Source organism: Poecile atricapillus, chromosome Z, assembly GCF_030490865.1.
Source record: "Poecile atricapillus isolate bPoeAtr1 chromosome Z, bPoeAtr1.hap1, whole genome shotgun sequence".
In the NCBI taxonomy this organism is placed as follows: Eukaryota; Metazoa; Chordata; class Aves; order Passeriformes; family Paridae; genus Poecile; species Poecile atricapillus.
In genome coordinates, this window is record NC_081289.1 from 35,246,925 (window position 1) to 35,391,103 (window position 144,179).

Below are 144,179 nucleotides of genomic sequence, written 5' to 3' on the forward strand. Positions count from 1 at the left end.
GCATGTTCGAATAACAAGATTATCAATAATTAATGATTTATTTACTAAGTCAAAGTGTAACACCAACACAACCTGCACCAAAGCAATGTCTATGGTACACATGGGCTATTTATATATCTGTTAAAACACAAAATGCCTTTGAGCAAGTATCTTTCTGATCAGCATGGGTACTGGGTCAGAAGTAGGTAAATCTGTCCTTTATTCAGAGAGAAATATTTCCTCTCAGACTTTTGTCATTCAGGTGGATGATCTGACATTAGCACCTCGTTAGCATGAAGACTACTGCCTTTTGGGGAGGTTATTTTTTTCTTTTCTGTTGCTGCAGGTGTTTTTCCCTGATGCCCCGGTTGAAACAACAAAGTTTTTAAAGAACTACTGAGCACACCTTCAGGTAAATTGCACAGGAAAAGACAGCCCAGGCATGGGTTCAGGAGAGCTGGTAGAAAGCTCCTCAATTTTCTTTGGTGAGTAACACAATCAACGGTTAAACGCATAAGTGCACCCTGTTGTTTTCCTCTTTGTGTAAATGAATGCTTTTCTACACCCCAGAGTCTCAAGCTTCATACATACAAGGAAGATTTTTTTAAAGGAGCTCATGCATACAAAGGAAGTCCCTCCTTCATGTTCAAAGATCTTAATGGAATGGAAAAAAGGGTCGAGGAGATGATGCTAGCGAGCCTGGAAGAAATCTGAAGCACTGCAAAGGCAGCAGCGCATCCAGGATGCAGTTTCAGGGTTCTGTGATGTAAGTTTTGCTGGACTGTCACTGACACACAGCCACTCCAAATCAGAACATATGGACAGAAAACCTTATTTTTAAGAATATGTTCTTGTCCTAAATGGGAGTTACCGCATCAGGGGGTAGGTGTGGAAGGGACAAATAAAAGTGAAAAAAAAAAAAAAATAAAAAAAAGAAAAAAAAATAAAAAAAAAAGAAAAAAAAAAAAAAGAAGAAAAAAGCCAAAAATAACCAAAATGAAAAAGAGAGAACTAAAATAAAATCCCCAGAAGACACAAAAACCTAATAAAACTTCTTTCAGAGTAGGGCTTGAAAAATTCATGTCATAAATACCCACCAGGTGTATCATCTGTGTTACCTCTGACCTAACCTACTCTAAGATGTGACCATGAACACCAAGGCATGTTGGCTGCTTCACCTTATCTCTGAGTGAAATAAAGGTCTTTCTGCTAGCTTGAACAGAAGCTGCACCTTGCATGTTTTCTGTATTTGGTCAGACATACTTTGAACTTTGCAATTCTGAGAAAAATTTGCTGGATACAAGAAGACCTCATCTTATTACACATTGCAATGTTATGTAATGAAAACAGCATATGTTATACATTAATTTATCTTGGGTATATTACTTAGCTTATGCAGACTAAGCATATTATGAACCTAAAAGGCTTGTCAGTGAATATTGTCACTCCAATTTATAATTTAGTAAACTGTATATTAAATAGCTACCATTTATCTTTGCAAAATAAAAGGCAAAAAAAAAAAAATGTTGCCAAACCATTGTTTTTAGGCTGGGAGGTATTTCTCATTCAGAAATACCCTGAAAACAAAGAGATTAAGTCTAATAATTTTTATACAGCAGATATTTTTTTTTTCTATATAGATGTATATACAGATAGATATAGAAAGACCCATAAAATCTGAAATAGCCCTTATTTACAGTTTTGGTGATGAACAGTATATTATGGATACTCTAGACAAATAGAGGGAACAATCTGCAAGAAGTGTTAAGCCATGAACCTCTTGATTTTGTATTTTGATTTACAGTCAATATCTGTAACAGTGGCTACACATACTACAAGGTGCAGTGGTAGACATCTTGAAATAACAAAGTTTTCCCTAAAAAATTTAGAACCTTGATGTTAAAAGCAAAACCACAAAAGCTCCAGTATTGGTTGATGAAAGTTAAAAGTCATTATATTGCAGATCCTGAAATCAAGCTGAGCACTAACTTCATACATTTGGAAACTAACTAGGCAAAATAAACGCCTACTGACAATTTATACCCTGTTGACAACCACAGCATTTCCATAGCCAGGTTAAGCAACCTGACCATAATTCCCCAGAAAGGCAAAGAAATATTTTCTGAAACAGGGTGCACTGACTTTTCAAAAGCAAAGTGATAATAAAAACAGGACAGTTGTTTAAACAAGTAAAATTATTTATTGGAGGTTTTCCATAAGGTCAATCATCTTTTTACCTCAAAATGAATGCAAGTATTCACAAAAATGGAGATAACTGCTTTTAACTCATAGTTAGATATACGTTAGCATAAAAAACACTCTACAAAATAACATCACATGTTAATTTAAATACATTTTAAAAACAGCCACAATGCAAGAATTTATGTTTTTACTGACTGAATTTTCAAGCCCCATTACCCTTTCCACCTCTTTCTCCATCTACAGGGGGTTGCAGCTTACAAAGACAAGGAAATACCAAAGACAGCCTTTTCTTAGATCCAGTTAGCAACTTATACCCTCAAACATTAAAAACATTAAAATAATGTTAGGCTTTGAAATCAAGGAACATTTTCTTGTTGTTGAGCATAGGGGACAATCATTTTCTTGTCCCCTATGCTCATGGATAAAGTATTGACTAGAAGTAAAGCCTTAGATACCCATGAACAGTTGAAACAGTATTTCTTTTTCTCTAAGTTTCCTTGCACCACAAAACATTTACACACGAGTCTGAAAAAATTAAATTGGGTTAACAGTGACATATAGATCTAATTTTACATTATCCCAGAATGAAATTATTATTTTTTTTTTTTAAATCCTCCAGGAAAAAGTATTTGAAAGTATAAAACCATAACAGGTTGCTTTATCATATTATGACAATAATTTATGATATAAGGTCTAGAGGACTAGTTATATTCCTAATAAAAGTGCATGTTCATCATTTGTATACTGGTTCAGTAAAATATTCTAAACAGACTTCTCTAAGAATGGCATTGCCAGCTGTTATAGCTCACAACACAGTTTGCAAGCATGTATTTTATTTTGTGAGAAAATGAGAATTCAGTGTTTCAATATGTGACATACATCACATGAATCCTTATTATATTTGGACTCATCCAGTTCTTATAAGCAAGCTTAGCTTAGCTGAACTTAGTCACTGCACAACAAACCTTGTAGAGTTAATCAGTTCTGCATTCTATACCACATGAACATATAAGCAATTGGAAACACAAACTATGAAAACTTACTGACAGGTATAAAATACTTTGACCAAAAAATCCCACAAAACCCAAACCACTGTAACCATGTATAATGAAGTAAGTCAAAAGTAGTTAACTGAAACTGGTTTATTGGTAATAAATGAAATATACAACGATACAATTACAACAATACAACAATTGATATTCAGAGCTGTCCATATGTGTGTCTGTGTTTGATTAAATCAACTAGTTATCTCCAATATTCAGCTAATATTTTTAAGCTTTTGCCTTTTTTTGCCTGCTCCCCATCCTCCGCTTAGCTCCACTGGATGGTCTCGAAATGATATCCGTTCTCTATGAGATGGACCCAAACATGATTTTTCTGGAGTAGAAATATTCTTTTCTAAACAGCAAAACAGACATGAAATTAAAAACCAACCAACCAGAACTCCCTAAATTTCACTGTATTATATTCTTTCCAAGGCAATAATATTTCTAGGTCTAATTGACAGCACACAATTTCTATAGTTATGTATGGCTCACGTTCAAAAGAAATACAAGTATTTTCACAAGGCAGTACTTTAAAAACCAATAAACTCCTTATCTAAAAGACAGTAAAATTACTAAACAAGATGATCATATTTTTAGAAATGCCATTATCTGTCCATTCTGAACTTAAACACTTACAGAGATGCTCAATCCTTTGACACAGAAACTCATCCTTCAAGTGGATGAAGAACTAGTTCAGAAGATATAGCTAATTAACAAGTTTTTGTGGTTATATTAGACCAAATAAAAGAGATTTCTTTTGTTCAAAGCTCAGGAATACTTAAACTTAGATGCTGCATGGTGCCACAGAAAAATTTAAGAACACATAGGAATATGTGAAACAATCACTTTCATTATCATGCATACAGAGGCTTGAGAAATTTAGTTTCTAAAAAACTCTTCAGACAATTATTTAAATAAAATAACCAGTAGGCATGACCAAAGGTATAATATTTCTTTAACATAAATGAACACCTGATAATATTTTTCTTTGGCATCTATAAGAAAGAAAACATCTGTGGAAGACAACCTGAACTTTGCAAGAGAATGATCTCATGTTCACAATGCAGCAGTTCATGCCTGTCAGTATATATATATATACACATATATATATAATCCTAGCTTATAAAATAATATTTTATGAATTATTTTCCACTTACCAAAGGAAAATATTAACTACATAGTTTCAGTATTTTAGATATTTTAAATTTTTAGTACTTCTCAATAGAAAAATTACATTTCTCAGAATACATAGTGACAAAAAAGTAGAACATCATTCTATGTACCAATATATAAAACATACCTATAAATTTCGAAGAGTAAGAGTTTCTTTGTTTTCTCATAGATGCTTTCCTGTAGCCTGCTAGATCTAAATGTCAGGAGATTTTCCCAGACTATAGTTCCCTTTCTTATGAATTCTTAAATTATTGCAAATGTATCTATTAAACAGTTGTCTCTTTTGGCAACCAAGAGGTTTCAAGTATTTTTAACATTATCATCATTCATCTTCTTATGGCTCTACCGATGTAGTAATTTGTTCCTTTTTTCTCAAAATGTATAATTTACTCTAGATATATCTCCTAAAGATTTAAAATTATGATATTTTGCCTTTACAGCATTCCCAGTTTCCTTGCCTTTGGATTATTTTATTTAACACCTCAAATGGTAGCAGATCTCCTTAGTACAGAAAGACTTTTGTTAAAGAGTAAAGAAAATATTTAATCAAGCTGTAAACTTTCCATTAATTATTTTGTCTGGGAACCATAATGTATTCACTGAAATTGAAACCCTCAAATTAGTAAATTAAGTGATTAATTAGTGAAACTTCAAAATAAATCCAACATGGTAATACTATTTTTGAAATTGGATGCCTTTAATTTAAAGAAATACTTTAGGAAATTGAAAACATTGTTAAACAACAAAAATAATTAAGACTGGAATTTTTTGTTAAAATAAAAACAAAAAGGAAATAGTTATTGAACATTTAAAGCACAAAACAAAACTGGGGCTCATTTATGCTTTTTCTGTGCCCTCATCTTCAACACGGTGTCCACAGCATAGGTAAAAAAGACATATGAATTTTTTTTTTCTATATTTTGACAAAAAATTTATTACATTATTTGTAAAACAGAGTAAAAACAGAGACTACAAAGAGCCTATCAATAATGAATTTGAAAACTAGTCTAGTAGTAATTGAGTCAATCTAGGAAGACAGTCAGTCAACCTAATCCTAACTGCTTGATCTGGATTATTTGTGGATGAACTACCTCACTTGTTTATGAACCTCTGTGCACTGCTAAATAGTATTTTCATGGTGGATTTCAGTAATCTGTACACATAGGGTTTTTCCCTCTCCACTTGTAATTATATACAATGTATTGGAAGGAATATATTGCCCTTACATGAGTACGAAATATGTATTATTATTCCATTACAAAATCCCGAAGACCTGCTATATGCATGTTTAACAAATCTCTCCCAATGAGGCTCTCCCAACGTCTGACAGTCATGGGTCTCTCTTTTTTTTATCTAGTCTCAGACTTCACAGCATCTGCTTTAAACTTTATTATACAATTATGACCTAGACAAACTGAATTGAAGCACAGAGTAACTCTGTATTCTTTCTTTCCACCCTTTACACAGTTCTCAGCACTGTTCAGCCAGAGAAAAGAAAAGCCATTGCAGAGAATGATCAACTGATTTGGAATGAAATATCTACTGAGGGGTTTGTTGTAAATCACTGTAAATCATTCCCTTTGTACATCCCATCTTTCCATCTTTGAAATGGGCATAATTATGTTTGCACTTCTGATAAAGCACTTTTGATATCTACTAAATAGTACTAAGAGATGGGTATTATTATCAGCTCTGGTCTTATTGAAGTGATGAAAGACAGAGCTGGCATGGAGAACCAACAGGCTATTCCCTGAAGAAGAATTCTCAAGGACAGAGAAATCACACCAGCACAGTGCAGTTTGCTTACTTCTGTTCATGTCACAGCTATTTCTCAGATGTTACACTGGTGGCTCTTGTAACTGCTAGTGGCTTCAATACTACTTATGATGGAAAAATTGTGTCCTAAAGCAAAGAAACCTCATTTATAAAGAAAGAATTAATCAAATATGAGAAAGGGTTTTGCTGTCGTTCTTTCTCCTAGAGTTTAATGCAAGACCAAATAGAAAGATTAAGGAAAACTTTAGAATAAGATTATAGATTCATGAAAGTTGGAAAGGACCTCTCAGATCATGGAGTCCAACTATTAACTCAGCACTGCCAAGTCCACTAAATCATGTCTCTAAGCATCACATCATGTTTTTTGAACATTTCCAGGGATGCTGATTCCACCACTTCTCTAGTCAGCCTGCTCTAATGCTTGACCACATCTTCAGTGAAAAAAAATTTCCTAATATCTAATCCAATAATGATAATCTAATAATGAATGGAATGCATTGCAAATATAGGATTTACTGATTGATCATATATATGATCAATCAAAATGACTGTGACTGTGACTTTCTTTTACTTCATGTCTTTTTGCTACTCTAGTGAAAATCTAGGTATGAGTATTGCATATATGCTCAAGTAAAAGCAGCTTTGCACTTAAGTGTAAAGTAAGCATCTAGGTAGAATCTTGTGAGAAGTAAAAAGAGTTATATATAAACCAAAAAAATCCACGACTTTGTTGTTAATATCTGTGTTTACAACAGATTTTCTGATTCTGATTTTCAAACAGGCAATTTTCTTCAGAAATACTCATTAAAGATACCTCCATTAGGAAATGGTTAGAATTTTGTCAAGATCAAGGGAATGAGAGAAGACAAGAGAGTCTGGTAAGGGATGACCATGGTCCTTTGAATTAATAGACTGAACCTATAAATGTTCCTTAAAAACATAGTCTTGTTAAAAAAACAAAACAAAACACAACAAAAAATGAAACAAAAAAATCCAAAACACACACAGAAAACCCAACCAACAAACCCAATTTCCTGAAAATCCCCAAAACATATCAAAATGAATCCTTACTATATTTTTTCTTATATTTATTGATTTGGGTTTTTCTTTGAGGGACCTTACATATTTCTCTTACAGCATTACTAATGATGTGAACAGTTTTTATGGCATGCTTGGATTTGCAATCTCCCTAAACTGCAATGTGTCCTGCAAATGAATGGTTCACATACTAGCACATGAGTGAATCAAAATACTACTATCATAATTTCTTAATTGGTAAAATAAAGGTGACATTTATAGTCATATTTTGCTATATAGAGGCAAATATTTCATTAATATGCATACATACACATATAGGTATGTACGTGTGCATTTGTGTTTAATGAATAATTGTAAGCATAATCACAATAGTTTTATTTCATGTTATGTTCCTTAAGTGTATTTTTAGTGGGCCTTGCCCAAAGGCAGCAAGAGAAAGAGTCACACAATTTCAAGATACTATCTTTAGTATCTTTACTAAATAGAATTAGGTACATATTAAATGTAAACTAACATGTTTACTAAACACGAATTAGAACAATTATATTTGGTTTACTATATACAGTACTGATATTTTTGACAACTATTGTTATTACCATTACTTGTACTAGAATTAAATAGAACTTGGCAAGTATATTAAGTATAACTTAACATGGTACATGGTTATTCTAATACCCACTGATGTGGGAACTAAACTTAGCCAAGAAAAGCAATTTAATTTCTCCTATACTAAAGCAGGCTTTGGAAGACAGGCTTTAACACTTTTTTACTGTACATTCATTTACTTGTAACAATTTAATATATGAAGCTCCAGTACGGTCTGGGAGACTTTCAGATGCCTGTATATATCAAAAAACTATTTTGAGTATGTGTTGAAAGCTTGTCTTGGCATAATGTCACATGCTTCTATTTCCAAGCAGTCACTTTTTGGTTGTTTAATCTGTATTCTGCTATCGATTTGTTCTGGTCTTTTTTTGGTTAAAGCCTGGGTCTTTTAACAAATGTCAAGGTTTACATATCCACTGTTTTGATAAGTAATGCAATATGTAATATGCTTTGAATGAAATTCTTGGTGTCCAAGAAGAAAAGCTTTGTTAAAAAGGTTATGATAGAATTTTATGATGCATAGTAGACGTCATAGAACATTTATCAATCCACCTAACATTGTGTGTCTGGAGATATAATTTATTCCAAAGTCCTTAACATATTGTATTACTTAAAAGCAAATACGGCATAAGAAGGGATGGAGAAAAAAACCTCAAGATTTTAATGAAAGTGACCAGAACGAATCCTTAGCAGCAAAGCATTTACATCAATTTAAGCTCTGGAAAGATGGTAGGTTCAGCAGGTCTGTGAAAAAGGTAAATGCTACAATATCAGAAAAGTTAACTTTTTAATAATGTTACTTATGGCTATCTTGAAGTTGGATTTTTTTTTAAGTTGCACTCTTTGCATAAAAGTATGTATTGTGCTGCAATTTTACATTATATTTTTTAAATTGCAAAATTATATTTAAATAGCATTGAAAAGTCTGGGGACCAATTTATATGAAATAAAGCATGTTATGTAAAGATATATCTCCTTTTTGTATGGAGATTTGCAGAAAAAATATAATCATGATTAATTTCTTTTAGGTAAATGGTGAATTTTGTTTGTAAATCTGCATGATTTCATGTTGGTAGGACTACAGACTAGTTCTAAAATTTTATAGAAACAATTAATTTAAATTTCTTTGGTTACCAAACATTGATGCTCTTCTAACTACATCATGCTGACAATTACATACTTGAATAATCTGAAATCTAAAACGTGACTCAGTCACATGGAGTTGAAAGAGATAACCATTTACAAGAACATATTAAAAACATTTATTAATTAACATTCCATACAGTTAAAATAAACATAATAAACATAGTGTTCCAAATATATTCCTGTAAAAAACAGCTCTTTTCTAATTAAAAGAAAGACTTTCAGCACCACTGCTTATTAAAGCTCAATATCTATTTTGTGTACCAGCTCATCTATTTCCCCAGTTTTGACCATTTAGGATGAAATTGAGCATCTGCTTGAAATTTTCCGCAAGGTTGGTCACTTCTAAGAAAATATGTAAAATATTTATGTTGTCCTTTGCAAAGGAGATCTGAAACCTACCAAATAAAAGAGCCTTCCTTTTAGGATATGTCCAGATTTGGATCAAGTATATACAAATTGAAGTTTTCCCATGATCAGAGAAGAAATTCTTGATCTTTTGGACTACATTCACTAAAATAACAGTCAGCATGGAAATATGCTTTACCATGATATTACATGGAGCTAAGCAAGGCTATTCCTAAAGACAATGTTGAAGATCGTGCTAAGTCAGGGAACTCAAAAGCCTGCTCATTTCATGCTGTCTGTGGCAGATGGAGAATAGCTGCAGGAACCATGAAGAGGGTAAGAATCCAAACTCCTACAGGAAGAAGACTGAGAGAAGAGGCAAAGGGCTGCAACTGAAATCCAAGAAAGAAATGAGACTGACTAAGAATCAAGGTGAGAGAAACTAAAGCTGGCTTGGTAAACAGTGCCCTGACACAGCTGGCCACAAGAGACTAGAATGACTTGACAAAGAGACTGACACAGACCAGGGAGAAAAACATGGGGAAGAAGAAAATTGTGAATTGGCACAGGAAAGCTGTGTAAGAACAAAGAAGATGGATTAAGTGCATTAGCACTAGATGGTTCCTAACTCTTGGAATTAACATAACTAAAATAAGTGAAAATACAGGTAATAATAAGAATTAACACAAAGATAAAGTACATTAAGAGATTGGGCTCAAGATCTGCCTAAACAGTACACTAAACTAGGCCATATTTGGAGGAGGTCTAAACTAGATAATGAATCTGAGGAATACTGTCAAGAATAATCTGGCTTCAAAAAGAAACACAGAGTGAGAGGAAAAAAAGTAATCAGACTGGTATCTGTAGAAACAAACAGAAGACCTGATTGCATGTGTGGGAAGGAAGAGTGGATGGGAGAGGAAGCTTATGCTGCAATAAGTTGGAGAACAGAAACAAGAACCAGTCATAGTAAAAGAAAGGATTACGGAACACAGATGTGGAAAAAACAGCAATGAAAAAGAGACAAATTAGAAGGAAAAGAAACAAGGACAGAAAGAGTGCCTTGGGAAAGATGGTCTTACAGACACATCTTTACCATCCAGTGCAACAATCTGAAGTAGCCCAACATAAATTACTGGATCTTTCAGTGCACTGACTTGAGAAATATTTTTTAATCTACTTAACAAACATCCCACAGCAAAGGAAACATAAAACTGCTTTATTTACTCAAATCATAAGACATAAGAAATCCTTATCACTGATCTAATGGGCCCATGGTTCTAAGTGGAAAAGTGAACTATAAACCAGTGTCTCAAAATTGAATTTTTTTTGTTAAGCTGGTTTCTCTTAAAAAAAACTCCACACTGAAGAACTCCCAAACCCTACTAGAAGAGTATGAGGCTGTAAAAAAGCACTTAAAATTTAGAATATGTCTCTGTGCATCTGTTCTTGAATTATTTTCATAACTGGAAACACAGATGATGAAAATACATGAGACCATGTATCATATTTTCTCCCTAGCCTGTTATATTCAATGAAAGCAAGTTCTACATGCCTTTTAAAATTTGCATTTAGGTAATTTTTTAATATGCAACCTCAAAGTGAATTAAGCAGTATCCTGTAAGATGTCATTCTGTAGTGTGTTCAAAAAGATTAGGTATATATTGCTTGATAGTTAACCAATACACAGAAAAATACGTATGCAGGAAAAAAATACGCACAAGAAACCCCTTGGTAAAATATGAGCAAATTCATAGAGAGCTTAAAAATGAGATACTGATTACACAGAGAGTTTTTACACATCCTGAATGAAAGACAGCAATACTAGAATATATAGACAATAGTGATGCTAGGAAGAAAGGAACAGGAAAGAAGGAATTTTGTAAAGTGAGTCTGTACCATACATTGCTTATGACAAAGTTGAAGGGTTTCTAACAATACTCATTATGAAAGAAAGGGAGGCAAAAAAACCAAAACAAGGTGGGGGTTCTGTCAAGAGCAAAAAGAATTGAGTAAGATTTGAAAAGAAAGCTAAATAAAAGTTACTGGGTTTTTTTTTCTGAGATGGACAACTTTACACTGTAAGAAAGGCATATTTAAACTTCATTAGTTCATTTTCACTGACTAGCAGAATATAAAGTTTTGTTTACTGGAGAACAAGAACTGACAAATGTTTTTTTACCGGAGATATACATGGGCCTACTTTTTGAACTAAGGGTAACAAAGGAATGACGAGGTTCAGTTTCTAATTAATTGAATTATTTTTTCCTGGAAAGTTTATCAGTTTTACTGATATCAGAGGCTTCCTGAAAAGCTAGAATTCAGGGAGGAAAAGAATTAAGAATTCTGAGCAGTATTTAAATAGCAGATGCACAGCTCCCATTGCATTTCCCTTTCAAATTTTGGTCAGAAGACTGCAGTTCCCAAGGCAAATATAATGAACATAAAGTTTAAATTTGCAGAGAAAAGAAAACCCCAAAATTGTGATGACAGTTAGACAATGTAAATATGTAGGAGACTCATTTATATGTCCAACATTGGTTGGCCAGAAACAGATTAGGATGACAGAAGGTAGTTGATTGTCATAGCCTACTCACAAATTGGATATTAGGATATACAAAGAACCATGCTTTCTAGCTGGGTATAAAAATGCTAAACTTCTAACTCTTGTAAAATATTTCTGTGCTCATCTTGCAGCTTAATTCTGACTACAATACTAGTGTTCAGGAAAGTATTAAAACAAAAAATGCAACCAGAAATTCACACCAATGTTTATGAAGTTAATAAAAATGATAAAGAATGGTCAGTCCTGCCTGCCTCCCAACCAGCCTCACCCCAAAAAAGTAACATCAAAAAATAGAAAAGAAAAACTAGTTACAAGGGAGAAAAAGGCAGTCACTATGAAGGAACATTATATTCCTTCTAAAACATAAGTATGTTCTTAGATCATAATGTGCTGGCCATTGCCAGAAGCAAAGTCCGAAATTAGACAGATAACTATTTACTGCAGCTGAACAATGACTATTCTTTCTTTAGGTTATACATTTTTTTTTAAACATTTGGCCAATTTAATGAACAGTTAGTTTTCCGTTTGAACATGTAACAGGGAAGCAAATCAAATACTTTTAAGTAAACAAACACTTTCCTTAAACTGAAATATACTATGTTAAAAGCATTCCTTTTATTAGTAATTATAATTATAATTTAATTATAATTTAGCTTTGTCAAGGCACAGAATTAAGTTAGTTTAGGATTAATCTATCCCATACAAATTTTTCAGAAAAAATAGGAAATTTGGCTTTTAAAAAAACTTAAAATGGTTTAATCCAGAATTCAAAGAACCTGCCTTTGGAAAAAAAGACCTACAGAAAAAACATAAAAGTTGGGAAGTTCACAGAAATATTTCTTAAAATCTTCACTTAGCCTTTCTATGAAAGGTATTTTATATCAGTATCACATGATTTGACAGGGTTTTTTTAGTAAATATATTTAAGAATCCATTATTTTGTATTTCTAGAGTTTTCAGCCTGTAAGATCTCAACAATTTATTGATACAATTTCTAAATTACAAGATACATATAAGGAACATGTATGATACATCCAAAAAACAGCTCTTGATCCCTAACAATAACTGAATTCTGAGGAGCAACCACAACCATGGATGTTGGAAAGTGAACTCAGTGACACTTTATTAATTAAAGCTTGTCAAATCATTGAGGTTGAGATCTCCTGAAAACATGGCACAAGAACTTGATTTAAGAATTTATTAAAATGACAGCAAGTCTAAGGCCACAGCATGTTTATAATAGTCTGCAATACAACTGCAGGTTAAATCAAAGGGAACATGCCTACTAAAGCACTGAAACAGTTCCAAGGCATCTTCATTTAATATTTCAGAAGGCAAAACCAAGAGAGACTATAGAACAAGAAAGCATTTCATAACAAATACATTCTCAGTAAAGGTAAATTTCTAGTGTTTTCAGATTCAGGATATCATGGGGCTAATGATTTATACTGAAAAGCATCAGTCTTTGGCAAACAAAAATAATGTAGTGAACATGTTTCTATACTGCATATGAAATGTACAAAGGTGACAGTAATGTTTGGTTTTATATACCATAAGCAATGCAACTGAATGTATCATCACTGTTTAATTTCTTAAATCCACAATGATAAAATTTATATATACACATATGCAGAAACATATTTAAAAAGACATAAGATATGGGCTTTTTTTTTCCTTAGTTCCTGGACTACAGAAATAAAAATGAATACGTAGGTATGGTGTAGTAGAGTATACCAATTTTAAAAGTATACCAATAATAACAGACATTGTAAACTCTCTCCCTCTCTGTACCCCCGCCCCCCCACATTTATGACTCTGCCTGTTGGTTGTTCTTTCCTGCTCCTTTCCTAATCACTCCTTTCTGAAGGTCTAATGCAATGACACTTTTTTCTTTTCCAAAGAAAAATCTGTTCCCAAGATCCACACAGGCAAGTTCTACATGTCAAAAGAGTTCATATGAATTTATTTTTGAATGGAGTTACAGTATAGATTACAGTCTAAGTTATACACTAATATGCATGAAGTGGATACTATTTAACCCAATTATTCAAGGTATGGACACATTCTATTCTGGATGTATGAATATAATGATAATTTTGTCATTGACATCAGTAATTTAAAGTTGTCTCACCTAAATTCAGGATCTCAGAAGTTAGGAATCTCATCTAATTTAAATTTCATCACTAGCCAATGGAGAAAAACAAGAAAACTAAGGACATAATTTGTTCTTTTCTAAGATGGCAGGCACAAAGACAGAATTATGTTCTTTCTCCATTGGTACAATTAAACTATTATGATGAATTTTATGTAATCTAATTTTAGGAATGTAAATCAAACGAATAAGCACAAACATATTGAGTCACCATTAATTTTTGCTTGTGGTGAAGTAATGTAAATAAATCTTTATTCTAAAGCCTTTACAAAGTATGTCAGGAAAACAGAGATTTCAAGTATTTTTACATGTTTTTCTTGAATTTTAATTTTTTTTATTGAAAGTGGAAATTCAGCATATATGAAAACAATCAAAAAGTAAATCCAGCGATTTATATAAATAAATTATATGAAGTACCCGATTCCTATTTTGACAAAATTTCAAGAATGAAGAACTTCACTACTTAAAAAGTTTTAGGAATTTTGATAATTTTCCAGAAGTTACTTTATACAACTTATGTTTTCTGTAATGTGCTTTTGGGAGGTTTATGTTTTTCTTTATTTGAAAAAAATAGTACATCATATTATCAGAAATATATTAGCATTTCTTCAGTTATATTACACAAAATAAGACATGAAACAATATTCTATAGTTTTATAACATTCAAGAATTATTTTTTTTTCTCTATATAGATTCTTTCGTTACCTTCCAAGGTATTAGAGTGATAAAACCATAAGGCTTTAAAAGGATCCTCTACTACTGAGTATAATAAGTTCAGTGGGATCATATACTACAGCATAACTGATAATCAACATGGCAGAAATCTGTGCCGTGATTTGTGATATGTGTTTTGGAGCTCAGATAACAAAACATGCATTTTCCAAAGCTCTTTTGGAAAAAAAAAAAAAAATTAGAGAAAGATTAAAAAAAAAGTCTTTTTCATACTTTAGGGAAAAGAAAATTTCTCAGGACCCAGAAATGAGAGGAGCTACAATACAATCACGAGGAACTTCCCATTAAAATCACAAGAGGAAAGTCTATTGATCTAAAGTTTTTAAACAGAACTCTAGCAAATGTATGAAAAGGCTTTAGATAAAAAAAGAAACAGAAAGATAAGCAGCATGTGTTATTAAGTATTCCAAGCATGTTCAGTTCTACTTAGCATTTTAAAGTGATCTTTAATACTGATATTGAGAAGAACCATAACTTACTTGAGGATCTTGCTGAGTGTCTGTGTGGCGGCTTATTTTTTTCTCTGTTCTCAGTCAAAGCACTTCCACCGGCCATGGAAACAAGGTCTAAATCCATGTCTTCTCTGCTTACAGGGCTTGCCTGGAAGCAGTGGGAGAGAATGTACACAATCATGAAACAAAATATAACATTTTCTGAATGTAGCTCACATTACTCCAAATAAACAAACAGGGTCTGTCAAACAACCTTCTTCAAAATGATACCACAATCCTTTTTTGTTGCCTAGGCTGAACAAATGCACTATGTCAAAGCATTTTTGTAAATAAGAGCCGATCTTAAAATTGTGGTTTGTGATCTGAGTCAATGCAACAACAAAAGAAAACATTTTAGTACAGTAATTTTGAAGAAAATCAATCTAGCAGAGGGCTGATGAAACCTTAAACAGCTTAAGATCATTTACTGACCAGTCTATAATTTAAGTTATAGTTGAATGTCAGAGATGTCATATTGGATTATTTCCTGCAATATTTATGCTTTATCCAGGACACTTCAATCAGTCATGGGCCCAGTGAGTAATTTAATCTTTTAGGTTTTTTGCTAATTAACCATAACCATCAGACAGCATTTTAATTATACTTTAGGCAAGAGTATTATATTAATTATAAACTTCTAACATCCAGCGGTGGCATGTTTTGGCATGAGGCATGTTACCTGCACACAAGTATGCCAAAAGAAAAATGAAAATCATATTTCATTTTAGCAATGCTGTTTGGGAACATGTAGGGCAAAGTTTAAAAACTGACCTGGAAGATACCACCCACTGTAAATTGCAGATTGTTATTTTTGCAGAAACAACTTCACATTTACTGAAGAATGTAATGAAAAGCTATTCAGCACCAAAAACAGCCTCTAACAATAACTAGATACTGAGGGCCAATAACAATGATGGGGAAAAATCAGACACTGCTGATGAACAATCTACAAAATCCGAAGTGCAGAGTCAGTCAACTGGAAGTACTTAATGTAAGGGTATACTTCTCCAGTGTCTGGACCTTCAGAAGTGAAGTCCAGAAAAGCAGATTAAGTCTTTCCCCTTGCTAGGGTGAAGAGCTAGGTGTCTTTCAGAAGCTAGGTGTTTAACTGGGTATTTCTTTTTTAACATAAAAACAAACTATACAAAAGGAAAGACTCTGCTAGTGGTAATGTGAACTAAACTTTTGCCTAACATTGTAGTAGCAAGACTGCTCAACCAGGTATCAAAAGACTGGGTCTCAACTCCTTCCTCGGGGGGCTAAAGCCCACAGCTCCCTTTTTCTCAGGAAAGTGCTGTTACCATGAAGTTGTAGGCCATTCTGGAGGAGACAATTTCCAGACTTCCTGTTCAAACTACCTCACTGTACCAAAAGCAGCACCGCACCAGTGCAGACAGGCTTTGTAGTCCAGTCTGAGAGAACTCAGATGAAATGGAGACCTGTTTCATTTCCTTGTCTTTACTCAGTCACTGTTTAATGTAAAATTCATTAAAAAGTCCATGCATTTTCAAACCAAAAACCCTAAAGATACAGAGATTTTACACTCTTCCTTAGTGATTGTATACCCTTTGTGTCTGCACAGAAAGTTTATCCCTTGTTTTCTGATGCTTACTTTTATATGTTTAATGATGAGGAATTTAAAGTTTTCCTTTGCACAGCTAGTCTTTATTATTGCTGTAAACATCAATATTTTATTTTCTCTTCCATAGCAGAGCCAAGAAACTTTGAAAAAGAAAGTTTTACCCTGCCAATAATTTCTCTTTTCTTTGGCCTTAATATTTACAGTTGCTTTAAGCTTGTGAGAGCTTCTTATGTCCAAAGTCTTTAAACTAAAACCTTTTAGTCTTTCACTAGTAGAAATAATACAATGATTGTGATGCTCAAAGAGATTCAAACCAAGGGAACTGATCATTCTTATTTCTATCTAACCTGTTTCAACACACAAAAGAAGTTTTTTAATGTCCCAATTCCCAAAGACCCAGGAGGCCACAGAATTTTATACATCTAGCCTTTCCATGATTTTATTATCCAATCCCTACCATCCTAGAAACTAAGGCTTCATCATCTTGTAGACAATATTCAGGTTATATGCTAGATTTTAATAAGGCTGTCTTGATCTCTGATGTAAAATATTTGTTATTTTATTTCAAATAAAGATAAGTGTTTTCACTCAATTATAGTCAAAGTAATATTTAAGGTTGTATTAATTACTGAAGCAAACTTAATTCTGGCCTTTTAAAGAAGCTGACTGAAAGTCCTCTGAAGTTAATTAAAACCTTCCCATTTTCATTTATGAGTTAGAACCAAAATTTGGAAGAAATTTAGGATACCGGAAGTTTTTTGCAGTCCTTAGTATTGGACTTCCATCTGTAGTGATCATCACAGTTAACTCTTCACACTTTTTGCTATTTTTTTTATTACCACAAACCTTTCTTCTTAATTAATTGAAAATTAATATAAATCAGGAGGAATCTTTGCCTTGAAGACAGCTTTGCATTTGTATATTTGTCTGTTTCTAGGTAAAATTATCAAGAAGTTCCCTAACCTTCAGAGATAAAAGGTGCATTTGAATTCAAGTTGCATCTAAATGATTGGACAGACTGATCAATAGTGAAAGGATTTAACCCTGTAGGTAACTTAAACTTCAGAAAAACAGAATCAGGAAGTCTATCCGACCTGCCATTCCACAAAATCATATTTATTTAAAATAGTTTAAACTGTAAGTCAGCATGCCTTCCTGAGCACTGCTATGGTATTACTAGTGAGAAAAATCACCAAAATGACCAAGATTAACATAATAAGGTCTAAGATTTACTGCAGGTTACTACAAAGCAATAATCCCCAGTGAGAAGACTTTACTCTTTTATGCAACCATTGAAACACAATTTTGTATCCATGAAAAAGAAAGACTTAAATTACTGGAATGTGCAAAAATATAATTTAGAAAATTATATGAAGCTTTCAGAATGCAGGGAACACTTATGGAACATATAAAAAGAAGGGACTGTATAGCGCATCAGAAAACTTGATGATTGAGCATATGGCATCAAATAAACTACTGGAAATGCCAAGGAATGCTTTCCTCTTCTTATGCTTGCTCACACTCTCTCTCTCTCTCTCTCTCTCTCACTCTTTGCTTTTAAAATATATTTTCCACTTTCAGTTTACAATAACTTTTTTGATAATGATTGCAGCTGTTAACTTGATTTTTATCATGATTTCATAGCTTTTAAATAAGCTACTGTGCCAAAGCAGTAGGAGTATGTTCACATTTCAACCTTTAAGAGAGAACTCGTAGAAATTTTAAAACCAAAATTCTCCAGCTGTCTGTGTGTACAAACCACATCATTATTTCCTGCCTGTATAGTACTGCTTTCTGCATTAGAGATACATTTTATTCCATTTTCTATTTTCTGAACACCCTATTGCATTTTTCTCTGTATTTCATTCATGTGGAACAGCTATGTTATTATGTGGCACAGGCTGTGACAATTCCATAACTTTGCCAGTTATGTGGGCACACCACATAATACCATTGTGGGATTGCAGCAGTACTTTGTGGACAGAACTGCTTAGTGTAAATAACATAAAATCTACCTATGTGCACATATGCTTACCAATAATTACATAATATGTAATTTAGATAACATTATTAAATTATGATTTGCTCAATTTACTGTTTTAGACTCCACCTAACAAATAACTATTGGTGCTGCTGCAATCAAACCCTACAACAAACATTTGGTTCACGATTTCAGCCATTTAAATTTTAGAACAACCTAAGAGTTGGACACACTTGCCAGAGAAAAATATTTGACAAAATCTGCCTTAAAGAAAACAGCAACAGTAACATGTAGGGCTTAAAAGGATTACATTTTCTTCAAAGATTAATTTTATGAAAACCATTTATTTGAGAATTTTATGGAATTATTTCCAAAAGATATAAATTGCATAGATTGTGAAGGTAAAGAGGGAAGAGGGTAGAAAGGGGCAAGATTGCTTAGAGAACAAATGAGGCATATGACACATCATCTAACTGGGAAATACTTCTTATGCAATATTTTACATCATCTATATAAATAAAATACTAATCTAATACTAATACATCATCTATAAAATACTAATTCTGCCAAGCTTCTAATTTTTTGCCCCATTTTTTAAACCATACAAAATTTTATCAATAAGAATATTGTTAATTTGCCAAAATGTAAAATCTATATATATAGAAATGGAGTGAGTATATATTGGCCTGTAGGTATCACAACTGCTTGCTGTTAAAGGAACTTCTGGGCATCTCTGACACAGTCTTTCAATTTCGTAAATCTTCAAACTGTTAAATTGCTCATATTTCCCTTCCTGCCAATTTACTGGACTACCTGTTTCAGAAAATCCAATTTTTTAAAATTCTGCAAAAAGAACCAATCATGAAAAGAGCAGACACCATTTTAAGAACTAAAAAGATTTTAAAAAGAAATTGTAGGAATAAATCTGACTTCACGCAATGTTTTTAATAATGTCACCATATTAATATACAATTCCAACTCACTGCATTTCAATAAATGACATTGGAGGCATATTAGAATGATTTAGGGATGTTATATACAGAATTGGAGAATATTTAAAGCTGTTCAATTGACAAGAATACATGTTTTCAGTAAATAATGTAGCTGGTACTGAACCATATTTATTTTTTTAACTTTTTTTGCAAATGCAGATTTAGAAGCTTTGGTAAACATACAGTAGCATTTGATGTCTTAAAAACAAACTCAGTGTCAGATCATGAAGCTAGAACCCAATGCACCTCCACGGGCTTCTGTGCTAAAGTATTTTCTTCTTATCTCCATCAGAGGATGGCTTGATTGCCAAACAGACATAACACTACAGAATTATATTAATGCAGAAATTCTTCTGTTTTTACACCAGGTACAGACATGAATTACCTGAATTCTGCAAAATCCCACAAAGAAACAAGTTCTTACCACAAGTTGTACTTGTCTATTGTCACATATCGCAGGATCTATCTTAGGCAAAAAACGACAGCTGGGAAAAATGTAGAATAGAAATTTCAGTAACTCCCACTGTACTGGCCTCACTAAAATACCTGCACAGAATCTTTGCAGGAAAGATCCTGCTTAATTATTTAAAACAATTCCATGATTAAGATGTATCAGAGAAATTAATATTAACTGATAAAGTATCAGAGCAATTACTATTAATTTTCTTGTACTTGATTTAAAAAATAATTAACAAGTGTTTATTCAAATAATAGAATATTAAGTTAAACTATTCTAACCAGCATGACTCTTTGTATGTGCTCACACAAATTGTAGAAAAGACAGGTTTCATATTACTTTTTGTAGGAATAAAATTGTTCTCAGTTGAATAAGTATGTCAGCTGTTCTAAATTGTCTACCAATGAAATTTGAATGGAGATCAGTTGGACTTTTGGCACATTAAAAAAATGATATCATGACCCTTAAAAAAGTCAGAATACTACCACATAGCATACACCTGCAGAGGTAGCACAATAATAGTTAAGAAAATTCTTTTATAAATTTCTGTGTCTTCTTACTTTCAAACATCATTATGTTGTATACATGTTGTATTCCAGTGTTTTCATTCAAATTATAAGTCATGGAAGTTATCTTAAACAAACACTTTGAGTATTTCTCTGCTATGGATCACGGCTGAAAGATAAATATTTCTGCAATGCCAGATATATATTTCCTAAGGAACATGTTTGTCATATAGTTTCTACAGTCATTGATACAAGCAGGATATGTGGCATATTTTTCTGCACAAGACAGAACAATTTGCAGCCCATTTAATTATAAATACATTTTAAATGAAAATAATGATAAAATTAATATACTAAACCCATTGCTTGCTTACTGACACTTTGTTTGGTTTTCTTAGAGATGCTTGGCATTGTGTCTACTAATGACTTCATTAAGATACTAATGCCTTATATTGAATTTATGACCAAAATATACTTACTATGCCTTCGTTTTAGTTTAGGCAACATGAACCTTTCCATTAATTGTATTGACATTTTACCTGTTTAATAACCAAAACTGAACATAGAAGGAAGACGTTTACAACGTTTTAGTACAGTGTAGTATAAAGATGTAAACACCGGGTTTATATTTTGAAGACAAAATATAAATACACATTATTTAGCTAAAAAGAGAAGTATTTTTTTTAACTTCCTTAATCAAATCTAACAATATAGCTAATGTTACAGTTGATTTAATTACATAAAACCAAAATGTATATCAATAACATTATAAAATATATTATGAATAAGCACCTTTTTCTACACTCTTTGCAGTCAAAAACCCACTGCATTGCTAAAGTAAAACTAAGTAGTTATTTTTTATAAGATTCTGAACATTTTATAATTTCAATTTCAATATGGAAGAAGTATCTATACAATGACTGCCAGTTCTAAAGTGTGCCATATTTGGGACCTGGAAATATGGTGTAGTGTCCGCTAGCTGCAAAGTCATGTTTATTTTAGAACCATTAACTTAGGTTTCACTTTACAAGACAAATTTAAAATAAAAAAAAAATCTAATTTAAAGGCGATGACCTCACCACTTCGTATTTCTGGAACTGGCTGCTTCATAATCCAAAAGCTGTGCATGAAGCCATTGGTATGTGAAGCCTTTGCTCTGTAATTTCTCATCTAAAGTAGTATCCAGCTGAGAAATTTCTTTACCTGGGGAAGAAGAGAGATACTCCTGTCTTTCATCATTATTTTAAAATACATTTTCTTTAAGATTTTCTAGATAAACTTTGAACCTATGGCTTCTTGGAAAAGAAAAAAGGCAATTACTTCACTTTCATGAAGAGTACAACTATTTAAAATGTCTTCAGATATATTTAAGAAATAATTTTATATTAGTTTTAACTTTATGGTTTGTTTTCTCTTTTGGGATGTAATATAACCTTCGGAATAAATTTATTTTATTGGGAAATAAATCTATCCTTTGTTATGAAATTCATGTAGAAGTATATATTATGCATAAATTGCTTGCTACGGCTGCCATGAATGTTGCTTATTGTGCTATCTCCATAATTAAAAATATGCAATCATTTTTACTTGCAATTCTAATTAGCAATCTGTAAGGTTAAAAAAACAAATCACCATTATATGCAAGAGTCGACACATGGAAATCTTATTACTCTTATCTGTCTTTTACTGATATGATCTATTAAAACGTTTATGACATTTTAACGGCAATTTCTGATTTGGATTCCAAAGCAGTTGAATCTATGATATTATTTTTCAGAAAATACTACCTACTTCTGGATCACAGAAGACATCTAAAGATAGAGAATAAAACAGTGGCATTATGGGAAAAAAATTAAATGTACAGTTCTGGAGATCCTTCAGTTTTTGGACCATTCTGCTGAATTACAAACACAGAATCATCAGGAAGAGGATGCCAGAATTGGAAGAGTGCACAGAGGCACCATCATTGTTGCATGGTAACGTTCATGGATTAGAATAATTTTTTATTTTCTACCCTCATACATCAACTTTTTAGGTTGTATCTTTTTAGCATCTTCAACTCAGGGCTTTTATGAGACATTTGAAAGCTTTTTTCTTTTCTTTTTGGTACAAATATTTTTTGTTTTTCTCTTTGAAATTTCAGATAACACTGATAACATATCAGCTATCAAATAATTTATTAATTAACATAATTTCAGATAACACTGAGTTATCACCTCTGTTATTCCTAATTATTCCTTTTTTTTTTTCTTTCAAAGAATCTCCTTTCATCACTGACAGGTGAATATGGTAGGTGCTAGAAGGTTTTTAGTAAACTGCAGGAATACTTGAACCAGCAAATACCACTTAACATCAAGTCCATTTGCTCACTGTGGATATTTAACTTTCAGTAACTGCAAAGGGATGGCAGGGGGTGGGAACAGAGATATCAGAAGTGACATAATTTTCATTCATGTTTTGACTTTATAAACTGAAATGATAGGATATTCACCAATTCACCTTTTAAGGGGTTTGGTAAATTACCAGTAGTATTTTTTAAACTTATAATTTACTTTGCATAAACTGCAAAATATAGCTCCTCACTAGCATTTTACCTAGCTTTGCCATGAGCTCATTGCTTTCAATTTTAGCTTTAAGTCAAAGTATCAAAGCTGCTTATTTCATAGTGTGAAATACAAATATTTTTTGTTTATTTGTCTTAATATAGGGAATCTCTATTCAAACCAAATCCACTTAGGCTGAATGTGTTCAAGGCAAGGTTCTGGTCAAGAATATAAAGTCACATATGTCTTGTTAGTCACTCACAGACTAGGATGTAGGCAGAAGAATTTATCCCTATTTGATGTAAAGAACTCTCATTTACTTCCCTAAGAAGCCAGAAAATTAAAATCTTGGATGGACAGCCACTATATCTATGCAAATGAGGGTGTGAGGGCTGACTAAAAAACTCAAGCAGTGAATTACTTAACCAGTGCCAAATATTAAAAGACTGATAATTACACTGTTCATCAGCTTCCTTTATTAAAGTGGGAACTACTTATTTTTTTCTAAATTTATGATATTGCCTTCCTGGTTCAGGAGTACAGTTATCTAACCTTTACATTTTGTAAATGTATAGGTTCCAAGTCCACAGCTACACTGGTATCCTTACAGCTCTTCATTCAAAGACAGATGCTGATTTATAACTAGAATAAGACACATTGTGAGTGACCTCATACGGGCACTTCATCTGGAGATTAAACCTTCCACATATGTTCTCCAATGAGAAATAATTTCCCAAGAAAGCATATTTAGTTTTTTTCTTAACTGTATTTCCAGAAAAGTTGTCCCAGTGTTACTATATTTTTAAGGATAAATATGACTTGCAATTAAAATGATTTGCATTATTTATGCATTCACTAAAGTGTTTTTATCTTTTTCTCTATTAAAAGGAAAATCATTATAGAGGATAAACCACTGTTAGAAGTTCATGTCTGAGTCCGTGTGTCACCAATGGTTGAAAGAAGATGAACGTACAATAAGCTATAATAAAGCTTACAAAGAATATGAATACTTTTAATTCGGTAATTTATTTTCCAAAATTATTTTTAATAATTTTCATCAGTTGCAGTTTCTATTTTTGATTTAATTATGTTTGAAAAACAATTGGTTTTATTAAAAAAAGCATTTTAATTTATTTTTTATTTTTTCGTGTTTATTGAAACATGACTGAAACAAAAATTTTGCCAAGATAAAAGTGCAAAAAATAAGGTTTTCCTCCTTATAATTATATATGCTATTAGACAGAATATTCTTGTTCATATTAGTGTTAATAGTGTCTTTCTCAAATGGGCACATGATCTTCAATAATTTGTTTATAATGTTCCAGAAAACTGTATTCTATTTTCTTATTTGGAACATACTCATATCCTTGCTTTTTAAAAGTAATATCTAGCTTTTTAATTCTTACAAAAAAAAAAATAAAAATCCGTGTTATGAATTAAAACACTGCATTATCACTTTTCTATTCCACTTATAAACATCATGTGTTCAAGAATCTCGTGTACCAGTATCATTAACATGCATTTGCTTGGTAGCTTTGTTAAATTAGAGCTATGTGTTTTTTAAAAACCTGGACCTGATTTTGTGGAAGTATTAACAGACATAGAAGTTCCAAAGAACTGTAAGCTTTCTGCATCTTTGAAATGGATCAGACCGATAATCTTTAATTGTTAAATGTGGACAACTCTAAGACTATCAAAGAAAACAGAAATACATCAAAGAAGGCATCAAAACCCAAATTAATTACAGAGGTAAAGTATCATACCGTCATTAGATTATCACTCTGAGACTTCAATCTTTTTGACCTTTCATTTTTTTATTTTTACATGACACACATGTTAATAATTTAAGATTGGAATTGTCTTACACTTGGCATTAATACAGTAATGATTTTTAGGTGTTGCCAAATAATCATCCACACAGATACAGTGCACTTAGGCCAGATACACCGCAGTAGTCAGGGCCACCTACTGGCAATTTCCTACCAAATTTGAGCATCCAAATGGAGGGAACTTAGAAAAGCCCTGGCACATGAAATATCTTTGGAACTGCATATTATAGGAAAGTAACAAATTCTTTTCTGGGTTGCCAAATCCACATGTAAACCTAAGGACCCGAACTTTGGTATCCAGAAAAATGTCATCCTTCATCACTCAAATTTGTTTCCTGAGTTTGCTCTGAGACAGTATGACTCATGTTCAGTTTAAAAAATGGATCCTACGATGTACTTTAAATTAGACTATCTCTGGGTAACCTGTTAAGTGAACTAAAGTAAAAGAGGAAAGAATCTATGAACTACTTCAGGTGCAGTGCCCTAAGTTCTACATGGAGTCAGTTTTCTTTCTCTCCTTCAAGATATATGGGTATTGTGCCCTCAGCTCTAACTGTCACTGCTAAAAGAGGACTGAAACACAGCCAACAGAATAGCTTGGCATGTGGAAGCTGGAGATTCAAATCTCATCAGGGTAAGGGGTACTTGAAACCCATGTTCCCCAGTGCTAGGACAAGCGTTGTTAACATACCAGCATACAAAAGGAAGGAGGATGGTTATACAATGTCTGCATTCAGGATGAACTCAAGTTCTGTGCCTGGAAAACACCAATCCTGGTTGTTGTAAATAACAGTTATTCCATTCCACGCTTCATCAACTCATATGTGAGAGGATTAAAGAACCCGATTCAACAGAGTAATTTTTTTTCCAAATTTATTTGTTGATGATGGGAACATAAAAGGTCTAACTTTAATATGTCATACTTCTTGATAAATACATGGAGAAGCTTGCCCTGTATTGAACCTTTCAAATCTTGTGTTTAGAACGTGATTGAAATAATTTCAAACCTTGCTTCATAGGGAGTACAATACAAATAAAAGACTAAGAAACCTAAGACCTACAATGTGAAGGAAGGGCTTGAAAATTCTTCAGCATTCTAAGTTTTCCTCTCTTAATTAAAAAATCTGTGACAAGAGTTAATTTTCTCAATAGGTATTCTGGAATTTGTGTTCTTAATACAAGAATTAAGTAGCTGAACTTGGGTATAAAATTATTGTCTATGCTATTAATACATTACATTTTTCTTCTATGTCAGTATTGTGGCATAAATTACTGCTCAGAAATACATAATATGAGGGCATATGTGTGCAAGTATGTGTATGAATGCATAAAATCTAAAAAACAATATTTTTATTGAAAATTAAAATTATCTACCCTGTGAGGATTTATAATTTCTACTGTTTCTTATACAGTAATATAATGTGTATATTATATTAATATGTGTATTGTAATTTATAAATTACCTTGAAATCTCAGATCTAAAATCCAACTTTTTTATCTCATTTTTTTTCATGTTAAAACAAAAGTTACATAAAAGCCTTATTTTTGACACAATCTGTATAATATACGCAGAACAGAAAGACTGATGTGTTGTTCCTGCTATTAAGGCAAAAAAGTGAAGTATTTAGAAAAATATAAGAAAACAACAATAATTAAAAAATTACAACCCTCACTGCCCTTCACCCCCAAAATCCACCTATATAGTAGAATGTAAGAGAAATGAGAGGAATTTTTTTTCCACAGAGAACTTAAAACATTTGTCAGAAGTGTACTTTTTCAAGAGTCACTAAATACTACCATCCCTTACACAGCAATCACAACAGGCCCTTGTTTTGGAAAAAGAATGGTATTTAGAGTGTTCTTTAGTATGCTTACAGGTATTCTGTGAATAATTTTATAGTAGAAATATATACGTTACTTCCACACATGTGGCAGAAATTGGCACAGAGTTCTTGCTGAACCTTATAGCATCCCTAGATAATGTTTATCTACAGCTCAGGTCTGGAATTTTCAGATAATGGGGTAGATACATTTTTACCTTGAAAACATTTTCTTTTGACATATTAGTTAATTTTAGAAGGTATTTTTTCATTTGAGTGACTTCTGACTATATAGACTTCCATCTCTAGGACCAGAATGAATGAAATAAAAGTATTTATAGTAGTGTCTGAGTGATTTCACAGATGAACAAAAATTAAATAGAATTTCAACAAAACAATACTACCTCAGGTTATGACCTACATAATTTTTGATGCCTAAAAATGTTTTATTGAGTTCTTTATCAATTATCAATCAATAAGGAGTCTTGAACATGGGAGGGCTGATCAATGTACAAGAGAATGTCTTTCAAACATTATAAAAGTAGTTACAGAAAGGAAAAAAAATAAAATAGAGTTTTTCCTAAAACTTGAGCCCTTTTCTTCTTTTAACCAGGTATTTTGTGTTTTTTTTCAAACTACAAATAAGGCCTACTACATTATTATTTGATCTGCAAACCTACTTTTCTTCTCTAATGTCTTCACCAACTAGTTAATTCTGTTTCAACAGTTATCATATTTCAGACTGTGCTTTCTGTGTTCTCTCTTTGATGTCTCATTATTAGATTATACAAAATCTGAATCCTTTAGCTGAGATTTCTAAACCAGTGAAAAAGTACAAATTTCAGCTTCTGAATTCAAGGAAAACAGGATTTCATACTTGTACTTTCTCATTATTTTCTATTTTTCTACTTGTTCCTGCCCTTGCAGAATATACCACTACTATTTATCTGTCCCTAGCTTTCTGTTTAAGCTCAACATTTTCTTTTTCCCACACTGAGGCAAATCTAAGTCTTATTTCATCCTCATTGGTGTACTTTTAAAACATATAATTTAAAGTTATTTATCTCTATTTATATCCCAGTAGTATCAAAGAATTTCTTCCCGTATCTCATAATTACTTAGCTTCTTCTATTGCAACCCTCTGATCATACAAATACATTGCAAACTACCACTCTATATTAAAAAGCTCCCATCTTCTACTCTCCTTGTAACATAGTACATTTCCACTTGAACTGCTTCATAAGGTTCATTTTCCTAGTACTGACATCAAGGCATCATTAAACACTGTTCCTTACAATTTGATCAGCTCTTGAAAATTTTATGGGTTGTTATCACTTCCTGTACTACTCAATTTACATTAAATACCATTTCTAATTTATCTTCTATAATTTTCTTCGTAACAAACAGCAGTTTCATACTGTGATATTTCCTAAGACATATGACATTTTTCTGCATTGATGTATGAACCAAAACAACTATTTCACCTATTATGTACAGGAAGCTGCAACACAACCAACTGTTCATCTCAATTTTTTTTGCTAATTAATGACTGTTTGAATATTGAATTGCTTTATGTTTGAAATACTGAGCTGATTCTTAAAAAAAAACAAAAACAAAAACCAAAACATCCCTGCAAAAACCAAAAATTAAGAAGCTACAGAGGTGACACTCTATCCAAATGGAGAGAAAGAGAAGAGTTCCTGATGTAAACTACTTCTACCTGCAGTCAGCATGCTTCAGGATCCACTCGGGTGTTTACAAATTCAAAAAGAATATTAAATATTTTACAGTGCTATACCACACTTTCCCATTATTCTTTTGTGCAGTCTTCTATGAACACAGTGTTCTGGAGTCTATACAGTACCCGCTTCAGCCATTCTGCACAGGCAAATTTCATCAACAGCATTGTTGAGAAATGAATCTGGAGTACAGCCAAGAGTTACCAAGAGTTCTTTGCATAGTCAAGACTCTTGAAGAACTGAAGAAATCAAGAGGAGTAAAAAAATATTTTGGAATAGTATGTTCAGCATTTCAATGCTTATTTATTCATCAGTAAATGTAAGGTATAAATAAGATGGAAATTGACTGAACCTGTTTTGTTTACCCTTGGTGCCTACAGTCTCACATAGTTTCTTGTCTCAAATTTCAAATCTGCCTAGTACACACTATCTCTAGTTTTTCTCATAAACTTTGGAAATTAATAAACCCCTTAATGATGGATGTTGTGTACTGAAGAGAGGATATTTTACTGTCGAGGAGAAATATAAGAGATGCATAACATAAAACCCCCTTTTTTTACAGAATATTTTGATAGATTTTATTTCTATCCATTCCCACTTCTAAAAATGAAATGACAGAAGAAATCAGAACTTCAGTACAAGTGTTTAGTTGCTCAGTGATGAAATAGTATTTCCAAGCAAGAAGAGTTACCACTTTATACGTACTCCAAACCAAAGGAATAGCTTTCTCTAAATTCAATAAACCAAGTAAAATTATTTAAGACATAAGATCTTCCAAAGGAATTCTCAAAATAACAAGTACAAAGGAACATTTTGTAGGAGTGCAGGAGGTCTAACTACTATGTTGTTCACTACAAAGAGGGCAAAACCTACACAATAGAACCAATTTTGAGTGTAACAAAAGTTAAGGTAGGTTTTGCTTGTAGTGAAGAACTTAAAAGTATAAGAAAGGGACAGAAAAATTCAAACCCAACAAAACTTTTGTTCAAAATAAAAATTGGAGGCTTCCAATTGGCAAGACAATACATATGCCAAGTGTTAAAAGAAACAAAAGAACCATCATTACTCAGGAGCAGAATTAATTTAGTCAATAAAGCTGACATATTACATTAGTAATTGTCTTATACTTTCTATGAATAATTAAAGCATGTAATTTTGTGTCAACGCTTCAGAATTTTCATTTCAAAAATGTCTTTATTATGTTTACTCTTAAGAATATACATTTTTTCTAGAAAGTTATCTGAATAATAGAAGAACTCGTTTTAAGATCTCATGCTCATCAATACATATGATGTGCCCAAGTACCACGCATGATCTTAATGTACTTAATGCAGAGTAACACTGAAAGTAAAATAATGAAATTATTGTACTAATGTCAATACGTAGTTTAGTTGTGAATGCCTCTGGATTTATTATCCATTCTACTTATATAATATACTTAATATATATATATGATAGATCAATATATTATATATTTTTCAATTTAAAATGGTTTTCTTTTGCTTGAGCAGAACTATTTCTGGCTTAATTTCTGATGTTGACTTGAAATACCTATTGGTAGTTGATGAACACACCATGACAACAATTCACAGCTCTGTCAGCACAGTAATGTGTAACAGCAGAACTATTCTCCATTGTCAAATACACACACAAAGTCTACACTGAGTGCAAGGCTGCTGTTTCATTTACTCCATAGCAAAACCAAGAGGTAGCACTGAAGATCAGGCCTATCATTATGCCAAACATTGTATAAACAAGACTTGACTTTATGTTCATTGAGTTAAATGGAAAAAAAGTCTCAGACTGAGAGTCTTTTCTTTTTCTTAAGAATACATCTAAAATTAGTTAATCCCCAACTGTGTGTAATTCTTATATATTTACATCCAGCTTAAAAACAACCATAAACACTAAACTTATCAGTGTCTATAAATAAATACAGACATAAAAGGACTAATTCTTCTTATTGAGTTATATTTAATTGGTTGATACATCATGGAAGACAATAAACAATATGAAATTCCAGGGTTTTGTAGATCTATTTAAAAAAAACCAAAAACCTTCCATTTGTAAAGAAGGTCAGGCAAGAAAGCAAAAGAAAACCACAATTTGTCTACGAGTTGCCCCAGGATAATTCTCAATACATATATCTCCAGGAGCTTAGCATCCATATAGATTTCTTCACTAATTAAACTGCGACTTTCAGCTGGCAAACACAGGAAAACAAACGAGAATTAAAACACTGTATATATTTATAGAGAAAACAATACATATTCAATTGTATCCTCAGGTATGGAACTGACTTAATTATATTGATTTTGGATCAGTTATAGTTACAATGGCACAGGTTTTCTCTATCCATGCAGAGATGGTTTGAATGATTTACCTACTGAATGAAGGAATCAATTAAAAAAGGAATAAATTAGCCCTGACTCCTCCTGTTCTTTTACAGATTTTTGTTTAGAGCTTTATTAAAATTCTTTTTTAGCAGGAAGATGAACACAAACCCCTCAGTTATATTTGTGAATAATTTAACTGTCCCTAATCTTGAGTTTAAACAGTTTATGCTTATTGTAGGTGTATTTAAATTAGTTTATTTTTACTGCACTTTTCATCTAAACTTGCTACCAAACTCTCCTACTCACTGGCTTTAGATATGTATTTCTATTTACATATATACACAATTTGTTTGAAAAGGAGGGAACAACCTAAATACCATGATGATTCCAAATACGTGAAGTTGCCTCATATGCATTCTGTTTATATTTGCAATAGCTTTTAACACAGCCATAACTAATGAATTTAAAAGTGTAATTTGTTTTACCAGTTGTCTAACAAGAAGTTAAAACTTGCTCACTTGTAACTTTGCTTGTTTGCAGCTGATGATCTAATCTCCTGCCAATAGCACAGGAATTTACAGAGCACTAAGGTCTGATCCAGAGGAGTGAAATCCCATAAATTTCAATTAGGTAGGCAAACTCTCACTTAAGATTAAGGAAATTTAGCAGCTAATCTTATACTATTTACTCCAGAAGAAGGAAACAGATGATTATACTATGACTTTTAAAACCTTAGAGACTAAATTGAGTTATTAAAATTCCATAATCTTACATGAATTTGTCTACCCAAAAAAAAAAAAAAAAAAGGAAAAACCTGGCCAAAACAAGATTTTACTTGATTTTACTTCACTGTAAACAGTCACTGTCATGAAGAAATAATAGAATTTCATTGCCAAGTTTGAGTGTAACAAGAAAATACGCACTTTCTTACTTATACAGATCTTGTTTCATAAGAAAGATCCTGATATAGTTTTAATAAAAAATAAACAATTTTAATAAAAATAAATCTGATTTAAAAGGTCAAATTAATTCCTTAAAGCACTTGAAGAAATAAAGAATAATTAAATGGTAATATTTACAGAAAAAAATTAATGTAACTACAAAAGTAAGCCCAAAGCATTATTTTGTTTAGCAAGATTTTTCTGCTCTTCTGAAACAGTAATTCTTTTAGAAGCACTCAGTTACAGGTACTGATACAGAGGCTAGAAAAATGGGTACATATCTGCAATGAGAATACAGAAAATGCATGTAAATAAATACAGAAACTCATCTGTAACTTGTACCACGGTTCTTGAAACTTTCAATCTTTAAACTTCTCCATATTCTGGTTCAGTGAATGCAAAAATTTGGAGAAATATCTGAACAGCATCATCACCCTCAAGGCATCCAGGTCTCAGAACAGATTCTTCTTCAGCATTCTGGCTAGATGAGGAGGAAAACGGGAGAAAAGAATGCAATGATGTAGCAAAATTGTCACTAAAACAAATATAACTTACTTTCAATGGTATTTAAAATGTCTTAATTCTACTCACCTTCTCCTGGATTCCAAACAGATTCTTCGGCTTTCACGTGACTGGTCCTGGGTCACTACATCTTACAATGCTCTGGGTGCTTATCAGTACTGTCTTGTGGTGTGACTATACCAATTATACAGTGAGAAAAAGGGATTTGCCCCTAATATTTCTATAATGAACAAACATACTGCATGGGAAGTCATAAAATATACAACACTCTCACAGAGGAAATAAAATTTAGAGGCAAGAAATTGGTATGATGCATGGATAACACACATGCTTAGTGATTTAGTGAAAGAGTAGTATCTGCACAAAGGTATAAAACCCAAAAATCCCAAGCAGCCATAGATGTGAAAGAAACAACTTCGAAAATTTATTCCAAGAAAGATTTTATAAACATTTGCATTTGCAATAAATGAAAGATGCTCGAAAGAGAATTTTGAATACAGTGCACACAACTCACATAGCATGATGACAGCCTATGCAGTGTTTTAGCATATGTAGACCAGACTACAAGTAGAGTCTGACAAAACCTAAGAAGGCAGACCTGGCTAAGAGTCAGGAGTCACGCTTATTAAATTGAACTCTCAGGGGTATCGTGCAATCAGAGGTCACAATCGAGGCAACAGAAGCAATGTCACGATATCAGAGAAAGGGCCAATTCAGACCTGCTCCCCGACAGGCAGTGAGGTCACGGCTTGCGGCAAATAACTGTATTAAAAGGGAATATTCTCTGCGCACTTTTAGAACTGTCATCTGAACAAACAAAGCCAGGTCATTGGTAGGTTAAATCAGAACTTTCTGGCTTACTGGCACATAGCTTCCTTTCTTTTTACATTCACTGCTAATTTCTCAATTACAAAATATACATCAGGTACTAAAGCAAATACTCCGTAAATTTAACTTAAAAATACACAGTGGAGTTTAAACTCCTCCTTTTTGAAAGTCACATTCTGTCTTTCACAAGAGATATCACCGGCCTCCTCATAAAGTGAAAACTGCTGAGCTTGCTTCTTATCAGAAAACAAAAAGCATACATGTGTTTGAGAGAAAAATCTTTCCACAGTCAGGGTCTTAGTAAGCCTGATACTCAATGTGCATTTAGAAACCATTAAAAAAATACAGTTATTCATAATGTACTTGCTTAATGATGACTGTGAAAGTGAAGTTCTTTTGTTTGGGTACTTGGATTTCTTTATCTCATTGTCTGGTCTGGGTTATCTACAACATTTTATAAATGTGCTAATTTATGAAGTTATAATGATGGATTGGGAACTAGACAATAAACCTGCCAAGACAGAACAATTCTAGAATGTCATGTAAACAAAATTGTATTCAAAAATATTATCTTAAATTCCAGCCTTTCTTACCAACATGAAAAAAAAATATATAACTGCAAAATTCAGTATTTCTACCTTTTTTATACTCACAAGCCAGATAAAATATCTGCAGTGCATACATCAAACTAGCAAAAACCTACAAATTTCCAGAAACTGCTGACATGTTTTGATAAGAATTTAACTGCAGAGTTATGAAGTAGGAAGATTTACATTACGGAAATAACACATCATAAAAGTTACATAGGTATCACTGCATGATTGTACATTTTCATTAAAATACTTGAGTTACTTGGAATTCCTTGTAAAATTATGTAGCTCCATCACACATTCAATTCTAGATTACATAAAATCTACAAAAGCTATAGAACTTTGCTGTAAGAGTTATTATTGAACAGCATAAAATTTTAGGTTTCTCTATTTAAATTTTAGAGTGTTATTCTGATATTTTGCTTCAAAAATGTATCTGAACAACAAAGTTATTAGTTAGAAAAACAGAAAGCTAATTCAATGTGTGTTTAATATTAAACTTGTGAAAATGGCCTCTTTGGAATTCTGTAGATCTCTGACCTCATTGATAACACTAATTTTCCATAACACCATTACAGAATAGAAAAAAAAAAATTTCTTTAAAGCAAACTTTAATAAATTGTATTTTGAAATTAATTAAAAGCTCTGGTGTGAAGGCCTTCTTTTACTTCATCTCTGAAAGTGCTTAGAAAAATGCAATTATTAAAATATATAGCTACAGGAAACATTCCTTTAATCGTGATTTTAAATGTGCCATGGATTCCAATTGAAGCAAGATTTATACCTATAAAATATTTCTAAGACTACATTATAGTCCTTATTCATATCATTATACCAAATGGAAATTCTTTTGCAAGAAGAGCATTTGTGTTATGTAACATTCGTGGCACTTTTACAGACACCGAGTCTGTGGCCTATGTTTAAAAACCATTCACATACTAATATGATTTTAGTGCTTGAAACACTCAATTTGGAAAGCACTTTGAATATATCTGAATATGCCCTTTTAATGACCACTTCTTTAGCAATTGCTTTTTGAAGTGTAAAAAAATGTATTGGGTACTGTTCAGTGAAAGCAAAGCAAATAAACAAAACACTGCAATATTGACCACAGTCCCCAGGCACCCAAACAAGGCAGCAACAAATTCAACGAACACTTTTAACAGGACATGCTTAATACAAGTTTTGTAACACTTTATTTTAAAGGAAATTAACCAAACCTATTCTCCTTTACCCCCTCCAACCAAATCCATTTGGATTTAACTTGTTGCTAAAATTATCTGTCTTTTGCACTCCAAGACCTGGGTCATGACCTTTCTTAGGGACAGGAAATAGTTATCAGGTCACTGAATGGTCAAATGAAAAAGGATTTGAAATGCTTTGGTACTCAGGGATCTATTCATCTAAAATGATTGCCTTATGCAGTATTAAAACCTGTGGATCTGAATGTGGAATCAACTTGTTTACTTTGACACTGGCTGAGATAGCACATATAGTGCATATAGCACACTACAAAGATCTTGGACATAAAATATCAAGAAAAGGAGGAAAAAGAAATGCAGAATTGAAGGACATGCAAATAAAACTACCTGAACTATTATATCATCTAATTCAACAATGAGAAAAAGTAGTTTCTCAATCTCTGATGACATTTTAGGTGAGATCTCCTTTCTACTGAAGTCATCACTGGGTCCTTATTAGCAAAAGAACAGTAAGATATTTGTGTGTGTGTGTGTGTGCAGTTCCTTTTAGGTTAATAGAAACTGGTAAATTCATATGTTATGAAAGCACAGGTAACCACCTATACATTGTATGAAATCCTAGTTTTAGAAGTTTATTGGAACAAACAAACACACTAGCTTAGAGACAACATTCATATCTGATGCACTAATAAAATCCTTATGCCACCACAAATTACAACAGTCTGCAAAACAGCAGAGTCAGGAACAAAGAGAAAGTACAGAAGCAGGTGAAATATTTGGTCAGAAACATTGAATATATGAATACAGAAACCCTGAAGACTAGAACCATAAAAAGAATTCATAATATTAGTTGGTATTTATCTAGGGCAAGTATCTCCTGTCCACAAACTTTGGGCAAATAGAATTTTTTTTTTTTGTAGTTGAATGTGAAAAGCATAAATATTAATAAAAATGTCACATGTCTAAATAATTTATAAATACTCAGACACTGAAGTGCACTGCATAAATACACATAAATTATGTTTTACATATTTATTTTTAAACATAATTTCAGGATTGCTTCATTCCATGAATACTGAAAAAATCCTACACTATTATTGACAGACAGGAGGCTAGAAAATTAGGCACAGATTTTATTTTTCAGTTTTATTTTATAATAAGAAACTGGACCAGTAGAACTATGTAACTGAAGCTTGAGTGCGTGCACTGTAAGGCCCCTGCAGTCCTTTACAAGTTTTCAGCGTACCGCTGTTGTGAACTGGGTTTGCACTCTGCCAGCAGAGCAGCTCTGACCCATGGAGAGCACTCCTTCAGATCAACACTGCCTCAGGCTTTACTGCTTTCTCCAAGAAGTCTTACATTTCAGGCATCAAGTTGAATTTCTTCTGGAGATGATTAACCCAAACCCATGACAGATTTTTTCCAAGATATCCAACTCCTTATGTTTATTTTATCCTGGCTCTTTTTGGATGTACTGGACACAAGTAACCTACTCATTTTACATGTTGAAGGGCTGGTAGAGAGCCATTAATTCCTTAAAATGAGAAAATATTTCAATGCAAGGGTTCTGTTGTGTGAGCTCAAACTAAATAATAAGAAACAAAGCCATAGAATTATGATTTTAAAAGATAGACCCCCTTCTGCAATGCAAGTTTCTGTAACACATTTTCATTACATTTCGGGACAGAGCTTACATTCTCTGAAAATGAATTATTTTGTCATTTTTGTCAGTGCTGTATGGATTAGAAACTGCTTCCCCAATGTGGCATTACAAATTTAGAGCCTGGGAGATATGTAATAGTTACATTTTACTGTAAACATGGCAATTCAACTCATAGAATTGCAGCAAGGCCAGATTTCAAATGTGGTTATTAATCCTTTTAAGACTACAGATTCAATAAAAGATGATTTGCTTTAGAAATTAATGTTTGCAAACGCAGTGATTCTTGAGAATTGATGCCATTAATATTTCTCCATCAAAAATAGGTAATTTCTAAAAGATGAAAAACAACTAACACAAATTATCCCCTATAGTTCAGTATCATTTAAAATACTCATAAATAACAAAAAACAAAAATTTAAAGCCCTAGCATTCCAGCTCAGTACTGTCCTTACTCCTTAACTGTCATGTAGATGTGATTTGTCAAGCATGAGTGATTTGAATCAATATAAATTCTATTAAATATCACACACAGTTTTTTTAAAATGTATTCATATTTTATAATACAGATAATCTAAGTAAATATGTTGATCAAGTGCAACAACGTTTTAATAAACTCACAGAATTAACTAATAGCTAATCTTAAATTTCAACTTTCCAAAGTCTCACATTTGCACTTTCAATTATCACTAGTAATAATCTGTAAGAATGTTTTGCAATAATCTTCACTTGAGATTATAAGGAGGTTCATAATTAGGAGAAAGTTGACTAACAGATGACTAAATGGATCCCTTGATATTTATCTTCCAAACATATGACATAATCACAACCTCACTTCCTATTCTTCAAAAATAAATGTTATTTCTACTGACAATTTCAACAGAAATAAATAAATATTGGCATAATTAAAAGTCACCTGAGAAAGCATAATCCACTCATTATCAAATTTGTATTGGTGTAATCAGTCTTAACACTATAGCCATTACATTTTCCTTGGTCACCATGAGCATAAAATGACAGGAAATACAGTACTGCCATTTAGAACTACATGTTCCCAAACTGCAGCAAACATGTCTTGTCAACACAGCCCAGTGCACTTTTAATATAGTTAAACTTTCAGACATAAATCATTGTTCACACTTTTAGGTGAAGTCACATTGCACTGTTTTCACTTTGAAGTGGATGGTATAGACGTGTCGCTGATGGATATGGATATGACTAAAAAAAATATACTATATATGCCAAGAAATCATGTAGCCTGCAAAATTAAATAGAGCATAGTCTATGAAATTCTGTGAACTAAAGAGAATCATATCCAAATAATACTTGGATAGTTTGAATGGATTTTCAGCTGATCTACTGCATTCTTCCAACTTGCTCTACAGATTGGAATTCACTTCCCATTCCACTGAACAAAAATTATTTGGATAACCCACCAAAACCGTTGAGGAAACTGGATTAAAGAGGACCCAAAAAGATACACACTTTGCAAAGCTTGTAGCAAAAAAATGTGCTTGGCCTTAGGGCTCATTCTTTAGTTTTCAGCTGCTGTACTGGGACTAAGTATTCACACTGTTGGCTAGAAAAGTATCCTTCCTTTATGTAAATGAAATTACAGATCCTGTAATTACAGACCCACAGATGGCAGAGATGGTCTGTTACACATTCAGCCAGGACTAATTGGAACTTCCCAAGAGGAGTCAAGGATAGATTTTTCCTCCAGTTCCTGATATACTTTACCCAAAACAGTCAAGACTATTTTACATTAAATTAACAACTGAAATAGCCTCAGACAAAAAGAGGATAAGCAGTCATAAAGCTTTCTAAAAAATATGCTTTGATGTAAAATAGGAAATTATGACAATTATCTGTGTGCCTTATAAAGTTTCCAAAATTTTGAGATCTTTGAAATTTCACTATCTACAAACCACAAAAATACCTCCAACAATATTCATTGAACCAGAATATTCATTAGAGAAGGCATATTTTGTTTGTCAGCTACCTGACACTAAATTAAACTTAACAACCATGATGGAAGCATAACCTTATCTCACTAAAGAAAGCAGTGTAATATACATAGTCCCAGGAAATATCCAGCAGATCATCAGGAGTACATCCAGTCAGGCTTTCATCTGTCTTCAGGCTTTTGATCAGGTTATAATTTATTATGAGAATCAATAAATACATATTTATATCTCCATATTCAAAATCTATGGCTTATTTTATGAACTACTCAAGTTAATGTCAGAATAAAGATTCAAATATATTTTTATTTAACTAATAGTTTTTATGTATCTCTAATACAATGACCACATGCACTAAACTAATTTTAAAGAAACTGAAACTGTCTGACAGAAAGTGTTAGGATTACAAAATGCATGTTGATACTAGTAATTACACCAGAGAGTAATTGTTCATAATTGATTTTCCTTTTTAAAATACACAAATAAAAAGTCATAAGTGGTACATTTATTATTATACATACTTATGGTATATGATTATATATTTGTGCAAGTATAGACACATGTACTGTATGTAAATGTATTGACACATACATATGCAGTAATGCACAGAATCACATTCCCATGGTTTGTGCCCTCACATGCTGCTTGTATTTTTAAATGGTAAGATCTTCTTTGTGAGATTAATATCTCCTCATGCTGTTGGCATGATGTGTGTATTACAAAGGGGCTTATTTCTGACTAACTTCTGTGTGCTGCTGTCATTCAAATGTTAAATAATGATCTCTTGTGGGTATTTGTCTAATATCAGTGAGTAAAGCATGATGACTCATCCAAAATTTAATAAAAATTATTAATATATTTTGAATATTTATGAATAAGTAAGTTTTGAAAATGTATTTTCCTACAACATGTATGTCAATTTAGAGATGTGTGCATTATGCTATGGGATTAAAATTATACACAAGTTTTCAAAATTTGTTATCAGCATATTGCATATCAGCTTATCAAAATTTTTGTAGCAGGAAAACAGGAAGGCAAATTATGACAGAACAATAATCTCAGGAAAACAAAAGCATCAAATATTAACCTCATTTCTTTTCACTATTTTTATATCCCTTATGCTTTTATTCTTTTTTGCCTTCTTTGTACTCTCACACACAAAACCACAAGGAAAAGACATTCAACATACATTTTAACTAGATTTCTTTTTAAATATTCATTACCATGATGTGTTCCAGTTTGAAAATCTAAAACTATTCTAATTGTTTCACTTCCTAGGGCATCCCCTTTCAAAAGTAGTGATTCTGTTATTTAACAGATAACACGTGTGTACTTGCTGTTTTGCTATTGATGTTGACTTCTCCACTCCATTTCCCAATATAAAGAAATAAAGAAGGAATATATAGAATGTGGGTTGTTGTTTTTTTTTTTTTTTTTTTTTTTTTTATTTAGTTGTTTATGAAGAAGATGGTTTGGAGCTCAAATTTTCTACCCAAGGACTCCCAAGTCTGTGAAAGTAAAAGGATTTGAATGGAGGAAGTTTATTTCCACGATGCAAAGGACAGGTCTGGGTTCTATCGACTTAAAATACAATGACCACAAGATTTATGGATACAGAGTGAAAACATTCCACCTTCTTGTTGCAGAAAGAACTCCAATGACAGAACAGACCAAAAGAGATCTATTGGAGGCAAAAGAGGAAGAAAGGCTTAAAAGGTAAGAGGGGAGATGGGAAAAGAGAAGACATGTCTGATAACACAGCTCTGTGAAGTTATTAGGCAGGTGCAAAGTATTGCTAATTCTAAATTCAGAAATTCCCAGTTCTGTCTGATGATACCTCACATAACTATAAATAAATGCTCTGTATTGCACTCTCTAACTTGTAACCTACAATTTTCTGGACATAATGTCTGAAGTAGCAGTGCCTCTGGAAGAAGGACAGATTTATATTCTGGTCAAGCAGAAAAATATTGCTTGTCTTCCTGAAGGCTCAGCAGATTGCATGTAGGCAGCCATGAGTGGTAAAAAAGTTTCTTTTTTTTAGCCTGCTAAAGGAGTAAAATGGTCCTTGAAATGCAAGATAATTAAGAGAGCCATCACTACGCTTGCCTTTTGATATCCAATCTGCCTTGGTACCTTCTCTCCATAAATTCAAAAAGTAATTTCAGTAATATTTAGAATGCGTTCATCAGTTTTCCAAAACAAAGGGAAATGTTTTCAAGCAGGAGCAAATAAAGTGGTGGCAGGAAACCTAGGCTAAACCTATACTGACTTTAGGGTACTGAACTTGTAATCAGGCTTATCTCTAACATGGTTTTGAACACTCCTACTATTGTTGCTTTCACTGGACATTCACTTTTTCACAGGCAGCCAGCATGTCCTGTTTCCTCAGCATATGATGCATTCTGACCTAGATAAGCATAGGCCACAGAAACATATATGAGGTAGTGAGAATGTTCAATCAAGTGCAGTACACACAGACTTTCTATAGTCAAGGTAAATTCATGCTTGGATCCAAGACAAATTATAGTGCAAAAATATTTCCTTTTCAGAATTCACCAGGAATTGTTTACAAACAAATTTGAGCATGGACTCCTGAATGTGAGGCAAATCGAGGCTTTCATACAGCTAATTGACTGAATTGCAATTCACGTACATTCATTTATTTCACACTTGTTTCAGACGTTCCAATTTTTAACCTCATACAGAGAATGTTAATACAGTGTAATTTGTAATTTTACTTTGTGAAACCGGGAATAGATCAGATAGCATATGACTGTGTCTTTGAAATAGGTAAAAAGATAGAGGTGAGAACTTTCTGAGTACACTATTGAACTGCAAAAAAATCAAAACAATATAAAAACAATGTCTCTGGAGATGATTGTCGTCTTACAACAAGGGCATTTTAAATAGACTTGGCCTTATTTTAATTGTACGGAAACCAAGGAGTGTTTTAAAATTAATTTCAACAGTAAAAGAGCTACATCAGTATTTAAATATTTGTGAAATATTAATGAAAAATAATTTCATATTTACATGCTGAATGTTCTTTCCTTGCCTTCTGTCAAATGGTGGATTTCTGGGGAATATTTATGGAAGTACTTTCTAAAAACATGTTAAGAATTTTTAGGAGTTAATGTCTAGCTTCAGAAAAGGTGGTAATTAAATGAAGAGTTTGAAGTGATATTTCATTTATGAAGTTTTAGTCTAGTACTTTCTATTTTATATCTCTCTGACATGCTCTGACATTTTTCATTATGAAGATTTAATAATAAAACAATAAATAAATGAGTTAGGCTCCATCTCTCTATGAATCAAGCTCTAGGAGCACCTCCTTCTCTCCACAATGAATTGAAATTGAAATGTTTCACTCCTGTAACTTGAGATACCCAGGAACAGATTAGGTCCTTAAACTTCTGCCTTTTTCTATTTGTGCATATTGTTTTATACTTAGAATAGGCCTGTTTAAAAGACATTGCAAGATATATATGCTTATATGCATAAAATGAAATACTTGTTCATACCTTCAAAGTATTCAGCATTTATAGGCTGTGTCTTCCCTGGTGGTTTCACAGAAAGATGTTTATTTTCATTGTTTTTGAACAACGCCAGGCGCACAGCTGGGTCTAGATGACAAGAACAAGTTAAAATCAAAGGTCAGACCTGGCTCATTCATTCCTTCAAGCAGTTTTTCACCTTTTTGCCACTTAATAAGTGAAAATACCTTTAAAAGTAGGTTTTATATTCACAAAGGATTACACTTTCTAAAATAAAGCCATATAAATACACATGTAACTGAGAATCAAAGTCATTGTTCTGCAATTTTAATACTGTTGATCTTTCAGCTCACTCATCTACAAATTAAAAATAAACTCTGAAGCATGTATTTGTAGAAAATATTTTTTAAAAATATGGATTTTAGGCTTGAAATTAAAGCAGAAATATTAACAGGATACATATCAAGCAGTGTTTCTAAAAGCTTTGGGTCAGAATTATTCAGCAGTCTAAATCAAGACATTTACATCTAAAAAATGTTAACAAGAGGCAGCTTATTTTTTGAGGCTACAATTGTAGATAATAAGCTAGTTTTCCTCCATCTTCCATCCTAATTGAAATTAAAAATACCCCAAAAGTCTATGTGCTGAAGTAAGAAATCTTGATTAGTTTCTTAACTGTTACTTTTAAAGGTTTGCAAAGAAGTAAAGATGAGCAGATAATTGTATATAAATCTATATAAGCCATGTTCCTAGACTTGCCAAAAAAAAAGTTTAATTAACAAAAGCTAAATTGATGCAAAAAACACATAAGTCAGGAGAGGTGATTTTCCCATATTATTTACAATGTGAAGGAAGAATTTTTTGCTTGGCACAGGAGGAAAGTAAGAGTTTGAGGGAAACTGCATTAGAAGAAATGTGAAAATTCTGGGCACAATGCAGAATAAACCAGCAATGATACTAAAAAAACTCAATATGGACTGAAAAGAATGAAGAAACAAAAGCAGATACGCTATGGTGAGCAAAGTATAAAGAGTTTTGTAGGTATGCCATGGAGCTAGGCAACATGAGTAACAAAATGCCAAAGAGAAAATAAAAGAAATATGTCTGACATGGTTAAAAGAACACAGTAGCCCAAACAGATATATCCACTCTCAGGAATATATGGGAAACAATGAGGCAGAAGAAGCTTGTCTACAAAGAGATGAAAAACTGTCTGAAAAGTGTAGAAATTAGTAACAAGGAGAAAAGAAAACAATGGAGCTTATCAAGAAAGTAGAAATGGCAAGTGAAGGATCTAAATTTTCTCAAAGAATGCATGTGTAGCAAAAATGAATATGTGAGACTGCCAGAACAGTCAGAGCAGGAAAACAGGTTATGGAAAGACTCAAAGAGCATTCAGAATACATTGAAATTGCTAGTTATGTCTGCTGCTTCATTCTGAGTCCGTTACATGATCTCATTAGTGTTTACTGAGTGACTTTATAAGACTATGATAATACTGCAGCAATGTAAATAGCTTTTTTGTTTGTCAGTTTTCTTATTTCAGAATGATCAGAACATCCTGTTAAGATGGTGGGCAACTTCTAATGAATTTTAACGATTTGTAAAGTTGATTTTGACTAGCCGTCTACAGGTGGAGTAGACACTTCATTTACAAATGAATGGAACATAAAGGCATCCTAAGAGCTCAACTTTTTCCCAGAGAATGGGAAAATCAACTACAAGCCTGCAGAAGATCTCTGATAGGGTGCAGCACTCTAAGAGATAATGTATTAGCAAAGCACATCAAGATGTACAGTGTTCTTGGTCACCTCACACTGCAGCAGCATATGGTTGACAGAATGTTCTTAGTGGTGCTAACCTCTCACCAAGCAGCAAACTTGACAAATAAAGGAATGTAGCAAGTGGGGAGGCAGTGAATTAGGCCATGCCTTCTTCACAAGGCAGAATCAGTGATACATTACAATTTGTTATCTCAAATTGGCTAAGAGCCTCTCTCATGTGGTTGTAGGATGTTTATGGCTTTCGGATTAATCCAGAGGATGTCGTATTTAAAATAATTTTAACTCACTTTTACTAGCTAAATTCAATGAAATTATCCAAGAAGCAAAATAAATAATGATCAGCTCCATTAGTTTCAAATATAGGTTACTATAATTATTATGATAATGGAATAATTTTATTCACAAACTGTATTGCCAGGTTTCTAGATTTTTTTCACTCTGTATAAATGGACAACAAAGCCTTCCAACTAAAAATTAATATTGTAACAGACTAATGTTTGTTAGGGTAGCAAATGTTTGGGACAGTGAATCACAGTAAGACTTGTGATTAAAATACCTTAAAATTGTATTACATTATACTTAAAAAATTCTCTTTGAAATTTTAGATAATAGAAGCTATAAAAATATTTTAAGTATGAATTATTGTTGTCTGTTGTATAGTTCTAAGACACATAGCATACAAGTCCTCCACATGGATAAAAATGTACAAATAACACTTTCTATGGTTGTAGTTTTTCCAATATCTAGCATACAGTATTGACAAAAAGACTTCTAACTTCTTCCAGCTTTATGCTAATTACAAAAAACAGTGTTTTTCTTCAATAGAAGACAAAGTGACAAAATCAAATAAAACATCTTAAGGCAAAATGTAATTGAAAATTTCCAAAGTAATTTTGATTAATTTAACATAATTCCTTAAATAACATATTTTTCCTAAGTGGGTCTATTAACCTTGTTCCAAAATATTTTAAAAATATAATCTTCCCTTAATTCAACCTCCCACCCAATTCTATGAAAACACCAAGTACAAAGTTAGACTACACTAAAGATTTTTGATGAAGTTACTCAGTTATTAGCCCCAAGTTAGATTTCTCAAACATTTACTTGTGCACAAAGATATCAGCAGCAAACTCTTCCGTGAACTGAGAAGAAGGGCAAATAATGAAAATTGCTCCTCTAAGAGATTTCCATCAAAAGATTTATCTTTGAATCTTTGCAAAATAACTTAAAGAATCTACATGGATTTAACACAATGCCAGACTACTTGAATTTGTACCTACCTGGATCACCTCAACCATTGCCTACAGCCCTTCTGTTATTAAAAATGAGTCCTTTCCTTTATCTAGTCCCAAATGTAAGCAATATTACATAGATTACTTCATAATACTAGTGCTTTTCAGTCTCTGAGTGAGCTAGGGAAATGAACTGCATGTATGCTTTGATGACAAGCAATCAAATGTTTTAGATTTCACACAGAGAACTGTGAAAGAGTCCAATAGTTCAAAATCACAGAAATATCTTCCTGGATTCTGGCATACTCATTTAAATGTGGCTTATCAGATGATGATCTGTGCCAGGAAAGTAATTTAATGTACATTCCTTGGCTGCCTCCAAATACAGAAGTTAAGTTGGTCAAACACTCAAGATATGTTATAGAAACAATATGGAATGAGTAGTTACTGCCTGATCTGGCGACACATTCCTAAACTTCTCGTTAATACGTGAAACTGAAAAATTAAACTATTTGCCATCCATTTTTGTCGTGCAATACCTGTAATTAGGAAAACATAAACATAATGTGACAGCTTTAAAGAGATGATAAGACAAAATTGTACACAGCAACAGATGCTTATCTATAATGTAAATTCATTTGGAAGAAAAACCAGATGTTGTTCCATAACGGCATAGCAACTCATCCATGGCTGGAGTTCCCAGAAGATACTTCTGCACAGAATTGACAATCACAACAAAAGCAGCTTTTTTCCTGTTACTAAGAAAATATAGATCAATGGTCGTTCATGTAATGTGTAATAAGGAATAATAACATGCCTTGAATTTTCATTCTGACTATTAAAATGGATTATGTTTTGGGGTTGTGCATTTGAGAAAGGTGGGTTGAATTTTTTACTAGGTTTTTTTTTCATTTTCTTACTAGTATTGCATTGCTGTCTAAAATTCTAAACTCAGACTAAAAATCTTTGCTGATCTCTAAGAAATATCTTTATCATTGTATTCTGGTTCTAGTGATCAAGGTCCACTTCAGCTGCATTTTACCTTTTAAAATTTCTTTTCCTACCTATGTGGCATCAAGTATCACCATAGAATTATAGAACCATTATGTCGTTCTAATTAGGAACGGCGGAAAGAACGACACGGACTCTCAAAGGAGTCAGAACAGGAGAGAATCTCTAGTTTATTGTTACAGCCATGTTATATAGACTAGTTCGTGAAGAGTACAGAAAGGAAACTCTTATTGGTTAGTAAAGTGCTACATTACCATCATTGGTCAGTGGGGTTCACCACCCCCTGACCTTCTCCTGCAAGGAAAACACGGGAATCAGAAAACAGCACCTGCAGGCTGTTTTGTGTCTTTGAGGATTGTTTTGAATCCTCCCATGAATTTCCCAGGCTAGCTTCTCAGGCAGGGCTGGCAGGCCATGGGCCTACAGCCTGCTCCAAAGCTAGCCTCCATACCATTAAGGTTGGAAAAGACCTCCAAGACCATTAAGTACAATGTTTGACCAAACACCATCATGTCAACTAAAGCATAGTACTAAGTGTCATGTCCAGTCATTTTCTGAACACTTCCGGGGAAGGTGACTCCACCATCTCCCAGGGCCTCCTCCTCCAATGCTTAACTACACTTTCAACAAAAAAAAATTCTTCCTGATGTCGAATGTGAACCTCCCCTGGCACTCTGGCTTGAGGCCATTTCCTCTTGTCCTGTCACTGGTTGCCTGGGAGAAGAGATCAACCCTCACCTGGCTACAGCCTCCTTTTAGGGAGCTGTACAGAGCAAGATCTCCCCTAAGGTTCCTCTCCTCCTGGCTAACAACCCCAGCTCCCTCAGACACTCCTCATAGGACTTGTACTCCAGACCCTTCCCTAGCCTTGCTGTCCTTCTCTGGGCATTCCCAGCACCTCAATGTCTTTCCTGCAGTCATGGGCCCAGAACTGGACACAGCACTCAAGGACGCAGTCTCACCAGTGCCAAGTACAGGGGAACAATCCCTGCCCTGCTCCTGCTGGCCACACCATTGCTGAACCAGGCCAGGATGCCATTGGCCTTGGCCATGTGGGCACACTCTGGCTCATCAGCTGATGTCAACCAGCATCCCCAGCTTCTTTTCCTTTGCACTGCTCTCCAGTCACTGTTTCCTAAACCTGCAGCACTGCCTGGAGTTGTTCTGACCCAAGTGCAGGACCCAGCACTTCACCTTGTAGAACCTCATGCAATTGGCCTTGACTCATCAATCCAGCCTGTCCAGATCCCTGTGCAGAGCCTTTCTGCTCTCCAGCAGATCAAATTAGTGACATCTGCAAATTTACTGAGGGTAAATTTCAATTCTGACCCCATCCCCATCATCAATTAGGAGATGGAACAGGCCCAGCCCCCATACTGAGCTCTGGGGAAGCCCACTAAGCACCAGTTGCCAATGGGATGGAGCACGATTCACTACCACTCTGTGGGCCTGGCCATCCAGACAGTTTTTAATCCAGTAAAGAGTACACCCGACCAAGCCAGCTTCTCCAGGAGAATGCTGTGGGAGGAAGTATCAAAGGCTTTACCAAAGTCCAGGTAGACAACATCCACAACCTTTCCCTCCTCCAACAGGTGAGTCATCTGGTCATAAAATGAGATCAGGTTGGTCAAAGCAGGACCTGCTTTTTCTAAACCCATGCTGGCTGGGCCTGATCCACTGACACAAGAACTTTTTTTGGAGATTAAAATGTTAAACAAGTAATACACTACTATAGGAGAGACAAGCTTTCAGCTATCTTAAAAGAAAAATAAGTTCACTGAGAGGCTAATATAAAATCCACAGGATGAGGGAAATTCCAAGTTAAGCAAGAAACTTGGTACTATTGTGCCAAGACATCTTTAGGAAGCTAAGATTGTTATGAGTCACAGCCACTTAAGCACAGTGAGGCGCAATCATGTCTACTGTATTTAGATTTTGAATTAGAATTCCTATACAATATTATTCACCCAGGTTAAAAGGAATATTTTTGATATTATGCCAGTTTTACTTGGCTGCAAATTTTCTGGTTTCTTGCCCACACTTTTTGTATTATCTTACTGTATAGTACAAATATATAGAAGCAGACACAGCATACATTTCATATCATTAAAATGCAGGCCACAACTTTCTTTAACTACATCAACAAGCATACATAATAGCAGTGGATTAGGGCATACAGGCCTTAAGGCCATTAGCTGTTGGGACTGGTCTGCTGCAATATAAGCCTTGCTTGAATCACTCCCTGTTATAAGGTTATACTACTTTAAGTTCTCTCTCCCTTGCAATACAAACCACAGGATTCGGTGCACTTGCTAGTATTTTCCATATTTTTTTCTTTACTGTGAAAATATGTGGCTAGACATATGAGGTAAGATACTTCTCAGTTACTTCTACATATCTAGAGTTTAACTTTGTACTTTAGCCAGTCACTCCAGCTTTTGTGTCTAGGCAATGGAGAACTATAAGTGCTTTTACAGTGAGACTCAAGTAGCCTGTTTTTGAATTATGTTTTAAGAAGAAATTTCTGTCCATAAAACAATGCAGATGACCAACTCAGACGTGGACTTCTATAATTATCAAATGGATACCATCACTGTTGCACCAGTAGAACGCAAATCTTTTATACGGAAAATAAAAAGGAATAAATTTCCAGACCTGAATATATTAAGGATCACAGCTGTTCAGGGCTGTCCAGTCCAGGTTCCAAGCCAGCAGATGTCTTGACAATATTAAAGAGCAACTGTATAACTCTCTGATTGCAAGCTGGTTTAACACTTTGCATTTGTGGATCTCAGGTATAAGGCAAAGGACTTTGACAGTATATAGAACCAGAAAACATACTCTGACAACTAGTTTGTTCCAAGAAGATCCATCAATGCCTTATCACTACCAGCAAGTAATGAGATCCTTACATGGAATGATCAATAGTATATAAAAGATGTTTGGGATTATACTGCAATCTCAACATAAAAACTAGAGGTTTAAGGTGAAGAGGTTACAATTTATTTGTATATAGAATCTTTAGAGTTGTTGCTTCACATTTTCTCAAAGCTTAAAGTTTTGCTTCTAAGTCAGAGGTCTAAGTAGATATAACATCAAAAATTGCTTCTTTATACCTTACAATTTCCACTTCTAAGTGGCTGCTGGTTACTTACTTTCTGGTGGGTATGAATGTTTATCACAAACAAAATTATTTTCTTGTAGTTGGCACACTTCCACTATTTTAAATTAGAAAGATAAAAAGGATAAACAGTTGCAATTGTAACACTGAAAACCTGGAAATCCAAAAGAAAGAACAGAAATTGTGTTGCTAAAACGAAATCCTACAACTTTCCACACGCAGCATCACTAAGTACAAGATAGCTGAACATCATTTCAGTGGAGATGAAGGCAATAGTATGGTAACTTCTATGGGAACATTAAAAGACAATGTTGACATCTACTTATTCAGATGAATTTCAATCTGCTCTCGAATACTAGAAGGAATAAAATCTCTCTTGTAATTCCTGCTTCAGTAGGGTTAAACTCAAAACAATTGCAGAAGAGTGTGAACTGTCGCTCCGTAGTTACACTGAAATTGCTACAAGTAACCTAGCATGAGCTGTACTACACAGAGATCTGGGAAAGATACTGGCAGCCTAATGGGTCTGGTTAGGGTTTCCTGATCTGGAACTGGCTAGCCTCAGGATAAGGTGTATCCATTCTAATTTAAATGCTGAAAAGTCCCTCTGTTCTAACAGACCCTCAAAAAGACCCTGATTTACTTTCACCACTTTCAGAGGATGTACCTGATGGAAAACATAATTATATATGTGGAGATTCTTTCCACACAGAGAATATTTTATCAGGATTTTTTTTATAGTGTAAGATCAGAGCTTTTAGATCAATTAAATATAAAAATAATTGTTTTGATTGATAATTTCCATTATTAATTTCCTTACTGACCAAGGAAGGACTGACTGTCAGTGTGCTGTATGAGACAGAATACTCAGCTTGATAACCTTTTTACTGAAAAGGGATGGAGTGAAATATTTTCAGTCAATTTTTTTTGGTACTGCAAACTATGCTTTCTGTTCATCCAAAAAAAAAAAAACAAAAAAAAAAAACCCTCTGATTTTAATGACTGACAAAGAAACCCATACAGCCATTTTTGTGTTTGATGTAATAGTCAGAAAGACAAAAAAATTCTATATGAGGTAGTGTCAAGAGGAGAAAATTTGAAACTATAAAAACATTGTGCAAAAGTTTTTTCAATGTACTTTTTAGCAATGTACTTTGAGAATATTCCAAGCACTACATTAAAAAGCTCAACATCTATACATCATATTGAATAATCTGAACAAAGTGAACATAAACATATCCAAGGAATCCATTAGAACTACAACAAAAATGGGATAGCAAATTTGATATGCTCAATCAGACATCTATGACTGGATTAATTACAGACAGCATATGGAGAAAAGAAGATATAACCTACTAAGTTTTATTCATTGAAAAATTATACAGAGGACAGAAAATGGAATATATATATAAAAAACCTCAGCTGCACACCAGATACTTGTTATGAAGAGTTCAGTATAATAACTTATTATCTATAAACTCCTTTCCACAAAGCATGGTTTGCCGATTATATGTCTTTCTGTCGCCTACCCCTTTTATTATTTTTTTTAACTATAGATCATTTTTGTCATATTTAGTCTTACTCATTGGCATGGTATTTAGAGCAGAAAAAAATATACAGAAAAAAACTTTGCCTAAAAATATCTGTAGGCTGATTCTTTCCCTTCAAAGAGGAAGACTTCTTTTGATATTTTCAACAGTTAATACAGAAGAGTTTTGCAAAGCGATGCAGAAGAGTGTAACTTGTGATACAAAATAGAAGTAAATAAAGGTGCATTTTCTAAAGATCATTTAGTGTTAGGTCTTACTGTCAACTAAATTAAATGTTTAAATGGCTTTTGTACTATCAGTATTTGACTAATATGTTTGTTAATATATGCCAGCAACATTTCTATTAGCATATCATATTAACAATTAATGATTCTAAGAAAGATTCATTGACATTAGAAGTACCTGAGAACCAGAACACAATTGGATGAGAAGCTGGATAAGCTTTACCTATTTCCACAGTTAATATATAATTTAAAAAAAGTAATGATTTATTTTCATGTATATCAAACTGTTGTCTTCATGAATAGATCTTGCATAAGCCAAAATTTTTAACCTAAGATCTTACAAAGAAGAAAATAAGGACAACATGCAGAAATACAAATTCCACATCTAGAAAAAGAGATACATGAAGAGGGAGAAATAAAATTTCTGTTTTCCATAGCTGTCAAAAATTCAACTTCAAAATCCAGTAGAATGGTTTATAAAATCTAAATATGTTGATTTAAAATGAGTTGTTTTTACTGAATCACACTTCACCTTTATTCAAATTAATTTTTAATGCTGTACAAGCAAAGTTTTTAAAAGAGAAACACTATTTTAAGAATGGAGAAACTACATCAACATAACTATCATTTTAATTGTTGACTTACCTAAACTTTTATTACTGTATTTTTTAGGTTTCATTCTATGGGCCCTCTTCAGCATTAGCTGCACAGTAGAAATATCCTTAAAACCCCTAAGGGAAGAAAATAACTTACTAAATATTTCACATGTATTATGTTACACCAGCTGCATATTATTGTATAATACACTTTTCGAAAAGAATACTGGTATGTAGTACTGATCTACAGTATGAAACTTTCTGAGTTATAGAGATAGCTGCAATTCTTATCTTAATATTACATTATTGCAACTTATTAAGATAGTTTCTCAGACACTTAGAAAATAATTACAATAATTTTTATTTTGGTAGAAAACAGAGATTCTTCAAAAGTGAAACTTAAAAAAAGGAAGCAACAACAGCCAACCATACTATACCTATTCTTGGAATATCACAGTGTAAATAACATACCATTCTTCTGATATTTTCTTTTCTCTTTCAGACATAAATAAAAATTCCTTTTTTTCTTTACAGTTAGAAAGCTGTGACATTATTTCCTTCCCTGACCTGGAAACAAAGTAAAAGAGTTGTTCTGAAAAGCAAGTAAATAAAAAAAGGTCTGAAGTTACACTATTTTGCAGCCTTTGTTATTCTGCAACTTGTTTGTGCCTTTCTAAAGCACTTTTAAAGCTTGGAAATGATACAAAAAAAAAAATAAAAAAATCCATTTTAATACTCCATGAAGGTTTTATCTTGGAAAGTAATAAAATCTGCCATCAATTTGAAATGTTTACATTTCAATTACTTGAAGCATATTTCAGCTCTTTCACAGAATGCAGCTGTTTAAGAAATCTCTTTTAATCTTTATCTAGTCTTAAAGATCTCTATTTCAACATCTATTTCATAACATATATGAAAAAATAGAAGTTCTATGATTTATAGTCAAACCTAAATAAATAAAACTACATATATATACTCTTATATTCCTAATTATGAAGGTAGTCAATGAAAAAATAACAACTGAATTTAATATTTTTATTTTTAGTTTATTTATAATTTATTATTATACTATTTATAATAGTTTTAGAAAGTAAATATATTTGAACTCCAGTAATATCACACTAATCAAAAGTAGCAAAAGCATCAGAAAACAGCCTCTTCTTTTTTTTATTTTTTGTCAAATACAAATGAACTAAATACAATTTAAAACAATATCATTTAACTTACCTGCTATGAAAATGGATTTTTTCTGCTGAATATGAATGTGGTCTGTTAGCACACTGCCAAACTTCTTGTGGTGTTAATGGCAAACTATTTGAATGTCCACTGGAATCTGAAGGCCTAGAAAACTTCTTAGAGAAAGAAAAGGAATGCAGCTGGTTATCCCCGTAAGTTTAAAATGTGCAGAAAAACCTGCACCAGGGTTTGCAGAGTTTATCACTATAATTGAAAGGAATCTTAATAGTGTTATGCCCATTCCATTACAGACATTACTTTCAACTAACTAAATAGGGCAAAAAGGTGACTTTAGTTACACTTAACATCCCCAAATATAATAAATTGTACATTTATAAGACTTCTTTCTCTTAATTGTAGGAAACAAAACATTAGTAATACTATGCTTGAAAAAAGAATACAAAACCCTACAAAAACAAAAAGCCAAAACTTCAAAGTTTATCAAATATCTAGTAGACGGTACAGTTCAATGACCTTTAGCTGTTTTGAAAACATTCAGCTGTTGTCATATAATGCAGATCTTAGTATTTTTAAAGTAGTTTGTCAACTAGCAATTTTTAATCCATTGCCAAATGTGCAGATGAAGCACATCATCTTTTTTTCTGCTACCGTGAAGTAAAGTGTTGAAATAAATCCAAAATAAAGAAAAAAATAAGCAAATGAAAGAAAATGTAAAAGAAAAATTGCATCTGGAGATGAGGAGGAAGTCTGAGACTTCTGAAAGTAATTGTGTTTTTAAGTCACTAAATTGTCATATTAATCACCCCAGAATAGCATATCCTTAAGGAATGAATAGAGACTGAAGACTAAGTTGTTTCTGTGACATGTTACCTTTGGCCAGTGCAGCTGGTTTGAGAGCAGGAGTGTTTTTGAAGGGAAACGGGTGGAATCTAGAGTTAGCCATTCCTTCTCTAATGCAGCCTGCATGAATGAGCAAAGTCAAATAGTGCACTGATAAAATCAGTTCAGTTTTGATAACTCTTGCAAAGTCTCTTTTAAATTGTCTTACATACTTTGTGCATCTTTTCAAGTTGTATATCAGAACAGTCACCTGCAGAGCAATCACACTCACAGCACCTTTGGAGATGCTGTATTGTTTTATTTTAAACAAATCAGATCAACAATATTTGTGGGTTGGGGAGGTCCTTCCTGGGTTTTGGTTTTGCAAAAGATGCAACCCCTGTTTCTCAAATTCCTGTGACTTTATTCAAACATTGTTAGTAAACCCAAGTTATTCTAAAAGACTGATAAACTTTGAAAAAATACAGACCTGAGATATTTGAAGGCATAAAGAACATGAAGAGCTTTGTGTGCTGTTTTTAATAACTATTTTATGTCCAGATGTAGGTGCCTGATTCTGTCAAACTTGTTTCTGTTGAATTGAATTGCTTAACGATTTTCATTGAAATTTGGGGTCAAAAAAATAAATTCTATATAATGCTATACGCTTCAATTACAAAGTTTTATTTCTGATGTAATGGACTAAATAGGAAATTAAAATAATGGTTGGAATGAGGAATGGTGACAGAATTAGTTGCTAACAAGTGTCCTTAGCACTTTGAGGCAGAATTCAGTTGTCTTTCATAAAAACAAACTCTAGACTTTGCTTCCAACCCAGACTTGCTTTACTTATAGGTCCTTGAGGTTTTTACCACACCTTTTCAAAATATTCTGATAAATGAGAGAATCAAATCACTCCCACACAGTAAGTAAATACCACTGAAGAATTTGGCTTGACTTACGGGGCTCAGTAATTCAGGTTCTTCTTACTTCAATAGCAAAGAGCCTGGGGTTCATTCTTTTGAAAATGTCTACTTTAAAAAACTGGACTATCTTTCTCCCATTCATAAAATATTTCAGATCGTACTCTTTACTGACCCTGAGGAATGATCCTGAGTTTGGATGCCTTACTGTGTAGTTTGTGCAAACAGGAATTTATACAGCCTTAGACAGGTGAACGAGATCTTGCAAGGCCTTTGAAATTCAGAGAGACAAAAGAATCATATTCCAGGTATTTTGAAAGGTTAGTCTAGGTACTGGACAAAGGACTTGGTGGCTCTAAGATCGATCTTTTTGCTTCCATTCTGACCAAACTTTGAAAAATAATGTTTGATTTTATTTTTATGTCTTTAGAAGAATGAATTCCTACATCTGACTGATTTCCTGCTTCTGGAATTCCCTGTTATTTGATTACAGTATGTTTTGGGTTTCATTCCCTTATTTAATAAATCTAGAAAAATTCTATGTCCTCATTATTAACAGATAGCCACTCTTCCCCTCCTCAACTTTTCAATTCATGATAAATCCATTATCCATTTTATCATACCTCCTCTTTTGGGTAGTTGTATATGTTAAGAAATCTATGTAAATGAACTGCAGAGGCATGCAAAAAATAAAATGTATCACATTATTTAACTTTTACAGTTATTGACAACCCACAATTTATCTCTCCTCAGTGATGTGATTACTGTTATGCTGATAACCACTGAGTGGTTGATTCACACCATTTTTATGAAAAAAAAATCCATTCCAGAAAGCAAACTGTAGTAAATCAAATCCCAAAGGTGATCAATTAAATATGTGACATTGGTACAATTTGAACATAGAAGACTGACAAGTCCATATCTCAGCAGAGACGAAGTTACAACAATTCAAGATTTACAATTGCCTGGGTGCTATGAGCAGAATGGTCAAAAGTAAAAGCTATAAAAAAGTTACAACATCTGACTGAAAACTTCCTGTAATAATAGATATTATTCTTCCTTGTGCTCTTTAAATGATTTTCTCAGGTATATGAAAATAGCAAATTTTGGAAATTTTTCTTCCTCTATTTGCAAAGAATCAGTAACAGGTGGGAGAGAGGTAGATTTCCACTTCTTGTACAATTTAAATGTCAATTAACTTTATTGGTGTGTACAATGATGTGTCCATTATTTACCTGAGTACTTAAATGTTTTACAGTAGCAGGGAATGTTATCCAAGCTCTAATGTCAGATTTCAGGCCAAGTGTACACGCTGGCTAGTTGAATTTTTACCTCTCTGATGAAATAGTATGTAAAAGAAAAAAAAAAAGCCAAACAAAAACAAACAATTCCCTCAAACAAACGAACAAAAAGCCAAAAATCCCCATGAGAAATAACATTCCAAAGGTGTAGCAAATTTTTTGGAGCAAGAGTCACTTAGAAGTATACTGATTGAATCCTTTTGCTTCATCATTGCACCATAATCCAATTCAAGTTCTCTACTCTTAATATTTATGTTGAAATTTTTCTCACTAACATTTTCCTAGCTCAGCGTTTGACATTTATTAACTTAGTACTACTAGTGGTTTTATTTCTTTTGTCACCTATAAAATCTATTTCAGTGTTCTAAATGTTGAAAAGAAATATCAGTAAAAATATAAAGGTATGAATCAAAGGTATAAATATGCACAACAATGAAAAAACAACAACTGACTAACCATTAAGTAAATATTTTACTCCTATGAAGGTACAGCATATCAGAAAAACATACCACACTAATGTTTGCTTTGCCCACAAAAATAAACACATAATTGATTTTCAAACACTCCCTTCCACTACGTTTTCCTTGGACATTTTCACAGCACTAAGCTCAAGAAATCTCTGTCCACACCTTCCCTGTAAACAGCCCTAATGAAAAGTTTATGTCAGATTTACCAACACCTAAGGCTTAAAACTAGATCTGTTTGTACTCATATTGTTCACTATGATTAAAAAACAACAATCTGTTGCCTTACAAAGCAAATAAAATTAAGAGTTTTTGACTGTATGGTCTACATAAACAGCTAAAACAGCTATAGGGGTGGTGTATTTGTATTTATTTCTAAAGCCAAATTAAGCAGTTACCTAAATACTGAGGCTTTACACATATGTGCAAATCACATACAGCTGATTTAATACATACTAGCTCATCTGAAGATATCTTTTATGCTTTTGTATGCTCCATACTTTATTTCCAGTGTTTATTTCAAAAAGTCTGTATTCAGTCATTTCACAAACACACAAAACATACATAGACCTTTTTATTTTTCGTTGCACCTATTCTTTTGTTAACCCATTTGAAACAATTTTTTAAAATTTTTAAACACAATAAAATTACCCATGATAGCACTCATCAGGAAGGAGGAGGTGTGAATCTATTTGATGTTAGGGTTTTCTTTCTGAATTTTAAGAATGAAACTTTCGTATTATTAGCTATTTCCATTTATCCATTTGGATCAAGAACGGTTCCTGATTCACAACACATTTTTTAGCTTTTGAGACAGTACTACTACAGGGTTCCTAGTTTGGTTTTGCAGCTCATTAACAAACATTGGAGGCTTAGGGATTTTTTTTTTTTTCATGGCATATTATACATATTTCATTTTGTTCCTCCTTCATTTTTCAAGTATTGACTCGATTGCTTCCTTTGCAAAATGTAATGACTATTCACATCGAGCAATGAACTTCTGCAGTTTCAGAAACATAATTCAATCCTACAGTGAGCAAAGTGAGTGAGAATGGTTCTGCTAACTTTAATTGGGTCTGAATGAGCTGCTGAGAAGTCGAGTTTAAGCGCAAATGTTATTTACACAATCTAATCCTAAGCATTTTTTATATGCTCTGGATTACATTCTGGATCTAAATAATCTTTTAAAATATATCATGACTATACATGCAATTAGGGCTGCTCTGAGTCATATTTACACCGTGAACAAAAAGTAGTTCTCAGGACAGTGTCAAACTTACACTCAGCTTTGAAGCACTTCTACAAGTCTCTGTCCAAACTGTGAATAATGCCATCACATATTGCCTTTCATCTCTCTGAGATCAAGGAGGATCACAAGAGCATAATAAAAACCAAACCAATTCCTGAAACTGTACTGTGGTTTGAAGCAGAGGATGCAAAAAAGCATTAACAATACAGGCTGAAAAGAAAGGCCAGCATCTGACATCTAACAACTCTGTTAAGGTCAGAGCAGATATCCATCTACATCAGTACTCTGCTTCCAGAAGAGTTCAGTAGCAGTTGCTTACGGAAAGAATGAAAAAAGCTGGACATGATGAGGACATTCCTTCCTTTAATACCTTCTTTTAGACCTTGGAAACTGGTGGTTTAAGGACTTTCTGCTAAAATCTAGGGAAAGATGCCTCACCCTAAAACAGAAATCTAATTCCTAATGACAAATGTAACTATATAGTCAGCATGTTTGCCACGTCATCTCTATGTCAATCTACAAAGAATGCAAATCATGTATACAGCTCATAGGATGTAACTGCTGAAGCGGTGTGAATTAACTTTGAAATGGCATCATGTTGGACACCACGGGAGCTGAAACTACCTCAGGTTTCCAAGCGTGGTGGACCTCAGAGTCACTACCTAAGAAAACAGTGAAACTATCTTTGAAAATGAGGGAAAACTAACTCTTTATACCTCTTTCTTTTCTTTTTTCATCTCTTCATTGACCCATTCAGTGTTTTGAGGACAGCAATGGTTTAGTCAGAAAAAAATTATTTACTGGTATTTATGTAGTACATTTATTTATATGGTATTTTAAGATCACAACAAGTAAATTACCCAACAATATAGACAAGCAGAAGAAAGCTAACATCCAAAACACACCATGAACAAAGAGTAATGACTGGCTCCTGATCATTGCAACCTAACAGGAAGAGTGGCAAGTAAAAAAGAAAAAGCATCTTCTATTAGAAACAGTATTTCCACATTAAAATTTCATAGAAATACTGTGCGGAATCCTGTGCTTTGAAAAAAGATTCACACTTCAAAAAACAGATCCAGTTCACCTGCCTGGTTTTATTCAACATGTTTTTTTCTGTACTTCTGCTCTCCTCTGTGAGGTAGGTCATTAACATCATCCAAAGGAGGAATGACCTCTTTTCAACTAGATGCTACAAAGTATCTGCCCTCTCCACATTCAAATTTGTTTTAAATAAGAATACTATGTAATTAGAATAAACAAATAAATTAATCAAAATGAAGCTTTCCATTAGTCTTCTCTATATAATACAAATTTGAATTAATTCTTCAGGCTGGTGATGTCCTTAATTTCTAGTTTATGGTGAGCATATTTGAATAGTGCAGTTAAAGTCTTGTTCACTGAAAGACAATAAAATGGGTAAAAACAAAGACAAATGAAAGGCAGAACCTTCAACATCATTCTATGACTATTTTAAACAAGCTTACAAAAATTCTTTTGGGGCAATACATTCCTCACGAAGAACTACTTTTCCTGATGTTAAACATCCTGTAGGTTAAATACTTGCTTAGACTGGGAGGGGGTGTGGCGAGGCAGAAGCATCTTATGCTGAAGGTTAACCCTCTGATACTCACAGCCAGCCCACTGAACTATCTTTCATCTGGCAGAAAGATGTAACTTTCTCTCTTGGCTCCTGGCAAACATATTTCACTCTGTCGGTTATTTCATTTAAATATCATGCTAGTCCAGGACAACATATTTAATTTCTTTTTAAACTAAACTTATTTCTGCCAAGGCCTGAGTATTTGCTGGGAATTTCTTCTCTTAAATAGTAAGTTTTAACAAATATCTTAAGAAATCATGAATTTTTAGCTCTTATAGCTAAACAGAAGAACCAGATCACTTTTCTATGCTCTTTTGTATAATGTTGATAGACTGTGATTGAAAACTTCCTTTGAAATTAAAGAACTGAATATATTTGTGTATTTAGCCTTTTCTTTCATCCAGTCCTTTGAGGAATCATGTTACTATAGACTAGTTTTTCTGTGGAACTCAAGTTCATGTGTAAAGCTTAGTTCAATGTTAGGAAGTTGAACATCAGTTCAGATCCAGACTTTATAAATAACTTCCAAAAGCTAAGAAAATGTCAGATACGAACATCCTCAGCTGAATCTTCTACTAGCTGTATTATTATTCCACTTAAAGTACTACACAAATTCAGTCTAAACTCTGCCATTTTAAATCAGTATGTAAACACATTTAACAATGTTATAAAAAAAACATGGACAATCTTTTAAATTACATAGCTTAGAGGATACACATTTTACAGAAAATATATATCTGAACTTCAAGCAGTAGGAAAAATAGTCCCTTTCTCTGAGTTTGTCTTCCAGTATTTTTCACATATTTTATGTGCTGAAGATAAATTGATTAGCACCCTAACAAAGGTTATTTTAACCTTTGGCAATGGTTCTTTTCCAACCCTGTCTTTATATAAGACAATATATGTACATTAGAAATCTGGGTACAACTGCAATCTTATGGCTGCAAAAACCAAGCAGTTTCAAGCCAAAAAAGTAGGGAGAATCACATGAATTCCAGAGAAGCATTGCAATGATTAATTGACCTCAAGAGATTTTATAGACTTACAAAAACTGGTTAATTATTAGAATACATTCTTGTAGGAAAATGAGAGGACAAGGAGATTTGTCCATTTCTAAGAAAGATATATTGATGATTACTGGAAAAATCACATTTTGTTAAGAAAAAATCTAAGAAAATTTTATTGTAGAATGTCTTCTCCAAATGTAATATTTCCTAACTTTTTACTAAGTTTGGAAAATTAGCTGTTCTCTAAAATTCAAATGCATATATATACATATATCTATATATATATATGTACATTTAATATATGTACCAATGTGTTTGCGCTACACATATGCAAATAAAATGAGAAGAATTTATTGTGGAAAAGTAAATGAACAACGAAAATTTCAAGGACAAGGTAAGTTTTCTTTCAAATAGAAGGTTGAATGTCTTCATACATAATTAACTCTCCAAAAGTCTGAATCTTATTGTGTTGCAGTGCATTGTTGTTTATTATATTTGATTCAATTACATTCTTTATTGTTAAGTTGTACCCCCCCCAACATGTTAATACTTTGGTCCCAATCGTGCCCTCCTACCCCAGCTGCCAATCCACCCTGATACCTGCCCCTTGTTCCTGAATGTTCCCTGTTCCCCCTCCCATGAAGTTGTCAATCCTCCCCTGTGTCAACCCCTGCCTGGACCGCCCCCTTTGGAATTCCCCTATTCCTCGGAGCCCCATTAGCCCATGTGCCCCACTCTCCTCCCCTTGTGTTCTCCATTGGTTTATGTATTATGTAACCCCGCCTTGTGCTCCTCCCCTAACTGTTTTCTATTGGTTTATTATTTGTACACTCCCCTTGCTCCTCCCCCACACATAAGTTGCTGTACCCCTGTAACTTTTGTCTTTCTTCCCTGGAACCTTCAAGAGAATAAATCCCTCTTGGAAACCACATGGAAGACCTCTCCCTCGTCCTTGCTCCTGCCCTCGACGCTGGACAGCCAGTGCCATAGAGCATAAGCCCTAAGCTGCCCTGCTTTCCAGGAGCAGCCCACTCTTGGCTCGGTGCCGGGAGCTGGCTGGGGAAAAATCCGGCTCCGCGTCATTATTGTAGTTCATGTCAGTTATTCATGACCTAAACTTTTCTAAAAATCAATTTTTGTCTTATGCCTGACAGAGTTCAAAGGAAGCTCTGTGTCCTTTCTTTGAATACAGGAATAAAAAATACAGACTACCACAGATGGGTAAATGGTAGCCTCAACTTCAGAGCTTAGACATGATTCAAGTAAGCACCAGAAATGTATGCTTGAAAAGTCTTTTGAGATATAAACCCCCACCCATCTCAATAAACATCAAGGTCCTGGAACCTTCAAGCCACCCCTCAAAGTGTGTCTAAGACCCTAGATATCATCTTTCCCCATTAAAATGGCAAAAATCTTCAAGACTTCCCCTCTCTGACTGGCACACTACACAAATTTTTTGCTGCAATGTCTCTATAAACCTTTTCCCAAGTTTTTCTACTTCCATGAAAACAAAGAAACAAAACTTTCAAGGGGCAATGAGTTAAAAACTTAAAAAAACAAAACAGACAAGGAACCCCTCAGCCCTACCCCTTAAATACTCTGCATTCAAAGAACTTTGAAGAAACATAACCCAAAATGTTCTACCCAGCTTAGATAATGAATACTAAAATACCATAGAAAAGAAAGCTGTGCTTCAGCTTGCAGTTTTGTCTAAAGAAGGGAAGTCATGCAGAAGCACAGGGTAATAAAAAATAGACTAGTCATAAGTTTATAGTCATTTAACCTTTAACATGTTTCAAAGTTCAGGTCACATGAAAGATTAGATTCAATTTCAAGACAACTTTTCCTTTTTGCTTAAAAGTCCCTATTTCAGAAACACGGACAAAAATAAAAGGATTTTCAAGATAAAGAGCAAAGAAAGGCTAAGTTGTAAACATAGTTTTAGATGGAATTTATGTTAACAAACCTCTAATTGCACTACAAAATCCTTAATTCTAAAGAGGTATGTCTAAATCATCTCCCAGCTTCACTTATACTGTCCTCCTTATGTCTTTAGCACTGTCTCTTCTATTTGAAATAAATTATCCACAAATGAATCTGCAAGTTGAAATTTGTTCACTCATACCTGTATTCTCAACACCTTAAATCTTTTGGGACATGTAATGATACTCAAGAAAGAAGCTGATTCTTTGGGATGTTTTCCTGGTTTATGAAATGATCAATAGCTACTCCTATATCCTATATAAAAAAAAAAGTTTTTAAGTATTTTTCATGCCAAAATAATACTAGACTGAGTAGTAGGACAGTATTTAGCATTTAAGATTCTTTAGCCCACTCTATTCTAGGACAACCTAGACATAATCTTAAATAGATTTTAGCTAAATTAAGACTGTATTTTAGCATATGAGGTGTTTGGGGTCTTTTACCATTCTTTGTTTACACTGTTAGAAACTAAAACATTGCATGAAAAGTCCGTTATGACTACACATCCTTTTCTGTGGGACTGCTTCCCAGAAAGTCAGACCCTGGCCAACAGTATTGCCCACATATTGGACTTTGCACTTGCTCTTGGCGAACATTACGAGGCTCTGGTCAGCCTGTCTATCTAGCCTGTGCAGGCTGCTCTGAAGAACTCCCTGATCCTCCAAGCATGCCAGCCACTGCCCTCAATACAGCATCATCTGCACACTTGAGACTGCATTCTGCTCCATCATACAGGTAGCTAATAATTTTTTTTACTATTTTGGTCTCCCTACCATCCATGATGGGCTCCATTAATTACTGTCCACCAGTAATTATGACTCCGAAATTTTGCCCCACAAAATGCAACTATTTGAGCCTGGTACTGCAGCCAATTTGCCAATGACCTTATTGTCTACTTTCCCAGCCCATATCTCAATAAATTCTGGGAATAAGACTCTAGGAGATAGTCAACAGCCTTCCTAAAATAAAGGCATGCCATATGCACTACACTCCCCTTACTCATAGTGCCAGTCACCTTGTGACAGAAAACAATCAAGGTGACGAGTCCTTGGTAAACCCATGCTAGATTCTCACAATCACTTTTTTTCATGGATTTAAAATTGGCTTCTGAATATATTTACTCCAAGGATTCCCAGAAAGTGAGATAATGTTAATGGCTTCTAGTTCCCTGGATTTTCTTCAATTTTCTGAAGATGGGTGTGATGTCTGCCCTTTTCCAGTCACCCCCCCAGTTGCTGTGAAGTTTCAAAGATGATAGAGAGTAAACTCAAAATTATTTCAGACAGCTTGTTCAACCCCCTTGGATGCATCCTATCTGTTCCCTTGGACTTGCATATGTTCAGGGGAGTTAAGATGTGCTGCAATTGGATAACATCTGCATTCCTCTAAACCCAAAGGATTTCAAGCTCCAGGCTATAAGACATGGAGAGATTTAAGTGCAGAGCATCACATAAGCTGACATCTCATGTTCCTCTTCGGTTCCTCCATAAGAACTGCAATTTAACTCAATAACAATATTCACAGAATCAATGGCTTCTTCTCACAGAGTACAGACAAATCAAATAGGTTAGCTCCTGAAATTTGTAAATAGGGACTACTAAAAAATCTTTTTCAATGGAAATCAATGTATGTGGACATGCTAAATATTAGACATTTAACTACGTATTTTAAACACAACCTATCTATCTATCTATATATATATACCAAAACATCAGTTTCAACATTACACAAAAATTAACGAACTTAGAGAAGATATATTCAGTGATCAGAGATCCTGCTAAAAGCTCCGCTTTCAAAAGACTCCAGATGGAGACGTAGTCATTGAGAAGAATCTGTGACTGTATTATTGCTTCCATTTATAATGATGCTTTTGGCTTAGAACAATTTTCCTTTGAGGCTACAGGAGAGAGTAGAAACTTCAAAAAATTAAAGCTTTTTTTTCCACTTACATACATTTTTCCATTGTTTGCTTTGCTTATTTAATATTATTAAATTTTGATGCTTTACTTTGTCTTTAGAGATATAATAGGAATTATAATTAATGTTTTTGCTATCCTTCGCTATGTCATAGGAACAAAATGCAACTTAGGAAAATACTACACCATTTGCTACATATACGTTCCAAATTTGCAGTGCTATGCATGACTAGTAGGCTTTCCTTTGGGAAATATTTGTTTGAATCTGGCTATTTAACCAAGAACTGGATAGAGACAAGTGATGAAAATAGGTTTTGTTTAAAAATTAGCAGCATTTCAGGTGGTAGGAAGAACAGATCTCATGGTGGAAAGCCAGAAAACAACCAGAGCACATCCTGCATGAGCTGGAAGTGAAGCTTCCTGCTTCCTGTGAAGCTGGAGTGCTAGTGACAGCCTTTAGTAGCTGTGGTTGTGTTTATTTTTTCAGGTACTGACTGCAACAACCTACTTCTAAGTCCAGAACATCTGAGACAACTAGAAAATGAGATAAGCAGTACTGCTGAAAAACGTAGAAGTTTTATGCATCTGCAGATGCCACAAACTATGAATGGCATGCAATCCACTAACACAGCAGCTGAAGCAACAGGAACATATCAAAAGATTATTGATAAACACTCTTTGAGAAAAGATTGATCCTCCAATATATTGCCTAGGAGAGAGTTTTTTCCTCCTTTTTAAAAGAAGACTGTGGATCTAATGAAATTTTCAACAGGCACTTTTTTGCTTTTCTACAACACTGTAACTTTACCTGAAATTTGATGAAAAAAGGATCATATTCTTCGCAGAAAATAATGCAGAAAAGCTGGATGCTAATCTGACATTTATAAGCAATTAAAGGAATTAGACACATATATAAGAATGTCAAGATACAAGAAATGTTATGGGGACCTTCTAATCCATGGGCAACATTTATTTCCTGGCACTAGCCAGAAAACAGCAATCACTGTCACAAACTCACAATCGTAAGCTCCCAGTCTGAGACAAACCACATTATGAAGGATTATCAGAAAAGAAAACAAAACACATCATATGGGTCTAGTTTGGACATATGATAAGGAAATTAAAGATGGGAGACATGAGGAAATTCTTTTTCTAATTACCATTTACTTATTAACAGTTAGCACACATGAGCTAGTTCTTATTGTTTCCAGCCCTCAGAAAAGAAAAAATGAGAAGAAAGAAAAATAAAACTGCTACCTACCCTCTTTGGAAGGTTAGCAAAAAAATTAGAAATGGCTATATGTCTGAGTGTGGATATTCAAAAAAAAAAAAAAAAAAAAAAAAAAAGAGAGAGAAGGAAATTCCTGAACAATAATTTCAAAAGCTGTCAAAAACCCTGGAATTTAAAAAATCTACATAAACTCTGTCTCAGGGCAACAGTTCATCTTCTTTGATGAACAAAGAAGTGATGGATTTCTTTTTAACTTGACTGCAACTTATAAAGTGATTTTCTTTATGAAAAAGAATGACTAAAGTGATTTAAATTAAATTTAAAATGCAGTTAAATGCAGTTTTAAAATAGAGTACTTACTTTGTGTGCCATGTAATCATCAATATTGATATTTCTCTTGATGAGAATAAGATGGGTCCATATACTTATTCAGAAGGAAAACAGTAATTTATTCAGTGGTCATTGCTCAGGGTAAACAATTGTCTAAAAACTCATCATATTTAACTTATTCAGCTTTCTATGACCTTGGCCAGTTTAGACATTTTGCATTTGGCTCACATCATATTTGCATCAAGAAAACAACAGTACTGATATTTAGATGGTACAGAAGTAAGAGGTATGTCAAACAAATGTGCTGTCAGATTTCATCCACCAGAGGTAAAGTGAGCTCTGCCTTGTAGATCATTTGCTACATGGATGGACTGCTGATGAATGGTTGCCTTAAGATCAGCCTTCTGGAGCATGTAGGCTGGAATTCTCCGAAGTCCACATGAAAGATGTGAAGATATCACTAAATACCAGGCTCATACTTTGTGAAACATCTGCTGACCAGATCTTTCATGTTGTCTGGGACAGCCTGTTTGACATCACACAATCACACACAAAACACTACTGCCACCAGTCGCCTCTGAATGCCTTTGGCAATGTATGGGAGCTGGTATGGATACAAGAAGGTATCAGCAGTGGTTCAGGTGAAATGACTACTATTCATGCTATTGTTAGATAAAGCCCATTCCTCTAGCCCAATCGCATGCAATCCTTTTTTCATGTAATAAAGTGTTTAACTTGTACTAAAAATATACTACTGTTCAATGGGAATAAATGAAGTTAAGATCTTTGTCAAAGACTAGGGTTTCCCCCCATGCTGTTTCAAACCTCACCTTCCATGGAACACTGGGTCCACAGAGTTTGTAATGAAGATATAAAACATTTGTTTGTTAAGACTGATGCCTAATGATTTATTGCACAGTGATATTTACAAATGGTTTAGATAGGTGCTTGCACGGTAGTGATTTTGTAGAATGTTAGATAACACCAAGTAAAATCATAATGACTCAAACCTACGTAACAGTATAAGAAAAAACAAAACCACCACAACACAAAATAGTGAACTATTCAAAAAGCTTTTAGACAAGATTTAAGACATTTGTATCAGTTTCCAATAAGGAAAGGTTTTTCTTCCCTTCTCTCTCATTTCACTCACCCTATACAACAAAATACTGAAATCTGCAGTACAAAATTGTATTCAAGTATTTTCCTCTTCCTTGAAACCCTAGCATATGGGATCTCTTAGCCAAGCAACATGTACTCCTCCGTACACACTTGTTTGAGACACAACAGATAGCCACTGATACCATGTGTCATTATTTGGCTCTGCTTCAGCACTTTGCTATAAAACACTGAGACCAGAAAAGAAGGAATAATAAGTATAGACTGTTCCAAGTTTCTGACGCTTGTTTCTCCAAGAGTAGGAAGTCCACATGATTTGGTATTACCAACTGCAGAGAAAGAAACAGCTACAGACATATGGAAACAGCCTAGTACTGAGTAGTTAGTCTGGACTAGACAGAGCAGAGTGTATGCCTAGTATAGTTATGGCACACATTTCTCAAAATCAACAGCATGGACAATATATATACTTGAAAAAAAAAAAAGACAAATATTGCAGGTTATCATTCTAATTACAGTCATTGACATTAAACATTGAAATATTCATTTACTGAAAAAAAATATCCTTCACAGACATATACACTGTAAATTTATCATATACACTGCTCTGTAGAAAACAGATGTTATATTTTTCATCACAAGAGGCTATGGGCTTGAGTAACTTATTTGACATCAGTTCACAGTTCAGCCTTTGAGCCTGATGTGCAAATTAAAAATGTCATCTTGTGGTTCACCTGTCATCATCTGAACCTAAACACTTCCTGAGAATTTTTCCCCAAATCCATGTTTTATTTCATTCCTGATAAACTCATTAATAATTTGTGAAAGAGAAATTAAAAAAAAAAAAAAAAAAAAAAATAAAAATTGTATGGCAACACCAGAAGGTGATACACTACAAATCTCTCTGAAATCAGCTGGGCTTCTTTCTCCCACCTTCTCCATCCCTTCCTTTTCTCCCTGGCCTCATGAACACCTGCCCAAATATGATTGTCTTGTTGACAGAAAGATGGAACAAAATTGTCTGGGTAGTTTTCAGTTAAGCAATTAAAAAACCCCAAAACCAAACATGACAGGGTTATTTGGGCCAGACAGAGAGAAACAAGAATGGTTCAACTGAATTATTGTGTGTAAAACTCCGGCCTACTGGCTGACTAGTTCAAGACAGGGTATTTTCCTTCTTTAATATACGAACAGATACTTCCTTCCCGTGTGAAGAAATAAAACCTTCTCTGTTCTGCTTTTTATTATTTTAGAAAGAAGCCAGGGATCAGAGAACATCAACTAATGAAACTGTTTTGTATATGTATTTCAAATTAAAATGAAAAAAAATCCTAAAATTTAATCCAGATCTCTATGTTTACACACACACATTTCCTGTCTACCAAATGATTCTTGGAACTTCTGCCTCAAACCTTTTGCATGCTCTTAAATAAAGCAGCAATTCTGAAAATGTACCTTAAAATAGTTGCTAAAAAGGAGAAGAAAAAAATAAAATTACCCTAAGTCATCAACTCATTGGTAATATTTTCACAGAAAGCCCAGCTATTATTAAAAAAAAGCCTGGTATCCGATGAACTGATCAACTGTAAACCGCACCACAACAACCAACAGCATACTTAGTTTCATAACTCCCTGATCCACACAAACACCTACTTATAAATGGGACTAAGTCCTGCCAGTAGCAGGGCTATTGCATCAATCTCCTTTGCAACATTACAGTGGAATATTGATAAATGGCTCTTGCAAAGACATAGCAGCTGAGTAAGCACATTCAGAGACAAGGGTTCATGAAAACAATCTTAGTTATATCCTCTTAGGTCTCAAAAGGCTACAGTGCTGTTAGGTTTTTTTTGCTTTACCTGAAAGGATTAATAAAAAAAAAAAAGGAAAGCAGCCAATGAATGTGAACAATTAGAGAAAGAGTCCTCCAGACAAGTACATAGGTGACTCATCAATTACTTCTATTTAATATGCATACTAGGTCTAGGACTTTCCATATAGATTATCTTTTGAGGCTATAAAGAAAAAAAATTCTTTAAAGATTCTTTTTCTTGTTTACTGAATGACAATATTGACCCCATAGACATTTTTTATTTTTTACCTACATATAGCTAAATTCAGTTTTGAATGTCATGTTATTCCTCATATTCCTCTGGAGCCACTTTTATTTCTTAGAATGGAAGCTTCTCATCCAATTTCAATCCTTTTGAAACTGAAAGAGTATTTCTAGCACTATATAACTTGTAAAAATAAGTAGTAATTTCTCATTATTAGGCATAACAGAGTTGCTAAGTGTGGGTTTTATTTCTTTCTGATTTAAACGTACTCCTCTTCATAATTTACTACTGTATTTAAACTTCTGATCTTTTTAGCACGCTACACATAAGAGAATAAACCTGCTTCACTTTTTGCTTTGGGGATATGTTATTTTACTGGAATATAGCTGACATTCAGTGTTGCAGTATTTTCTAAATTGGTCTCATTCTACCAAGAAAATGAACAAAATACACATTAAAATATTACTGAAATTATAATTTGTTATTAAAATACTGAAAAGATAAATATTTGGACTAAAAGAAACTGTTTCCTTACTCTCATTTGATTGCCCTTTCGCTGTAAAAATATATGGCATTCTACAGTGGGTGTGACATTAATAGAACAGTAAGTACAAGAGCATCTCAAATAGCAGGAATCCAAGAAAAATACATTTAAATCAGCTATAAATAAGAAATGCTTCTTTATTTCTGGACATCCAACATGTTAATCCCAGCCTTGGTAGTGCTTTCTATCTTTTTTATTTCCAACACCTTCATGATTGCTTAAGAAGAATAGTGAAGACTTTATGCTAATTACTGTGCTTACTTCAGAAAGCGTGAAAGCATCCACATTTATTTCTTCGTATTCATCTTCCACTTCATCACTTTTAACATCTGCAAGAGCACTGGCCAGTTTCTTTCGCAAAAGAAAACCCTTCCAAAATGCCTAAACAAAAAATGTAAAGCATGTTATATATAGCCATAGATCAAGCCCAAATCCAGATTCTCTAAGTTATCCCATTAGGAAGATAAAACATCTTGGGCCTTTGTTTAATAGCTCAATGATCTGTTTTTTGAACTTTATGTGACATTTTAAACTACAAGACAAATTAAATGCCAGCATATGTCTAAAGCATAGAGTACTCAAGAGGCTCTCCACAAGTAAGCAGAAAGGAATCCTGCAACTCCCTCAACTACAAACCTGGGTCAACTAATTAATTATTTGACAATTCCTTCAGGGACTATTTTAAACTGAAAGGAAAGGCTACATAGGGAAAACCTGAGTGCCAGCTTTCAAACTACTGAGAATAAAAATACAGATGTACTAAATGTCTTTAGGTTTACAAGTAGCAATTCTTGGAAACATCTCATGTATTTCACCTAGGTCAATAACTCTTTCTTAACTGTCTAAGATCTTTATTTAAAAAAAAAAATATTACCAGTAAGCAAAATCATCTCTAAGAAAAATAAGCACATTAAGAATTAAAGTCCTAGAAAACTAGAAAGGGTGTCAGAAAGATATGCCAAGCATAGAATCATGTCCAGAAAAAACACTTCAGAGATCAAAATGAGTTAGATGAAATTAAGAAAACTGCATACAACACAGCAACTTCCCCCCAAATCAGTATTTGACATCATTAGACTTCAAGATGCCCCAAGTGTTTCAAATGCCATGCAAAATATTCTCACTGTCATAAAAGAAGTGATGGTGTACACCTTTAATGGCTCTGCAATGAAAGCACTAAAACAGGAAGGGTAAATCTCATATTCTGGCTTAACATTTAGATTATTAATTTTTACAAAGTTTTTCTAATCACATAAATTATTGAAAATATTACTATTTTACACACATATTTCCTGATTATTACAAAATGATTAAATGTTTTACAGTTGCTTTCTTATAACGTCAATATTGTTGTTTTTCTATAGGCCTTCATAAGCATCGAGATAAAATACCCTGATATTAATGAGTGATCAAATGACAAATATATTTCATTCAAGAAAGACAATTAGTTTTGACAGATTTAAAGGAGAAAAGCAATCCTAATGATATAGGCAGAAGCCTAAATTTTGAGGCAGCTGCTAATAGAAATCTATGAAAGCACCAGGTGTGTGCTCAGTCATGATCAAAAAGAAAAAATACATGTAGTAGTTCTTAAGAAATAAAATAAAAACTTTCTTACTGTACAAATTCATTCTATATCTGCCTATGGAATTCAGATCTTGTTGCTTCTTTAAAAAGGATGGTAACAGATTGTGGCAAAGGTTCAGAGAGGAACAAAAAGCTAAAGAGAATTATAGAGAAATGTGAAAAGCGACCAGACTAAAATTTTATTTACAAAAAGTGGTTGTAAGGATGGGTGTATGAGAGATCTAAGTATCTGTAATATGCACAGAAGATAAATAATAAATTACTTTTATTTTCATACTTATTTCGGGAGTTACCATGTTTGAAACAAATGAAAGGAAGCACATATTAATCACTATATAGATTTGTTAAAAGCACCACTTTAATATACAGTAGAGGTCAAATAAATAAGTCCAAAAATGGATTAAATAAGTTTATGGAAATCAATTGTTAATATGCTATCTCCACATTATACTCCAAAAAGAAATTTTTACTTCTAAATCACTTTGTCATTTTTGAAATTTGTATATAAGACTTTATGGAATGTTTCCAAGTAAACTTGAAAATATGAAAAAAATATGAAATTGACAGCACTGACTTGCTTCAAAATGTAGAAAATACCCCCATGAACCTTGTCAACTTGGCAGGCAAATACTGGTTACCAAACTAAACAGTCAAGGTATGGACTTCAACTCCTGCCTGTAGTAATCCATTCTGTTTAACTGTTATTAGCTCAGTACCTACCATAGGACAGCCTAGGCCATGGTCTGTTCCCAAGGACAATATGGATAAAGCAATCCTGGGTTTTGGAGGTGGGAAGAGAAGGAAAGAAATGGAAAGGTAGAATAGAAGAGACAGGAAGATTACTTAGTCACATAGATATCTGACACAACAGATTAGTTACACAGCATCCATCAGTTTCATAGCACAGACAGGCCCCAGTAAGAGCATGGGTACAGTATCTCTTAGACATAATAGTAGAATTAAATCAAGTAAAAATAATTCTGATAAATACTTGGTGAAAAAGGGAAAATATTTTTATGTTTCTATAACACTTTTTTTTTGTGAAGAAGTATCTGTTTTAGAAACACGAAGCTTATGCTGATTATATAAAATAAAAATGTTTAATTATGAAACTTAAAATGATAATAAGCAAAAATGGATTACAGATGACAATTACAGAAAACTAGAAAGATTTTTTTTATTATTAAAGTTACAAAATAAGAAAATATCATCAGCCAACCTGGATTACTGTGGCAGCTTCATGCTTCTGTCTCAAAGCTCCTACAAACTGATGATTTTCTCTTCTACTGCAATCATTTTTCCTCTGAGCATGGTACTGCCGCCAAAAGGACTGGATCAAGGATGCTGCTGTATGTAGTCTCATGGAGAAATAAATACATTTATGACTCACATATCCTCACCAAAACAACTGGATCACCATATCTGCCTAACTTCAACCATAAAGTATAGGACTGTGCTTTGAGAAAAATGTAAAGTTGTGCCACTAAACAAGAAATTACAATCCAGGTATGACATATATGTTCAGAAACACTGGAGGATACTCACATCATTTAACTTCTGAATCCAGTTATCTAAGGACTAATCTCCACTGGGCTCTATTCTGCAAATAATCTCAGTAGAGGAAAAGTCCTCAAAGGAAGGATTAGGAGCAGAAGTGGTGTGACACTGACTGAATAAAGTAATTGAATAAGTACTGAATAAGCATTGAATAAACATACAAATAAACAACAACAAACAAATAAATAAACAAAAACAAATTAAAAAAAAAACTAGCAAAAAACAAACACCAAGCACTAAAAAGGAATAAGTACTGAAAACACGAGACAGGTATTTTTAATGGAGCAGACAGGAAAAATACAGAAAGTGCAACTTCATCTTTTGCCTGAGTTTAAGACTTTAGACTTTAAGACTTCTGACCACTGGTTATGAGAGTACATTTTCTAACTGTCTCATTTTTTAAGAAGCACTAAGTACAGAATATTTAGATCTGTTCAGTGACTCATACTTCTAAATATATGTTCAAATAATTCATACTGATGGAGAAAAAGTATAATGTCAGCTCTGCATTAGGACTTTACTATATATATTATCTTGGAATTTTCTCCACAAAATACTCATTTCAATTGGACAGTGCATTAAAGAAAAGACATCTAGATTTCCAATCTCTACATAATTCCTTTCCTTGTGTAGTGCATCTATTTAAATAGAGGACTACTAGTCAGCAAAAAATAAAAAAATAATCACACTTCAGAGGTCACGACAAATACAAAAAATGGTTTGCATTCTGTTTTGAAGAGAACTGCCCAAAATCACATTTACAGAATTAATTCAAAACATTAATGAAAAACTAAAGGAACCATTTCAGAAAAAAATTTGAAGTATTCATCTCATGCAATAGACTAATGTAGTCTTACTCTCAGCTTGCTGAGAGGTGATGATTAATTGCATGGTCTTCCTTAATCATAAATTTTATGAAAAATTATTAGTGTCTTAAGTACCTACTTTCCTATTTACCATAAACCTAAACAGCTCAAAGAAGCACATCCACCATGCTTGCTTTTCATACTGTTCTCAATACATCTGTTTTTGAGACTGAATTCTTATGAAATTTTAACTCAATTCTTGAGGATTTACTGCAAAAAAAATCAGCTTCTGTTTCCCTCATCTGTACATCCAGAACCATACAAATCAGCAGCAAACACATTCCAAAGAAGTCTCTTTTTCATGCAGGAGAAAATCTAGGGACACATAAGTTGAACTGGCCTCTCACCCCTGCCTCTAGTTTTAAGAAGCAGGCTAAGGCATTTTGGAGGAGTACCAAAAGCAGGGCAGGCCATTAGCTCTTCAGTCATCACAACAGCAGAAGACTGGCGTAAATCAAGGGATTAGGATTGTCGATTTAAGCAATTTTCCCTCTTGCTTTCTAAATGGTACTGACTGTAAAGTTTACACAGATGAATCTTGAATGTCTAATGAATAATTCTGGCAAAAAACCCTTATACTAGTTTCTAGTTAATCTCCTCCAAACTTTCTGCAAAACATTTGACATTTGTATTCCTAACTCTGCATGTGTCATTAAATTGGTGTCTTAACCTTATTTGAAGTACATAAATATCTATATCCTAATATACCGACTGGGAGAATACCACAATGGATTCTTAATTGTTAATATAGAAAAATAGTGTGCAACACTTGAATGTAACTCTTTCTTGTCTAATAAGTTTAAAAATATTATCTTACAAGTTCTGTGCCTCTGTTTTAAACAAAAAATCCTCACTCCTATTATCTATCTATATAATCAATTTGAAAGCAACACAACATCCATCTCACCTTTCTGTATCATCACCAAAGTGCTGGAGATTTCTTCCCATATCACTTGCTACTATCACTGACTTTTGCAATGTGAGTTGGCTTGACATGTTATTGTTGCCTTTGCTCTCCCCACTGTAATTAATACAAGATTCAGTGCTCTTCTGCTTCACTCTCTGATCTCCTCTATTTTCCTTCTGATGCACAGGTACGGAGGAGTTAATGAATGTGGCCTGAATATCACCAGTAGTAATCCATCTTTCAGAAGGATCCAACAAGACCTGTTTATTTTCTGTCACACCCATGATAAAGAGGTTATTTTCCTGTAGGCAGCCAGTGGATGTTTGTTTTAAATGATTTTGAAGTGCTTCTGGTCCATCTCTGTCAGTAATGTTCAGTTCACCATACTCGTGTACATATCGATGTTTAATACTAAGTTTCATCAACTGATTAAAATACCAGCATTGTCCCAGTGCAGAATCAATAGAAGAAGCAATTCTGAAAAAAAAAAAAAAAAAAAAAAAGCTTTAAATGCCTTAAAAAGAAAAAATCCCTCTATTATTTCCTAAAATAGCTTGTAGTTTCAAATATTTTAACATGTTTCCATATTCTTACAACAAATAGTAATTACTTTGATTGGAAATCCAGTTTCAGTAATTACAAATTTTAGTAGCTTTTGTCTTTTTTGGACATATTTAAAATATAATCACACATATTTTTTATTTTACTCTGATTTTTTCTAAAAGAGAAAGTTTTCAGTCCTTTTAAAATAGCCATTATAGCATACTGTTGTATGCTGTAACTATTAACTTTCTGTGTGGTTAGCGGCATGTGAAGCCCAAATTTTTAGAGGGTTTGAGGCAATTTTGCCTTAATCAATCTTATCTGGCAACTATGAAAGCTCATATAAAAATAACAGTAATTTTAAAATTTAGATAACACAGCAACAAAACCCAAACTTAGATTCAAACCAATAAACTACAATATCTAAAGAAAATTCAGGATAACAAACTTTCAAGTACAGATCTTTTTATCAATATAAGGGAAAGTGCTAGACTGAAGCAATCGTAATCTATGAAGTCTGGCTCTCATTAGTTCTTTGTGTTACACTGTCTAAATAATGAGGTTAAGTAAGAGCAAATATGAACTAATTGTTACAGATTCAGACAGATGTCTGTACTTTGAATGGTGTTTGTTCATTTTATTAGGTAGCAGGTACTTCTGGAATCATGAAAACATTTTTCTTTAACAGTACAGATAAATGCAGAGATCTGTAATCTGGTGCTAATTCCAAAGGAGTAAAAAGTCAATTCTAGGTCAGCAATCCAAGAGAAAAAGTAGAAATAAGATAAATGTTGTTAGTCTGGAAAAATTAGGACCTAAAATTATAGTTAGAATAACAGAAATTTCCTTCCTGTTCATCATTCTGGAAAGGTAAAATTTTTAAAAGGTTTTATTGGGGACTCTTTACCATTATAATTATATCCTCAGTGAAGTTCAACTAAGAACATTTTAGATTTTTAAGAACATAATCAATCAGATCCTAGAAGAGCAAAAAGGATTCCAACTCTTCCTCTGCTAATGCAAGTTCAGTGCTATTGGACAAAATCTGAATGGGTAAATTGATCCACACAATTTAACTCACTGTGCAATAGCTGTACATTTGATTGTCCACTACAAAACATTATTCCTACTCCTGCTAATTCCATACAGATGACAAGATCTAAAAATATTTAAACCAATCTATATATTTGCTTAAGGATCAAACACACTACATAGTAAGAATAACAATTTCTTTAACATAAAATACTTACAGCATTAGTTAAATTCTTTAGCTAAATATATAGAATTATGTTAATGTTAAAGTATTTAAAAAATATAAATCTGGTACAAGATCACTACTGAATTTCTACATAAAATAATATGGTGAGAAGACAAAAAAAAAAAAAAAAAGGGAAAAATGGAAAAAATCAAATCCACTCCGACCTGGTTTTTTTCCTTTTCTTTGCTTTATTTTGTTGGTTTATTTGTTTATAAAAATAAAAATATTGCAGAAAACCCCAGAATGTTTTATATATTGAACAAAAAAACAATTACCTGTGAAAACCATATCCTAAGTATCCTTGCTCATGGTAAAAAAAACCAAAAAAAAAACAGAAAGAAAGAAAAACTAACCACCATAACAGTGAATCCTCTCCTTTGACAGGTGCAGGGGTATCTCAAGCAGCTATTTCACCCTTCCAGTGGCTATGAATAAGTCAAGCAGGAATGGAAGGGGAGACTGAGGAAGCGAAAATTCAGGCAGGGAATAATTTTGTGGTCATCGGGGAATGTGTGTTCATTTTTTTTATAGAGGCTGCTTTTTGGGCAGTTTTTCCAAGCAGTAGCTGCAAAATATCATCTTGTCATTGTGGACATGCACTCTCTCCCATACCTTCCCCAGCAATCCACCATTATACTTTGATTTTGCAGGATTTTTAGGCTGCCCTCTGTACCAACAACTTTTTGATTTAGGCAGTCACAGTAGCCTAAATGTAAAGAAACTACAAAGGAAGCTGAAGTGATATCAGAGACTATGAAGTGGCAGGGTATGTCTGAGGCTCTCCAGTGCACAGACACCAAAGGTCATGATGGGACCTAGTACTAACGTGGCAGTCAGCTTGGTGCTTCCCTCCAGTGAACAGGGATTTCAGGCATCCTATCAACACACTGCAACTTTCTCAGTGTCTAAGCAGCACTGCACTCTTGATACCAGAGATGTGCCTCTGAAGATTGCTTATTCAAACCACAGAAAGGAAATTGCTGTAATGGAAAATAGGTAGGACTGGTTTACTTCTTTAATAATAAAAAAAACAAAACAAAAACATACAAGGAAAGAGAGAAGACACAGTAAAAATTATGACAATATAAAGACATTTGATACCACAATATTTACTTTTTAATTAATGGAAATTCACTGCCTTTCAGACAATTTCAACTTTTGCAGTGTTATTTGTCACACTTAACCTGGAATTGCTTCTTGGTTAAGATCTGACCAAGATTTTAAGCATAAACTGGCATTGAGACAAAACAAGAAATGGAATTATCCTATGAAAACACCAGGATACATAGTGTCTGGCTGCTTAGTATGCAATGAAATATAAATATGGTGGCCTTGCAACAGCAAATTTTTTATGGCTTTCAGCTTTGACCAGCACATTCCTTCATGCTCAGTTTCTGCCAGGCTACCCACAGCTTTATTTTGATCATAACAAGTGAAAGCGATTTATGCCATATGCAAATTTTAGCATAACCACAATGCATAACCACTGCTTTTGCCGTGGGAGAAAGGGGTAAGAAGCCAGAAGAACAAGGGATGAGTCTTGCAGTACTGCACAAATATGCTAGACTAGCATCCCTGATACTAAAGACCAAGATACTATTTTTACAAAAAAAATACTAAGAGCAAAAAGCTGCTTGTAGGTTGTTTTGGTTTGGTTTTTTGTTTTGTTGTTGTTGGGTTTTTTTTGTTGTTGTTACCACATGCCTCTCTATTTGCCAGCATTTTCCAGGGACTTTGAGGAAAGATAAAAGCATTAGAATCAGATTTTAATCCATATGGAAATTTAAGTCAGGCATTTATTAAGGACTGTTACAACTTCAGTCCTCACATCAATTCACAAAGAGTATCCATCACTGTCATGGTTAATTTAGACCAAAACCTGCTCAATTCCCATGCAATGGAGGAGTAGAGGGAGGAGGAATAAACCCCACCAGCAGCACCTAGGAAGCCTAAGGATCCATGCACAGGTTGACTTAACAGATATAGAAAAGGACAGATTATTCATGCTTAAAGGTCTTCCAGTGGAGTTCAAATCAATGAAAATGTTGCAACTTAAGAAATTTAAAGAGGTGGCAGAGGCTTGCTTATAGAGCTAACACATTTTGTATAGAATTTTCTACTGCAATCTCACCTGCAATGGCTGCCTGGTTATTCAAAGAGCATAATTTTGTAAGAATGAGACAGTAAATCTGGAAAAGTCAGCAGAGCAAATGCCTAGGAAGCAAAAGGGACAGGCTTGGAAAAAAAAAGCCCGTTCTGGTCATGAATGGCAGTTTTCTCCTGGTCCTGATCATGGATAGCAGTTTCTCCTGGTCCTTGCAGTAAAATCATAATATTCTACCCCCTCATATGCTAGTGTTTGCTAGTTAAAACCTTGCTTAGTATCATATTTTTCCCTTCTCTGACTTTCATAATTATAATACATGGAATATTCAAATAGTAAACCTCCGTTTATGTGAGCTTCTGTTTGCAGTAGTGTGGGGTAAAATCTAATGTCTTTAGAGAAACTTCAATAAGCATCATTACTGATGTTCAACTGCACTTTACCAAAGTCCCTTACAAATATGAAATAGGTCACTGTTGGCATAGTCTCTCCTTGCAACACCATTTATGAAATTCCTATCATTTTCACTGTAATATACATACAGTATTTGTAAAGTTCAAGTTCAACTAGCCAGAAAACTGCACATTTGATGGCTGAAAACAAACTGCTGCAGCACAGGTATCATATAATTTTTTTACATGATTACTTATTACAAGTCATCTAGAGGTTATGTGACAGAAAACATTTTGTATAATCGATAAATTCAATTGCAAAGTAATTTTTATTCTTAAGCATGGCAACAACAGAGAAGTTTCATGAAGAAACAGCACAGAGAATTTAACTGGGGAGCAGTGGTGTATGAAACAGATTAGGGAAGCAAGCAGTGATTACTTTTGGCAGCTTACATACTTGAGGTCGCACCTACAGGGGCTCATAACTTAGCAACATGTGAAACAGATAGAAGCTTGCTCTATTGTTGGCCTGTTGTTTAGCAATGTCACATTAATTCAGTCAAAGTATTGCAATATGTACATATAATAGCTATGCTGTTAATGCTTATATACAAACAAGTTGTTTAGAGTTCCTTTTATGAACTGCAGTTTGCAATGGTTTTCAAGTCATCCATAAATTTTACTTCAGTCAAAATAAAAGATAGATGGCTTTAACACACAAGAAATTAATTTTAAGACCAAATTTGATACATGCCATGGTTACTGATTTAAAAAATCATGAATGAATTCTCAAAAGCTTAAAAACTCCACAACCTTCCCTCCTCTGCATTCCCCACCTTCCCTCCACCCAAACCAGACATTCAGCAAAGAGGAGATGTTTACACAATCACCTCTTTCCACTACTGTTCTCAAAGATCTGCAGGCTCTTTCAAACATTTATCTTTCAAAATTTAGATAGAATCATAATAAAATTCTCAATTGAAGGAACCTCAGGAGGTCTCTGGTCCAACCTTCTGCTTCAAAGCTAGGTTAGCTCTCAAATCAGACCAATCTGCTCAGGTTTTCATCCAGTCAGGTCTTGCAAATCTCCACAAACAAGACTGCACAACTACTCCGGGCAGCCTATTGCAATTCATCACTGTCGCACACTGAGAAGGTTTCTCCTTATGTCCAGTTGTACTACCTCTGGCTGGAATGAATTAATTCTCACTACAGTTTTCCATTTAATGCCATGATATAGATTTGCAACCAAAACAATATCGATCAAACACTAATGTTTTCCTGAACAGTGCTTGGACAGAGTCCAGGCCTCCTCTCTTTCACTCAGCAAGTAGCCTGGGAGTGGGCAGAAGGCCTCCTGTCTTTACCTCCTTCCTAGATAAAGGACTTTGCACTTGTCCTTGTTGAATCTACAAGGTTCCTGGTGACCTGTCCTCCCATCTTGCCTATGTCTGATTGGTAGCCCTCCCCTCAACAACTGCCTTTGAATACTTGTGGTCTGCAAGCACAGTAAGCGTGCGCTCTGTCTCGCTCCCAATCTTTGATAAAAGACATTAGAAGTACAAGTCAGCTTCCAGAAAGTAGTGTGAGCCACATACTCCTCATAATTAATGGATGGTCTGAGCCTGACGACCCAACAATAAATTTCTTATTTATCTTTCTTCTGTCCATTCATACAGAATTAAAAACCCCGAAATTTTAGGAATATCATCTTTTCCTCTCATTTTTTTACCATCCTGCAGTATTGTATATGAAAGTTAGGTCTCTAGATTCTGCTACAGTTTGCTCATGAGTCATATCCTAATTACGAACTGGCTTTTTTCTGCAAAAGGATAATGACGAAATATCTAAATATCAGACATGGAGAATTTTCTCAATCATGGAAAAGGAGAGCTTTATTTTCCTTTATGGAAAAGGAAGGTGAGAACACCATTTCAGGATGGTAAACAGATTAGGAAATATCAGCTTCCCACCTGCAAACCAGAAGCCAAAAATCACAGAAGTGGAGAAGACATATCTTGATGGTGTTATGGAGAAACATATGACTTTTAGAAGCCACTTATACATTACGTCTGTCATAGAAAAATGCACTATATAATTTCTCCCAACCAATTTCAATCTAATTCTTAATACAAACATCTTTTCAAGTTAATCTGATTCTGAGCTATGAAGATTTTATTGCACCTCAGTAAAAACTGCAATAATACAACAGTGTAATAAACTGTTAGCTAGTAACAAGATACCAAGGATGTACAGGCTTACATGGAAACACAAAATAGCCAGATTCTGAAAAAAATGTGCATGCTTTTCCTGAACCAACAAATGCAAGGCAAACTTCAAACTAAAATAAGGTAAAACATTACATGCTTCACCTGCTCTGGGGTAATGTTCAGTACCTGGTAGAATCAAAAAAACTAGTTTTCCAAAAATTAAAATGTTAGTTGGATATTCAAAGGACTATAAGGATTTTCTGAACCTGCTAGGAAATTAAAAGGAACTATGCAAGGAAAAACCATGCAGTATTACCATGTGCAGAAATGAGAAGTTTGAGATACTTAGATATTTTAAAACTATTAAAACATAGCATGTGTAAGTGATAAATAACCACTTGCATGGTCTAAGCTGAAGCTACTGGACAACTAACCATGGTAACAGTGATAGAGGTAGCAAGTATGACAAAATTAAAGACCTGTACACAGATTCATCTAATTCACTACCTTAAGAGAAAAGAGGTCAAATCTTTTCAATTATTTAGAATGTGAATAACTTACACATGGAAAACAAACGCAGAAATGCAAATAAAGCACATCGTACCAAATTAGAGCCAAATTAGAGTTAAAGTTAAGTTAAAGTTGGAAATCATGTTAATATGCTTATATGTTGTTAATATGATTATACAACTTTCAGGATTTAAACTACAATTCCTGCATAGCACTATACTATGTTGTGTGCATTTAACTACTTCTAACTGCAGGTTTTTGAACCACTTGTTTTCTCAAACTTAAAGAAACAAAACTCAAGGCGCTCATAACTTAATATCTGTCTAAAACAGACTTTGCTCTGAAGTCAATGATTCTAATCTCTTTCTTATCCTAATATATTTCCGGGCAAAAAACCTTGAGTAAAATTCATATGCCAACCAGAACTTCAGTAACAATACGTAAAAAAATATTTCTGAATACAATTTATATTCACATAAATACGTACTCCAATTCAGTGGCCTTTCTTTTCAGTTGAATAGTTTCCGCAATTTGAACTTGACAAAGTTCCAGAAAAGTTCCTAATTCTGATGCTTTGATTTTTTCAGTTGTGGGTAAAGTAGGATGGATTAAGACTTCACCATTAAGCAACTGTAAACTAGGAAGGACCTCCAACATGGAAGACCTTAAGAAAAAAAAAAATCAATTAGTTTTTTTTAAAAAATACTTATGCTAAAACACCCATTTTATTGATACAATCGTGTAGCAATACAAAACATGAAGATAGCTCTCTAAATTTTTGCATACATTTGTCCTTATTTCATATGTTAACATATTAACTAAGAATTTATACTTAAACTAAAGAATAACATAAAGAATAAAACACAGAACATAGCAAGACTTCTTAATACTTAATTGGTATAAAGAGCACTGATGAAATACTGACACCAAGAAAGTCAATGGCAATAATCTCAAATCACTAGAGCTAGAATTTTACCTGCACAAACCTTAATGGGAAAATTTGACACACTTGTGCATGGCAATAATCTCAAATCACTAGAGCTAGAATTTTACCTGCACAAACCTTAATGGGAAAATTTGACACACTTGTGCATAGGCACCTGTAATTCATTTGATTAGTAGGCAACACAGCAAAATAAAACATAGGATTAAGATACAGAGCTGATTATGTTGACACATTAAAAAACTTAAATTTTTAAACTGCACAAAATACTAAACCTTGCCAATTCTAGTCCCTTTATCATTTGCATATACCACATATAGTGACAGACAAGTATTCAGTATGCCTGACAAGGGAAAAAAAAACTACTTTTGAAATACTGAAATCAAGTCAGTGAAAAGAATGAGAGCAAAGATGAAATTTCCTTGCTATAAAAAGGACAGCAATGGCCACTGATGTAAGAAAGGATATGAATGAGAAACTTACCTAATCAAAGAGAAAAAAACCCCAAAAAACATTAAAAAAAGTGTACCATCCATGCGGTTTCATTTGTGTTATTGAGAGATGTAAGCTGCTACTGCAATCTTGTTTCACATATTTCTTGTACCAGAACAATTTGTTGAAAGTTTGAAGACTGCAAAATTATATCAACTCTCAATATTTTCATTAACTCAGTTTTAAGTAACACTAACTCTTGAAAGAATACTAATTGTATGCTGTAAATCCCCTTATTATTAAAAAAGAGTATTGTTTTCAAAATTTTGGAGCTCCCTGACTATTCCCTGTGAAGGTAAAGGACTACTACTCAGCTCAGATAACATACACTAAGCTGAAAATCAGAGTTTTTATGACCATGTTATAATATTCCAAATAACAGAATAGAACATCAGTTTTTGCAAGTAGAAAACTTTCCTTCTCTACTGCCCATTAAGGAAGGCTAAGACCGTCTGAAGTACATTTGCAATAAAATTATGGATTTGGATCAACAATTCCTGAACGCATAGAGAGAAATTACCAAAGTGGATGTTGAACAGCAATACACCAAAACAGTGACATATCAAAGTTGATCAATGATGGAAGTTTTGTCTCTTAGAGCTGTGGGCTCTCGACACTCATTTTTCCAGCTGGGTTCCTCCTGGTGAAGGGCTGAGTCAATATTTCATTTAGTGAAAACTTCCTGGTGAATATTCTGTCACTTAAGAGGCTCTATTAATCATTTCAGCATTGAAACATATTCCCCTAGGAGTAGTCAGACTGATCCCAGGGTTTAATTTTTAGAAAGAGATTTCTTACTACTTCACTTTTGTTGGTGTTATCGCTGGCTGGACATGAAACTACAAAACTGATTGGGAGACTTTACAACTAATTCCTTTGTTGGTATGAAGGGGTTATGTAAAGTTCACTGGAACATATTGTCTGAAGTTACAGTCAATGCTGTATTCACCAAATCCATACTTCATAGTATCCCATACTTTAAATCCTTTAGAAAAATTCATCTCTTGTCTAATCATAAAAACTCTATTAGTTTAAGCAATCTAAAGTGTCAGTTCTCATAGTTATACTGAAATTCAGAAACCTTTTCCCTCCAGATTACTAGTGAAATAACAGTTTTGTAAAATAGTGGGAATTCAAACAATGGAAACGGAAATTCAAAACATTCTGTCACAGTCACAGAATTTTATGAATGAATCTACCTGCAGCAATCATGAGTACAAATCAATCAAGAATGTACTTGCATAGCTATCTTTTAAACCACTCAAACACTTCTAATGAAAAGTTAGAAATATTTGAGTATTTTCTTTTGATCAGCTATTGGTGTCTAAAATGCTCGCTCGTGGTGAGAGACTTCTTCAGGGTCAAGCTGTTCAGGTATAAGCAATCTATTATAAGGGTAAAGAGAGGGAGAGACCTGTGTCCGCCACCAGCCTCGGCGAACACGTGGTCCGGGGGAGGGGAGAGAGTGTGGGGAGAGAGGGAAAAAAGAGGTTAGAGATGGGGAGGGAGGAAACAAGAGCAACAGAGGGAGAGCGGGGAAAACCAGGGAGGCTTAGGAGAGAGGGGGAGGACAAGAGAGGGGTAAGAGAGGGGAAAGGCTAAGAGCTGAGAGAGGGGTGAGAAACAAGAGCCAAGAGAGGGGAAGGAAAGAGGAACTAAAAGGTGGGAGCAGGGTAAAAAGTAAGAGGGCTAAGTTCTTGTTACAATACAATGTATCTTTTTCTATAGTGAATATTCTAATTCTTAGAAACCAATCACTACAAGATACACCCATTAAAGATTTTACATACAGCCTATGAGCATCCCCATATTAACATACAGTGTTGCATTTTAAACTCTAAAAGCTTTACAAGTTCTTTCCTTGCTTCTTGACCTTTGGACTTTCTATCAGCAGAAGGACATTGTTTTATCAACCAGGGATTCTCCTTTAGCTGGCTAGGCTATTGTTCTTTGGTCATACAGTAACTAGTACTCAGCATCATGACTCAAAGCAGTCATTTTCAGCATTTCATTTCTACTTCGATTCTAGGCTTCTTATTTTCAGAATCTTCTGCCAAACAATCACATTCATAAGGTTTCCTTGTTTCACCCTCCCCAACAATCAACAATCGTAAATTTGTACAAAAATCTTCAAATGGAAGATATAAATGTAATGTAAGGGTGATTTTGTCTTTTTTAGATTCTAGTGTGGCCAGCAGGACTAGGGTAGTGATCATACTCCTGTGCTTAGCACTAGTGAGGCCACACCTCAAGTACTCTGTCTCATATGCAAAATAATCATACAAAAAAACCTATTTATTTGGAATTTTACTCCTATGGTTTACAAACCCATTTAACTACTTATTTCAGGAATCATGGTAACAGCATATAATTTTGTATGTCAAGTTTCTTTTCTACCCCACTCATTTTTTATATAGGGACATATCATAATCTCTAGGACTAGATCTTTGATTTTTCAGATCATCATTCCAGTATTATACACCACTGAGGGGCAAATAATAGCATTACACTTACATCTCTTTCATAATTATAAGACCTATTAATTTTTGATGTAGAGATAAGGAAATTGAAGAAGGATAAAAAAGGCTCATTTTCAACTACTAAGGAAAAATTAAACATTCATCCTGACTTTTTCTTCTAACAGACACTTCTCCTTCACTAGCCATGTGCAATGTGAACCTGTCACAGCAGCGAGACTGTTCAGACTATATGTGGGAGTTTCTACTGTTTAACTAAGATATATACAACAATCTGTTGTCTGATTCTGATTTTTGATTTAGCTTACCTCCAGTTCTTTTCTTGGAGAAGAGGATTCCCACTCAATGACAACTCCTTTAGTTTATGACAGCCGCTAAACCAGGTATGGACATCTTTAAGATCTGTAATATGGCAGAAAGAAGCCTAAATATGTCCAAATGCAGAACCATTTTATTTCCCAAAAACTCTTACAAGAAAGTAAAATGTACCAACATCATGCAGTCCTAAAAGCAAGACTGCTATCTACACAGTATAGTTTTAATTAATATCTATAACATTCATGTTTGGAAAATATTTATATATTTTCCATATATAAATATCTGTTATAAATACATGAGAATAATCCCATTCAATTCAGTCTATAATTTAACTAAGATGTTCTTATTTGAATGGGGCTTTTATTTTTTTTTAACACAACTCACCTGACAAGCAGTTATTTTTGATATCAAGCTTTTCCAGAAACACAAATGAATTTAAAGGCACAAGGTCAATTAATCTAAGAACAAAACAGAAAAGAACTTTTTAAAAATTTATCAGCGGTTCAACAGAAAGGCACCAGAATCATTTGCAGGTATGAAAATTTACTTATTTATATAAGTAAATGCCCATTTATCTATCCAAGATGCTAGGACTAATTACTGAAGTCCTAACTTGAAAGTATTTCTTAGTTTTCTCAGCACCTTGGTTTTTAATATTTTCTCATTAATGTTTTTTTATCTGATAAATATTTAATTCTGTTCCCTGCATTTTGTGGTGAAGATCTGAAGTCTTATAAAATTTACACAACTCAGCTGGCTTTCCTTTAGGCACCATAACTAGAATGGTACTAATAGAAGGTCCTGATTCTGGAGAAAAAATAAAATTTTCTAGGTCTCTTTCGGCTTTCCTCATTGCTCAAACTTCTTAACAGGTTGTTTCTCTTCTCCAATCAGCACATTACTTCCTAGACCCTAAAACTAGCATAACTGTTGTCATGGATGTGTTCTTCAACAGGTCAAGGCTGGACTATCCTGCAATATATTTTTATGCTTCATCTGTCTTACTACTTCTGTCAGACTCTGTCAAATAGGTGGTGATTACTGAGACAGTTATGGAATTGGCTATGGAATGGCTCCTCTTGCATTATCAGAGCTTTTCTTGAGCAATAGTGCAGTAAAGCAGTACTAAAGACAGGACAAAAATCTTGTTTGCAATACTAAAGAGTAAATGTAAAGAAACTGAGCTGACATTCAACAAAATGGGATTGGGACTGTAAGATGTGTGTTACTGCTACTACTAAAAGACTAAGGCTCAGTGTTATTTCTTTTCTTACAAACTTCCATTGATGTATGAACGAATATTGAATGTTTTGTTCAGCTGCCAGGCTATTGTCTAATATTTTCAGATTAAAGTTTATCTTTTTTTATGTTAACTATGAGAGGCAGGAAAAGGTAAAAATCAAGATACAAAGAATCAAAATTGTCAACTAAAACTAGAATGCTTAAGCATATAGTACATCAACTATACATTTTTTAAAGAAATACATGTTTAGGTAACATGTTTCATCCCTGTAGGGGCAAGGCCCTATCATTACAAGAGAATGGTACAGAAATGGCACTGTATGTGGTCAGTTTGTGAATGCTAGTCACAGAAAGTAGTATTTTCTCAGGGTGTAGTGCCCATGAAAGGTATAAATCAGAATTATTTTTGCCTGAAATATGACCCTACAAAAAAATGAAATGTACTCAAAATTATTGAGAGACAAAAATGCGTCTTTGTTGCTGAAATGTATGACTGTTGTGTTTCCAGCACAGGCTTTACAATGGAAAGGCAGAGCTGAATTTTACTCTGGTGCACTAATTATGGACTAAATGTTGGTTGTAGATTATTTAATCTTATTGAAAATACAACCAAATTTAAAGCAGAAAAAAAAAATCATTTCCACATTCAGTTGAGAAGTATTTCTATATGACAACATTACATTTTAAGAGTAAATTCAGAGAAACAGATATAAAGACAACTGAGTACATGCCACTATAGTTCCATTTCTTTCTCAAACTACATTGTAAAGTTGTCCTGGTTCTAATCCTAGTTAGATCTATTTTCTTCGTGCTATGGAAGTTTTCCATGGAATCAAATAACTATGAAAAAGTATTGACTCTACAAAGCATTAAGCCTTATATGAATATGCGTATATAGTACTAGAAATTCCAGCATTTTAGTTTCTCATCATCAGTCAATAGTACATAAATATATTTAATATTTGTAGCAAATATCATCATAGATATTACTGGCTAGTATTATGGCTGCAAAAGCCTGTAAATTCATGACTATATATATATATATATATACACACAGAAAAAAAGTAATATTTTGCATAAGGGACAAAGGATAATGCAGGGTTTTTATTTATCATGAGTTCTCTGGATGTTTATCAGCATATACTGTGGTGAATTAGAAATTGTCCACTGGACTGTCCTTGCCTGCCGTTGGCATTATGAGAGTTAAAACATTTCTCTGTCATTCTATAGCTTTCCCTTTACCGACATTCTTTGTTAATTTTTTTCCTAAGAAAATTCAAACCAGAAAGACAAAGGACATTACTGAAAACTTAATACTACTTGACCTTGTCACATTAGCCCTGGGCATAAGAGAGATATAAATTACAAAGAAGACACAAAAGTAAAAGACATTCACAAAAAAGAAAGCTATAGCTTCCTTTTTCTGCTCCCATTTAAGGCACTAGCAGAACAGGTCAGAGATAGAGTTTATGTTCTTTAACTATATCAGAAAACAAGACTTAAGAATTGTTGCAAGTATATATCAGAGAAAATGAAGATTGTGTTTCTGAATATGAATAACAGTTGCTGCTCAAGATGGTCTAAATCCTACCATGCAACTGCTTTTCCCCAGAAAAATTAGCATTGATGTTACTAAGCAATTAGCAGGAAGCAAGGCAAAATAAGTAAAATAAATTTCTCATAATCTAGATCTTCATGTGAAGACCAGATTTCTTTTTCATTCCTTAAATTAAAGACAATTCAGTTTGCAATAATCACCATATTTGTAAGTGGCAAATTCACAGAATATAGGAAATCTGTCAGGCAGCCACTTCATAAATACTCTAGTAGGCAGTACTTCAAGTACATTACCCGTGATGCCACATACTTAGAGATAAACTTATCACCAGCAAAGAATTGCTAAAAATTATTTTAAAAATCTAGGATAGTAAGGATAGGATGAAGAAAAGCACTATCGGTACAGCTTTTTTCATTAATGACTTATTTCAACATCCAATGACATTTAGATTCACCACGCTAATTCTGGGAAAGCAGTCAAATTCTCAAAACAGCATGGCTTGCAAGGAACTCAACTCTCACATTTGAGAAATTCAGTTAAAACTGAATATATATTTGAGAGAACAATGCATGCTAAGAAAGAACTTAACCAACTTTTTATCACTTCCATTATAAGCCTTTTAGGAATACCATTCATCTAGATGCAAAAACATGGGAGCAACATGTTCACAACAAATTTGATTGGGGCCAAACCACTTTCCCAAAATAAAAAAAGAACTTTTTCAGGTGACTGCATTAAATTTTTATCCATCTCACTTAGGTTATCTTACTGAAAGGCAAAAGATAGCAAAACAAATAACTTTGTCTTATTAATACCACATTAAAACAGAAATCTCAGGAGGGATTTTGTCAATTTTGAAGTTGAAAAAGAATGTCTACCTGAACAGCACATTTAGCATCTCACTGTAAAACTTTTAAATTAAAAAGACATTAACTAATAAGTTACATAATTAAATGGGATTACATGTAAATGTAAATGCTACATGAACTCTTAGCACATATTAAAAATTTATTAACCTTATATAAGGACAAGGTTGCTTTCTCCTATACCTAATTCTTTATCCACCACAAAAGAAAAAAGAATATGTCTCTTTTTAAAACTAACTTAACAATTGTCTCCTCAGCTGCTACAAAATAGAGCATGGATCTTCATAGTCCCAGCTCTGCGGAAACCAAGTCAAGAAGAGATTCATCATCGTCTTTGGTCAATCGTGCATTAATCAAGAATATGCTTTGTATGTAAAAGCCACAATAAAACACTTAATAAAAGCAGCAGTGGTGAAATAGCTGTCTTTTTTCTATTTGAGGGAGATAACCACTACCTGTTTCACTTCCTTGTTACACTGTAGGTTTAAAACAATTAAAAAAAATATTTTTTTGAGTTTTACCTTTGATAATTTCTGATTTATGATGCAGACAAAGCATCTCAGGAATAAAAATGTCTTGTAAATTAGTGTAAGAATTTTCTTTTCACAGTACCTCACTTTCAGAAAGAATACAGATTCATAGAATTATCATTATATTGGCTTCCTGCAGTCAGTAAAGAGGAAATGGCACTCAGTGCACACTTGGAAAAAATTCACAAAATTGCACCGGCTGTAGGATAAAAGCAAAGAAACAGCTTTTCTTTCAACAGCTTACTCCATTACATTCACTGTTTCTATAGAACATCGAGTTACTTATGCTATAGCACACACATATGGAGCTGCTTATAAGTGTACATAAAGTGAGTGTAACAGAGCAGGCTACTGAAATGCCAGGAATTTTGAGGCTTTTAATATAAATTTAAGGCTATCTTGTCCTGTTAGTCCCAAAGATTTGATGAAAGCTACAGACACATCATGGAAATAAGGGGAATTGTTTGGGGGCAAAATGTATATTTATTTTTAGTACATCCAGACTGTTGATCCAAAAATATGTCCTTTCTCACAGCCCAGCAAAAGGAACTCAGCAGACCAAACACTGCATCTCTGCTTGGCTACTGGAAAACCAGAGCAAGCACTATAAGGGACATTGAAAACTGTAAGACAATGGGTTAAACAAGTGACTTAAGGTACATCTACATGGCCAGTCCAGCACAACCTAAATCCAGAGGCTGCATTCAAAATGAGACTGTCCTCACAAGTCAAGTCCCTAACAGGCATATGAGATCTTCAAGGAGTTTTGCAAACATTTTATTACACACAGGATAGAACACCAGAGGAAAAAGAGGAAACTACAAGAACATAGAGCCACGTTATTGTGTGTTCCACAAAAAAAGCTAAACAAGACAAAGAAAAAACATAGCTAAGAACAAGGATTAAATCAAGCAGTGTGACTCAAAATCTAATGCTTAACATTATGCTCTTGCTTAATCACAGGCAGGAAGCACTTTCTCCAAACTCCAGAAGAATTAATAAAGGAACAAAAAATCCAAAACCCTAGAAGCATGAGCAAGAACTTGAAGATTAGAGTCTGTAGATATTTTATTTACATCCAAGAGTCTGCATGAATAGTACTTCACTAGAGATGTTATGAAAACAATCTGAAAAGTTATATAAAAATATAGGTTGTATATACTTATATAATATTCAATTTCCATGAAGGACATAGCTTACAATAACAGGACTCAGTCTCACACATCCTTTTTCCCACAGGCTCCCAGACACAACTGGCTCTGCTGAACTAAATGTCACATAGGATGGGATTCTCCTGTTCAGATGCCGACACCTTCACATGAGGTGGTCATTTTGATTTTTTTTTCTAGTCAATGAAGATGAACAGGCACTTTTAGGCTATGATTAGTCTCAAAGCAAGCAGCTAAAAATGGAAGATGAATCACCATTTAAAAACATCTATTCACTAACAGGAGAGTGAAGTAATCAGTTGAGAGTGCATTTCTATATATGGTACGTAGTATTATGTTTGTTAAGCTGAGATCAGTCTTATTCAGAACAAAATGATCATAGAATAGAAAAATAATGGATATTAATTTAAAATTAATTTTCCTATTAATATATTGCAAGTTTTAATAAATGTTTCATATATATTTTTTAGCAGAATTTAAATTGACAAAAAGGGGGGTGTGGAACATACAGATTCTTAATCCAGGATATCTGGTCATTCTACCGCTAAAGATGCATAGATTATCTTAGAAAACAAACAGAAAACTAATGACAGAGGACTTGAATGCATGATACAGTTTTATGCTGCTTGTCTTGATCCTTCTTGGTTTTATACCTTTTAAACAGAACCATAAGAGTGAAAAAGTAAAGCAAATATACTTGTTTTGGAGGGTATTATTTTATTATGTAAAATAAAAAACATTCTTATTTTTCCTTTCTAACTCTAGTACTTGCCCTTAACATAGCCTTCAAAGTCTGTTTTGAATAAGCTAGCTGTGAAGTATGAAGTTTGACAGACATATTCTAGAAACAATTGCTAAAGAAAGAAAGAAACCCACCATGGTTTTAATAATGCCACAATGCTCAAGAATTATTTTCACATAACATCTAAAATAAAAAAAAATTAATTTACATAGTTAATGCTGTTCCAAATTTTCTTAGATAGAGGTAGCCAATATAATTACATACTAACCACATATTATTATTTTTAAAGAATTTCCCAAAAAGATAGTGAAATTTGAACCATACTGAGAATTATACTTTTCAGACAAGTGTTATGTTAATAAATTCCTCTGGATCAGTTCTGTAAGTGGAAGAATATTTCTTACTTACCTATTTTGAGACAGCAAAAGAATCTGCAATAGGGGCAACCAATACAAAGAAAGCATTCTCAGAGAAGAAATGCTATTGTCATCCAAATATAGTTCTCTTAAGAGAACATGATTTTCCAGTCTTGGAAGCTAAATAGAAAGGAGATGGTTATTTAAGATTACTATAAATTAGAGAAAGAACAATGGAATGCTTACCAGATGCTTTTCATAAATCATTACTAAATACAAGCAACATTTTGAATATATGTATCATTTCCTTATAAAGTACGTACCAGCTGATGATCTCTAGATATCAGGTGGTAAATACTTTTTCATTTTTTCTATCACATCTGAATAGCCAATATAAAAAATTAAAGAAAAAAAAACAAAACAAGAGCCCAAGAGTCACAGCCTCACTTATTCATGCAGTTATTTGCTGCTTTTTGACAATGCTTTTCATCTCTCGAATTCATAGGAGAATAACTGTTAGAAAATACGATTAAGCATAGAGCTGCCAAACAACTTTCCTATTTTAAATGCTGCAGCACAAATTTCAAGTTTTGGAGAATCAACATACATTAAATAAGCATGATTATCATCAGAGGGACAATAATGATATTATCATTACATACAAGTAACAGTAACAAGTAATTACTTATATGCAATGAAAATGGTATAATTATTACCAGACTGATATAATTATCTTACTATTATAACAGGGCCTATAAGGAAAAATAATAGTTTGTTACATTTTAAACAAAATCAGAACTATATAATACAAACCAAAAACTAGATGCTATAAATGAAGGAGGAACCACAATCACTGAGAGTCAAGGCCTTGCGAGTAAGAAAACAATTAACTGCTAGCCATTTGTATCTCTGATAAGGGAAAAAAAAAATCTTACCCCAGAGCATGAAACATCCCACGCCAATCAAAGAGCACATGCTCAGAATGCTGAAAAATATGACTGTTAGCAAAGACGTATGCACAACAGCCACTAAATTCAAAGCTTTTACCTCCAGGAGATTATTGCCTTGCAACTTCAGAACTTGAAGTAGGCCACAATTCTCAATGCCTTCAACTTGTGTGAGATGATTGAAAGAGCAGTCTAGGTGAATGAGAGTAGGTACCTCACAAAGACCTTTTGTGCTGATTAACTGATTATGGTCCGCAATTAATTGTTGGAGATTTTTCAGTGACTCCAGACCACCTGAAAATTCAAGATTTAAGACACAGTGAAATAAAATCTCTTGTTACTCGAGTAGTAAGAAAACTCTGAATTTTCTGTACATTCTCTGATGTAAAAATTAATATTACTTCTGTATAGGGTTTAAAAAGAATTACTGTATTTTGACCCTATCACATATACAGGGCATAAGGTTCACAAATTTTTGATCCTGTTAATCAAGCAATAATAACAGTTCATAATCTCTTTGGTACTTCTGCTAGAGAACATTCTTTAAATGATAAACTGTACTTACTATGCTTTAACCACTTTACTACAGCTCTGAACTCTGTGAAAAGCTAACAGCCCTCTTAAAATCATACATCAGAGTGAAAACACTATGTTTAAAAGTTAATTTTTATTATTTCATTTTTTAAAAAGTTTTGTTGTTAATGTATCAGCAACGATAGAAAAAACTGTATTAAAACTTAGGCCAGTACTACAGCTATTATTTAAATTAGTCTTGTTTAAGGAATTATGACCAAAAATTTTTAATGAAGAAATTTATAAAGAAAATGTAGTGCCTTTAAGAACAAAGCTATACTACTATAGCCATTCCACTCTCAGCAAATTTACTCCTGCCATCTACATTAAAAAGCATGCAATCTCTATGCAGAAATGTGAAGCAATTCCCATCAGCATCTGTTTCTTTCACAGAATGTAACCCAAGTAATCCTTATGACAGCAAAAATTACATTGTCTTTCCATAGTCTTACACATGCAATGGCACTGATCCATCTAACTTGCTACAGGTTCGAGCAGCTTTTCTGTATCTCTGTAGTAAAAAATTCCTTTGAGGGCACATCCTTCATTAAATGTGTAAGGAATTTCTGATTTTACTTCTGTTTTATGTGTCCTTAGATGACTTAGTAAATTTAGGATTATTTGAGGCAACACTTTGTCTCATCTTTACCTGACCCAAAATTTCACAAGCTCCCCAAAGGAAGCTGGATGAGCTTTACAACAGTGAATCTCTTTGTGGCTGTCCTCTGAAAACATACTAGATTATGAAACCAGAGATCATTTTGCAATCCATAGAGTATTGATAATACAGAAGAGGACTTAAAAATGAAAACAAATTATAAGAAGAAAACTGAAGCAATTAAAATTAAATAGCAAAACAGCAGTAAATTTAAAAAAAAATCTCAATATAAGCATTCCAATAATTTTAATTTAAAAATGGAAAGCATAGTGAAAAGAATGCAATTGTCTGACATTAAAGTGATATCATCTTAAATATAACACACGTCTTATAATGTAACTTCAAAACTGTGCTTTATCAAATAGATATACAAATCTTTAATTATTCTGAAAAATTTCAAACATGCCCATGACATACTACCCTGACTACAAGAGCCTATATTTTATTTTCGTGCTTGGACACAAATAAAAAAGGAACCAGCACCATCTAGTGGTCTCAAAAATACTCTCGTGTTTTCGTGTGTTGGTTCCCAAGACTTTCACAAGAGCAGCTCTTAAATCTCCACTTTTCAGTTACCAGCTTAGCAGTACTGGAAACTTTAAAAGCACACTTTGAGCCTGGAGTGGGACCGAGAAGAGAGACTGCACACACAATAAGAAAAGGCAAGGAGGTGAAAAAGAATCTGGAAATTTCCTTCTCTGCATGCTGCACAAAGCATCTCTTTTTTGCTCCTCCTCACCCACTCGGCATTCAGAACATTCTGGAATTATCAAATACAGTTCAACAGAAAATACACAAGAGAGAATAATGTAATACAAGCAGATGGTATTTTACTGGTTCTTCTGCCCACGTGCAAAATTAAATATAAACATGAAAATCTTCCGCACATTTCCAGAAGATACTGTGTATTTTACATATGTTGCAACAAACAAAAGTTATAGCAGCCATAGGAAAAGCATTTTGTTGACAAATACATGGTTTTAGCAAGATTCAAGGAGAAGTTTTAGGTAAGTTCTCAGCAATTTGCAAAGTGCAGCTGAAGTCTGTTAGCTAGGGACTCTGAGAACTACTGATGCAGTTCTGAAGTCACTTCTGTCTTAAAAAGAGTATATTGAAAGCAGCGTTTATGACCATGACCGTCCATGGTTATGCATTGCTATTCCTTCAGTTGCCAGGATTTTACCTAGCATTCTATGGCAATATAGACACTCTACAGAAGTATATTCGAAGATTTGAGTTAAAATGCTACTTTTTGTGCGTGAAAATTTTTAAGCAAAGCATTAATCTTCAAAATACAAACATATGCACTCAACTTTGGTCTGTTACTGTCACAATTACTTAATTTGTGATCAGGCATTCTTAAGGGAAAAAGCATAATTGACACTATATCTTCCTGCTATTTTTAAGGGGTTTTTGGTAAATCTAATTTTTCCCCTACCAATGCTATATTTCAATGACAAGGGAAAAGAATAAGAAGAGAAATAATAGGATGCCAGAAATTTCCTACAATAAGTCATTAGCACTTAAATATTACAAACATAAATAAGCTTTACTACACCGTACTGGGGCTTCCAAAATTGCTAAGGGACATCCTGCAAGATTTAGAGATGGAAGGGATATGCTAACCCACAAATCCATTTTTATGCATTCTGTGCAACTATTCCATATGTTATGATATGAAATATATCCTGTTTTATGCATCTGTTTTAACCTAAAATCCTCAAAGTAATTCCAGAGAGGACAAAAAACCACATTTGAAGATGATTTTTGTGAACGTTTATTTACCCACTTTAAATTCATTAGAGATCCAGTCATTGTAGCAGTGCACTGCACTAAAGAGAAAGTACGAGAGGATTTTCCTCCACTGGCCTGTATGAAGTTATCACACTCCACATGGATGTCACATTCTTAAACGTCATCCACTATAATGATGTTATACGTTATATGTTATTCTTACAGTAGTCTTGCAGACATTTTTATTAAATGAGATCAATCTTATCAAGCACTATTTGCCACAGAAATACCGATGAAACTTTTTAACCATTTTACTCTTCCTCCTTAGAGTACTGATATACTTTAACAGTAAACATTGACTTCCCAGCACTTCTATTCTCACTTATTAAAGATTTTCTTCGTAAGTACTAACATTTACACATAGTAGCAAAAAATATTTATATCTTCACCAAAGTCTCTACATCTACAGATTTTTTTTAAGCTTTCCCATTTTCTGTTTGCTACACCCTTGCTGTTTATCATGGAACTGTATTATCCATATTCATAGTGTTATTTAACAATCTTTTTTAACAGTGGAGATATATTTTATTTGCAAGTCTTACGTGCATGTGTTTAATCTACAAGCTTAATAATTGTTTTTAGTTATTTTCCTATTGTCCAGAAGACTCAAGACAGACAACACGATTTCTATACAAATACTTACTGTGTCAGGAACACTGGAATTCCCTGCAGTTGCATGGCTAGGTTTTGCTTTCATTATGTCTGTAGGTAAGTTGAACTCAGGCTACTCACATTTTCCAGCTGACTTAGTGCAGATAAAGTTACTGGCCTTTTCAGAAAGATTTTAATTCTCTTTGGCTGACAATAGTTACATACCTGCTAGATAAAAAACATGGCAGTAGCTAAGCCATGCTTTAAGATGCAGGTTTTTTCCCAAAAAAACCTCCTTTGTCTCCTTTGGTTTAGCAGCTGACTCTCTGAATCCAAGAGGTGTATAATTTGGAATAAAAACTGCATAAATATTGTTATACAAATTGGAATAATTTTCTTACCAATTCGAGCGATTCTATTGTAGGAAAGTTCAAGATTTTGGAGATTTTTGCATCCATCTAAGCCACAAACTGATGAAAGACGGTTCTTATTCAGAATGAGAATACAGAGATTTTCCAGATTTTCACAGTCAATTACCTGAATGTTGTTCTCCTGCAATAAAATAAAATGAGAATATTAAATAGCATCTGAAGTGAAGTATCAGAACTAAGTAAAAATATAGCAGATTGTCTTAATTGCTTATTTTTTATGCTAAACTCTTAACTAGGAGTAAGGGCATCCCTATTTTTCCATTAGTAAAAAAAAAAAAAAAAAAAAAAGAGTCCTAGAAACAATCTTTTGTGTCCTGCTGAAATAGAACAAGAATATATCTTGAACTTCATTCTGGCTCTGAAAATGCCCAAAGTTGAAACAAAAAAAAAAACCATAAAAAGAAGTTAAGAACAAAGCAGTCTCTTCCATATATATTTTTCTCCTTCTCAAAGCCCTCGGAGAATGAACTAAAAACTCCATAGAAACATCATATATATTAGATGCTAATGAAGACAGCTGTAATTTTGCTGGAATCCTACTTACTAAGAGCAAAAGTCCACATTTAGAGGTACTTTGGTCAGAAACATTAACACTGTTCTAAGCTAATATTCTTTCTCCAAGGGATCCTGCTTCTTAAACATCCCCTTCCTTAGGCCATTTTAATAATTCTTCCTCAGATTTCTCTTTCACTATTTGCTCTGCTTGGTCTTTTCATCTGGGAAATGGTGTTGTTGAAACACATTAAAAGAAAAGCATGAACAAAGCTGTTTTATGTAAATTGCCAAGTTCTGGAAAAAAGATGTATTACAAAGAAAAGGTTTTCTTTAGTCATTAAACAGGGCCATGTAAGACACTGTGCAGAATACCTAAACATTAGGCCCCTAGGATAATCCACTATAAGTACTATTCCTTGAGCATATATGTTACTAATTTTAATTAATATGCAGGGTGTATGTTGCAAAGGACTCTTTCTTGTACCTATTGCTCAAGCTGAGCACCTGCTATGGTGAGCATCTTCCCACTCATCAATCAGACACTGAGGTAATGAAGATCTGCACTTATGCTAATTTAGACTAATATTTTCTTGGTATAGGTTGAATCATTTGCAGCATGTTGTTTTTGGTTATTTTCACTGCAAATCTGCTGGTATAATTATGTTCACATTTTTCATTGCTATTCCTATGCTCTTAAGGCTAAAAGTTATATATTCAGTTGGACACAACTACATAATCAACTAAGGAGCAAAACTGCCAGTTCTCCCCATGTTATAAAAAAGAATCAAAAATGTTTGGTACCTCCACATTGATATACTTCAGGTCTTTGCAGTTACTTAGTCCTTCCAGTGCAATCAGTCCACAGCGCCTCAGAGTCAAAACTTGAAGATTTGAACACTCAGATAAGGTTGAGAGGCTACAAGCTGGCAAATCTTCGAGTGTAAGCGTTGTGACCTACATGCATTTATTGACAAATAAAACTCATATTTTGTATATTGAACATTCATTGCACAACATCATATTATGGTAATTTTCCTTAAGATGAAAAAGAGAATGAAACTACAGTCTACTAATGCTGCATAAAATGCAAGCAACTAATGGTAATCTTTTCATACAGAAAAGAATGGCAATGATAGGTTTGATCTGTTCTGTGGGAGAAACTAACATGAAAACAATAGTCACAGTCTCATAAATAATGAGTGTAGAGCAGACAAAACTAGTTCAGTCTAGAAGAGTGTCTAGCCTAGTAAGCCATCTCAGAATGGATATCAAGATGAGAGCACAGAGGAAGCATACAAAGGTAAGTTTTTAAGTGGAAAGAAAAATAAGTCCTGGCAACTAGGAGATGTCCTTTATGGCAAAACACTATCTCTAAGCTGATCAGTAATGTCTTGTTTCTAGAAGAGATTATTCCTCTCAAAACTCTGAAGGGGCTAGTTGAGCAGGAGCTCAAATATGGGCCTTTATACAAAGGCAAAACCTTGTTAATTTAGCAGAAAGTAAGAGCTCTTGCCTTTTAATAATTTATACTATATATAAATTATATAATATTTATATAAAATATTATATTTTATTTATATGCACCTGGGCATAGGAACTCTAACGATATCTATTTTCTGCTCAACAATAAATAGCATTCTGCCAACATACCAAAACAGAAAATAACAAAAAAAGTGATAGCATGTCTTTTAATTCTTTAATAGCATGTCATTTAATTCTCAAACTTTCATATAGTTACCTGCTGCAACGTACTCCAAGGGCCACTATGAATTATCTTTTCTGTACTTAGTGGAGGCATCTTGCTAATTGAACTTTTCCTTAGTCTTTTTCTTATAGTTGCTTGCTTTCTTTGGTTTTCATCATATATTTTAAACCAAGATTTGCATGTGTTCATCCAGTTTATTCTCTTCTTTTCGATATCATCAGGAAAAATTATTTTACTAGAAGAATCTGCTACATCTTGACTACTGTCCCAGGTGTCTCTGACTTCTTCACTAGCATTTTCCATTGGAAATAAACTTTTCTTCATAGTTTCACACTGAGAAAATTGATCTTTAATTTCTCTGTTATTAGCATTTGGCTGGACATTTGGTGGGCTGCTGCATATGCAGTTTGCCTTATTTTCTACCATGTCACTAGCACCTAGGTTAAGAGATTCAACCTTCGAAATATGATCATTTGAAGCTTTATCAGAGTTAAGAGATTCATCTTTTGAAATATGACCATTTGAAGCTTTATCAAGATAACTTGTTTGTGAGTAATTTTCTTCTATTTGTGTTACTGAATTAATGTGTAAGTTCTCATTATTCACTTGAGAAGAGTGTTCCTTCTCAGAGCCTAGCACACTTGGTGTCAAATTTCTTTCTGCTGGAATCATCCAATTATTTGTTTCATCCATCATTTCAGCGTGTTTTTCTTTTGGTTTCTCTACTTGTTTATTCAGTTCCTCCTTGTCTTCTCTTATTACTTTCATATTTTCTGTATTTTTATCCTTTTTTATGTTTTCTGTGTTATTCTTTGCATTTTCACTCATCACAGTTTTTGCTCTTTTTTGTTCTAATTTTCTTTGTTCTTCTCTTATTTGCAATTGTTTTTCTCTTTCCAATCTCAGGCTTGCTTTCTTTTTCTCATATTCTTCATGCCTCCTCACTTGCTTCAAATATTCTTGTCTTTCAAGTTCTTCTTGTCTCTTTCTTTCCTCTTTTCTCTTTAACCTGTTTTCTTCCATTTGCCTGTTCAGTTTTTCTTCTCTTTCTTTCATTTCTCTCTCTACTTCCTCTAGCATTTTCTGCTTCTTTCTCATTTCATACTTCCATTGTTTTAAAATGGGACCGTATTTTTTACGGACTAAAAATGCTCTAAATCTAGCTTGGATTTTCACAGCTGCTATATTCTGTTGTTCAGCCAGTTGTTGTCTTTCTTTTGCTTTCTGTTCTTCCAAGGCCTTTTTCTCCTCTTCTATTTGCAACTGTAGCTTCATGATCAATTCCTAGGCCAACACAATTAGGAGAGACTTCAACCACTTTTAAAATGGGACAGGTATTGGCACATATTTATCATTAAAAAACACAGTCTGGCATATTAACAGTTCCATCATAACAGGGTAACATTTATTCTCAAATATATAACAGTAACCTCAGAGCCTTTTGACAAAAGCTCATTGTACAACCTTACCTCATGTTGCCTCACTTTGTTTCTCCAAGCTTCCTCTTCTTTCTGTAACTCATCTTCTATTGCAGCCTGGCATTTCTGCACAACAAATTAACTTAAATGAATATTGTACAAAACCCAGAACAACACAGAACACCCTCTCTCCAATCTCACCCATCTTCTTGACTTTCCAGCAATCCAATTTTGTGAATGCCTAAATTTAAATGAGAAACTGAGCCATGTCTGGATCAAAATAAACAGGACACTTGCATGAGTAATGTAGATTTGCTCACATACTAAGAGATGCATACGTTCAGAAAGTCAGTATCTTGATACTGACCCAAACAGCTGCCGCCTTTCTCTCCAAGATCTGTACTACTATCAAAGACGAAAATTAGTTACAAAACCATTCAAAGTACAGGCAGAAAACAGAAACATAGCTGAACAATAGCATGAACAATCTCCCTTTAATTGCACTGGTATGTACTCATAATATTAAAATTGTTCAAAGGGGAATTTTGTTCAGTAAAGCTAAAGAAATTTTTCTGACTGAAATTGCTTCTCAATTGAGAAAGTTCAAGTCTGCTTTTTCACTGTTTGCAAATAAATAGCACTTCCCTCCTTTCCCAACAAAACCTCAGTCAGAAAAAAAGTGTCAATCAGACTGTAAGTTAGCATCCAGAAAGTTAGTTACATAAGTAACTAAAAAACAAGCTGATCTAGAACCACATGACTGCTGGTAGAACCAAGATATATTAACCAAATCAAATATGGAGGATAGGAAGGAAGTAGAATAAGCAACCACTTTCAACTTGGAGCATAAAGTCTCCCAGGTGTCTAAGCACTGTTTTTCATGGGCATTCAGAAGCACACTGTTCAGACAACAGGAGACCAGACTAGATCCTTCTGCAATGAGGAAAGTTAGATTCTATATCTCACCTCCAAAAGAATGATTTCTGCAACAGCAGTATCAAAGCGCCTAAACGTGGCCATGCCCCTCTTTTTCTAGAGAAAGCCATCCTACATCCAAAAATTATTTGCAAAGCAAAGAGCCAAGAATGCCTATCAGTTTTGCTGACCTTTTGAAAAGAGAGCTATAGCAGACACTGAACTGGCCTTCAGAGATCAAAGATTTTTTCATTTACTAAGCCTTTCCTTCCTACTGGTGCCAAGGTGCCCACCTCTTCAGAAAGCCACAAATTTGTTAACTGAAAAATGTAGTGTTAACGCACCTTTCAAAACACACTTATTTAGGCTAAATAATAAAATTCTGTGGCCTCACAAGCATAATATCAGAGAATTACATTTCTTAATGTTCTTATGCTCTTTTATGATACTCCACCCACTATAGCAAAACATGACTAGATAGTCTGAGAGTGCAAGCAGTCAATGTGTTGAGTCATCATCTGTTATGGCCAAACTCAATAGCTGAAGCCGGAGTAAGTTTCCCAGAAAAAGACAGGGAAAGCAAATATTGTAACTTTTACGTAAATGAAGAACAGCACCAGCATTACTGAACTGAATATTTTTGGTTCTGATTACATCCATTAAGATTTTTAACATCGAAATGTGAAATTGGGGTAGTAAGTCCAAACTAGCTAAGTATTTTCTATTAGGGAGCAGTGACTATTTTTCATTTGTGTTTAATTTCAGCACTACTCCCATTTCCAGTAATTTGGCTGTTTTCATAATATAAGAACTTTGTAAAGGCAAAGCTTAAGGAATAATTTAAAATTTAGCATAGCAAATTCATTGGCTATTGATTAAAACCATAAACACATAAAAACCCATGGACTATACTTAAATATGTTTTACTCACTGGTAACACAAGTAGACAAGGTGTAGGACTTTCATACAGTTTGAGATAGTAGTCTTTTTTTCACATTAAAGCTTGAATTCAGATAGTCTAGACTGGAACAGATTGGCTTAATATCATTCATTACCTTATGAAGAAGATCTAACTTTATTCTTTCAGCTTCGAATTGCTCCAGATGCTGCACCCTTCTTGCATGTTCCTCTTCATTCTGTTTTTCCCTTGATTTTCTCTCACCTTTCCACTTACTCATCTTCTCATCTTCAAGCTCAAGTGCTGTTCTACACTTTTCCTCTACTTCACAATGGCCAAGACTTATGCTCATTCCAAGGCCAGCTACTAATCAACCAAGAAAACATTTTATTTAATTTTCTAATAAGCACTGGGGAAGATTAAACGGTGTTAATGTATTTGGCAAGAAAAAGTGCCTATGATGATATAGCCAGCAATATATATACCCAAGGAAATCGGAATTGCAGCACAAGTCCTTTCCAGAGATGTCTTACTGTTATTCTGCACAATTACTGACTCTGCAACTACTATGCTTATTCTAAAAACATACACTGCAGGATTGCAGAGGATGTCTTCAGTGGCTATTAGTGGGGCCTTTAGTGTGCTCCGGCCCAACTCATCCAAAGGCCATGGCAAAGGAACATTCCCACACAATGTGACTACAAAAAAAACCCCCCAAACCAAAACCAAACCAAACCCTAAAAAAAAAAAGAAAAAGCTGTGGCCAAAGCAGAACCTGCTTAGTGCCTCTGTGCAGCTTTCATTTTTGAGTGGTATTTTCTGGTACTAATTTCTATGATGACTTTGTAATCTTGAAATGAGATAAAAGCAAATGTGTTTGGTTATGTCCAATTCAGAAAGTATCAAGCCTTGTTGTAAACTGCAATAAGAAATTCTTTAAAAATAATTCTATGACACTTTTGACAAAAGAAAAGCATGAAATAGTGATATGTTAAAGATCAACTCAACCAAATGAAAAATGTGCTTGCTTACCTGTAAGAAAGTGGTCATCAGTGACCACTTCATCACTGATAGAGTGACTATAATCAGGTGTTGTAGCAAGCTGCAAGTCTTCATTTTCTCCTCCAAGCAGTATCTAACATAGTTTAAAATTGTTATTAAAAAACAAGAAACAAAATTTAAAAGCAGAACGTTACAAAAAGCTTCCAGAACAAGAATAAGCTTTATACCATATGACAAGTACAACAGCGTGAAGCTTACTACTGACTGGAATCCTTACACATTGAATACTGCAAACACATCAGTCAAAATACTGTTTTCTAGAGTAACAAATATTGTAGCATTTGTCAAAATACATAATATTTCTATTTGGTTTTTAAATACATTTAATATTTTGACTTGAAAAAATTAATGTCTTGCATTTGGGATTTATTTTACTTTCTCTGCAACCAAGCACTACATGTGTGAATACTGTTATGCACACTGGGGAAGAACTAGTTACAGAGTAAATTTTTAAGAAGACTATTTCAAAAGAATACTATGGGTAAAAGGATTGTTATATTTATTTCATTGTTCTTTACTGGCAAGTAATCTATTTCTGCTCATTTATCATCTGTTCATCACATGCTTCGGGCCTGTATTAATATTTACAATGCAGCTGAAGTCACATGAAGTAATTGTGCTGTTTTAAACAATGGTCTGAGAACAAAAAATCATGTTTGCAAGAGTGTTCACTAATAAAAGCCAGGCAGCAAATTAAAAGTTATTATAGTAAACACAGTTTTATTTTTCTAAGAAAACTTCAGCAAGTTATTCAGTTAAATCCTACGAAAATATAGAAGCACCCATGTTCATAACTCTTGATTTGTCTTTGAAAGATACGTAGATTACTATTTTAAAATTTTCTATAAAATAACGGAATATATTAGGAGCAAGATTAATAGTAGCACATCTTCCTTATCATCATAAAAAAATAAGATTATAGAAGCTTAAAAGTGCTATCATAATATTAAGATAATATTCTGCAAATAATTACCAATACAGGATTATTCAGTTTTGTTTAATTTTGTTGATTTTTGTGCTCAATATCTCAGATAATTTATTTAAAATTTGAAAGCTTATAGACATGTTCATATTACAGTTGATGTCCTAATTCTCAAGAATTGTATATAGAAACTCATCTTAATACTTTATGGATAGTCTGGCAGAAAAAAAACTGAATACATTTATACATCTCCTTAGAAGGCCACCAAAGCAAGTGTAAGTTATTTAGATTACTCAATATAATATTTTTTCACAATAAATACTGTATAAATTAAAAAAAAATACCTTTTCATTAAATTGTTTTGAATCTTCGTTCGATTCAGAAGGATGGCTAGAAACTACTTCATAAATGTCACCTAAAGAAAAAATAAACAAAAAAATTAGTTCACAGAGGGAAAACCCCTTACCAGTGCTCAGTTTTGGTCTACACTGTTTATCTATTCAATTTGTTTAAACTAAAATAAAGGTTGTTTTTTTTTTTTCCCTTTCCTTCCCACCCAGTTTAACTTAAATATGTATGGGAATCATTATCTACATTAAAAGCAGCAAATGTGTGTAACAGAAACAGACACAATGATACTGTAAGAATACAGTGATAGCAAATATGAAAGAGCAATCCCCATCATGAAACACAGCAGAACATTTTCTGTGCAGAAAAATACCGTAGCACTTGTATCAGATAGGTCAAAAGTTGACAATTATAAAAACAATGAAAAAGAATGCGACTGTATTACAAAAGAAAGAATAAATAAGGATATTCCTCAGATATCAAAATTTGTAGTCAATATTGAACTTCTGGTCACCCAAGCCAGTTGCACTAATGGAAAAGACAGTGCCAGCTCTCTGGCATATAAACGATGAACTTGGCTTCAGTCACACAGCTGAAAGCAATATTTTTTTTTGCCAATTAACAGTCATTTCATCCAATGTGAGCTTGGGCATCTCTCAAGGCAGACTAAACATATCCTGTGGGAGTCAATTGTATCTGAATTCTGCATTTCAGCTCCTACTGACTTCATTTTAGATTTCGCTGAAGAGTCTGGCCTGGGCCCTGTCTCAGAAAGTAATCTTGCAACTTGCCTTCTTTAGCATTGATGAGCTTTCAGAAAAGTTTAATTTCTGCTCAGATGTTAATTCAAGAAGATAGCACTGCATGGATTTATTCCTAGAGATTTTCATCATGCATTCAGAAGCTGATGGAATAGGTTTCACTGCTTGTTCTACTTAAAGTTTGTATTATTTTACTGATGGTTGTTAGTCTAGCTTCCACTGGCAATATGAGGTGTACAAACATTTTAACTGTGATTGATGCTTACTTGTACTTCGCTCATCTTCTAAGTCCTGCAGTATAACCTTTGCAGCATCTTGATTGCTGCTCTTGATAAAATTTAAATAGGATAGAATTGATTCTGGTAAGTCATCTGAAATCTAAAAAAACACAGCCTTTGACATATATTCTATATTTTCATCTCACAGGCTTGAAAAGAGGAAAATACTTGACATAAGAAAATAAAGAGTTGGCTTCACCTATAAAGCATTGATGGAGATTTAGCAGCAATGTCCACCAAAATTTTTCCAAATTCCTACACTCTTCTCATTGTCTTACCACCCACTGAACAATTAATAATTCTAATTTTAATTACATTCTAATCAAATTTTGTAATGTATTTTTCACTATCTCCAGAAACACATTTCAATAAAATATTGTATTTATAACTGTGTTGGACCAAGAAATTAAAGAAAAAGGATAAGATAAAAATTAGCAAATACCTATGAGGCACAGGATGTTTTTGTTTAAAATTTTTAGTCTCCTTACAAAATAAATCAATTTTAAATTTATTAATGTTTAAAGTATGCATGTAGAACCAATCCTTCAGGTTTCTTTATTACATATAAACTTTCTGTTCAAAAGACTGTCTTCAATGTCAAGATTTTTGGGAAAACAGTCTGCTTGCTCTCAGATGTGCAAATTGTGGTAGACATTGCTAACATTCAGTATGTGAGTGCATACACACTTATCACTGATGCCTTTGTCTATATCCATATGAAACATGACTTATGATCAATATTATCTACCCTAATATCCTACAAACCAATCCCTTTGCCATGAATCTGAAAGATTAAAATGGCAGAAAAGAACACAAATAATCAATTTTATTTCAGAGGAAAGCTGCTTCCCAAAATAAGTAATCCAAGAAAGAGGACTTGAAGAATCTATTTATATGAAATTTGTATCTGGAAATTTTATAAGGAATCTCCTAAACCAGTCTCTTATTAGAGAAAAATACAGATTTCTGTGAAGAATCATCAGTTTATGCATCTAGATTTAATCTACCTCAACAAGTCTTCCAGTTTCAGAGGATTCTAAAACAAAAGGTCCAGGTCTGATCTTCTCAAGCAGAATGATGATATTCATCTCTCTTATTGTCTTGACACCACTGGAGGTTACATTTTTAATGAAGCAATACTACCAAGACTACTTTTCAGAAGAAATCCTCAGGTGTGTTGGGAAGACGCTCCTTCATCAAACATGCTTTCCAATGCCAGCACTACTTTCATACTACACACTACAGAAGCAGTTTTAGCTCACTGAATACTTACTGTCTCACTGTCACTCCAGGGTTCGTCTGATACCTCTGTGTCAGGATCATCTGTTCCAAACGAAGAAACACTGATTCTGCCTAATTCAATTTCTACTTCTTTTTCAATTCCTTCAATATCTTCCGACATTCTTCTTCCCACAGTGTCTTATCTGTTTTGAAAGCTACACAATGTAAAATACCTTTCAGCACAGCATGAGCCAAAATAAAGAGAGTGCTCATTTAGCCTAAGTTCATTCAGATTTGTTTATTGAACAGCTGGCTTAAAACATGAAAACCTCATTCCATACCAACAAGCAAAAACTAAGTAAAAAATTACCTTGTGATAAGAGAATCCCACTCAGGATACCCCTTATAATTTTGCAAATGTTAATAAATTTTAACATTTAAAACCTCCACCTGCACTCTACTCCCTCACAACGATTTTTTTTTCCAGCCCTAATAGCTACAAAGGGGGGGAAAAACCCCTTTGAACAATAAATAAATATTAACAATTACAAAATAAGACTAAGAATATAGAGAGCACTCGATGAAGTTTTAATGATAGAGAGAAAGCAGTGAGAAATGATGTAACCCAGAGAAGTAAAAAACTTGAGGATGGATGCAGGCAAGGGGAAACCGGGTACCCTGTCAACGCTCTCCCTCCATCCTTTCGCAACCTATTGCCCCCTGCAATCAGGGGAATGAGAGGCAGCGAGCAGCTCCTCGCCGACTCCTACAGAGGGAGACCGAGCACACGGAGCGCCTTTCTGCCGGGAAGACGAGGAGCAGATCCCGGCCGAGAAAAAACTACACCTCCCGAAAGGCACCGCGCCGGAGGCAGCACCGCCCACCGCCGCTTCCTGACACCCCGCGGCACCGCCCCTTTGCATGCTGGGAGCTGTAGTCCAGCCCTCAGAACACCCGCAGTCCTCCTTTCCCCCCGTCTACTTCAGGTACCCACTCACCTGTCGTTCAGTCAAACTCTTCACGGAGCCTCCGCCTTTCTGGCCGCCTCTGGAGACCGGCCGCCCCTCCGCCCTGAAATTCCTCATCCGCCAACAGCGGACGGCCGGGAGCTCCAGGGAGAGGACGAGAGCCCCACACCGCGCTGCTACCGCGGCAGTGTCGCCACGGCAACGGGAAACAGCGGCTCGGACGGGCAGCGAGAGGAGGCAAACTTCACCAGGAGCTGTTTTCGCGTTCTTCGGGCGCTAGGAGGCGCCCCCCTGCCTGAGACGGAGCACCTCGCAGCACATTTTCTTGTGATTTTGTTTGGTTTTGTGGGGGTTTTTTTGGTTTTTTTTTTTTTGTTTTGGTTTGGTTTTTTTTGTTTTGGTTTTTTTTTTTGGTTTTTTTTGGCTTTTTTTTAATATTGGGGTTTGGTGTTTCTTTCTTTGTTTTGATTTTTGAGGGTATTTTTATTTTCGTTTTGGATTCTTTTTTCGGTTTTGATTTTGGCTTGTGTTTGGGGTTTTTTTTAAGTCATAGACAGTAATTTAGTGTTCACAGTAAATTGCAAGAGGCAATTAACCGGAGGGAAGAAACATAAATAAAAGCATACTAAAACCACAGTAAAGGTGGAATAAAACACTGTGGGTTTGCTTCCATTCTTGTTTGCCCAGAGAACTCTACAGTAATGAAAAATGAGAACACAGCAGACGTCCCTTCTGTCCTCCCATGTTGGGGCTCGGTGATGGCTCAGAAGGGCTGGCTGGTGCTGGGGCTGTGCTGGGGCAGTGGGCTCCGGCCCTGCTCACAGGTGCAGGGGACTGCGTGCACCAGGCAATGCCGGTGCTGCAGGTAGGGAGCAAATAATAGGAGTTAAAAAAAAATATATATTGTGAGAAAGGTAAATACAAATATAAATTCATAGAGTCATAGAATGGTTTGGGTTGGAAGGAAACTTCCACATCGTCGTTTCCCAATGACTGGCTGTGGGCAGGGACAGCGTCCACTAGACCAGGTTGCCCAGTGCCCCATCCAGCCTGGCCTTGAACGCAGGGATGGGGCACCCACAGCTCCTCTGGGCAACCTGTTTGCAAGCCTCACCACCCTTTGTGGTGTAAAGAATTTCCTTGTAGCATCTAATATAAATCTCCCTCTTCTAGTTTGAAACCTGTCCCTCTTGTCCTATCACATCTGTCTGTGTAAAAGTCAGTTGCTGGTTATTAAAAGCTGGAGAAAATGTCCAGTTGGAGAATTAGACACTAAATAGAATTCAGCCTAGGAAAAGTTACACAGATCAGGCAGGGTTCAGATAATAACATTGTTGTGTGTTTGTAGGGAGCACATTTAACCCTGAGTCTGATGAGGAATACCAAGATGCAAAAACAAATATAACAAAAATTAAAAGCCCAAAGATAATTTTAGGTTCTACTTAGAAAATATGCATTTTTGGAGCACTAGGAAGGATCTTCCAAAAATGGTAGGGCTTTTCCCATCTACCATCCTTAGAATAAGCTGAGTACCTTTCTAAAAGTTTTAGGAGCGTTAAGCAAAAAAAATTTACTTCAAGGGCAACTGCTTACAGTTTTCTCACATGTAGATAAGCAGGATATTTAAATAGTAAAAAAAAATAGAATCTTATCCATTTGAAATCCACCTTTTTATATGATCATATCACTGGTGAACTTTTCAATGTGATCACCTCTTTATTCACTGATTGAATGTGCACTTAATGCTTCTTTTGTAGTGGAGTTATGCTGTGCATGTACTGAATAAAGACCATGTCCTGTGCTTAGCAAAAATTGCCAATGAAAAAGATGTTTCATAGGAAAGATTTAATTTCATTTCACAAAATGAGGAATTTTGAAATCACTACTCACTCAACCCTAACTTAAGGCCAACTTAACACTAACCCTTACCCTAGCCCTAATCCTAAACATAACCATAAACTTAACCCTAACTCTAACCCTAACAATAAAACCCTCATCCATATGGGTGGTCAAGTTTAGAAAGAAGTAGCAGCGGCAATATTGAGGCCCTACCGGGACCACCTTGCCATTCATGTTACGGCCATATTGTTCCTGGAGCTGTAGGCTCTTTTACTCAACCCTAACCTTAACCCTAAACATTGCCCTAACCCTTAGACTAACCCTAGAGTCCCAATCCACATGGGTGCTTGATTTTAGAAGGACATAGGAGCAGCAATGCTGGGCTACGCTGTGATCACCTTGGCATGCCATTTCCAGCCCTAGTGCTCCTGGAGCTGTAGGACTCACTCAGCACCAGTCCCAGCCCTAACCCTGATCCTAATGACATCTTGGGACTGTGCAGAGATCCCAAGATGTCTCATTGCCATAGGTTACACAGCTCAAAAAGTGTGGATTTATCAGTTGTGGCACCCTGACCTGATGACCTTGCAATGCCTTTTAGATTGCCAGTGTCCCTGAAGCTGTAGGTTCTGCAGCTCCCTGAAGCCTCACACAAATCCTAATGTAGCTTGTTGCTGCTGCTGAGATCCCCATCACCATCGTTGGCACTGATTCAAAAATTGTAGAGTGAACAGTCTTGGAGCTGTGCTGTAATGAAAATTCTTCATTTCAAAAATTTGGAAATAAGGGAAAACAATTGCGTGGCATGGAATGACAGGAAGTGCATCAAAATGAGCTGAAACTTTTTTTTTTTTTTTGTCATTGAAAACTTTCATGCAGTGATATGGAAAGATCTTCAGTTGTGTTGAGATTTCATTTGAGCCAGGACTTTATGTCTTTCTATCAACAATGTAAGGGAAAAAACCCACAAAGTATGACCTCTAAAAAGACTGTATTGACCAGAAATGTATATATCAATTAGAAATTATTAAAAAAAATCTCATTTAGTAAAGGATTAATTTTTCAGGATCTGCTGCTATTGGCAGATTCCTTGCTGCTATATGGGTCACTATTGAAGAGATAAAGCTCTTGAAGAACTCCTGATTTCATGTAGGAACAGAGGGTTCTGATCATTGAAAGCTGAAAAAATTCCTGCAGCTGAAAAAACTCGTGGGAGTCCTGGTATTTTTCACAGTAAAACACTTGATCTGCTTAGGTCTCGAGGCTGATGTGAACCAAGCAGAGATGTTATGAGGTCAAAGTAGAGCTCCTCCTGTGAGAAAATTTGAATAGGTTTTGCATTGCGACTCTCAGAAATAGTGCTTGATGTCTAAAATTACCTTGCAAATTAGTACTCTGAGTACACATGCTTAGTTATTACTCAAAATATTTCCTGTGTCCTGGCAGCAGGTAATTAGTTTACTTCTTTAGAAAAGTCCTTTAAAACATTTGGATGGTGTCAATTATTTTGGAAGTCAGGAATGTTTTTGACCAGTGGTCTGCTATCCACCTTTGAATTTAATTCTGCATTATGAGCTTTTAATTACAATCGCTACAGTGATTATTAACAGCTTAATATAGTTTATTATGCTTCTATAGATAAGCTGTGAGTCTTTTAATATGACTTCTCCCAGAGGTAAGTTACATCGTTGTTAATGAGTGCTGAAGATAATTGATGATTCTAGATAACTCACAAAGCATATCTGTCTAGTCTCAAAATTACAAATGCATTTGCAATGTACTTTAAAAATCTGCTCTTTGAAAATCCATTCATTGCATTCATGATTTCTCAAGTGATTAATGTGACCCCATTATGTCAATGGTGCAGCTTGGCTATGTGCTGGTATACTTGACAGCAATTTTATTGAACTGTTGTAGGAGCACAGACTCACCACCTACCCAGCTACTGGAATCACTGGCATCTGCTATGAGAAAAACAGCAACAAATAAAAGAAAATCATTAATAGTATTTTATATATTCTTGTGATATTCAATGTACTGCTTCAAACTGGTGACCATTTTAACTAAACCCATGAAGTTGCTGAAATGCAATATTTATACAGAGAAAGGACAGCTTTTGCCAAGTTATCTAATTTTCAAAATTTAGAAGCAGTAGATCTTGAACTGACCTTTCAATATATGAAAATGACATGTTGTTGTTTAGCATCTCTGAGCTAAAATATGGAAAATTTTCATCCCACAAAACAATTCAAATATTTCTGAAGATCCGTCCTGATTCAGAATGAGAATCTCCTGGAATTTTCTACATTAAAAAATTCCATTCTCCAAGCTGTTTGATAGTTTAGTTTGCTTTTGTTTCACTGTTATTGAAGTAGGTTATTGGGAAGAGCTATTTGATAATTATTTGAACACAGCCTAGTATTTGCTTTGTCCTCCAAGTTTGAGCTATGTGTTGAAGAGAGATCAATTGCTACGAAAATGAGTTAGAAAAGGGAGATTGCTAAAGATCTCAGAGAATAGAATTTTTGCCAATTAAACGGAACAAATGAATAAATAAATATTCTCAAAATCTGGTCCATATTGAAGTTTCTACATCCACACTACCATGTTTTTTATTTTTATTTGTTATGTTTGTAATTTCTCTTTCTTTTTCTTTGCCTCCTTTGGGCTCAATTCTCTGTGGATATAACTTTTCTCTAGTCTCCCAGCCTTCTTTGGGCTGAATTCTCTGTAGATACAGCTTTTCTCTAGTTTCCCAGCCTTCTCTGGGCTGAATTCTTCTGGGATCCTCCCTCGTGGGGAGTTCCACTTATCTCAGTCCATATGATTCTAAGTAAACTCTCGAGCTCATTAGAATCTTGTTTCTCGTGTTTATTGAAGGATCCTTACAAAACTTAACAGGTCTCTCTAGGCTGGTTACAAGGTTAATCTTTGCAATTTGGTACATTTCTTTCTTCTGATGGTACAAACAAGGCTTTGTGGCACACTTCGTGTCTGATACACAAAATGGCCCCGAACTACGCAGTTCTTTTATCTTTATACCTATTTTTACCCAATTAACAATAGACACGTGTATTATTTTTCTTAATGACCCAATGACCCATCACCTCTGTGATGCACTGCGGCATTTTCTATCCAATCACTAACTATTACCCAAAAACCTCCAGGAGAAGAACATGAAGAAGAAAGAAGAAAGGACAAGGGACAACACCCTAAATCCTCCATCTTGTCTCCTGTTCTCTAAACTACTTTTTCACCCAGTGATTTAAGAAACTTTCTAATCTACACACCTACACTTTTAGCTTTTTCTATCTAACTTTAACATTTGTTTTCATGTACCACCATGAAAACATGCTCATGAATTTCATATTATATGAAATTCAGTGTTTTCTTGAATCTTAGAACTAAAAATTAAAAACAAGGGCACACAGTCTGTATTTCAGACTCCAACAATGTTTTATAAAATTTTCCCCCCTTGCACTCATTATGAAAGCACATTTATTGTGCTTTTTCCAATATTATTTAGCTATAGTCTCTTACTGCTTACATAAAATTTCTACACTGAAAATACTTTGTGCAGCTAAAGGTTATAGTCAAAATGCTTTACTTTAACCTGGATTTATAATTATTTTCTTTTTCTATTTAGATGTGTTCAGAAGGTCCTGAGTTTGAAAGAGACTTTCAACACCATCTAGTTCCAACCCCTTTGCCATAGGCAGGTGCACTTTCCACTCAACCAAACTGTTCAGAGTTCCATCCAAACTGGCCTTGAACACTTCCAAGGATGGGACATCCAGAACTTCTCTGGGAAACCTGTTTCACTGCCTCACCAACCTCAAAGTAAAGGATCTAATCTAATGTAATGTTAGCATTTATGTGTCTTAATATCAAGGGACCTGTTTGCATAGGAACACCTGAGCTGGAGCAAAATGATACGTATTACCCTCTTCTAAAAACTGTGCAGTGTTACAAGGACCAGCTAATGAGGACAAAAATGCAGAGGTTGCTTCTTGACAGTGCAGAACAGTAAATAATGGGAAGTTGTCCAGTGGCATCTGCTATTTTCTTGTTTTGCTCATCAGTTCTGAATTTCTGTTTCTACAAACCCTTGTCATTATTAAAAAAATCACTTCCAAGTATAGAAAACATTTATGTATCAGTTTTATTGTATTTGTACCTATTTTAATCTACATAATAATTTGACAATTGTTTCAAAAAACAATATAATAAATATACATTTTAACCTGGAAGGTACTCACATCCATTTCAGCATGCATAATTGAAGGAAGGGCAGAAGGCAGGAAGAAGGATTTTTAATAATATCTAAAATTCTGAGGTTGAATATGAAATCAGTGCATTTTTACTCAGACAGTTAAAAGCATGGCCTATTTTACCTCTTCCATATGTCATACCTTCCCATAGATGTAGGTAGTAAAAATATTCTGGCTATGAAATGAGCCAGTTCAATAATTAAAAAGTTTCTTTTTCATATTCACCTAATCCTCACTAGCACAGATCATGACTGTCTCATCACCCTCAATGTATTATCACTGACACATTCTTGTCAGATGGCAAAGAACTATTATCCCCATTCAAGAGCTAAGACCAAGAATCATAGAATCATTTAGTTTGGAAAAGACCTTTAAGGTCATTGAATCCAACCATATTTGGATTCATAGGGTACCAAAACCTTTGACACTTAACCCCGAATTGTGTGTCACTTGAAATAGATTTCAAGATACTTCTGTGAATGTGGGCCCAAGAGACTTGCTGGACATCACACAACAATTCTGTACTTATGCAGGAAATTCACCTTGTGTCTTTAGACATCCTGATCATTCTCTATATCCTCTACATTATCATCATAGGAGCCCAGTTAGCAGTCAGATTGGCTCAGTTGTGAGTTTGAACACTTTCTTTATTATTTTTATCTCATCCCTTTTCCTTTCCCAGATTTTTTGATCACACTCACCAGCTATTTAGAAAAGTCAGGAAGAATAATATTTGGCCGAATGAATCATGAGCTCTCCTGAGTACTGCTGTGGTGCAAGAATTCTCTGATCTGTCCTTATGACAGTCTATGAAATTACTTCCACTTAAATTTTGATCAGGCTCTACTTGTAATAATGAGAATATTAACTTTTGGGCTTTAATATGTTTGGGTTTTGCTCAGGATTATGGTTATGGTAGTATGCTACAAAATTTTGTATGTTAAAGTTTGAAGCACTATGTAATTTACTAGCTGGTTTACAAATCTTCCTGATTAGCTGAATATTAGTTTCCTGAGTGCCTGGATCAAAGTGATGTAAATAGTACTATATAGTACATTGCACTTTGAAACAGAAGATGCCCTTTATCAGATTTGGTCAAGAAAAAAATTTACTAAATGTTGCTTCCTTAGGTCTTTACATTTCCTTCCAGTCCTTCTCTGTTTTTTCCTTATCTGTTGTGTAATTTAACCTCAAGAAATTTCACTGTGTCTGAAAAATATTGGAGTCCTCAGGTCTTTTCTAAAGAATGTTGTTGTTGACATCTTTTTTTCTCACTCAATGTCTCTTACCAATAATTTAATCAAATGGCTTTAGTGGTTCAGAGTGGAGTGATCTTGAAACCTTAAAAACATGCTTTATCCTCTGATCAATGAGGTGACCTGAAACATCTTGGGAACAGAGGAAGGTGTAATATTGCAAGCATATTTAGTACCATTTTTTATTTTTCCTCTAAAACTTGCCTTTCAGTAATCAATTTTCTGATCCTTATACATTTGGTATCTTCTTTTTATTTGGAATGAAAATAATTCCACTTCAAGTGCTTTCCACAGGCTGAATTTTTTACTTAGAGAATTTCAGATTCAGGGGAGCACCACCTTCCCTACAAGAGTTACATACAATACTTCAGTCAGTATGAAGCAGCTTCTGCAAATGTACAGATACTTCTATTCAGTCCACATGAGAGGGTTCTTCACTATTATAGCACAGTAAATTACATCCAAATCTAATAATTTGGATTATAATAATTTGGATAATTTGGATATAATTTGGATAATAATAATTCATGTCCCAGTGGTTTGTTACACTTAATTAATCATGTCCCCTGTTTCAAAAGGATATTGAGGATGAGACTGCCTGGAGAAACCGTGTAAACCTGGACAAGTGTTCTGGTGCATGTGAAGTGTAAGGTATTCCTGTAGAGTAGTAAATCATCCTTTTTTCCTAGGTAAATATTATAGAATGACATCCTCTTAGAAGTACCATTATTCTGCTGGTTTGGGTAGGAACCTACTTGCCCTAACTTATAGCTATGAATTAACACTGTTAATTCATTAGAAATTATTAACACCAAATCAGCTGGATCCCACCTTAATAGTATATAGTTGAGATTTCAGAACAATTTATATTATTACAATATCACAACATTATAGAACAATTGTCAATTATGTGCTCACATACTGGCTTTTCACAGTAGGCTGAAATCCAAATTCTTCAAAGATGTACTGTGGTTTGTACACAAACATTATTTTAGGATGGACTGAAACAACTTCTAATATCCTAAGGAAAAACTTGGCATGCCCAAGTGAGAGAGAAATGTGACTCTGTATGTAAGGAAATGCTCCACAATACCTAATAAGACCTGTATAACCGCTCACAATTGATAATGGATGCTAAAATTTCCATCAAGAACACAGATAACTAAACAATAGACAAATGTGTGTGTGCAAGAAGATTATATACAAAATTGTCAATACTGCCACATATACCGCTGGTGCTTACCAGGAATAACTATAAAGCATCACTTTTTATATAAAATTTAATAAAAAATGAATAAGAATGAATACAAGGTAAAATTTATAGGATGGGAAGCTAATTCTTTTTTTTTAATGTTTTGAGACACATAAATGGAAACAAGTGTTTGCCAATTTATGCAGTTCTGATAGGTAGCCACTAGAGGACACAGGGAGCTTAAGAATAATGCAGGTGATTAAAAAAAATAAGATTAAGATTTGCAGAATGCCATGTATACACACCTTATACATAGTTTACACTCAAAAACATATTGAATAAATCCAAAGCTAATGGCCATGAGGCACTGTACTAACAAAGAAAATTATGTTGAGAGACTGTGCTTCAAAGGAATGGCATGGGAAACCACTCTCAGTAGCCATATTAAAGTTCTGTGAGATAATGAGTAGATCCAGTTCAGCTAATTAAGAAGTTATGTCACTAAAATTAGGAGGTGTCCTTAAAGGAATAATTACTGCAAGTGTGCAGGTAGAAATCATAACTGTATAAATTCTCTTTGCAAAGTAAAGAGAGAAAACAGAGACTGTGGTTGCACAGTCATTTGGCTTAAAAGCACTCTTCTGCTTGCTGCAAGGTGGTCCCACTGCCTTATTTAGCCTTACTCCCATACCTGGCTGGACACTCGTAGTCATGCAGCTCTGCGAGGAGCTGATTCAAAGCTCTAATTGGCTCCAAAAAATAATGCTGCAATAAAGTAGTGGTTTGTTTAATTTATTGTTTGGTTGGTTTTGTTTATTTGTTTTGGTTTCTTATTTTGGGTTTGGATTCTGTAGTTTGTTTGCTTGTTTGTTTGTTTGCTGGGTCTTTTTGGTCAATGCTTGTCCAGTGTAAAATATATATATATATATATATATATATATATATATATATATATATATACGTTACAGAGATTGGAAATTCTGTTCTTCCTCTCTGTACATAGGGTGTTCTAAACCCTATCCTAAAATTAAGTTTCCTCTAGTTTTCTTAATCTATGCCTCACTTTGTTACTTGCCTGGATGAACAATGGTTAATCTACAGTAAAAGGACACTGAATCTTACTCTCAGTGTACTCTCAGTGTATCACGACTTGAAATTTTTAAATGGTTTCAACCTTTTGAGGACACTGAGACTGAAAACATTATCTATCTCTGTAATTGGTCCTCCAGTTATTCTAACATTAGATAATATAAGGGAATGGGATCAGCGTCAGCATTACATCAAATAAATAGTCATGGTGTTCACTGTGACTAATGTTTGCAGAATTCTCCGGGGAGCTTAAGAAGAGTTCAGGTGGCTCTGAATAAATTTTGCATTGCTCAGTTTAGACTTAAATTTTTACAGGGCCACAGGTCCAAGCTAGCTGACATGCAGCAATGTAGTAGGCACTTTGAAACTGCGTTGTCACTGAAACTCTGAGAAAATATTTGGAGAAGTTAGGCACAAATAAACTATATGCTTGTCTACGTGGCTAGGCAGCCCTAGAAAAACAGTAGTGTGAGTGCCACCTGGTTATTTTGTTTTCATATTCTGAAAGAAACAGAAATTGTAGTTATTTGGTTTGCAATTATATTGCTCATAATGCTCAGTTCCCGAGGGAACAGAATCTGCAGTTCCCACAGGACATTTGTAATTTGTGTTTGGTACTTATCCAAAGCTAATGTAATCAATGTCAGTCCTGTGAATGTCATGTATGTTCTGAATGGGAAGCTCCCAAAACACATCGATTTAAATCAGCATAAAAGTCATGGGGAATAGGTGAAGAGGTTTATGTATTTCAAATACTTGTTTGATGTCTAGGTATGACATCCAAGAATTTGAGGATCCAAACTCAAAAGAACAGATCAAAGAGATAATTTGTCTGGGATGACTCTGTAATAAAAATTTGAAACCACTTTTTATTATATGGATACTACCAGATGGAAAACCATCATGCATTAACAAAGAAAAAACCCCTAAACAAAACAAAACAAATAACCCCCCCAAAAAAACCAAATAAACAAAACAAAACAAACAAACAAAAAACACAACAAAAAAGGAATACATAGCATAAAAAAAAAAAGGAGAAAATAAGATGAGAATGTGAGGACAGCTTTTTGTTTTAGTAAGTAAAGCCTGCTAGATCTTTTAAGAATCACTAGCCAAGCTCCTATTCTCCATTCTTATAAAAATATCTAGAATTCCAAGAGGAGTACAGTAAAGAGTGCCCTTTTGCTTTACCAGATGTAGTGACATTAACATATGATCCCAGTGATCTAATGATGTTTCAAAATAAAAGGTGACCTTTTTTTCTTTAAAGAACATTCTTAAGCCTCAATTATGCTAAATAAAAATCCAGGCAGTCTTGTATAACTCTTTGATCACAGAACTTGTGGTATTTATTCCTTATGGCAATAAGGTGATTAGAATGATCTGTATATTTCATATTTCTAAAAAAATCTTCTCAGCTAGATTCCTATCATGTAGTGATGGGAACAGTACATGTTTACAGTTCAATTTTTTCCAGCCTGAACTATTTTTAACTACATTATTTTTATTTTTTTTAACATTTAGCTAAATAGTTTCCAAATATTTAATATCAATATTTCTAGATCAATCAGATAAATAATTTCAATAGCATGAAAAGACATGATTTTTCCCCCCCTGAAACTTAGTGGAATTTGAGCCTCCAAAAATAATCTTCTAAAATATTTTTGTACGCAAATAAAAATCAGTGTTCTTACGCATTGGCAGTCAAAATCTTACACTATTTGGAAGCAACTACAAAATTAATATAAATTTACCCAAATAAAATTCCATTCCAGTGTGTCCAGGCATCAAGAAGTGTAGGGAAAACTTAAAGGGCCTCCCAGGGCAGGTAAAAGGCATGATAATTTTTGAGGAACAGGTTGCTAATATTAGGCACTTATGATGTCAAGTGAGGGAAGTTTATCTCTCCCCTTTCTGTTGAGTGTAGAATAAAAAATATAATGATCTCCCAAATGGCTGGATGGTGCACCCCCTAACCTCTCCACTCTATGAAATAAATGCCAGTGGTTTACACTTTTTTGAAACTTAGAGTCAGTGGGTAATTGAATAGTCTGTGTTGGAAAAAACTTCAGATCACTGAGTCTTAAGATTAATCAAGCACTGCCAAGTCTGTCACTAAACCATATCCCCAAATGCAGCAGTTACATGTATTTTAAATAACTCTAGGCTTGGTGACTCAGCCACTTCCCTGGGAAGCCTACCTAGTCCCACATGGACCTCTGCCTGTAATTCCGTACTTTCCCAGTATTGCAGAAGTCACAAGTTTACTATCTGTCTCTGTCCCATTTTAATACAGATTGCACATGTTAATGTAAAGTGTTGAAGACCGGTACAACACATGATTCTTAGACACTATGCTATTTGTAAGCACCATGACTTGAGAATGAGTGTATGATGCTGAACATCACTCTAGTCCATCAATGGCAACACCCATCTCTTTGAATGGCTACATTGAAACCGATCCTGGCTCTTCAAAGTCTGCAGCACATCTTGGCAAAGCATTGTTTCATTTAATAGCTACAGTTTCAGGAAAAAAAAATAATTGCAGAATGTAAATGAAGAATTTATTAATGGTTCTTGAGTCTGAACAAAATTCAGATTTAATTATTTGATTAGCATGACTGTTATAATCTTCAGTACCTCACCTCCAATATCCTTGGGCTAGTACTTGTTCTTGTGTCACATCCATCATGCTCTTATTTATAAGTAATTCCATTCATCAGTCATTATCAGAGTGATGTTTCATATGTTTAGGTGGATTAGATACACTTTTAGTATTTCTGTGACACCATCTTACTTCCTTTACTAGTTCAGACACAGGTAGATATCAATCATTGAGGAGCTCAGAGGAATGAATTAAAAAGGTTTGGTAATATCCCTACATTCACTGTAGGAAATAAAAACAACAAGAAGTAAAATTTAAATGTCTCTAGCCTCAATCTTGCAAGCATTTTGCTAGTCCTAAGCAATCTTAGTTGGGGACTTGCTTGTGCTTAGGCATTGTGACCATTTCTTTCCTGCATCAAGAATACTCACAGTATTTTTCCTCTACCAGAAAGGAAACTGTTCTTTTTCATTACTTCTGACAGATAGCTGTGTGCACTAATAATTTCCAAATCCTCAACATAACCCCAGTAAGTTTAATATCCCGTGGAAATTTACAATAGCTAAGAGTCTAATCCATATATTAGAAAGCACTTATATTTTAGAAATTTTTAAAATTAATTACTTAAAAGCAAATAACAAAGTCGCTGATATTCTCTTTACAAAGTTCTGCGTCATGTCACTGCTGAAGATCATAGATTTCTTAGTGAATCTTCAGTGCACTAGCTGAAAACCTTCAAGAGGTGATATTTTTTCCTGCACATACTTACTATGTTTTACAGAAATAATAAACACAAATGCAAAAATCCAAGAACAAACATATTTAGTGTGTTGGCATGACTCTGCAAACATAAAAAGAATTTCTTTTCATGAAAAGAAATATTTCTCCATATTTATTTATAGCCTTTTCAACTTCCTCTCCCACCAAAACATATTGATTTTAACTGAATCATGAATATATAAAAAAAATATCTTTCACATAATGTTGTACTTGGCTTATTTTCATTGCTTGCATTTCATTTTTAGCCCTAAAAATTAAAGAGGAATTCTTCAGGAAAGGAAAGGCCAAGTTTTTCTCTTCTTCACTCTAGTTCACATACATCTTATTCCATCACATTTAGTGGCATTCCTCAAGTTGGAAAATAGTGTGAGCAAGGAGAAACCCTGAATCACAAAGCTTTCTCCAGCTTTCTGGAGATGAGAGATCTTTAATGAACTGAAGATATATATTCCCTTTGCTGCCTTCATGAGATAATTATATGTTCATTGTCAAATTGAGATGAGACAGTATTTCCTATAAAATATATCATATAGCATACTGAACGGGTCATGTATATATAGGATGAACTATTGTGAGGAAAATGAGAAAATTAAATAGAAAGGAGACATTTTAAAAAGAAAAAAAAAAACAAAAACAAAACAACACTGAAAAAGCTAAAAAGGTTATTTGAGACCACCACTGAATCTTGATTTAGAATTAAACTACTGAAATCAGCTTTGAAGTGCTGCACTTAGGACAATAGACATAGACTCAGAAATCCTAGATTTGGGTTTTTTTCTGCTATTGATATACTGGGTCACTGTTGGCAAATATTTTCATCTCCAAAAGCCTCCAAATGGAATAAGAACACATCCTCTTTGTATTCATATGACTTATTTGTTTGAAGTGTTATGTCTTTTGAATATATGGCTTACTTCTTAAATCTGTATATTTTAGTGGTCTTTGTTGGGAGTCACTGGGTGCTACTATAGTAAATAGTAGTTTCACTGTTGCCCAAAAGGCTACTTGGGTCAGGTTATCCAATGGTAAAAATCAAAATTCACATGTAAGGATCACAATAAAGTAATTTATAAAACTGAAATGAAGCTGACTAAACCCAGCCATCAGCATGTGTGTCTGCTCCTATCAGCAGCAATCAGTAATTCTGCTCCCTTGCAGGGAGAAAGGTGTTCAGCTCTTTTGCTGAAGTCAGTTAAATCCAGACAAGGGCCAGACAGCTTCTTCCACAGATTTGCAAAAATCTTATACCATCAATAGTAATTCCAGTCTAAAAAAACAGTTTTGGATCACATTTCTGTTTATATTAACAAGGTATTGCTACCAAATGTATTTTACTACTGTACTGTGAGGGTAAAAGATTGTAGACATTTTTGTTAGCATCTAGCACAGGAAAACAAGCAATTTAATGGAGGTACAGAAAATAAAATACTTCTTCTGAAATATCTACTGTTAGACATAGTACACTGGAGAAAATGCTGAGATAATTTTATGGTTCCTAGTTGGAATGTCTAGGTATTCAGTTGTCTGGCAGTTTATTTTTGCTTTGTTCTGCAAAAGTGCCTTTAAAGAACTTTTTCAGTGGAGATTATTGATTTCAATATCCCTGAGATATTGCTGACAGGGTACTCTAGTGAAAGAGATCATCTGAATGTTTAACTAACCTAGCACAGATCTGAAAACCTTCACTCTTGCCTTTTTATAGTCTAAGTCAGACTTCTGACCTTATGGTTTTTTTATTATATTTATTATTTATTATTTTTATTTTATTACTTTTTTTACAAGTTTACCTCAATTATGGGAGAACTGTGTCAGCTATATGTCTAAGATACAATTTTTTAAGATTATCATAGCTAATTAGGTTTACAAAATTTTTCTAGACAACAGCTGTGTCATGAGAACTCCTCCAAGTATGAACACTGACAAACTGGGAAATTCTTTCATATAGCCTTCTTTCTATCATATTCTTTCATAACCCTGTTAGAATGATTCCATAAATAGTGGACAGACTTAGTTCAAGACAGAAAAGCTTTGACACCATTTATAAAGTTATCTGAACTTTTTTTCTTAATTCTTAAACAGATTTTTTTTCACCTCAGCCAGAAAAACACATGATCCCAGAAAGACCCTCACATGAACAATTACTTTCCAGCCCTTATCCTGTTATCCTCCATTTTCATGAAGGAAATGAAAAGTGCAGCTCAAGTCTGCCATTTTTGAGACAGAAGTTGCAAGCACTTTTTTTTTTTTTTTTTGCTTTCCACTTATCTAATACAAGGTGAAAATAAAGCAAGCATTCAACTAAGGACTTAACTAAGAGACATAGGAACTGTAATCCTGTTGAAACTTTACTGTTAAAACCTGCTTATTGCTACAATCTTAGGTCTTAGACTTGTAGAGCTAATGGAGTCCTATAAGCTTACTCAGGTGCTTTTTACCTCATTTACTTGAGTGTGCCAAGTGGTACGTTAGCACAAATATTTCCCAGATAAAAGTTGTGTTAATATTATATTTCTTAGTTCTGTACCTTCACCTTCCTTACTGTAATTCATGGCATGATTGGGTTTTTAATTTTTTTTGTGCTTAGGAAATGGAGACGTCTATTTTTAATTTTTTCACCTAAAAAATCTTTATTTTGCCTTATGACATGTAAATGTACTTAAACATGTTGTTCTATAGAAAAAACAAATAAAAGTGTTTTACCTACAAACTTTTACTTAGTGCAAAATGAAAGAAGATGTCTGTGAAATCTGTGTGAAGCAGAGCTTCCAAATGTGAGAAAAAGTCATCAGGCAGCAAGTAACTCAACAGGACAGTTTATTGAGCAGTGGTGGAAGGTCAGCCCCGCTAGGCACTCAATAGTCATCTACAAAGACCAAACTTGCAGACAAATTGTGAATACACATAACAAAAAAAAAAAAAAATAATTTCCCCGCACTCCCTGATGACAATCAACTGTATTTCTGAGAGTGTAAATTATGTCTGTAAGATCACACACAGAGACCCAGGCCACAGGTACATTATGCAAGAGACTGCAGCTGGCAGAGTGCAGCAGGCAACGTGGCAGCACGAGCAAGCAGGTTTGAACATGGAGTGAAGGAGCAAGAGATCCAGACCATCCCTATGAAGAGTTTGTTCCTTAACCTGCACCTTAATGGTGGGGGAAGGAATTATAACCCAAATCTAATGATTTTGGATACTTAATCAACTTGGCCATGATTGCAGGCCAATACTGTACATGGGAGGGTGTGTTCCTAAAAGCAAAAAAATTTGCCTATGACACAAAAATGAGGTACTGGACTGTTTCACGGCATTAATGAAAAAAGATTTCATGTGGTTTATAATGAGTTTTAACCTGCTTAGATAACATCATATAATAGTTTGACATATCTTGTAATTGTCTTCAGTAATTATAAAGCAGCCTTAAGGGCAGCTGACTAACAGCATCTCCCAACGATTTTCTTGCATCAGCAGCTAAATAAACACATTGAACCTCCAGGATGAGAAGGTCAACTCCACTGAAACAGATGAGACCACATTCATCTCAGGCTTCATGCTTAACAGAGAAACATCTATAAGTATTTCTTCTAGTTTTGAGTGATTTTCCCAAACAGGATTGTTTTTCTTCCATGCTCTGTAATGCAGAGGTTTAGGATTCATGCATGATATCTATTTATATGGATGGCTTGCCACAGTGCTGCTGATTCTATGCCATTAAAGGCACCTTAAAGAATTCAAGCTTTGCTAAATAACACGTTGAATAAACACTGCCCTGTATACCAAAACAAGATGGAGTATCTGCTACATTTTGTTGAACCTGAGTAGGTGACTTACCTATCCAGTGATGCAATGAGGCCCTTGGATACTGACATTTATAAATGACTGATGGAGAAGTCTGCTAACAGTGAACAAGATTTTTCTCCCACAAACTGCTTAGCCATTAAACCTGAATGTTTCATTTATCTCTGGATATATACAGAAAAAAATTTAAATCCTCAAGGCCCCTGAAATAATAAGCTGAATTTCTACCAGAAGTTCTGATAAACCCCCAGGTGTTTGTGAAACACATTTGAATCATGTATGCATGAATGTTTTTCTCTGTATCCTTCTGCCACAGTCCTGGACTCTACTCACCACCAGATCAGAGGTCAACAACAAATTTCCTCATTTTTAGGAGTTGAGGATAAAAATTTATGCTTAACTAAGGACATAAAAGGTAAGGACATAAACAGTTGAGTGGGGAATCATGACCCTTATTTAGCTGGGGAAAAGTTCTGCTTTTGATTTCAGTAGTATTGCATATCTTAAAACAAGTCAAAACCCAGAAATTGTGCCATTTCATGGGGACAAATCTTTCTTGAGAAGCAAAATTAAAAACAAAATTATGAAAATACCTAACATCAACTTTCATTACATCAATATCATCAAATTTATTTCCAATCAATTTAGAAGACCAAAACAAATATTGGATTGATTTTTGAATGTCAAATAGGGGGCTCATAGCTTTACTAGCTGATGCTCCTCATATTCTTCAAAGAATGAATGCTATTCTCCTGTTACAGCATTTTCTGTCTTTTTTTTAAAGGTATTTTAGGAGTCCCTTTGTATCTATACATGTAGTAGTTTGATTGAGCTTAATTTAAATTCAAATATTTTAAGTTAAAAAGAACTAAGATATATAATTGATTTGTAAAAATACAATCGCCATACCAGCTAAATATATCCACTGACAAACATGTTATAAAACATGTTGTTACACAATGGTTCAGCAAACCATTTCATATTTGACAATGATAATACTTGGAAGTAAAGGAAAAATGGTGTTCTTTTGAACACGTCAAGGAATAGGCTAACTTAAAGGATTGGCTGAGTACCCTTAGGTTAACAAATAACAAGATAGTCCAAACTTTAAACAGATAGAATCAATAGCTAAAGTTAATATCAGGGGGAAAAACAAGCATAGGCAGTATGGAAAACCAAAGCTATGGGTCTGAAAAATCCTTCTTGCTTTCATTTGTTCAGCTGTGACTTTGAGGTGCATCCATCCCCAAGGCCAAATCTCAGATTGTTGCTTTTCTTGAGCAGAATTCACAAGGGATGTCTTGTACATTGGGCTGGCTTAACCCAGTCAGTTAACCAGTTAACCAGTTAACTCTCATGGACTAAGTGAGACTCCATACAAGGATGTTTTTTGAGTGCATCTACACAGTCATCCAGTACAGGAAGGACTTTTGGGTGCTTGCACTTGGATATGGTGGAGACAGGATTGGGAGGTGGAGCTTTGCAAAAATGGGACAAAGAAAAGCAGTGAGGTCATGGCTTTGGGGTTTTTTTAGTAAAGTAAAGTTTAGAAAGTAGCAACTTTCTCCTTTCTCTTCTTTGCCTTCTCTCTTACCATGACAGCATGGCATCTGAAAAGGAAGAAACAATCTCAGACTGAACTCAGTGTTAGGGACGTGCAAGCATGTGCAACAGAGTTCAAACTGGGGAAGGATAAAAAACATAAACATTCTCATTTTCAGCTGAAAAAGTTTGAGCACCTACAGCTAATTCTGTATTTTCTCTTTATGATAGAAAGGAGGAGAAGAACAGCACCAGTTCTTTATGCATTTGAGTACACAGAAGTGGTACATACTTCTGGAATAAGACACAGCAATAGGTGGAAGCAAATAGGTAGGTGTTACAGCCTTCCCTTGTCTCCTGCTTGTGCCCCAAATACAATGCAATTTTGTTTCAGAGCATTGCTATTCCAAAGGTGGAGGAGAACTTTGCCCTCTTGCACACAGTTGGAAACTTAATGTGTGGCGAGCAGGGCCCAGATGCAGCTGGAGGATTGGTAGGTTATAAGACAACCCTCAGGCAAGCGAGTCTAAATGTTCAAAACCACTGAATTATCACCATCTACAGCTGGATTTTTGAAGGCAGGAACAGCCTTTGTTTCATCTTTGATAGAAAGACAGAGGTAACACCCTTTAGAAAAGGATTCAGAGGTGCTGTCTCCCAAGAGAAAGAAAGTACATTCTGATAGTATTAATTAATGTAAAAAATAGCCACTTAGCCTCCCAACTTTGGCCCTTTCATTTTCCTGAACAGTGTTTTCTAGACTTAACTGTGAGGGGCTACAGTTTTGAGTAACATAATTTGGTTAAGATTTTTAATTTTGCAGTTTTTTAAGTGTAGAATGTGTCTGAAGAAAAGTTACAGTATAGACCTGTTTAGTTTCTGAAGCAGGAGCTGTTTCTATAAAGATAGGAAGTCAGTCATTTGAAGAACCTCCTACTAAACTGTGTCCTCTGCCTCTGCTCATATTTTAAAGGTAGCCTCCATTTTAAGAAATCTGTACTGACTTGGAACCAGAAAAAGAAGTTGAACCTTACTTTGGCCCTGCAAGACAGCACAGACAACGTTGTGTCTGGGAGGTGATGGGAACATTATACCTCTGTCTCTCGTTCTGCTGATGCAGCTGATCAGGAAGTGGGTAGGTGGCAAAGGAAGTTAATTTTTTGGGCTCCAAGCATATGAAAATCATGAGTGAGGCCTGAAAATATCTTTTGTCTGACTTGATGATCACAAGATTAAAAAAAAAACAACAAAAAAACCAAAACCCAAAACAAAAGCTTAAATTCTCACCCAATCATATAATTTTGGAGAAAATAATTTAAAAGTAGAAAATATATTAAGTTGGCAATAAGACATGGGAACACCCAACATGGGGCTGATGGACCGACAGGCTGCCAGCCAAACTAAAATGTCAAGGAAAGGGGAAAAATTTTCCCTGCCACAGTACATTGCTGTCTCAGAAAAAGGGATAAGTGGAAAGATATGCTTGTCACTCTTTGAGGAAATTCTGCAAAATCAAAAGAAAAATCTGTTTTCATAACAGAATGGTCTTCCAAGCTAGCTCCCTGGTGTTCACCCCTGTGCTCAGCCATGAGCTACATGCCCCATGGCTACAGCAGCAGAAAACAGGTCAGATATCATCATCTTCATGCTGGAGCTCCTGAGGCATTGGCAGCTGTCCCATGGTCTGCTGCACATGCCTGTCCTTAGAGCAGACTCAGCAGAGAGCAGGATGTGGAATCTGGGACCAGCACATTTCCTGCTCCCCTTTGGATTCTGTCCCGTACACTCCAGCTGCAGCAGGGAGCAGAGAACCACATCTGCATCTGTAACCCAGAGCAGAGCAGATGAAGATGTATGCCTTACTCTCTGCTACCTGCTGTATCAGAGAAATTACTTCCAGCAGCACAACAGAACAGATTACATTTTATTTAAATCAGTGAATTCAATTTGTGGTAGAATTTGCATATACTTTTTGTGATGTATTCTTCTCCATATATATAGGGAAAATATATAAGAAAGCATTATTCATTATCCTAATTACAAAAGTATTTTGAATCAATTACTAAACAAAAAAATGTAGAAACAAAATATCATTTTCCTAATGAAAGCTTTCTTAAGCTAGCACTTTCAGAAGTGCCTATGGTCTTATTTTAAAAAAAATCATTCTCACTGAGTGATGCAAAGATTTCTCTGAGTGTGTTCAAAATACAATAAATATTTATAACATTACTTTGTTGCATACACAAATGCAGAAAAATCTATGTAAATGCAGATGTTTTTCTGCAAGGACTGGAAGTATATCCAACAACATATACTATTAATTCTCTTTTCATCCCTAGAAAATTATTTGATTTAACTTTGCGAGTTTGCATTATGAAACCACAGGATGACATGATCCTTAGTCCAAAGATGCACAGTTCAATAGTAGCTTGGCTGCTGCTGTATCTTAAAACACTTCTCAGAAATCGTCATCAGAATGGTGTCATAAGACAAAATAGTAGGGCTGGCACAGGGAAGGTCAGTGGTTGCAATCCAGTGGCAGAACAGCATGTAATCGACAGAATCCTAAGAGACACTGACTGAGAGGAAAGCAGGAATTTTCAGTTACTGCACTGGCTACTCTTTCAACACAGCAGTTGCAAAAATGGCAGAGAAAAAGTCGAGGCACTTCCATAGCCTGGTGGCTGTGTCTGGGATAAGTGTTTGAGATTCTTCCTGCAACATTAGAGCAGCATGAAGTACAGAACTTGAAAGCATGTCTGCTGAGGATATTTTCAGCTGAAATAAAGTTACTGCTCAAGAAAACAGGAGTTAGTCAACAGGAGGTTCAGAAGTGCCAATTTTAATCAGAAATATTACTTTCAAATACAATTTGCAGCTCTTGCATGGTGAGAAGTGATTCTCACTAGGTGACCTCTCCAGGTCATCCATAAATAAAACAGCATCTTATGCAGCACTGATTTCTAATCAGACATAACACCTTTCTGAAAACTTGAGTTTGACTTCTGGAAACATTTATGGATAAACTATATTTTAGAAAAGTAACTGCTTTATAATAGAGTATATATTTTACAATGGAAATAATATTTATGAAAATGTATTTCTATGTTTCTTCTACTGTTACCCCAAAGGGATTTCAACTTCCTTAAGAAAAAAAGTTCTAGACAGTCATTTTTTAATGTGTGAGTTCTTATGGAGGTATGTTCCCTTCTTTTGAATCATTTGCAAGTACCAAATATATTCATAGAAATTGAACTTTTCTGAAAAAAAACAGCTTTCACAGAGCAAAGCTTCTCTAAACTCTACATCCACACCTAAGCAGACACCAAAGAATCAGATTCCCATACAAAATTGCATAGGAAAATTTGCTTTGTAACTTCTGACTCAGATAAAATATTAAGCCCAAGTACAAAACCATCAAAAGCATTTATTTGTGAAAAAAATACAACACAGCTGCTTTCTTTGTTCCTCCCTTTCTCCACCACTGCTGAGCAGATTTTATGCAATATCAAAATCTGAAAAGTAGTGCAGATTAAAAGTGGGAAGCATTATTGCTACTTGGGAGTGATGGACTAATAGTAGCCAAAGAAGTAGCTGGACATGAAGACAGCATAAAATGTACTCTATAGAACACTTACAATAAGAAATTTAACTTCCTTGAGCAATAAATACTCTATACATGTAAGTGTCATCAGCTAACTTAGTGAGGGTGCTTTCAAACCTATTATCCAGATCATTTATGAAGATGTTGGATAGGGTGGGGGCAAGTATTGATCCCTGTGGGACCTTGAGTATGACAGGCAGCCAGCCAGCCTGAGTAAAAAGCATTAATCAGCACCTCTGATGTCAACCTGCGAGCCAGTTTCCAATCCATCCCACTGACACCTGCCCAGTCAGTATCTTGCCAGCTTGTATACGAGGAGGCCGTGGCAAACAGTGTTAAATGCCTTGTTGAAGTCCAGGGCTTTGAACTGCTTTGGCTGTCTCTCCTCAGCCTGTGAACTCTGCTGCATCTCCAAAAAGCATTGAAGAGCTTTAGAAGACACTGAAATGTTATCAGAACAAGTTAAGGAAAATAACTGGTTTTTTGGCAACTTCTTACATTACACGCATTTGGGAAAAATTTTTAGAATTTAGAACAAAATCAAGGTTTTTTGATAGTGAATCTTGTGTATCTAGGGAAGATGTATGAAGTCTGAAATGAAATTAGAATTCTGGGTGTAAAGTCCTTTTCTTGTTTTAAATTTTTATTGACTGATACTTTACTGTAAACCTAGTTCTTAAGCCCCTCCAAAAATTTGGTATGTTTGTCCTAAGTATCAACAATTATGATTATTTCCTCAAAGTCTACTAATTTTCACTTTGCCTGTATAAATACAAATCACAATTATGATATGTTGTTTGGAAAAGATCCCCTACAGCTTAAAATTCCTAAGCTGTGATAAATATATTCAGAATGCATGTCAGGTCCTTTCCTTGTAAATTATTTTACCTGTAGGTTTTCCAATAAACTAGGCTAAACAATAAAAGACTTAATGATATCATTCTGCCTAGCAGTAGACTCTTCAAATATTTTTGATTATTGTTCATTCACAATAAACATTATTTTTCAGGGAAACAACAATCCAATGGTACATAATGTCACTTACACAAGGCAAGCCAAAAGTCAAGATTCAATAATAAATTTGGGTGTTGACCAAAATTTTATGTATATGAACCTAAGTGATGAGACTTTATTTAAGGATATGAAGTCACAGACACAGAAATGCAGGAAGAAACCACCTGTTATGTAAAGCAAGTGCATTTGCTGCAATCTTTTTTTTTATATTTCTGTTTATGGAATAGGTACTTATATGTTCATATCCCTGTATGCTCATTTATATACCTATGTATACATATAGGTGTATATATATATATATATATATGTATGTTTGTATGTATGTATGTATGTATGTAATTTGGTAGCAGTGAAATTAATTCTGCCTCCTGGTGTTAAACTGTGCAGAACTTTTATAATTATTGGACTTATTACAACCATATTCTCTTTTCCTCCTTTGATGAATTTCCCAATTATGTGATACCATGAAGCAGGGAAAATGGGTGATGGTATATAAAATCAAAGCATCATAGGCTCCCTCTTTGCTGCTTTGCAAACAGTCACAAGAGTAACATTGATATGAGATATACAAAGATTTGCAGAATTAAATTGCAAAATATTATGGCACTGAGTGAGTGTGGAAAGGGAAAAAAAAGCCATAATTATTCAGTTTCTAACTGGTATCTCACTTTCACTCTAACCATCCTTTTGTGTGTAACTGGCTGGATGTGCAGCATCCAAATTTCTCTTACAAGTGATTTCCAGTAATGATGGGACCAAGAAAGCAAGCCTCTTGAGAAAGCTATCTAATTTATAAAGTAATGCAAGTGTTTTCATATCGCAAATATTTAGCTTTGATGTAAAATAATGTTCTGTGTTGTTTTTTTTTTTCTTTTTCTAATTACTTACATTCTTTGAGCATTAAGCCAGGTTCTTTCCATTTCTTGATTCTCTGCATTTAATGAAGAATTGTGTTTAATAGCTAAAAATATGCATGTTTAATTATGTTTTAGGCATTTTTTTCCCTGTTGGAAATTAAGTTTTGAGTGAGGCACTTAGGCTTCGAATAAAGATGAAGAGGAGAATTAGCTGTTTCAGAAAAAGATCCAGAAAGGAAAAAACACTGGTAAAGGGCAAGTCTGCATAGCACACTGGGGAACAGTATATTTGAAATAGGAGTCTGCTGAAGAACAGTGGCTCCACAAGAATAATTTATTTTCAAGAGATCCAGGTGAGTACATATAAATGGTGGCAGAAAATTCTATCCAGTCTTTTATATAGCTGTGGGATTTACTGTTCATTAGAAGAAAGAGAAGGGGAGAGAGAGCGTGCTAGGAAGAGACAGAGAAAGAGGAAAGATGGAGAGGTGGTATTTTGCATATCTTTTAGAAAGTGTGGCCTGCTTGGGTTGGAAATTCTCCTTGCTAAGAGAGGTTTAAAGCCATAAAGCTTCCTTATAAGGCAGCAAGGCCATACATTCAGTGAACAATGATTAATACACGTGGTTAGATCCTATTTCACTTTCCCTGTCCTATGTCAGCACTGAAATTCATGAGACAAGTGAAAGAGGGACTTGGTGCCATAAGCTGATGGTCAGGACTTGAAGAGTGCTGGAGGATTTTTTGGGTCCATTCTCCAAAGGCCATTTCTGTACTTTAAATCAAACACAACACAGACTTGATTTACCCAGATGAGGAAACCATAAGCTCATCTGCCTTCTGCTTTTAACCCTTGGAAGTAAAATGCAGCCAGAATATGCCAAGAGCACTCCTTCACATATTTGCTTTGCTTCTGTTCCCTCAAATAACCTACACCAGTTCTTACATGGCCCTCCTGTGAGGTAGGTTATGTCAGTTTGAACCTCTCAAGCCAAGAAAAGAACTTGATCCATTGTGTCTCTTTCCTGGTTGAATGTTTGAATGTCTGTGGCCACTGCATTTCCCATCAGCTCCAACTGGAAAGAAAGCAGCCACAACATTTTTGTGAGGTTGTGTCAGCCTGTGTCAGACCCTACTGAAGCCTGGGAGAGAAATGCCTTTTTTTCACATCTGAAACAGGTTTAGGCAGGAGATAAGGATCTCCCGGGTCTGGGGAAGCCCTGGGGAGTCACTGAAACAAAATTTTAAGAGTTTAGAGAATGTTAAAACCTATCAGGGAGAAACCAACTGATCTTAACAGCTTTCAGGCTTAGACATCATCAAGTGGGGAGTATAAGGGGAATTTTCAGGCTTCTCAGATCTGCCTGCTTAGGTCCTCTGCTACATATAATGGAAATATCCTGTTGAGGACTGAATCAGGTTATTGAATACTTGTGCAGTGTAACGGTCAGATGCCATAGGTTTCTAGGATTTGTGTTTAATTCTGTTCTTGCAAAAGGTATTTCTGTCAAAAAAGAGCATTTCCTTGGGGAATATTTCCATTTTTAAATAAAATATAATGTCTAACAAAGAAGCTGTTACTGTTAGAAATATGTCTCTGATGAATACAAAAAATTAAAGTTGCCCCAATAAAATGCTTCAGAGAAATTTACTTAAAGTGCATTATCCATCAGACATCTGAGTGATTTTTCTTCTCTTGCTGTTTGAACACAGTCTATAATTAATTGCTGTAATATATACTTACTGGCATATACTCACTCATAAGAACTGCAAAGGTGTAGGGTTAAGTGTTTCTGCCAAATATATACATTTGAGGAAAGAATAGAGCAAAAAGACAACATATTCTGTTTTACAACTTAACAAGTAAATTTCTTCTTCAAGCATAAGGTTATGAGCAGAAAAGGAATTGAATTTCTGCAGACTTTTGGCCATCTTACTCTTGTGTTTAGAAAACTAATTAAATTATATGAAATTAAATTTAAAAATTATTTATAAATAAATAATTTATTCAAACATCTAAAAATATTTTGTACACGAACTGAAGCCAATATGTTATCAAATATATAACTTTTAGAAAAAAAATTGAAAGTTCGGTTATGAGGGAAAAATATTGAAACACTGAAAGATGCAACATGGAAGAAAATTCTAGCTTATGTGGCTACCCTGACCTTTTATATTGCAAAAGATGCCTCATAAAAATATAATGCATAGAATTTTCTGGTATAACAATATTCTACTTCAAGAATTTTAACTTGCTGCATACATAATGCTTCTAAAGACCTGCTGGATTTAAGATGAATGAGAAATGAAATCGATGATTTTGAGTTTCTGGGATATGCCTGGAGTATGCCATTGTGTCAAGCTGCAGATGTATGGCATGCACAGTGGGCTAATGCACATTTGTTATCTGAATAATAATATTATATCTGAATAATATTATATTAATAATAATTAATTTGAAGCCTATGAGCACTGTTTCTTGTCATTGTTCTTTGTTTTTGCCTGAGGATTAAAGGACACTGAAAAACTAATAAATCTTACATTTTCTTCTTAAAGCTTTATAATTCTACTTCATTCTTTAATTTCCTTACTAAATATATGATGATTTCTGTGTTGAATGTCTTGATCATTCTCTTTTTTCACATTATGGTGTAGTACTCAAAGAGAAAAAAACCGAAAACCCAAGCGAATGTTTCTAACATTAGCTTGTACTAAATAAGTACGCCTGCTTGATTTTTTTTTTTTAATAAATAAATAATTCTTGGAAGTACATCTAGAAAAATAATCAGATCTTCTTCCTGTAGGGTTGTTTTTTTATACCTGTCCTCTTTTCCACCAGAATTATCAATCCACTATATTACTGCGACACAGTGGGAGAGTCTCCAGCTGTCCAATCCAGTATTTCCCTGGAGCCTCCCAAAGGCTGTCTCTCCCTGCTGCTGATCCCCTGCCTCCCTGCTGCTGCAGGCAGCTGTGCGCCAGGCAGGAGCTCACCGTGCCTCACACCGAGCTCTCACATACCACAGATTCGGATGGCCTCTCCTTGAAATGCATAAGCTGATGTCATGAACACATGATCTCCCAAGAATTGTACCAGTGCCAGTCAAAGATCGTATTTTCCTTGTTAACGTGATGTATACTTGCTTAGGAACTGCATCAAATACGGCTGGATTTTTCTGTGAAAACTAATCAAAATGTATTGTTCTGCTTTGAATGTATTTATTCATGCTGTGAAGGTATCTCATTTTAGTTTCATCATTAAATTATATTTTTAGAGTATTCACTTCAAAATTGCAGCCAGCTGAACACCAGTTATTAGTAAATGGTGTTATAGGTTGGAGAACACTAAGTTATGCCTCTTTGCTCTCTATTCTGGATAACTGCTTTGTGTCATCAGTGAAAAGTAATTTTTTGATGTTACTTTCCTGTTAACTGACTACAGATCCACATTGCCATAGCTGCTTGACTGTCAGAGTTCTCTCAGTGAACGCTTAGCTCCAGAATAGCAAGGGCTTTGCAGGTCAAGCATGCTGTGTGTTGGCAGAAATACAAGACCTAGTTCTGATATGAGCTTCTGTCACCACCATGAAAATTACAGTGAGTATTGTTGGAAAAAAATCTGGTTTTCAGATTTATGTTCTTGTGCTCCACACAAAGGCATAAGCACATAAGTAAAATCCAGCAATCTGATATATCAGTAAATATTTATGTTTACTGTCTGAGTTGGTTACAGATTTTAATAAATAAATAAATAAATAAATAAATAAATAAATAAATAAATAAATAAAACATACTTAATTTTTTAATACTGGCCCACTTGAAACACTTTATTCAAAATATCTTCAGGTTCACCAACTTTTAGCAAATCTAGTGACACTCGAAGACATCCCAGCAGTTAACCTCTGGTATGGGTACGAGAAGATCTGGCTCTCCTTGTGGAAGGCAAAAGGGTCTAACCCAGATTAGGGACAGGGGCTGTTGGCAGCTGGGTTTCAATTACGAGACTAAACATAGATTGCAGAATGCTGGAAACCTGTAGAAAAATACAGAAACCAGAAGCATTTATTTTATTTTATTTTATTTTATTTTATTTTATTTTATTTTATTTTATTTTATTTTATTTTATTTTATTTTATTTTATTTTATTTTATTTTATTTTATTTTATTTTATTTTATTTTATTTTATTTTATTTTATTTTATTTTTTCTTTTTTAGGGGGAGTGAATATTAAATATATTTTAAATTCTGCTCTCATTTCAAGAAATGAGAGCATGGTCTGAATGTGAAATCCTGCTTTTCAAGAAATGCTTATCAAAACAGCTGAACACCTCATCACAATTCACCACACCTAATAATCAGCATAAAATAACCTCTTATACCCTGTCTTTTCAAAATGCCTGTTTTGAAATGTCAGCATGGGTTTGAGGCTGCTCTTCTAAGTAAGGCTACAGGTAAGACCAGGTATGTGACAGCAGGAAGAGTAGAAGACTGTTCACACTGAAATGTTACAGTCATCTCATTTCACGTGTAAAAACATCCCCTCTATTCTTTCTGCAGCTGAACTACACAGGATACGTATACTTACCTGGGGGCAAAATGTATAAAAAGGACTTCTCTTTCTTTCACTTCAAGACAAATGTCTTAAATAGTGGCAGTCTCTGAATTATGCCATAAGCCTAGATTTGGAAAACAAACAAACAAGAATCACCTATTAAAATATTTGCCCTCCAACATACAGAAACTCTGTTGGTTAAATTTGAGTATTTTGATCACTCCTGCAGCATGCCAGGGCATGTGAAAGATATTTCTCTCCATTATATTTACAATTCACTCAGCAATCTTCCAATAAAAAGAGAACACAATGTAGAAAGAAAATCCACTGTTCATAACTAACCACACATCATGAATTTCACATTCAGAAGCCCATTTTTTTAGTGGGTGATGTTTTATTTCATGCAAGTCATTCCATTTCTCTATCAAGATGATCTTTTGATGAAGAAATGAGTGAAATACTTTCCAGAGCCCTTGGATTGCAACTTTTATAACCTGGTTAAAGAAATTGGTTAGACTCCAGGAAAGAGAGAATGTTATTTTTCTTTTGTATCTGAACAACCCAAATTTTCTGGTATTCAAACAATTTCACAGAATCACAGAATGGGTCAGGTTGGAAGGGAGCACAGGGGGTCATGTGGTCCGACCTCCCTGCTCAGGTGGGGTCATCCCAGAGCACATGGCACAGGGTTGTGTTCACAGTCTCCAGTGAGGGAGATTCCACACCCTCTGGGCAATCTCTTCCAGGGCTCAGTCACCTGCACATGAAGAAGTTCTTCCTCATATTCAGGAGAACGTTCTGTGCATCAGTTTCTGCCCACTGCCTCTTGTCCTATTGCTTGGCACCACTGAGCAGAGCCTGGAAACATCCTGTGACATCTCCCCTCAGACACCTAAATAGATTGATGAGGTCCTCTCTCAGTCACCTCTTCTTGTGGATGAACAGGCCCAGCTCCCTCTGCCTTTTCTCATAGGAAGAAGCTCCATTCATTCCCTAAATCACCTACATAGCCATCTGCTGGACCTGCTCCAGGAGCTCTGTGTGTCTTCTGTCCTGAGGAGCCCAGAACTGGGCACAGCACTTCAGATGTGGCCTGACTAGGACTGAGCAGAGGGGCAGGATCACACCCCTTCCCCTGCTGGCACTGCTCTTCCTAATGCACCCCAGGATACCATTGGGTCAACAGGGCACTGCTGGCTCAGGGAGTGTTTGCTCCCCACCAGGACCCCCAGGTCCTTCTCTGCAGAGCAGCTTTCCAACAGGTCAGCCCCCAGCCTGTACTGGTTCATGGGGTTATTCCTTCCCAGGTGCAAGATGCTGCATTTCCCTTTGTAGTATTTTAGAAGGTTCTTTGCTGTCCATCTTTCTAGCCTGTTGGGGCCCTTCTGAAGGACTGGGGTATCTAAAGACCCTCTGGAGTGTTGGCCACTCCTCCCAGCTTTGTGTTGCCAGCAAACTTGCTGAGGAGGCACCTGCCCCTTCATCAGTTATATGAATATGCCGTGGAAGTTCCATGCCTTATGAGCAGTTATAGAGAAGAATTTGTCCAAGTTGCTATTATTTTATGCTTACTGTAGTTAAGTGTACTTCCTTCTAGTCTGTGTGGATCATAGGGGAAGGTACAGTCAGTCATTTATTTACCTAGATCCTCTCTATATAGGATTGAGAAATATGGATTATATGTTCACAACTACACTTGTAGTGAAAGCCACTAACTACAAAACAGGAGCCCCAAGTCTAAGTCTTGGTGTAATGACTTCAAATGAGGACATAAGTATGTATTTCTTCCATCTCAGTATCTTATAAACAGTATCCTTCTCAAAACAAGATATGCATGTAGCCAGAGAAACTGGAGAACTAGCTTTATAATCTGAATCAGAAAGAACAGAATTACAAGTCCTGACCCTATCAGCAAAACAAGTGCCATAATTATAAAACTAATCCTTATTAAATGGAGAGGAAGGAAAGTACTCATTCATTATAATACAACCCCTCTCCCCACCACCCATTCCCCCCAAAAAATTCTCCCCAAATACAGATTTCCTTAATTCTGGAATAATGAAATGTACTGCAAATCTGGAAATACTGTTGGCAGCTCTGGAGGCAAAGTGTTGATATATTCTTGAACTTGGGAATCTGAGCAATGCAACATCTTGAATAAGGAATGGGAAGTGATGGAGACCTGATGGATGAATTAGAGATAAATGTAGTGACTCACCTAATTGGGGAATTTTCTGTCCCATCCCATCTAGCAGGAGCTCTGCCTTGATCCCAGCTACAACCAGAGATATAATGCTTTATACAAATACAGCCTGGAGATGACAAGCATGTGGCAGTGGCAAAGATTTTAAAATGATTGTGCTATCTCCTTAATAAAAGTCCATGGGAAAAGTGAATTAAGTATTTTCTACTCCCATTACACAAAATCCTAATTTTGAGATCTGTGGTGGATACTTGCTCTGTTCCCAGGTAATGAGTTCACTGTAGTTTTAAGAGTTTTTGTGTTCAAAGTTAAAGCAAAAAACACATATACCATCTTACAGTATAAAGATAAAGTAAAAGTGTAGAATTAGCTTTTTTGCAAAATCCCATTCAGGAAAATAAACTACTAATAGTTGCAGACTGATAGCAATCTGAGATAGTGAAAACAAACAAAACATTAGTAATAATTAAATTAAAACTACTCTATGAGCACTACCAATTAGAAAATTGTGCGCAAGAAAGAGGGGGGGGGAAAGAAATAAAGAAAAAAGGCAGAGAAGAATGTGATTTTTTTATAAGGATGAAAATGGGTATGTATGACATCCTACTACATGAGATGGTCATTTGGTTATAGCAGAAAATAGTTCTTGATTGCTCAGGTAACATTCACCTCTTGGCACTGGATCTTTTGTTCAGCTATTTGTCCCAAGAAAAAATTATCTTTAGCAACTGTGGTAGAAAACCCCAAACTTTGCAAATGTACAGATTTATAAACTGCATTTTCATCAAAATGAGCTCAATTGTGACAGCTAAATATTTTGCTTTCAACTCTAACAGAGCTAAGATTTTACCTTAATTTTCTGTACATTCCTTTTTTTTTTTTTTTTTGTGCTGTTGCATTAATTTTGATCCAAATCTGCTATCTTCTGCTTCATTTTATGGTTAATTTAAGATTTTGTATAAGCAAGAGAAAGAGAAATCTTTGAGACTTCTAATTTCAACCTGTGACAGATTAGAAGCCAGAAATGTTCCATCCTGCCCCACAGCCAAAGAAAATCTCTTATGACTGTTGATGGAGACAGATTTAATTATGGCACAGTTTCACACAGACATGAGCATATAAGCACAGAGTGGACATGAAGTGTTGTCAAGGTCCATTTGGCAGTGTTTCAACTGCCAAGGGCAAGACTAGAGATCAAAGAAAAGAGTCAAAAATCTTAATCGCTGTATGAAAGCCTGATTTAGACCAGGCTTGCTGGCAGATCTAGATCGGATTCATTATTACTTTTGCTATTTCTAGTTATAGAAGAAAAATGAGGCTTGCCTATGAATTTTTAAAGAAAAAAGACAAAGAGATTCTGAAGAAAATCCTTTAGCCAGGGAATACAAGACATTTTTTCCCTTAAATTCAAACTTATTTGAACACTAAGAATTCAAATTTTAGAGTTAAACTTAAGTCCCTTGTGAACTGGAGATTGTACCAGATTTTGCTTGCATCCTCTAAGTCTGGATGGCCCCAAGGAATAAATTCCTTGTTGACTCAAGCAGAGTCACTTGATAGTTGAGTTTTGGTACATAAAAATATGTGTTTCCTTTAACTGTTGCTTTCAGCATATGCCAGCAGTAACCTACAAGTATGAGACTGCTGTGCCATTTTTGTGTATGTCTCTGCACTTTGTCAGAAGGCATGAATTTCATGAAGGACAGGGAAAACAAAAGAACTGCTTGCTTCAAGAGAAGGGAGAGAAAAAGAGCTGTCTCCTCTCTTCCCCTTACCTGTCTTCCCCACAGAAATGAAGGAGGGGTACACATGGACTTCCTACATTCCTCTCTTGAGGGTCAAAAAAGTCTTCTCAATAAGAAGATGAATACATCTCTGTAATCTATTCTTCTTTTCCTCTTAACCAGAGAATCTTTATCTTTGCTTGGCTAACACAAGTTTTGAGACCCTCAGCCTGCTTTTAAAAATAATTGAATTTCCCAAAATTTAAAATATGTTTTGAAAAATAAATCATGCTCTTATTTTGGAATGTGATTAGGGAAGTGTAAAGTAAAAATAAGCTCCAGAATTGGGCTTTTCATTGGCTGTATAAAACCTTTGGCATTAGAAGGCCCAGCGCAGTAGCTTGGTTAAAGCTAGGCAAAGGCAGCTGTTTTGTCAGAAAATGCTTTCATAGAGAGCCTGCGTGTGGTGATTTTTTCACCAGGTTCTGGGAAAAAATGTTAAAAATTAGTGGGTCTGTTTTTGCCATATTGTTCTATGTGCAAACGACCTTTCACTATTGCTAGAGAGCTCTCTGAAGGCAATCTTTGATATTATCTAACCTTATCACTTAGAGAAAATAAAGTAACATTTATTGTCCACCATCTATACCGTATATCTGGTACTTCCTGTGTCTCTTAACAACAACACTGACGCATTTCTTTTCTTCTGAGCATCTGAGTAAAATTATATGGCCATTAAATTATCTTATTCAAATCTTTTCAATAGCATCTTATTATCAAATTTCTGAGTGTTTATATAACCTTTCAAGCTGCAATAGCAGAACTAATTTTTGAAGTTACATTTGAAAATTCATAATGAAATTTCAATACAACACACTTACTTGTCTCTTGAAATAGTCTCTGGAACTATTTCCCATTAATCCAATGGGAATTTTGCTATTTGAGCTCAGTGAGACTGGGACAGGACCAAAAAGATATTCTTTGCCCTGGGAATAATTCAGAATGCAGATTTATTCACTTATTTTCTAATAAAACCTTTGGGATTTGACTTTTTCTTTTTATGTGATCAACGTTTACTCTAACTGTCAGAAAATAATCTTTACTTCTATTTTACTAGTTGTGTAAGCTATGAAAGCAGGAAGAGGGATAGAAAATTGCTGAAGAAGCCTGCCAGACCAGAGGAGGGGGATTTTCTGTAGTCAACCAGTCCAAAATTCCCATGCTCCCAAGGGCAGTGTATTGATGCCTACTCCTATCCTGTCCTTCCATGTTTCCTTTCCTTACCATAGCATATACATCCTCATCTTGGTCCTTCTTTTCTGTAGTGATGAAATTCTTTTGCCCTCATTATTGAAAAGCCTTGAGAGAACTCAGTTTCATAAATCTTTTTTTTGGGTTTTGTTCTGCATCTTTTTTTCTTCATATTTTACAAAGGTTATGGCAAATAAAACAGAACTGAAAACATGACTTTTAGTCTGTAGTTGAAACCGGGTAATCAGGTGACAAATATCCTTTGACAGATGCATATGCACACACCAGACCAGATTATAAATTAGTCTCCAAAAGGGATTTTTTGTGGTAATGTCTGAGCCGCTCAGGCTGTACGAGGAGACCTGACAGAAATCGTTTGTATTAGCTAAGTATTAAAAATAAATCTTTTGATTCAATTGGATTTCATTTTTGTTAACTTCAAATTTCTTAAAAGAGGAAGTGTAAAATATTCTAGAAGGTGTGAGTTTGGATTTGAAAACAAAGACTATCTGGATATGTTTCTCATGAGTTCTATTTTAACATGTAGGTTATGTCTTCACTTTTTTTAATACAGTAACTGATCTCCAGTTGCAGGAGAAGCCTATCTGCCTTCTATAGCATAAAGCCCCTCCTTTGTCCAGGATACAACCACAGGGATTTTTCTAGACTAAAGAATTGTGTCCTACTCTTGGTCCCTCTTTCTGGGCTGTTTCACTGGATGGTAAGTGCATCAGCAGAACTTAGGCAAAAGTGTTCACCTATGAAGATTAGTGAGAACATAAAAAGACTTCCACATTTATTTTAAATAAGAATTACAGAATCAGCTGAGTTGGAAGGGATCCACAAGAATCAAGTCCAACACCCAGCCCTGCACAGGACCATCCCCAATAATCACACCATGTGCCTGAGAGCATTTTCGAAACTCTTCTTGAACTCTGTCTGGCTTTGCGCTCTGACCACTTCCTCAAGGAGTCCGTTCCAGTGCCCAGCCACCCTCTGGAAAAAGAACCTTTTTCTAATACCCAACCTAAACCTCCCCTGACACAATTTCCCTCAGGTCCTGTTACTGGTCACCACAGAGAAGAGATCAGTGTCTGCCCCTTCTTTTCTCCAGGAAATTGTTTCATGGTCATGGATTGAACAGTAAGATACTGATAGAAATTTTTAGTTCTCTGTCTTTCAAATGCAGTTCCAAAGAGTATGAATTTTTTTGTTATTCATTCTCCAGGATTCCTAAAGTATCACATATGTTCAACCTTCCTGTATGACTACAAAAGATAAACACTTTAGAATTACATAGAGGAACAAATGAGAGAGATTAAATTGTGGTCTCTCAGAGGAATTTTGAACATCATGTGAATATCCACACTGCAGATGAAGAATTATTAAGATGACCTTAGGAGAGCACTTTAAAAAAAATCTGCTGAAGAATGATATTTTTCTGTGGACACACTGTCTGAGAATGTTTAACTCATTGTGTTTCAGGGGAAACGAAGAAAAAAAAAAGACAGTCCAGTATGACAGAAATACTCAGCTCAAAATACTCAAAAGGGAACAAACAATTTATGTCCAGCTTATGAACCCAAATGGTGGAAAGAAGTAATAAGCACCTTTGAATTACAAATGTCCCCTAAAGAGAGAGATATTGTAAACACATGTGATAGCATAATTCACCACATATGCTGCAAATATGACCTTATATATTTCAAACTAACAGCAGAGAAGACCAGTCTAAGTGTGTCTTGGGTTGAAACTCGCTGGCAGTACAACTGTGCAGCAGGTGAACACAATGGCGGGATATTAATTTCATTTCTCGGGAGATTTTTCCCTATGGGATTATTCTACAGATGATGAATGAAAGGTCTGGGAGTTAGGATGGCATTTCAGTACTGAGAAACTTGCTCTTGTTGCTCAGTTGGGGAATATCACCCTCAACTCTCAAGGTGTATAGTGCTTGTTCAGAAGAAGTGCCTCACAGCATCCATACCAAAGATACTTCATAGACTACCAGTCATCTTCTGGTGGGAAGATGTAGCTTGACCTGTAGATTCTGTAATATCTACAAGCCAGGCCTCTCACTTCCCAAGAAAGTGCTCTAACTCCTCCACCGCTCAGCTACAGGGTAGGAATAGTTACCATATGATTCTCTCCTGGCAAATGAGATCCCGAGTGGCTAGCGGTTCCTCCCTTCAACAAAGGCTTCTTTAGGGCAAAAAGGGAGTGTCCAGCTTAGCAAGATTTCTGCCTGCAGTGAACTTCACAGGGTTTATATTTTCTCACCGAATGTATGTCAGTTTTTCACACTACTAGCTCAATAGCAGGCCAGCTACTGAATCTGTGAGGGAAACAGTGAAGTAACCCAGCTGGAAAGGCACTGAAAGTATATTCCTGGCTTTATACTTTTATACTTGCACAGGACATCAGAATACAGTGATGCCTAGAACGGACATGAGAGCTGTACTGTAACATTAAAATCTGCATACACTAC

The 144,179-nt window shown here is 34.5% G+C and overlaps 1 protein-coding gene across 1 annotated transcript; it reads right to left on the reverse strand.

Moving 5' to 3' along the window:
* Positions 1-3,439: 3,439 nt before the first annotated feature.
* On the reverse strand, positions 3,440-107,333 carry LOC131572828 (leucine-rich repeat and IQ domain-containing protein 1-like). Its single transcript, XM_058826211.1, has 27 exons — positions 107,199-107,333; positions 105,914-106,025; positions 104,883-104,953; positions 103,587-103,689; positions 102,712-102,917; positions 100,793-100,867; positions 99,357-100,607; positions 98,420-98,572; positions 97,094-97,244; positions 93,177-93,370; positions 92,182-92,309; positions 86,051-86,124; positions 85,657-85,750; positions 81,924-82,100; positions 74,420-74,896; positions 72,309-72,447; positions 69,764-69,883; positions 53,827-53,916; positions 52,987-53,108; positions 52,231-52,326; positions 51,809-51,894; positions 42,269-42,370; positions 40,848-40,853; positions 21,850-21,973; positions 20,232-20,292; positions 15,241-15,361; positions 3,440-3,579 (listed from the first exon to the last, which is right to left on the reverse strand). The coding sequence occupies exons 1-27, from the start codon at positions 107,325-107,327 to the stop codon at positions 3,440-3,442; spliced, it is 4,602 nt and encodes a 1,533-aa protein (XP_058682194.1). The 5' UTR covers positions 107,328-107,333.
* Between the last annotated feature and the right edge of the window lie 36,846 nt (positions 107,334-144,179).

What these genes read in the sequence shown, in the direction of transcription:
- LOC131572828 (XM_058826211.1), bottom strand. Translation starts at nt 107,327, where the DNA reads ATGTCGGAAGATATTGAAGGAATTGAAAAAGAAGTAGAAATTGAATTA. An exon ending in CTTGGAGTACGTTGCAGCAG is followed by an intron (nt 98,573 to 99,356) that starts GTAACTATATGA and finishes AAATGCATGTAG; the next exon opens with GTCACAACGCTTACACTCGA. An exon ending in ATGCTTTCACGCTTTCTGAA is followed by an intron (nt 53,917 to 69,763) that starts GTAAGCACAGTA and finishes TCATTCATGCAG; the next exon opens with GCTGCATTAGAGAAGGAATG.